The sequence below is a fragment of the Helicoverpa armigera genome, chromosome 15 (genome assembly GCF_030705265.1).
Source record: "Helicoverpa armigera isolate CAAS_96S chromosome 15, ASM3070526v1, whole genome shotgun sequence".
Lineage (NCBI taxonomy): Eukaryota > Metazoa > Arthropoda > Insecta > Lepidoptera > Noctuidae > Helicoverpa > Helicoverpa armigera.
The window spans coordinates 11,326,317-11,470,495 of record NC_087134.1 but is presented as its reverse complement, the minus strand read 5'-3'; the positions used below and the strand labels follow the sequence as shown (position 1 = coordinate 11,470,495).

Sequence of the window (144,179 nt, the reverse complement as noted above, 5' to 3'; positions counted from 1 at the left end):
ACTAGTAATAAATATAATGGACTGGATTAAAATAACTTATTTAGTAGAAAAATATCAGGTATGGGCTTTCTTTTTCATGGCTCCCAAAAGTCACTCCCTTCTTTCTTCTATTATTAAAAAATATATACAAAAATATTACAAAAATTACTCACCATTATCCGTATCGAAAGCATAGTGGTATCCCTTCTCGTTGACCTCAGATTCAGACCTCAGGATGTTAGCATTTCTGTCTAACACGGATCGCACTACGTAGGGAGGTGCGTAACCCGCTGCGCACACGCTGATCAGAGCGGTTAAGATGATCTGGGGGAGAAAATGGGGCTGGTTAAAATTGGGGAAGAATTTGGGGTTGGAGTTGATGAAGAAAATTCTGTATTTTTGTAGAATTAGGGGTGGATATTTTGGTTTATTTATTACTAAAAGCGAAACCCGTGTCCAAACACGGGTTTCGCTTTTCAGTCTGTTTTTCCCTTTTATTACTATTTTGAATATGTTTTCGTGAGGTTTTACTGAAACTTTTATGAGTTCAAATGTGAAATTGGCGAGAAAGGGCAACGCTTTTGTAAATTTTCCGTAGCACTTTTCTCGTAGGTATGTATTTAACAAGTTTTTAGTTTTCCGCGAGCTTTTATTCTCAGCTGTACTTTTTTCACAGCTTTTTGCAATAGCAAAGGTTTTATAATTATTATTATTTAATAAACCACGAGAAGTAAGTATCTCATAACAATTGTAACAACACTTCATAACTATTACGATAACAGTTATAATAATGTAATCTTTATTTAATAACAACAATACACAATAAAACGCCGTGACAAAAACCGTTACACAAATCACGAATTCCAGATTTGAATAACACAATAAAAAAAGTTTATCAACACCAAAAACGAGTTTTGTGACAAAGAGGTCTGATCGACACGGATTGTCGTGATTTTTTTTTTATTATTAAAGATTTACAGTCTACACCTACCAACTTCATGATGTTTTCTGGTCTGAGGTTGGCAGAAGAATGCTGGTTTTGGTCCTCGCTTCACTATATATAGGTGTCGACCTGATAATCTCCTGTGTCCCAAGGTCATGGTCAAGTGAAGTCGCCTTAGAAAATCTGATTCATAGACGCGGATGTTTTTTTTTTTAATTAGGACTCACTGGAATTTGAAAGGGGAATCCAAGTTCTCATTTTGAAAACGTGTGTGATAAACGTTAGTGATGCAATATAACTAATTGCAATTTAATTTATTGTACTCAAAAATCGATATTCAATTTATTTTTTATTAAATCGAACAGCTTTTTGATTGTTAACTGTCAAATATTTCATATAAATCAATTATTATTTAATTGTTAATTTCCGTTTCTTGTGTGGTGGTATTAAATTTTAATCAATTAACAATCAAAAAGTAATTTAAAGTGTGGAATACAAAAGCTCAAAAAACGTGTGATAACCGAGTTCTTTTAAAAAACTTGCTATGGTAGCTTCCTAATCATATCCTCGAACATTTTAAAGATATTTTAATTATCATTTGACCTAGAGACCCCATTTGGACCATTGACAGGATGATTTGGGGGGCTTAATCGTCAAATGAGAACTTCTGCTTTAGGTGAGATTAGATGTTAGAATTTACCCAATACAACACACCCATGTATTTCAGAAGAAGACGTCGCCGGAAGACGCTGAATGCAGGTCGCTTTCAACAGGTATCTGTGGAGATCAAAGGGGGAGGCCTATGTTCAGCAGTGGACGTCCTATGGCTGAGATGATGATGATGATGATGATGTATTTCAGGAGACATCTATGTTCTATACCTAGGATATCCCAACAATGCCCAACCAAGAACATTTCTAGTTATCTCTTGGTCTTATTATAGAAGCTTGATTCCAAAAATAACTATGCAAATTAAGCAGACAAGTCCTAATCTGAATAAATTAAAAAGTTCAGAGGTGCCAATTTAATTTTGCTATTGTATTCCTAGATAGCATGATGACTATCAGCTTTAATATAAAGTGAACCTCGTATGCTTAATGGTTACGTTTGTCAACCGGTAACTATGTATATGTAGTTTAGTTGAAAAACATCCTTGTACGTTATATTTATAGATCCAGTTGTCAAAATTATTCTTACTTTTTAGAGCACAACTCATTAATCCTACTAGTAAAACTGATACAAAAATATACTAAGTAAATGAAGTCATATTATTCCTGGGTTCTTATTTGAGGATTAAGAGGATCTCTAAAGTTAAAACTCACGTTCTCGGAGCTCCCGGTACGAGCTAATACACTGCATTAAAAAAAAAAACGAATCAGCCTGGAGCCATTTGCTTACAGTACAAAAATTGCTATGATAAGCAATGGTCCACAGCTTTCATCGACATGTAGGTAACTGGCACACACTTTACTACGATGGTAAATAAAACAAAAAGTTCAGAATACTGCAAAAAAGGAAGAACAGCCAAGACAGAACTTAAGTTAAAAGGCCTATGCAAAGATTTTTTCAAATATAAATATTTTGGTAGATACTAATCCTAAAGTCATAGGTGACTTAGCTAAGAATAGATCTATTACAGAGCAATGCAGTCCTATTTGACCCCTAACAGTCGTGCATTTAAAAAACCGCATCGAATTGAAAATATCTGAAATGCAGATGCAATTTATGCCACGAATTGCAATCATAGCTTGATCTTGCTCTAATTATTAAAGATAGAGTGAGACTTAAACAATTGAGATGCAGTTTTTGTAAGACTTAATCGTTTTTAAGATCAGTCTAGAATGATAAAATAGGAACAAATTATTATGTTCATAAGTAGATAACTGTATGCTCAGTATTTTTTAAATCAAAAGACTACGTAGTATGTCTGTTTTAAGTTAGGTGCATATGTCTTATCTGCATTCATTAAAAATACTTTGTAGATAGTTTGTACTTAAAGAAGTCGAATTTTACTTAAATTAAAATAGTATATTTCATGTATTTCGAAGAAACCTCAAAGTTAATTAACAATTAATCTACAGTTTTATCTCCACAAAGACCTATCATAAAAGGAAACATAATTGTTTGTAACTATAAAGGCTCCGAAAGAAGTAAACTGATTTGCAAAAAAAAAATCACTTTTGAGAGGCTACACAATCCTGCCTGAGCGACTAACTTTTATCTGGATTCGAAAAGAATTTTCTCCAAGACACGACGGACGCCGCGGTAAATTAGCTAGTATTAATTAAAAATGCATATAAGATTTGTCATTAAATCGAAGCTCAATCAAATAAAATGGAATGCCAGACATCCTGGTTCAAACCATTTTGATTGATTGCCATATTAACAGTTGAATATTATAATTTTAAACCTAAATTTAAAACTATATTATTTAGGTTTTACTATATCCTTGGAATTATCGATGTATTTTATATGTTAAGATAATGATATTTTAACTGTCTCTAATTAGTTTTATTGGCACAACTTTAAGCTCGTCTAATCTATCATTATTGGTATTTTATTGAAATACAAACTTGGTTGCATATTTTAAAGCAATCTGTTTAAACAAAAAGTGTCTATTTGTTTGTTTTCTTACTTATTATTTAAATAATTTGGTTCACTGTGTAAAGACAGACATTATGATGCTTAAGATTACTTTCCTAGTCTATCAGACTAAGATTAGGCATAAGGACTCTACGTACTTTAATACCAATACATTTTAAGGTTTTATAACAATAAAAATTTGCTACTGCTACCTATAGTAAAAGTTATAAGTAACTGAAAACAGTTCAATGAGTCGGAGCAGAGAAAATCGAGTTAAAAATAATATCACAGACTTCATGTAAAATATAACGGACTAAAGTTGATATTTTAATATAATTTATTTTTACTACGTAGGTGGCCTAAATGTTGACACTTGAATGTCACATTAAAATGTAAGTATAACTATCAAAATAACCTCAAAAAATATACATAAAACACGAAAATCGTATGCCTATTCCATTATAACAAAACAAATTATCATACAAATGTGCTCAAACGAATAAAAGAACTATTTCAACTTCGAGAATTACGTAATAATCGATAAAAAGTCTCGATATAAATCATCGATATATGTTTCGGATACTCCGAATATGTCAAATTAAAATCGATGGCTGTTATAAATGGGGCCAAGTTCTTTACTACGTTTTGCACAATGTATATAGATGAAATTTTAGTATTATAGAGCTTTATAGGCTTTATATTGCCTATTTTATGATATGGTTTTCGAAATCTGAGGCTATCAATCGATATTGAACTTGCCATGCTTTTTAGTTGCAACATTCTTTTTGTAAAACTTATTTTAAGGCTTTCAATATATTTTCTTATTTCTTATATTGAAAATTGAATGAAAAGGTAATCATTCAGGCCCTTTTACTGGAAAAGTTTCATCATTGTCATCTATTAGTAGAGATAGTCATACATTGTTATTATAAAACTTAAGTGGGACCACAGGTCTGATTAAAACCAAGGTTTCAGATATTAATTTGTTTCAAGATAGCCCATTAATCGAAGAGGTATTTCTCAACGGACGCAAGCAAAACCACTAGCAGAAACCAGCCGCTGATATAAATTGTCAGCACATAACTAATATCTATCTAATTAATAATGATATAATTAATTGTGACAATAATGATATCAATGGTATTTTATAACTGTAATTACTATCGACACATATGGCATTCTATGAATAGAGAACATATCTTTGATTTTACAGTAACAATGAGAAAATGCGTCATTATCTCTGCCTTGCACGAGACTACTGACTCTAGGACCTTTTGTAAGAATGAGTGCCTTTAAGAAGCCGACTCGCCCTTTGGCTGTACTTTAATTGCCTGCCATAACCATCAATTTTTTCTCTATAGAAATGTAATTATTTCAATCCACAGTATTAGCCAGCCCAGAGATCATCAGAAATAAAAAAATATCTACCTAGCATTTCCCTTTCAATCTAACTGGATGCAGCTGAAAACCATTGTTTTACTTGGTAAAATTTCAGAGCTCTAGAAGGCTTATCAATACTAATAAAACCAAGTTTTTTTTTATTACTTTGTACCCTGAAAGCTCCGAAACTACTAAACCGATTTAAAAAATTCTATCATTGTTTGGAAGCTATATTATCCCCGAGTAACATACGCTATATCTTATCGGAACGTTAGTGAAATTCGTCAATTAGCTAGTCTATAATCACATATAGACTCGCAAATTTTTATATGTTCAACAGTAGTTACGCTATTTTACCTAGTTATCTATGTAATCTTTGCCATCCAGCGTGGCAATGCAGCCAGCCTTTTGGGCACGATCCCAGCTGACAGCGATGCGGATGAATATTTGGTACTTAGTTTTAATATTTCCCTATCATAAGATCATTTGTAAAACTATTGATTAAAATACTCATGTAATCTTGTAGCTAAAACACATAAAAATATCTCGAGATTCTTTAATTAACCGTGGTAAATGATGCCTCACCTCGCTTCGGTATAGGAAACTTTTTAATTACATCATTAATCAGCCATCTATATGTAAGAATGGAGTAAATACTATTTTTTCAAACCGCAATGTACATTATATGCTACGTGAGCTTACTGGAAATTGCTAACTTTCGATCCATGATAGGCTTGCATTAAATTATAGGAAATTAATGCAAAAAGGTCTGACTGAATGGAACAGAATTACTGATATACACTACCATTAGAGGAAAATCCATTATTTTCAGTTACTTATTGCTAGAATTGGCAAAAAATATATATATTAAACAGTCTATTCTTAATAAATACGAAGCTAAAGAGTTCGTTTGTTTAAACGTGCTAATCACAGGATCTACTTGGGCCGATTTGAAAAAAGTATTTGAGTGTTAGATAGTGCGTTCATTAGGGAAGGCTATTTATCCGGGCGCGTGAAGTAATCCAACTGGACGCGGGTGAAACCGCTGGCTGAAGCTAGTTACAAAAAATATACAGCTACATACATTATCAAAGTTATTTCTACGCATTGATGCAGATGAAAATAAATCAGCAAATATGGTTAACAGCTATTTTGTAAACCTAGGGAAAGACTTAGCGACAAAAATACTACAGCATAATACAAATCTATCAACCTACTCTAGTCTGGAAACAACATGTAACTCCATATGCATTTTAGAAACCGACAACTCTGAAGTTGAGCGAATCATTGTCAATCTGAAATCAGGCTCTGCTGCAGGGATTGATGGTATTTCTGGAAATCTTCTAAAATTGACTCGCAAAATCCTAGTCCCGTATATCACCCACATCTGCAATCTCGCGATCTCCACCGGCGTTTTCCCTGATGCTTTCAAAACAGCGTTAGTTCACCCTATTCACAAGGGGGGGAGCAGGGACGGTGTCGGCAACTATAGGCCTATATCCATATTACCAAGTATTTCGAAAATTTTAGAAAAAATACTGAACAATCGTTTGCTTACTTACCTCCATGCAAATAACCTTCTATCTGATAACCAATATGGTTTCAGGACTGGCATTTCTACAGAAGATGCGGTAATTGCCTTCTCTGAAAGGGTAACTAAGCTAATGGACGATAAACAAAGGTGTCTTGGTATATTTCTGGATATATCGAAAGCTTTCGACTCTGTCCCTGCGCCCATACTCTTATCAAAATTGGAGCACATGGGGATACGTGGTGTTGCACTGGATATTTTTACTAGTTATCTTAAAAATCGATACCAGCTTGTTAAAATAGGTGAGGTTACGAGTGACAAAGCCAAAATTGAATACGGCGTTCCACAAGGAAGCATTTTAGGCCCAACTTTGTTCCTTATCTATATAAACGATCTGTGTTCGCTCCCTTTAACTAACTGTTCGGTGTTTACCTATGCTGATGATACAGCTTTACTTCTTCATGGCAAGACTTGGAGTGAAACAGAAAAATATGCTCAGACGGCATTAGATATGGTCATGAATTGGCTAAATAAGAACTTGCTAACCATGAATGCAGATAAGTCAAAGCTAGTTTATTTTTCTCTAAGCAATCGATCTCAGCCTAATACATCACTTGCCATTCAAGCCCATGTCTGTCCTATGCACCAAATACGTTATTCCTGTACGTGTCCTTTTCTGACACTCACACCTTGCATAAAATACCTGGGAGTGCTAATTGATAAACACCTCAATTGGTATAACCACATAGAGAACTTAGTGGCTCGAACACGAAAGCTCATATATATTTTCAAAAAGCTTCGCTGTTCGGCTGACACAGATACACTTATGTTGGTATATTTCTCACTTTGCCAATCTCTTCTCTTGTATTGTCTGCCAGTATGGGGTGGCGCTTGCAAGACATACTTTCTGAAATTAGAGAGAGTACAGAGGGCAGTTCTTAAAGTTATGTTTTGCAAGCCCTTCAGATATCCCACAGTGGAACTTTACAGGGAATGCAAGGTACTGTCAGTGAGAAGGTTATATGTGCTACAATGTATATTACGAAAGCATCGTTTGCCTGTCCAAATAAGTTTTAAACGTCGCGCAGATATTGTTTTTCCACCAGGAAGGCATAATAGCACTTTCGCAGAACATCAATTTACCTATCTCAGTTGTAAACTGTACAACAAAATAAATAGAGCTCTCCAGATCCACAAGCTAAACTATCATGTATGCAAAAATACTGTGAAAAAGTGGTTGATGGGACAAACTTATGACCAAACAGAAAAATTGCTTGTTACCCAAATTTAAAAAGACTACATACTCACACACGCATATAAACATTCTTAGACACATATTCTAACCTTCACACACAAACACGAACACACACACACACACATACACTTCACACCACACCACACACACAAACCCTTACACACTACATCACATACACATACTCCTTTTGTATGACTAGTGAGCATTTTTTACTATTTTTACTATTAAGAAAGCTAGTTTTAAATTGTCATCTTTTTCACCTTTAGCTTAACTTAAGAAGGAATCACTGACTCCCAAGTCACAGGTTATAAACCTAGTTTGGGAGCCAGGAGACCTACTATTCTTGTCACCAACTTTTTGGAAATAAATAAATTTTATTTATTTATTTATTTATTTTCCAACCACACTAGTTTTTCGGATTACATCGAGTGTGTCTCAAATAAAGCTACAACTTATTGACGCCTAAACTTGAAAATGAAAATCACATACCTCTGAAGACTTTAAAGTTATCAAAAGGACAAAATACCCGTTCCATGTATGTTTTTGTTCATCATTCGAAACAACGTGACTTTTAAATAAAACAACGTGACTGCTAAAAAAGTACTAATTACAAATTAGTAGTAGTGTTTTTATAACTTGAACGTCAATTGTTTTCTAATTATAGCTCAAAAGAGCGTGTACCTTTTGTGTGACTTGATTATGAGCATAAATATTGAGGAAGCAATAATCATAATGATACTTAAATACTGTATTTTTGATTTAGGTATGTTAAGGAAAATGAGACCCATCTTTAAATGTCATCATTTTTATCTAATTTTTTCGTCTTGTAAAATAGTTGAGTACCTACAATTTTCTTAACAAGACAGTCATAAAACTATTTCATATTTAAATACCTAATCATTTGATAAACTATATTTAAATATAATACTTAATCATTTAGTATTCAAATTACTGCTTTTAAATATTAATAATTATCTAAAAAATATTGATATTTTAACTTTAATACTTTTAGCTATCAAATTCAGGCTAATTTCAGAAAATTACTGTTCTAAGCTTTTAATTAATAATTACTATATTAATATAGTGACGTTAATTTCATAAAAAAAATCATATGTTCTAAAATTGTATTTATATTCAGTACTAGCTTTTGCCCGCGGCTTCGCTCCCGTCAACTCACTTCATAAGAACCTTCTCCTGACAATAACAAACACAACAAAAAAAGAATTAGCCAAATTGGTCCAGGCGTTGTTGAGTTATGCGCTTACCAACACATTTTGCGATTCATTTTTATATTATAGATAGCTAGATAAGACTTATAATATGTACGCCCAAGACGCCCATCCCATTTTTTAACAAAAGCCATCTCATTTGATTGACAGTTACAAAAGCTATATGACTGTATTATGTTACAAGTCGTCTTATTTGAATAGTGCATGAGACACAAAAAATATGTAAGGTCAAGTATACTTAGAATTAACTTACACCTATATTTTATCAAACAATTCAATTCACTCATCTTGATATCAAATTCAAGCATACAAAATAAGTGGATACTTAAATAAATTAAGAAATGAAAAACAAGCCTTTAACAAGATAAGAAAAAATCCGGCAAAGTGCAAGTCACGCACGACGATTTTCATAAAATACTAGAAAACGAAAACGCATACAGTCGAAAATAGTAATGGACTCTTTGGTCACCAACAGCGCCTACTAGGATAACTTACTTAGTGGTTTGAATCGAGAGTCATGAACGGTGAGGTGCTGGGTTCAAATCACACTTCTACAGACAACCAAAGGCAGCGTAAATATTCGCAATTATTAGTTTTTAAAGGACAGAATTGAAACTGTTACTAGGAGACTAAAATTACACTGGCACCCAATTCTTGGGATTAAGATTACCTACGCTAACGGATGTGAATGATGAATTTTTCATGGAAATTGCAAACTTATCTACAAAATGATATACGATTAAGAATTTTAAAATCTATTGTTTTATTTTATCCAAGAAATGTAGATAATAATCTCTAAAACCACTGTGCCGTGAGCTCGTGAGTTTTAACACGGATTTATTCTGTAGCTTTACTTTTTAAAATCTTTCTTACGAACGAATCGAAACGAAATAATCATACCTACATCACGTTAGGTACTCTAATATGATTTTAAGAGTTAAAAACCTTAGAAGGGAAAACAAAAATCAATCCCTTTCGGTTACTTTTTTGTCTTTTTTCAAAATCATATTGATGTTGAGATGCAAAGTTGAAAAAAAAAATAATTAAAAGTAAAGTTTGTTTTTCAGTACACTTAATTTTTTTTTTTAGATAAATTTTCTACCCATTGCTCAGAACCTTCGGTGTTCCAGCCCAAAATTCACTTGATAGGCTTATTTACAATATCGGTAAGTGCCAACTGCAAGAATTTTAAGAAAAAATCTATAAAACCCCTACAAAAATGCTTAGTAGCTACGCTCACTTTCCTACCATCCCACAGCTCAAAAATCCTTCACGGAGCTTACAGCGATGTATTCGCAAATCTATTGTAACACCCACCTGCGTGTCAAGGCGCAATGATTCATGGCAGACAATACAAGTGTACTTACTATGTAAATAGCTTTATTTAACTAATAGCTTTGTTGGTATTGTGTACTGCTGTTTTGGAGATCATCTAGGCCAGTGGTTCTTAACCGGTGGTCCGCGGACCACTGGTGGTCCCTGGAGGCATTCCAAGTGGTCCGCGAAGCTTAGCTTCGCGACGTTGCTATACGTTATCTAACTTAATTTTTAACGACTTATAATTTAAGTACGTTTGGGCTAAATTTTACGTAATAATTGGTTTAAGTCCTATAAAATTTCGCGCTCGCTTCGCTCGCGTATTCAGAAACTACATATATTATGGCCCTTATTTTTGCATTTGTCAACAAACAAAACGTTAAGTACGTTTGGGCAAAATTCTACGCAATTTTTGTTTTAAGTCCGATAAAAATTTCGCGCTCGCTTCGCTCGCGTATTCCAAATCTATATGCCCTTATTTTTGCATTTGTCAACAAACAAAAAGTTAAGTACGTTTGGGCTACATTTTACGTAATATTTGGTTTAAGTCCGATAAAAATGTCGCGCTCGCTTCGCTCGCGCATTTGGAAATTACATAGGCAAGTTTTTCTTTATTTGCATTTGCTTACCTACACAACTGCCGACATGCGTTTAGCTTTGAGTAGAACTGACCCAAAAGTTCAGTTTTTTTTTTGTTAAATAATAAAGAAATGAGTGCTAATTTAGGTAAACCGATGAGGTGGTCCCCGGCAAGACAAAATTTAGCTAAAGTGGTCCCTCATGTCAAAAAGGTTAAGAACCACTGATCTAGGCAAACATTATAACGTTTGTGAAAATTATGACTTGTTTTTTTTATGGGAAATCATGAAATGAACCCTTCCGCTGTGGGTTAGTAGCGTGAGTGTCTAGACTCTTACTGACGAAAACCCATCATTTTCCTTCTTAAGCCCTTTATGTAAAAGGGCCGGTAACTCGCGCGAACAATCCCGCTGCCCTAGCAGGATAATGAAACGTCTTGAAACATTTTTCTAGATTAAATAAGTAAACTTTCAATTAGCTCCTCCTAGGAGGTCAGGTAGGCAGTCGCCCCTTGTTTCACGCATAATAATTATTGTTCCAATCTTGATCATACCTAAGAATAGGCTACATTGAAAACATTAATTCTTATTATGAAAAATGATTAATGTAATTGTTGTTTATAGATAATTTATGAGTATATAATTTATATTTCAATTAAGTAGATACATAAAGATGCTTTACTAAGTCTAAGTAATGGTAACAATAACATTTTATGTTGTTTCTATGATAATTACGCGATATGGATAATACCGACCTATTAAGTACCAGGATATCTTTTAATGTCATGATATAAATAACTAAAAGCAGAACTTTACAATTTTAGTTTATTTGTAAAAACTACACAAGCATACAATTTGTCTTTCATGTTCTCTTTAAATGAAGAACCCAAGTCTTTAAGCATCTTGTTAAACTACAAAATACTTTTTTCAGTAATGGTTTTACACTGAATTTCATTAATTAAAGGAAAATTAAAAAGCTCACTTTTCTAAAGGTTACAGCTAATTTCTTAGTCCACCGTTACTATAGTAGGTAAAACTGGTGCTAATCCATATCTGTGCTATCTACACTAATATAATCACGAATTGCATGATTTTGTTTAACCCTAAAAGCTCTGAAACTACTGTACCGATTAGAAATATTCTTTCACTGTTGTAAAGCTACATTACCCTCGAATTCCCACGAGATCGTGAAATCGCGAAATTACAGCTAGTTTATACACAGTTCTATCAAACTCTTGCGCATCAATACAGAATACATTGCGATACTATGACGTCACACTTAGAACAAGCAACAGAAAATGCGTACAATATTGAATTAATTATCGTTTATATTGTGAGATAAGACAGTTTAATCACAGCATCAATCACTATGAGATACAGATGCGATTTGTCTGTCTGTCTGCTTTGTGTATTATGGGATTGTGACCATGGGTTACGGGATTTGGTCGATTGAGGTAAAGTTTAGGTTTCTATAGCAGATGCTCAAGTAGTTACTAATATAACTTTCGTTATTATTTTGGCTAGGATAGTATATTTAAGTAAAGTATGGATGTTCAAGATCTACAACTTCATATAGATACCTCCACATATTTTTAAAAATACCATTTTATTCCCTTGCGAAAATTAAATCAAAAACAAATCGACTGTTTTTCAGCTACAGCATCAAAAAAAGTTAGGCCGTATTTGTCACCCTTATCACTTATACATGACTAGCTGGTGCCCGCGACTTCGTCTGCGCAGGGATAGTATTTCGAACAATATGATTACAAATTGTAGCCTATGTGTTATTCTGATGTATAAGCTATATTATTGTAAAGTTTCATTAAAATCCATTCAGTAGTTTTTGCGTGAAAGAGTAACAAACATCCATACATACAAACTTTCGCGTTTATAATATTAGTAGGATTAGTGTCATACAATCCACGACATCAAGATTCTTACAATATTTACTAACATTGAAATCTAAAAATGTCCTTAAAAATCCTAGAACCCTGGTCACCACATCACTAAGACAGGAAGGTGTAGCTACACAATGTTCCGCCCACGCACCAAGTATTTACATTTACTTATATTAATTACAAACAGACAATTTTGAAAACGAAAGTGAGGATTTTGGAAAGTCAAAGTCACGGTGACTGCTTGTTAGTCAGTAATTGCCGGTAAATAGACGTAACTACATTATATTAGTTAAGAAGATAAAAATATCATCATCATCAGCCTTACGCAGTTCACTGCTGGACATAGGCCTCTTCAAGTCCACACCACTGAGATAAAATATATGGTCTGAGTATGTTGTCAATGGTATTTCATCTTTTTACTCAGCAATTAAGAAGAATTGTGGCGGATGTACCGTATTGGGTACTGTGGACATTGCCTACAACCCTGTTTTAATTGTGCCCTCACACTTCTTTCTTCTTTATAGTCACTCCCCTTATAATCAGTGTTACTCACTTATAAATCACTGTTACTCCCCTTATTTATGCTGTTTTATGTACGCCTCCTTATGTATCCTTTATGTACCTGAATGTATTTGAGATTGTGGGGCATTTTCAGCCATATAAGATGATTGTACCCCACAACATTTTTAAGGGCTGAATCCTGTGTGAATTAGCCAGAGTCATTTAAAAGACAGTCCGAAAACCTATACCTAGCCCCCGATATTTTTGGTCAAATTTTAAATGGCAACATCAAATCAGAACTAGCAGTGCTGAACTGGAAAGATTGCTCGGTGGCTCTATATAGTGCTTGAAGTCGATCGAGTTTATCGATGTGCGGCACTGTGACACAAAGAAATGTTTCTTCTGGTCTACTTGCTCTAGCATAGATCTCCGCGACCTTTGTACACAAACAACGCAGTTGAATTGCGTTGAATTGCGCCGATGAGTATTTAGATAATCTCACCATTTCAGTAACAAACACAAGTTTCCAATAATACTTAATTAGCATAATACTATTAATTTTATATACTAGTCATCCTGGTAAAATACTATTAGTGTAATGTCATTAATTTGGTTCAGCCCACATGTACAAGACTTTGTTTGTCTATTAATGAGTATTTGTATCGCCTACAATGTCATAGGGATCTTTATTAATGATGGGTGAATATACCATGACGCCTGTTTGAATAATATTGTAGTGTAGATGTTTTATCTCATGAAAGCTGATGATTCGTATCTACGTGTGTGTGTAAAAATACATGCCAATTATCATTAAATCCATGAGCTCCTTTGGACCCCCTCCTTTGGATAACATTTAATACATTATTTTCGAAACTAGATAAAACACATAAAAAAAACAAATAAATAGTCAAAGAGCCTAATTAACTATTTTCTGTTATTTTATTTCTTTCTTTTCTACACCTTATAGAAACGAGTATCTATACATATAATAAAACTAGCTGTTGCCCGCGACTTCGTCTGCGTGGACAATATAGAATTTCCAATTTTCCAATTTCGTTCATTGCGTAGGTGATAGCATGATAATATATAGCCTATGTGTTGAACCGGCCCCCAGGTAATAGTCATGCAAAATTTGATTTAAAGCCATGCAGTACTTTTTGGGTTTATTTTTGTAATTTTTAGACGTAATAGTTTACTTCAAAACCATATTTAAAAAAAATATAAAATGAGAAACTCCTCCATTTTTGTAGTCGGTTAAGAATCCATTTTTCCTTTCATTATCAACATAGAAGATATTCCAATATTCCCATAGCAACGACAACGGAAACGGAACCTTTTCCGTGCGCACACGCATCACGGTTATAATAGACAGATTTAATATAACATTTAACTGTTACACTGATGACGCAACCGTCACGCTAGGCCTAATTGAGGCTCAGTAGAAAGCAGCTTTGTTTAAAATAAAACTCACTATTAGCAATGTAAATTATGAAATAACTATTATTAGGATTCCGTACCTGAAAGAAAAAACTGTTTTCTTAATAAAGTGCTTCTTAAGCCTGTAGGTTTTTGTTTGATGTTGGTAGCCTTGACCGTGATCGTTGATGGTGAATTGATGAACGAAGAGCTTACTCTTTTTTAAAAGGTCTGAAATGTTCTCATATTATATCCTGGGGGTACATTTTTCTACGAGTAAAGATTATCGCTTGCCATCAAGAGAACTGTCTAATTGTTGCTTCAAAAAAATCAAGATGTAGAAAATATGAGTCTCGGTGTGATCGCACAATTCACACTTAGCCGATTTTCAAATTCGTATACGAAAAAAATAATGAAAGTAAAAAATGTTTAGACTGAATGTTTAAATGCTGTATTTGTATGAGCATCTAATGAAGACAAAATATCTAGCAATTACAATATACTGCCAACAAAATTAGTCACTACTAATTACATAAATCTAACCACGCATACTAAAAAAGCTACTTGATTCTATGGCAAAATCCTTGAAGTCCCAAAAGGAATAAAAGACAGTAGTTCTCAAAGTAATGGTTTAGTGAAATTATTGTTTTCTTAACAATGTTTCGGGTCGATCAATCAATTATATAGAAGAGTTAGTCATATATCACTACCAATGCGGTGGAGAGGTGACAAAATCGCCATAACGGTTATAGATTTTGTAAGTAGACCAAGAAATTTAACTTTGAGAACCGCTGTTTAAATCACTGCAACGAATGTTCAAGCAGCTAACGTATTTATTTTCAAGTGCATCTTCCTACGTTTTTTATTGTTTACAATTTTGTTGTGCATAAGATCTTTATCTTATCTGCAGATAGTTTGTATGTCTTTATTTATTAAATGAGTAATGAGTGTAAAATTAATAAAAAATAATTAATCTTCATTGTCCTCACCGCCCACTTGAAACTCATTATCCTTATTAAGGTAGTAGTTGTAATCAATAATGATTTTATCAAGGTAGTGTCATTGATGCTTGCATACGGTGTTAAGTATGATGTTCCTATAGTTATGAAGGTAAAAAGCGTCAACTCAATATTTCAGAAGCACTTTTATAAATAGGTAATTTTCTTGACACTGATACACACTGATACTGACAATTTTAACTTATATGTTGCCAATTATAAAACAATAGAAAATCCGCATATATCTGCGCTCTGACCTACAACGGGTTAATATAACATCATTTTGCTATGGCAATGCAAAAAAACTCCCAATCGATCTAAAGACTCCCAGACCTACAGAAATACGTAGATGACCTTTCTACCCATATTATTGCAGAATTCACACCTCTGATACAACAGTATAATCCAACCACAACATTCGAACTAATAATACAAACAGATAAAATCATAAATCAAGTTAGAAAATACCCCTTTTGATATCACTGTGACGCTTCATTCAGCTCTATACATATCCTTCACTTCTATAATCCAGGCACAAAGGCCAATGATGATTAATATCATCTTAAAGCTCCAACTTAATTTAATGCCACTTCATATAAACATTAATGAATAATTTACCATGAAATCAAGTCGCTTAGAATTCGCTCAAAAGGCTTGCCACTTAGCTAAGAGTTACCAAAGAGTTAATGGCTGTAATATATGGGATGGTAAAGGAAGATGGTTTTAATAATTTATGATATCTAATGGGAGATCAGGACTAACTTGTTTAGTTAGAAGTTTGTTGAGACTGAAAAGCAAAGGTTCGATGCTACATGCATTTAAATTTGCCGATAGTTGCTATGAGTATTACCGCTTCTAAGTATAGTTGTTATAAAGAAAACAAGATCAGCAGTGTGATTCTATAAGACTTCACTCTAAACCTCGCATCTGAATCCGCCGTGAGTTACTACACTAGCGCTACTCTTGCGAGCGTGTTTGCGAGTTGAACTAAATTAAACCCGAGGTTTTGACAGATAAAGCATGAGATGACTTTTAGAACGTTTTGAACCGAATGCGAAGTGAGAGTGAATAGCGAAGTGAAATGCGAGTTATTGTCTGAATTTTATAGAATCGACGTACAGTAGCTGTATTTACCTCAACATCATCATCATCTTGCCTTTATCTTAACTTTATTGGTTTGGCGTAATATGATTTCTTCTTCCGTACATTTCTACCTAAAATAACATTGTTAATTTTATAACTGAAACGCGATCTTAAAAAAAAAAATGTTATAGTCTATATATTTAGAATCGTTTTGCTGACACGTATTTAACCGGGAAATACTAAAGATACTGCACACTAGGACTTCTTAAATCATTCAAAACGAGTAGCCATTATGCTAATGCAGTCATCTTCCTTGCTTCAATACAAATAAATCGTTTACATAATAATATTGGACAAATGCATCAGTAGCTAGAATTCATAATTTAATGCCATCGTATAAATCTTTTCTTTACAAACCGTGACATCTAATAAATGACATTAATATGTGTGGCGCCAAAGGATATAAGCAAAGATCTCTTAACTTTCCTACATTGTTTATTGAATGTAAATTTGAAAAATGTATGTAAAACAAAGTAATTTCTGTAAATTTAGGAGGCAAAAGTCCGTCTTTCATAACAAACTATCCTCATTCATTTGATTGTACGTGGCTACCAAAAAACGGTTTCTTAAACGTCTTATTAAGAATACTTACGCATCAATTTCTTATAAGAGAGAAATATCAAATACTACTAAATGCCATCCACTTGAAAGAATCTACCGTCTCTACGTGGCTCCATAAAATTGACTGACAATCCATAATAAGCAAAAAACTTCAAAGAAAATTAGCAGCGCTATCCCATAAATAGGTTCAAAGCCTATCGCAAGAATATTACAACAGACTCTAATCTAATTTGTAAGTAAATCGAGCTGCTAATATCATCGGAGGTTTGTGGGTGACATCGCTTCAATATATCGTAGACAAATGTCAGGCTTTAGCATTAGGTTAAGCTTACACTGTGTTGATGTGATTGGAAGGCGTAAAGAGAAGGACTCATTAGCTAGTAACTGGACAGTGAAGAGCTTGTGACATCTACTCATCATCATCATCAGCCTTTTTATCGTCCCACTGCTAGGCACAGGCCTCCTCTCACACAGAGAAGAATTGAGCGGTAATCACCACGCTAGATGCAGGTTGGTGATTTTAGACTTTTTAGTCCAGGTTGCCTCGAGAAGTTTTCCTTCACCTTTGTAATCAGTCATTTATCTCTACATGGAGCGATGGATTTTCAACATCCTCAAGAGACCCCTTGGTAATACTGGTTGTCAGACTTTCTGGCTTCTAACTTTGTACTGGTATCGACTGCCAAAGCAGTTCAGATGACGGTCGGAACAACATTCTTATCATGTTACTCGGCTACTCGGAGAGCGGAAAGGTGGATCACTTCATAAAAAAAATTAGGTTCCATTTGGTTGGATTACAACGTATAGATTGATATACATAGCGATTGAGTATTGGCTTAAAATATACACTTAATACCTACAAGTCGAAAGGAATTCAGATCTTAGGCAATGCTTAGGTATAATGGATTCCTGTCACAATATAGTAAGGAAGATTATTATTTGGGATCGTCGAAAATGTGGTTCGAAGTTGCTATTTCATACTTTATCGCAATTATTCTTGATTAACCTCAGCCATTAGAAAGGTTGGGATAAACTACTGATGCACTAGATACATGAATTTTATGTTGACTAAATTGGGCCGGTGCTGCAGAATCGTTGGAAATAGTTACCTCGGCCCTGGTACATAAAGAGTTCCAGAAGGAACATGGTGGATTTTAGTCAGTTACCTACAGTCTGACACTCCCTCACGCATCCATAGCGGGAGGGGGGTCATTTGATGATTTCCTATCAAAAAAGGAAGTTGGTGCTGTCAATCAACGCAGAATAAAATAGAAACACAGCTGGTTGAGCACCAACTGTCAAAAAATATAACATCATATTCACATTGCCAAAAAAAAACAATAAAGATCATACTAATCATCCTATATGCCTCTGTTTCCTTGAACTTTAGGTATTGCTTAGCAATTTTCAACCTTAATTTCAAAGGGTTAAAGTTGCAATTCGATTGAAATAAGAAAAAACCAATAGCAATTTAGAAACAAAGCGTTTTGTTACTTATAAAATAAAATAATCCGTATTTGTTTGTGTTTCAATAGTATTATGGTAATAGTAATCTTTATTAAGACTACGTAAGCAAAGAGAAATATATTTATTAAAATTACAGCAGTAGCCAGATACATGTATTTTAAAATGTCAATTCTCATTAATTTTTAGGTGTCAAGTATGTAAAGTCAAATCAAAACGTCAAAATTATTTTTAATTACTCTACTCACTAAAATATGACTCTAGTTATATAGGACTATAGTACCTATAGTTTACTGATAAGGTAATATAAGCTACGCAGTGATCTATACGAAACAATGCAATGACTATAACAATCAAAATAGCAGAAATTAATAACTACATTAATCACCAGCTCACCATTATATACAATAGGTACATTTTTTCACAACTTACAAATACCACAACAATTATAAATACCCCATTAAAATTCCTCTGATATTAATTGATATAATATAAATTCTTCAGATAGGTACTTATTCATAGTTTTCATGTGATCAATGATTTATTACAATTTATGAGATTTATGACATTCTAGAAGTGACACGTGTGAGCGACATAAGGAATTGTCTGCAAGGCTGTGACATTTAGAAGATGGGCCCGATCTAGTTATTTGTGATGAAAAGGGGTGGGTGATACTGTGATGAGAGAAGCGAAAGTGTTTTTAACTTCTATCACAAGATTGAGCGAGCAGAAAATACTGAAGAATATTATCCAAAGGCTCGAAAAGTGCGTAGTCGATAAAAGGTTAGTTTGTTAACACAATGTTTACCTATCGCTGTTATTATTCATACCATCGAGTCTCTCCACGTTTGTTAATGCTCGTTGAATTTTGGCCAACATTTTTCAATTGTACATCTTTCCTGTTCAAAAGCCAGCATGCCTGACAACCAGTCTTGCCAGTGAGTCTCAGGTTTCACAGGTCACTGAGTTAAGTATGTCAGACACTTAAATTAAAGAAGTGGTATTCAGCTCCATCCAGTTAAACTGGAAGAAACAGGCAGATGATAACCATAGAAAAATACTTCAGTGCTCCAAAATCTTACATCTAAAAATCTACAGCTCGCTTCGCTTATCACTAACTACACCCACTTACGAAGCCCGAGGCACCAACAATTCCAATACATTAATTAAATTACATTCGCAATTATATCGTAATTATTATTCAGAAGTTATTACCTAAAGGTCGACAAGTTTCAATGCGTCTTCCATCCGGAACTAATAGATCTTCGATATTAACTGCTATTGCTAAAATTATATGGGGTTCTGTTTGTATGTCACCGCAAATAGAACTTTCATAGTAAAATTGCTGAGCCAATTTAATTGAAACGAGTAGCATCATCCATATACTGAAGTAACTTTAAAAGATAAACAAATACCTTCTTATGCGTCTAAAAATTTCCATCTACATTTATGATTATAGAAGAATTCATGAAACACAGTTCAGCCATAAATATTACTGTTTCAGCTTTGAACCCACAAATCTCACATTGGCATTTTATCACAACAACATGCTAAACTTAACAAACAATGCGACAATATTATTCACGAGCTAACACAATCAAGTTAAACAAAAATATGTACAGTAGATTTTGCATTGAGCCAATGAAAACAACCTTGTTGAATAGTTGCCTCGGGAAGCAAGCGAAACCACTAGAAACAACTAGTGAATCTCAAACAAGATCATATTGTAGCTACAAATTGAAGTTCACTAAGGTTGTTATTGAGATCTGCCTAGATCCTGATATTAATTAGCTTTTAATGGTGTTATGTTGTAAAACCTATTATCATTATAATGAAAACTCTATGGTGGCCGATGTTCTTTATAAGTAGCAGATTGCAAATTAATAACTTCAGTCCTTCAAATGCTTGTTTAACACGAATATAATCTGAATAACCTACATAAGAATAAAGGACACAAATCTCGTCTATTTCATATTTTTTTCATCACTTGCTACAAATAGAAGAATGAAAGTTTCACAACCAGTCTCATTAAGTTATCGTTTTTCCCAGAGAGTAACAAAAGCTCTGTTTTTTTTCCATTTTAACCTGAAGCCTATCCGAAGTCTGACATTTTTTTTAATATATAAAAGAAAGTCGTGTTAGTTACACTACTCATAACTGAAGAATAGCTGCACCTTTTAAACTGAAAATGAGAGAGGATGAGAGGTAGCTTAGACCCGGGAGAAGGACATAGAAGAACTACGGTAAACAGTTATCTAGGGACGTGGGTGACACCGCGGGCGGAAACTAATTTTAAATTAAATAACGATTTTGATAAGCCAATATAAAGTTTTCGAGCTTGACTTTTTAGGTCATAAAAGTGAGTAGGACTTTGGTTCATTATGTCATATGTTATATGTAACACCCAGCTATGTACATTTCAAGCCAATCTTCACATCGTCTCACAAACACAAGGCTATCACTGTCAACATCTATACACATAAATATCAGACAATGTCTTAACATCTCAATTGTTTTCTGATCATAACATTTCCCTGGTTACCAGATGGTATCGGCAGACTTGTTGCAGGTGACCTCACGGAATGAATGTGGCCTTCACCCTGGCAAAGAGTATGAGATTAAATGCAGATACGACATTTTTTTGATTGAAGATTTGTCGAAGACTTTGCCTATTTTTTTGCATTGTTTGACATTCAAATATATATTTAAAAAATAATTATGCCCATAAGGCATCGTATAATCCGAGTTTTATAAACCAATCAAGATTTTAAAACACGTTTCAGTAGAGGAAAAAAAATTACAAACATATTATAACCGTCTTCATGTCAAAACACTTAATAACCTACTTTCGGTGCATAAGTAGGTCTAGGAGTCGCTGACTAAAGGATGCAGCTATTTTTATTTTGGGAACCGACTTTTTTTTGGGAAATCGCCAAAAAATGCAAACTTGCAAAAATAAATCAAATTACATAGTCATAGTAGTACGTAGTCTTGATTCAGTTTAACACTATACCTCATGTGACATTTGCGAAAGCACAGTTCATTAAAGTTTCGTTCTTCTATAATGTACTCGATAATGATTGGACAGACTGACTGACATTATTTTGATTAGATTAGATTAATCAAGATCCACATTGATTGATTGAACGAAAGGTGAAGCGGTGACATTTTGTAGAACTTAGAATATTTCTTAACGAAATTGGTACAAAAAGCTTACTTTGGTGTAATTACTGAATAATTTATTTGATAGAAGTTCTCTCTTTTAAACAATTTAAAAAATTAGGACATTCTCAAGGTTATTATTTCTCTTTTTTTTTATTTAAAGTTATAGTTTCATTACAAAATGAAAATCTTAATTGTACCTATACCTAACAATCAAAGAAGCCTCAGAGAGTCAAACCTATCATAGGCACAAAATGTCAAACATGAAGACCTCTCTACCTTAAACTTAATCTTTGCCTTTCATAACCGAAACAGCAAGAATAATAGGCGGTCGGATACACATTACAACATGACACAACAATGCAGATTTTAGAGTACATTCGTGAGATCTGATGTTAGATGCATATTATGTGGGTATGTATGTGTGAATGTATCACGGAGAACGAAATGACTAGCGGAGATGTCATAACGCAATATGAAAGAAAATGCGGGTGTTTTGGGGATCGAGGAACGTTACTAGCTACTACGCTTTCTTTGGAACAAACCCATTTTTTAAACCAAATCACCAATCAATAATCTTTGACAGATTTTTCTTCATTTGACAAGGAACCCGACTGCCTCGTTAGTTCTAGGAACTGATCTCGACTACCGTACGGTTGCTTGGGGTAAAAAATGCTATTACGCATGCCCTTCCCGTCGAGGGACGGGAGAGGGGTATGTGGGGCTCCCCGGTACAGAGGTTCCCGGTATACCCACTAAAAAGGCCCAGCGGAACTCCGACCTCGCCTGTGTGGAGGGGGTCTGGGAATCTATGGCGTCTTATTGCATCTCTGCTCATCTTTCCTTCCTCCGTGGTATATATGTACATCCCACGCTAGTTTCGGATATAAACAGAGGTACATGTAGGTAATAATGAGTCATGATTGGTAAGGAAGTGAATGGGAGACTATGGATTAATTAAAGCCATTGTAGGTGCTGTGGATGTGTGGATGGCCTGTTTATGTAGTTGGGAGTTCGGTTTCCGACCAGTACAAAATACGAGTACATTCGTGGCACAGAATATAAAACTACAGGTTTGCGGCGTGATCTGTACTTTTTTGTTTGCTCCGAAACTACTGAACCGATTTAAAAACACGTTCACTGGTAAAAAGTTACACTCTTCCAGAGCAACATACTTAGGTATCCTAATACGGGCAGTGGTTTCTTTGGGAAGCAAATGAAACCGCGGCAAAAAGGCTAGTGCTATAAAGAAGTGATAATAATTATTTTAGTGTAGGTTATAAATAGTATTTTCAACACTCCTTCCAGGCAAATTAGAACATTCAAATAACTACTGATTGATTGCTTTTGATAATTTAATTAAAACCGAGTTTTTATAATTTACACCCATCATATTTTTAATCAATACGGCGTTAAATTCGATTGATCGATTTATTTATGGATGTTACATTTATTACTTTTTATAGGTTAATGTATAGCTGTTTTTCTTAACAATCCGCAGCCTAGGTTAATGGATAGGTACCCAGTATATCACAGGTAGAGCGAAATCTTAAAGTAGTATAATTATGATATATGAAATACCATACATATGTATATAGATGTTCTATTTTAAATTGGGGAGGCATAATTATATCTAAATAAGCGAATTATAATGCTGGATAAACAAACGTTCTATTGATAAATCCCTCCCCAACTGCGATTGTTCAACTTGTTTCTGTACTTTTAGTTTTAAATACAGTGATGATTTTGGGTACTTTTTTGTGTAATGGAGGAAAAATTAGTGCAAAAAATTGAAAACTAATTATGTATTCTATTTTCCAGAAATTAGGCTCTGAACATAATTTTTGTACCCATTGCAACCAGCGCCATCTAACAAAACAAAAGTGAATTAAGATCTACAGTCCTTCCTTTCTAATCGAACCTCTATGTATACTCACGCTTCAGACATAAAGCCTTCTAAAGGTTGCGCTTGATCATTGGTAAACTTTGAATAGTTTTGACTTACAGTTCATAGATGGCGCTGCTTCAAATTAAAGTTAAAGCTTTGATTAAGTAATCGATTTTATGTTTGAGCTTTGAAAAAGTGTTGTGTGTAGGTACGACTTATACCAACAAAAGTAAATGTGCTTTGTTGAATCCTGGATAGGTAGGTTTTGATTTTAGAAAGCTGGCTACAGTCATTGATTTTGAGTTAAAATCAAATATTTTTAAATACAAAACGGAAGTTTGTGTACAACCTAAAAAATCGGTTTTGTATTTGGTAATCAATCGTTTTAGGTACATAACAAGTCATTAAAAGATATTAAAAATTCTGTTGTATTTACCTACCTTTAACTTATATTGGAGGCGCTAAACTGATAAGCAGCTATGTTTGCTAACTGAACTGCTGAGTCTATTTAGTTAGCACACAAATGTTAACAGTGGCCAACTAAATTCCAAATTCCACATTGCAAATATTTCCAAAATCATTTTCCTTATATTGCAAAAATAAGTAAGTTCACCTTTCTATTTGTCTGCAAAGTTATACCTCTATACTTATGTAATAAGTGATAACAAGTTACGTTACTAAGTTGGGTCATTGTCATATATCATATGTTATAGCCATCAAAACTCCTATTGTAATCGGGCAGTCTATTGTTTGTTTAAATAAACAAATGACTACAAAGGTATTGTGTGATGTTTAATTACAAGCTTCATTAGCTTTCATTTAAGTAGGTAATTACTGTTATATTTGAGTAGCATATCGATGAATGTGTTTATTCATCGGCTCTCTCTGAAAATCTGGTATGCTGTCTTATAAATGAAGCATTATGAAAAGCGAGTATAATTAGGTAGATACGCGCGAATCATGAATTAATTATATTAATCTACACCTATCTATCCCTACTTAGGTATATTTTTGCTGAAGAGTTTGTTTGTTTTCTAGGATCCTGGTTACTTAGAATATTTAGGTAAATCTTTTATGGAGAAAGGTTAAAGCTTTGTATTCGAACGCATGGAGTAGCTCCCTCGGGACGCGGACGAAAGCTCACATACACTTGTTTCAAAAACTAGCAACCATTTTGACACAATCACACTAGTGGTCGTGAGACTTCAAAAACTGCTTACAGTCCCTAAAATGACTAAGCAACTGCATTCAATACCAATCACACTAATCAAAATTAAAATCCCTAACCGCAACACTATAAGTGTCTAATTAAAACAATTTCGCAAGCCCCTCAAATTCACTCACACTAAGTATTACTTAACCAAAGTGATGCTCGTTTAAATCAATGCGAAGATGAACAAACATGCTGTCTACTTGACCATGCAATATTTAAGCCTATTGAATTCAATCATTTTGAACATCACTTTAAAATCTGTAAGGACCGCACCTAGATTGTGAAAGTCAATATGAGTCAGTTCTTTAGGTAAATGATGAGTAAACGTTAGTTTTGATGTTTATGAAAAGCTAGATGTTTCGCCAGTGTCCCTGCGAAACTTCTTTCTTAAAGGGATAAAAAGTAGTCTCTAAGTTTAGGCTGTAATCATTTAAAATCGGATCAGTTGTTTGAGATTGAAAACTGGACAGAACAAGGGGCATTATTTCCTTTCGCACTAAAAATAATGAAGGGACTTTGAATACCTACTAACTAAAAAGGGAAATTTAGAAAAAATATCCCGTGGGACTTTTAGGATAAAATGTATCCTATGACACTCCCGTAATCAAGACAAATCTAACGATACCTCATACATCAAAATCCATCAAGCCGTTTAGGCTACAGGAGGTCACAAAGGAACAGACATACATACATACTTACATACACTCGAAAAACATTACCCTCCTTCTTTGGCAGTCGGGTAAAAATAAATAAACATTACATTACAATAAACAACATGAATATATAACATAACATTATCTACGTATAGAACTTCCTTGGCATTCGGAAGCAAGTCAGTCTGACACCAATCTAACCAAGGGGTATTGGGAAGCCCGAGTAACTGGGTTGAGTTGGTCAGATAGGTAGTCATTCTGTGTATAACACTGGTACTCAGCTGCATCCGGTGAGACTGGAAGCCGACCCCAACATAATTTGGAAAAGGTTCCGAAAATGATGATAGGCAAATAGGTCAGGGGATATCTGAAAATCAGGGCTCTGACCACACAGCCCGGCACAGCTTATACTGAGATATATCCCTTGCCACACTGGTCCTTTTTTTTTCTTGTATACTTTGTGTTATTTTTCAATGACTCTATGTGTGGCTAAATAAATGGTTTAGGTATAACATACTTTTTAAGAACACATAAAATCCAATAACCGAAATCTGAACCTGTTGCCCAATTTATTTAAATTTCAGCGCATGCGTTTAACGATTATGATAACATTCGACATTGATGATGAATCGGATCTAGATCGGCGCGTGATCCACCGTCGTGAGCAATACGCACGTTGTATGTGCGCGCATTCTTCACGTGGCGATGTAATACAAGGTGTTTTGGTAATGACATGTAAATTGCTGCAGGTGGGTACGGCGGCGATTTTTGATAGACAATGTAATGCACCTATCTCAAAAAACACCTATATATTATATGCTATGCATATTATCTATACTAATATTATAAAGAGGATAACTTTGTTTGTTTGGTTGTAATGGATAAACTCAAAAACTACTGGACCGATTTTAAATATTCTTTCACCATTAGAAAGCTATATTATCTGCGAGTAACATAGGCTATATTTTATCCCGGTGCGGGCAGTAGCTCCCACGGGACGCGGGTGAAACTGCGGGAAAACGGCTAGTAATAGATATAGAGGTTTTTTTCCAAGGCACATGAGTGACACCGCGGGAAAAGGGCTAGTAAATCATGCAAAGATATTAAAACAAAGTCATGTACAGCATTTGTTTGATGACTTACGTGAATACCTGATGCGATTTTTACATAAAATAGAATGATTCCCCTGCGCTTAGAAGAGGCGGATGGTCAGTAGGTAATAAGCTCACTTGCATCCATCAAACTTAAATCATCCTGTATAATACAAATTCACAAACAAAAGTAATTGATTCGATCTGCAAATAACACTTATACCACTTAACAACGACCTCATACTCCATAAACTATTTTACAATTTTAACCATACATTCTTACATTCAAGTACACATCATTTGACCGCTTCTTTAACCAGCAGTCAATTTGAACTACTGTTTGAGAATTATAGTTAATTTATTACATGAAAAAGTGAGCATGTTAAATTTTATTTGTACATAAACAATGATTACCTTACAGTTAAATAAATGTGTTGTTTGATTTTAAAGAATATTTTATGGTAAAAACGTGGAAATGAAAAAGGCCAGGGTGTCACAAACTTAGAACATACTTCAAAACTGTTTTTAAAAGAGGATACGGAAAATTAGGCTGAAATATTGCTACGATATACACCTAAAAAAGACGCCTTCAAATACATTATAGATAGTCATATTTGCAACATACTCTAAGCAAGTGAAGTTCTTTAATTATCTTAGAGACCATATATTTAAAAACCCACATTTGTTCTATGTTCAACATTACCATCTTCACACTTTCGCAAGTACAGTCGACTCAAAAAAACTGTTGCCACAACAAATGAGCATCAAGTGGCAACTCGTACAAATCAAAATAGGCTGTTACTTGACATTACGAGTGTTACGATATTATGATTACGCAGGCTCGCGTGAGGTGTGGGCTTGTTAAATTCGTGCCAATTAGATTTTTTATCAACCCTATATATTTCTTAATATCCTACTAATATCATAAACGCGAAAGTTTGTATGTATGGATGTATGGATTTTAATGAAACTTTACAATAATATAGCGTATATGTCGTAGCCATATCGTAGAATTGACCACTTCATGAAAAGCTTGAGCATTTCATGAAATGGTTGCGTTTCATGAAATGTTCATGTTAATTTGACCAGATCGTTAAATCGTCAACATTTCTCGATTTTGTCATCCACGTCTGGCCGCATGGTATAATAGGGTATCCATAAAATATTTAATATAAATCCACAATATTTTGGGTCGACCCATTGGAGTTTTTTCATAAAATCTGGTAGTTGTGAAATTTTTCACAGCTCAAAATTGTCAGGAGGCAAAAAAACTTAGGTTTTTTTCATAACTTCAATTGGAAATATTAAGAGTAAGAACTTGTTCATTGTCCTTTAAGTCCGACATACATAATAATTTAAATAAAACAGGAACTTTAGTAACATTTTAGGAATCTTAAAATAGAACACACTTAATCTAAAATGACGTAACCTGTAGGTTCGCTGCCTCGTTGGTCTAGCTGTCGCAAGCGCAGCTGTCGAGCACGAGGTCTCGGGTTTGATTCCCGGGTCGAGCCGAAATAGCTTTGTGAGTTTTAGAGACTTTCACGAAACAGACCGCAGCCTGGAAGTTGGTATTTGTGCATCGGAGAGCACGTAAATGTCGGTCCTGCGCCTGATCTCTCTCCGCTCGTGTTGGATTGCCGTCCCATCGGGCTATGGAAGTGAAGAAATAGTGAGTGCATCTGTGTCTGTGTGTCACCTCGCAAATTCTTGTGCACTATAATGTCCTGCGCAGTTGGCTAATCTCCTTACATAAGAACAGCCGCCGTAGCCGATAATTGGCTAAGAGGATATTATTGTTGCATACTATGTTGCAGACTATAGGGGTAGATGAGTTTACCCACCTTACCTAGGTCTGCGCTCAGCTGGCTCGTTTGGGATGCGTTCTGAGAGCGGTGGGTTCTTGTATCTGGTGGATGTTACACTCGCTACTACTCGCAAGAGGTTATAAGGGTTACATCGCTGGTAAATAATTCCATGGGGTTTGGAGTAAGCAAATTAAACAGCAAAGTTATTAATAACACAATAATAGTCAATAAATAGCTCAATGGGTTTCTTTGGGATATAAACCTATTTTTAATGTATTGAATCATTTTTAGTCGTCAACCTTGTCCATCAGTTTTATGAACTTCCTTTAATATTTCAAAATACTTCTCCATCGTAATTATACGGACAGTAGGATCGTTGACGCATTTTTTCTTAAATATAAGATATTCCTCATCTGCAGTTTCCATAACGTCATATTTTGACAGCCAGTAATAGTCCATGGACTTCTTTGGAGTGGTCACCCCACTGTTCTTGATTTGTTTTATAACCTTATAATTAAAAAACGTTGTTATAATTCACCAACGTAGAATTATTTTATATTATTATTATTTTCGACGTACACTCTTTTGTCACTTTCTTCCTCAAACGAATTATTCAATTTTTCGCTGCGAGAATTTTCAATGCAGTCAACGGCCGCCATCTTCAAACGTAAATAAAGCGCTGGCAGCGCCCCTAGGGGCAATTTACATAACTATTTTACGATGTGATCAATTAATTTTGATCATTTCATGAAGAAGCCGAGCTTTCAGTTGCACATATCGAGAAACGATTTCTCATCATTGATTTGCCCAAGTCACATCATGATCTGGCCAATAGACAGTGAAACATTTCATGAAACGGGACCATTTCATGAAATGGTCGAATCATTTCATGAAGTGGTCAAGTCTACGATAAGGCCACCACATATACATCAGAATAACACATAGGCTACAGTTTGTAAACATATTGTTCGAAATACTAAACCTGCGCAGACGAAGTCGCGGGCACCAGCTAGTACGTTATAAAATTACAGAGTTGGTTTCTTTATTTGCTTTGCCGTGCTAATTTTTTGAATAAATGCACCGATATGAAAAATTCTTTGAATGCTACCTAGACAGCCCATTTATCAATGACGGCTATAATAAGCTACCCTTTACGCAGTTTCAGGAAATGGTGCTCCCGGCACATGGGTGAAATAGAACACAACAGATATTTCTTCATAGAAGCCTATATTAGAGAATAGATTAATAAAGCACGTAACTAAGTGTTTCAACTATAAAATCACCCTGAAATCTTTAAGATCACCTAGTTTACCTGCTACACGCTCTATTGCAAAAACATTCCAAGTTCATTCATCTAAGTTTCTTAGGAATGCGCAAAAATATCAAACTACATCCGATTTACTCACCTTGACTTTAAATCCAAAACTATAGCTATTATCACCTTGAAGAACAATACCATAAGTATTGATTGACGGCTGATCGAAAACCCATCGCTTAGTGATCGATGTTTTAAACATATCGTTAATAGACATCACTATTTAAACTATCGATTAGTATTGCCTCATTATGCTGTGGTTTTACACGTGCCATAAAACAACTTCTTTCTATTCCTGGTTGGAAAGTAACCTGTATCATCTGACTATCTTTTTCCATCTTTTTCCTGACTATGTTGGGGTCGGCTTCTAGTCTATCCAGATGCAGCTGAGTACCAATGATTTACACGAAACGACTACCTATCTGACCTCCTCAACAAAGTTACCCGGATAACTCAATACCCCTTCGTAAGACTGGATGTCAGACTTTTTGGCTTCTGACTACCCGTAAAGACTGCCAACGTGACGTCCGAAACCCAGATGAAATTGTTACGGTAAATTGTACCTACATAGTAATAAACTGTATCAGTCATATCAGCATTCACCTCCTTACCAAATTTCATCTCCATCTCAAAGCTTTTAGTAATGCATAATCATTTTTGCATGAAGTTTATTAGGCCGACTATATACCGACTATACCCTAAGGCGTTGTTCAACTAGCCTTTTAATGAATTTCTGATCCGCCTAGTTAGGTCCATCAAGATTATTGATTGCGACTCAATATTTAGAAATATTTTTGTATGAAAATAATAGAATTATTATTACGTAGTTGATTTCAGCAGGTGCTTATAATTAGCGGTCATGTTAAATTATTTTATTCGGAAACGGTACAAGTTTGAAGATGAAGCGAGTTAAGTAGGTATATATATTTTCCCAACTCAGATGGGTTCAGCATCCAATCTGATGGGGTCCGGCTGAGAACCAGTATTTTCAAATTAAACACCTAACCTTGTCAGTACACATTTTCAATACCACCCAATTTTCTAAATTACTTATAACACTTTTTATTACATAATATATCTTGCATCTAATTGCCGCTTATAAAATACCTCGCTTCGCTTAACCCTTGGGCCAACCCAAAAGTTCAAAGTTGAACCTAATAAGATGAATACGTACAATTAACAGGCAGTTATAATCTCAGTCACATGTGGTAACTTTAACGATATCACTTGATATGTACCGAGTTAGTTTACTTTTACCGTGAGTGCAATAGGTTAAGCGGTCATAAAGGTGACGGCGGCCATTACCTATGGGTTTTTTGTAATATAATATTTTTGATGTGTTGTACTTATAAAAAAAATACCTATGGGTGTTTCTTGCAACTTATTTTTTTTTTATGAAGAGTGCTTCTATCAAAAAATTACTAACTTACATTTACTGAACCGCTTGAAATGGAATTCAGATTCTCAAGTCTAGGCCTGATCTAAAAGACATGGGCTACATTTTATCCATATTAGTATAAGAAGTTCCTTCAGGAAGTGGGTGGAACCGCAGACAGCAGCTAGTTTTATTAAGGCTTATGTTTAACTGATCACCAGATATAGTAACAAACAGCAGACAAAAATAGTAAATGATCACCAAAATGAAACTCGCATTTTAATGTAAAACTATCACCAAAGTTTTAACACTTTGCTATCCTATTTAAGTGAAATTACTCCAAAATAAATCATGCGTAAGCCAAAAATAGTAAATGATCACCAAAATTAAACCACCATTTTAAAGTAAGATTATAACCAAAGTTTTTAAATTCTGCTATCCTATTTAAGCAAAATGAGTCCAAAAAAATCATTGTTATCCCAAAAGTAGTTAATGATCACCAAAAGTAGTAAATGATCATCAAAAAAGTTTTTATATCTTGCCGGCCTGATAAAATAAATGTATTAACATTATGGGGACCCTTTTCCTGCACTAGCGTGGAAAATTGTCTATTGCATGCCTCTAAACAGTGCGATAAGAGTGTATTGAGAAACACATTCTTCTTCTTCTTTCTCCTGCCCTGTTCCCAATTTTACTTGGCGTCGGCGCAATATGTCATTTTCTTTCATTTTCCCCTGTCACTCGTCATACTGACACTCACGCATGCATTGCAAGCCGGACACATAACTTAATATGGCATCATAATACTTTATTTGGTAATAAGCCTACATTTTATGGCAATCACAGTGACTTATTTAGGCAAAAATAATACATTAATTTGGTCGTCAAGAGTTGGTGATCATTTACTAAATTTGGTGGTCGAATACAATTTAAAGTGAAGTCGTGACTAAAATAGCTGGTACTATTACATTTTTAGACTTTATTTTTCTGGTGTTCAGTAGATATTTCTGGTTGCAAAACTTAGGGTATCAAAGCATTTTATGGTGGTCATTATATTTGTTCCCTTTTATTAATAGTAGGTAATCAATTAATAATATCTTTCTCAGGTATATAATTATTTTAAGTGTTGTTGCTATAGTTTTATTTTGAATCGACTGTGCTATGATGTACAACATTCTTGCCCATCGAATTACATATTTACGTTCAAAGTAAATAATCCTTTTAGTACAACTACTAGTCTTTCTCAACAAGTCCTTTCAATCATTAAGCCAGATCATACAAATACCACAGTTTAACAAAATATCATTTAATTCCAAGGTTTAATAAAGTTTTTAACGTTTTCAATAGAACGTGTCGTTCCGGACCAACCTTATACTGGCATGTGCTCTATATCGTATCTAAAGTTCATCTTCACCTTATTCATTCTAAAATCAACCTTAACTTGTTACTAATACAGTCTATTTTCCCCTATAGAATCAAGGTATCATCACTCATTGAATATGAGAATGGTTGCACAAGGGATTTTAGACTTTTCCTGTTAGGTGTTAAGGTTGAGAATGCGATACTTAAAAGTCTAGTAAAAGGGTTTACTGCGTTTAGTAATTGTTTAACTGCAAAACGTGAGGTTTTTGCCACCGAAGTTGTATCATTGTGTGGTGACATTTTTGATCATAGGAAAGCATAGCAAGGCATTTGTGTTCTCAAACAATAGACAGTTTGTATTAAAACAGTAGAATAATGGTGATGATGATATCTTTCTAGCCGATTAGCTTAGGTATAGTAAGTATACTGGAAAATTACTGAAACGAAACATTGATTTTTTTCAGCTCCGGACTAAAAAAGTCAAAAATAACCAATCCGCCTTAAGCAAGTATGGAGATATAACGTTAATTCCTTTTCTGTACAAGATAAGTCCTGAGTCAATAAACTATAAAAAACCCTAATAATGATGATGAATAGAATATGGGTACCTAAGTAGAGCCTAAATGGTTGATATCAAAACATACCTCTAATAAAGGAATATTTATAACCCACCTAAACTCCTAAAAATCGTGAGGATTATATTGATACAGTAAATACCTGAAGCTGCCTAGTAAATGATAAAACCTATTTACTTAGCTTGTCACCTTTCGCATATCACGGCTTGAAGATTCGTCTCCACGAGCTGTCACAGCATTCATAAATTATTCACTGGAATCAATGATTTAGGGATACACAACATACACAATTTAATGTTACTGCATTCCTTTACTTAAATACTTTTGAGCCTACAGTGGTAGGTACTTACTGTTAAATTCTTCATCATCAAAATAAAAAGTTCAGGCTGAAAAACAACGGATGTCAAATATTACATGAGACAATATAATTCCAACTCGACCACCCTTTACCACTTATGTACTTATGTGTTTTGCTGAGTAAAAAAAGTGGCGCAACTTTCCCAGCAACAAATCATATTCAGCCATTGCTTCTTGTCCTACTACAAGGTTTCTTATTCAAAGCGCTTTCAGACTTTTAAGTGTAGGTTTCTTCAGCTTCCTTCATCTTCTGCAGTAGGAGATACAAATTATATAAATTAAATAACACCAAGGTCTTTTTCAGTCACAAAATCTAGAAATTGCACTCCAAATGTGAATTTAAAATTCAGTTCTAATTTGGCAACATAATAATAAATATTTGCAGTATGATTTATTAAATAATTGTAGTAATTAAAAACAAATGAAGACGATTACGATGCAGCTTAAAACTAATTTGGGATCTAGTGGTCTTCCCACACGCTAATTTGCAGGATGTGTTTATTACGAACTGTGATATTTATTTATTTTAGTCACTGTAATTATAACAAAATTAAGCCATCAAGGTTATTTTCTGAAATTACTTGCCTATTAAAATTATTATACTAAGATTAGTTATGCAGATCGATCTAGGGGTCGATGCACACAGGTCTCCAGCCGACAGGTAAGCTATTTACCACAAACGACAAACGTTGCTAGCACTGATGCCTTGGGATACCATTAGCTATATTCCTGAGAAGGTTTTACTATCAGTAGCCAAAAATAAGCGAATGTTAAAGGTCCTCCCGAAAGAATACTCAACATCATTAAGGTACCTATCTACCTTTTTCTCGCACCATAACAAAAACATTTCATACAACCAATTACACAACATACCTATCCTAACAAGTTACAAATGACCTCATCAAATTAGAAACTAAAACACATAAAAGCTTCATTATTTGCAAAGAAAACACATGCAACACAGTATCACGTACTTCTTACAAATTAAGATTGATGCTGTCTGCATCTGGACCAAGGCCAACAATTTATATATGACTCAGTGAATTTCAAAAATGATTATTATTGTTATGAGAACGAATTGGTTCAAAGATGAGCAGTTTGTTATAATAACTTATTGTAAGACGTGTGTGCTTTAGTGATGGTGTTTTGTTTTAAAGGCAGTAGGATAAACAATGTATTTTTTTCGCAATTTCATCAGAGTCCCGTAGAAACTATTTCTTATTCCCGGATATAAATATATCTCGTATTACTCGGGTATGTTGTAGCTTTTCAACAGTTAAAAAAATCGAATCTATTCAGTAGTATTGGAGCCTTCGAAGAGCAAAAAAATTAACAAGAAAGTTGCCCAAATGTTTTATGTAATTGAGTTGATCTTATATACCATGACCCTATGACACATTTGACCCATTTCCTTTTATTAATCTTCGAAAAGTAATTAATCATGTGTTTCGAAACGTTTTATAAGACAATGCTACATCAGCATCTAATTTGCTAGTTAGTACAGTCGGCGAAAGAAGTTTCAGCGGCAGTATAAAATGTGTGAATATGATTATTAGTTTCATGTTCTCCTTCAGCAGTTCTTCTTTTCGGATGCTTAGTTAAATATAACTTTTTTTAATGGTATCAAAATACATTATTTCAGAAAAAAAGTTATTGGGCAGTGCCGAGTATTAAAATGTACTTAAATACCTAAACTGGATTTATCTCAGGAAAAAAAAACAATCAATACTTTCATTTGTTTATATTTAGGTAGGTACTTATTTTTGGGAGTCACTTTGCAACTGACTTCCCAAAAAAAAAGAGTTCACAATTCTACTGCGTACATAAATTTTTCATTACTGCCTTTAAAAAATGTATATGTTATGGACCAAGTGATAAATTGGGCAGTATACATAATGCCCGGTCATTATGAATAATGCCCAATATGAGAGTGCAATTTGATAATAATTATTCAAACAATCAAATTGACCGGGCACTATACATATTGCCCGTGACCTTTTGGGCAAAGTAATACAAACATATTTAATTTCATTTTTTTTATTGTTATTGACATTTAACTTAAAGTAAACTAAATATAACACATCCCATATCAATTGACAGAGCATAGAAGTAAGCATGCAACATGCAGCAAGCATGGCTTCTGTCACGGCTCCGGCGCTGCGGGGCTCCGGCGGTCCCATGCGAGCTTATCGTCGCAGATGGTTTTCACGCTCACCACCGCAGCTTCGGCTTGCTGGCCGGCTCAGACGGCCAGCCTCAGCCGCGGCGGCGAGCGCTGAAACTACCTGCGCCTCAGCTCGCAGGCCGCCTCGCCCCTTCGTGCCTACGCGGTTTTGAATTGCACTCTAGGGGTAGGGCAAACAAAACTACGTGGAGTCGGTTTTGCAGCGATTCGTTTTCGTCACTAAGTTCAGTTTTTAATACAATGTTTTGAATCCAAATTAAATTCTACCATAAAAAAAAACGAGCCAAGAAAAATGAGATCAAGAAAAACGAGGCCGAGTTAGTAAATTAGATGACAACTGTCCAATTAATAATTTTGTGGCTAGACTTATAATTTCCCATTAAAATAGAACATATAATTTAAAACAATAATCATAAAATATGTAGCAAATAACAGGATTTATTTATTACAACAACTGCCACCCTCGCACCGCATAAAATATAGCTTTATTATCAAATTGCCCAACTATTATGTAGCAATATAATAATGCCCGTGCAATGTGATAAATAATGAAGTTAAGATAGTTATTAATCACTTGGCCCAATAAAGCTAGACATTATTCATAATGCTCGGGCATTATAAATAATGCCCGAATTAATCACATGGTCCATAACATATATATGTTTTGCACCTGACTGTACCTCACGATACATATGACTCATTACATCACAAATCAAACATTAAGCCTGCAATTGTGATGATGGATAGCTTCTGCGCTGTTAGCAAATGTGATCATCATCAGCTGTCTTGATCCATCATTACTGTTTGATGGAGCGTTTTTAATCGCACACATGGCTTCTGGAAGTGAACATGGGGATAGCATTGGTTTGTTAATCTGTTAAGTACAGTAAACTATACAGATAACTTAGGTTAACTAGCGTCCTTTAATCTTCATTTCGCTGTTGATTTTAGCTTTGCTTTGACTTTTCCCATCTATTTTGAGTTTGACTTCCCGTCTAACCAGACGCAGTTGAGTACCCACATTTTACATAGACGACCGACCTGTTTGACCTCCTCAACCCAGTAACCCGGGCTACATGTTACACAGTCTATATTTTCAATAATATTACAGCTACTCATAATCGATCAAAAATACCTATTAAATTATTCTATTTTAAAACACAATCCTACTTATATCCTACTTATATTAAAAATGTGAAAGTTTGTGAGAATGTATGGATGTATGTTTGTTATTCAATCACGCAAAAACGGCTGGACCGATTTGATTGAAATATGGTATGTAGATAGGTGATACCCTGGATTGACACATAGGCTACTTTTTATCAACACACCACGCGGGCGAAGCCGCTGGCGGAAGCTAGTATTACATATGACGTCATGCTATTAACATTTTTGCAAATATACTAACACGTATAGCTGACAAGTAATTTTTAACTTCTATATCAAAAACCAATTTAACACTGCGGTTGTTGGCCTTGCAATATATTACACTAATTAATTACTGATAAATATAGTTTTTTTTCCCCCTTTATTTAACGTTAAAACAAATGTGTACAATATTAAGTTAAGAAAGCATTGAAAAACCACTCGGGTTTTAAAATAATGCTTAAATACATACACACATCAATACCTAAGTTAAAGATAACAATACAATAGGTGTTCTAATGCTAACAGAACTGAAGTACGTAATTACTAACTTAAAAACTTATTAAGTACAATTATTAGGTAACTACAGAATTGGGTAAATCATTTTGTGAACATATTTTTGATAAAAAGTAGGACTTTAGTTTTATTTTAATGTTTTTAATGGTTAATTCTTCGCTATTGATGTCCCGGAAGACAAGCAAACGAACCTGATTTTTAATGAAATCCTTACTAGTAAATGCGCAAGAACCTTTCTGGATCTGTCTGTCGCACATTCGCGAAAAAACTACAGGACCTTTTGAAACTCAAACTCAAACTCAAAAATTGACTACTTTTTATCCGGGCGATTTGAAAAGTGATAAAGCATTTAGACTGTTCAGAGTGTACATACTATTTACTCTGGAGCAAAAGAACATAAAGTTGTTTTATTAAAGTAAGCAGACCCGAATGTCCATCTAGTCATTCCAAAACCACATTAAGATACAAATGCAATACCAATCATTTATACCATATCATCAATCGCTCCGATAATACAAATAAAATAAAATAAAAAAGTAAATATTGAATCTAACGGAAGCCTAGCAATAAATATAAATTGATGCATTATAAATATTTGTATCGAAATGTCAAGTTCGCAGTTTATATGTGTAATTGAAGATTTTATTGTAGAACGAATCTTTTTATAGATTTGGAACTAGTTTTTGACCGCGGCATTGCGCGTGCTTCGCAAAGGAAATGTGTATTTCGTACTGTAAGCTTTTGTAGCCTCCAGCTCATATTACTAATATCATAAAAAATAACAATAATGTTTTGTTTGTACCCTTTACTACAAATCCGATATGCAAATCCTTTCTCTGATAGACACTATCCCCGTGTATAACATAAGGTATATTTCATCCAGGTACGGGAAGAAGTTCCCCCGGGGTGCGGAACCGGTATCAAATTATATTGTGAACTCGTGTGGCCTCCGTCTTATTCATAGTTAGTAGTGTAGACATACAAAGTAAGTAGATGTAAGTTTTTTTAATGAAGATCTCAGATTTTTGTAAGTAACCATACCTATCAACAAGCTTTTTCAAGAAGTATCACTCATTTTCGGTCAAGGTTTTTACACCATAATTTTTCGTCTCAATCTAAACACATACATGCCCTTCCTTCACAAACTCTAATGCCCATTTTCACCAACAAATACCTAAATTAAGGGATCCCCTAAGAGCATTTACGGAACACTTAACAAGAATTTCGTTTTCACCAAAGTTTAGGTAACCCTTATCCATAGTTATTTATGTCAAAATTGGGAGAGCCCTTATTCTAAGTGGCACTTAGATTAAGAGATTGTTGGTGAAAATGGGCATAAACCTTTTAATGCTCTATTTTGTGATAGTGCTATATTTCACAACATTTAGTGCTATAAGTATTTTGCAATAGTTTGCGCATCGAATCCCTAAAACATTAAGCGTTAGCTGAACTTTACGTCATTGAGAGTTAATTAAGTCGTGATACTCGTAATAGCTACTGAACATACACTGTAATATAAATGCACCATTTCTGAACCTACCTATATAATTTGAATTGATTTATTATAGTTCACGATAAATATATTCTATTTAAGTTTTGAATGTTTGACAGCGCTTTCACACTGGCGGATCATCCGCACATGTTTTTGTAAGCGTGTGCCTGACTTATTCTGAGAGGCCAAAATCTACTGCGTTGGTTTTTACCATGAAGTGCCAACATTTTTTAACAATTTTAATATATTAATCAATGTCTCCCTTACGAGGGCAGCGTTGCCGCTCGCAAAACCCAAGCCGAAAAACTGCTTGTGTGAATAAACTGTATAAAAGTCAGACATCCAAATTAGGTATCCTAGGATGATATAACATTACAAAACATTACAAGCATTGACGACAATTAATCTTCCGACTCATCTGCAAGCAAATCGTGAGTATTCGTGAGAACAATCGGAAAGAATCGAATACTTTTGAAATGTTATCGATGCGCAAATATGCGAACTTCAATCGAATGATTTTGAAATCGTCACGAAGAAGAACAGTATCTTATGTCATCTTAATTGGAATCGTATTGTGTAATTTGTTTAACAGTTATCCTTAAATGGAAAATGGTTGAAGTAAGATTAGGATTCTGACAAGCACACTACTTTTATTGAATTTTTAATTGAGGAAAAAATTAAGCTGCCGCTAGCACCTTTTTGAGAGTACCAGGCCACGAGGAAGATCGCCTATGAGGTGGACTGACCAGATAAAAGCGGCAGTAAATGGCTCATCGTCACTCTACGAATGCACGAGGAAGGCGGCCATCAGAGAGGAGTGGCGGCGGGTTGTAAAGCTTGCCACCAACACCTGAAGTGATGACCACGACCACTCTGTCAAGAGTGATAACGACAAAGAAGAAGAAGAAGAAGCACCTTTTTCACCTGTTTCACCTGCGTCTTATGGGAATAACTACGCACACTCGGCTGTATTATACTGAAATAATAGTTCGTGTTGGACCAGTTCCTGAGATTGGTGCGTTGAAGCACACAAACAGCTCTTGAGCTTTGTAATGTGTATGAGTTATACTTACAAACAGCTGAGCTGAGCTATGTAATAGGTATGTGTACTTAGGTTTGTAAGAACTTATTAATTTTCATTCAAATAAGAAATGGATAGTAAGAACACTAAATAATTACTCCAGGCTAATGTAAAATATCTTTAGCTCGTAACCTTACGGCTATCGAGGTGACAAGGGCCATTACGGCCTTAAAATACCTTCCAAATCCGCATCGTAAACATAAAACCCTATTACCCAAATAGCTGAGAAGATACTCCAATACGTACCTAAGTAAGTACTGCAAGATAACCCGCAAACCGTACACTAAAAGTCGGCCGACATTTACCCGACGCGCGACGGTTTTCAAACAATATCTTGATTCCTATCAAAGTTGTCAGGTGGGTTGAGGAGGTCAGACAAGCAGTCGCTCCTTGTTAAACACTGGTATTCAGATGCATCCGGTTAGACTGGAAGCCGACCCCAACATAGTTGGGAAAAGACTCAGGAGATGATTTCAAAGTTTTCAGTCTTTCTCATACCAGCTAAATACCTGAAGTAATGCACGTAATACCATTCATCTTCATATTGATTTAAGAGCCCAAACAAACTATCGGCCGACTAAAAGTTTGCAGTGTGTATATAGTGTAAATGTTAGCAAACGCTATTTAGAGAACCCATTTATATTGGGTGACATTTGTGAGATACGATGCATAAACATTAGACTTCTAGACATGGGTTTTCGGTCTTTCGTATTTCGACTGACTCCTGAGAGTCTTAGACCTTATCCGAAACTAGCTCCTGTCTGTGGCTTTCACTATCTCTAGAGGGACTATCTTCTATCTCGCGGATAAAAAGTCGTCTATATCCGTATCTAGAGTACCACCTACATATTTTTGTGTCCTATTTCATGCATGCTGTTTAGTGTGAATAGCGTAACGTACAGATAGAGTAAGTCTCACATATTTAATGTTATCTAGGAGTGTACAGTTAGTATATGACTGAATCAAATCGAAGATTAATTTTCCCCATATTTTTATTTATATTTTTTCCATGTTTTCATAGTTTCCATGTGTTACCATGTTTTCTAATATATTTTCTTGTTCTGTTTTGTGTTTTTCTGCGTCACAAACGCGAATAAACGTTTGAATTTGACTATTAAAATTATTCAAAATTAAAATTGGTGTTGTGAATCTAAAAATGTTTCTTAAAAGCTTTACAATAATTTGACGCATCACTTCCCTGTAATTATGAACAATTTAACAACAATAAGCCTGCTTATTATAGTGTTTATTATATGCTGCCAATGAATTATCTAGTGTAACCTTTATGTTAAACTTTTCAAAAATTATGACAGCATGCTAAATAAATTGTTATCCATTATTTTTTTCAGGTAACTATTATTTATATTAAAATGTTTATGTGCAGGTAAATGTAACGTCTAGGTCTTAGAAAAACCTTAACCACGCCCAAAAAATTACTAAGTGATTATTTACTTTTATAGCAAACAGATAGGTTTCATCTTTCTTCTTCTGTCAACCGGGCATTAAATTATTCAAAATTCAAGAATTACTACACTGAAAAACGGTAGTTTTTAATGACAAACCCAAGACGTCTGTAATTCGCACCTTATCACCACTTGTTTAACAAAATCTTCAGCAACTCGTATTTTTGTTAGTTTGAAGAAGTTTCCTTCAATTTTATAATTAAACTACTAGGTAGATAGGTAGTCTTTTAGAACACAGGTAGAACCGCTTAAAACAACTAGTTTTATATAAACCTGAGTACCTTAGTCACTCATCACCACCCAAACTAACTCTGGCATTTTAAATATTAGTCACACAGTAGGATTAATTCTGGTTCTATTCAAAGCTTTTTTATGGAATGAATAGCTAAGTACCTACTTTTATAAGTTATACAAAAGTTACCTCTTTTACTAATTGGGCTCGGTCTTGACCCCAATTTCGTCTAGCTAAAAACCTATGGTCTGAGATAAGATCAGTCCAAATTATCTTTCATGTCTTCCTTTTTGCTATGGGGTATTTGGGTTACCCAAAATTGCTTTCTTTATGTTCGTTTTTGCATAATCTTTTTAGATACCTAGTGTTTTTTTATGGTTTTACTAGAATGGTTTTTTTTTGTGTTGTAGATATATATGTATATAACTATGTAAATAAATAAAATTCTACTAAAAAAAATCTTACAGCCTGAAAAATTGTTTTGAAGAATTCTCACTTATAATACCACAAGAGCTTCAAAATTATCGGGTATTTCCCGACAGGTTCGTTGCAAACAAATGAAGGAGTCAAGTTTTTCAGGTTAAAAAATCACGAGCGCGAAGCGCGAGTGATTTTTCCTGGAAAACTTGACGACTTTATTTGTTTGCAGGGAACCTTGAGGGAAATGCCAGAGAATTTTGAAGCTCGTGTGGTATTCGGGGGATTATTTTTCCGTCCCAAATGTCGGCCACAACCTGTCAGTTTGACATAGCAACGACCAGAGAAAATATTCAAAAAATTATCAGTATAATACCATGTAGGTTGTACCACGTGACGTCGAATGGTGCAATTCTATTGGTCGATATTTGGGTCGGAAAAATAATCGTCACAATTTATCTGAAACAGGGATGCTTTTGCGAAAAAAATAATTTGTTCCATTATGGTATACACATTTTGTAACCATGCCTTGAATGCATTTCTAGATGATGAACTCTTCAAAACAAATAAACAAACGCCGACAGTTCAGACATAAAAAATAACTGAAACATAACATACATTAACAAAACATATTGATAAATCTTTTGAACTGCAATTAAAATACACAGACTGAAACAAGACAGTCTAACCAATTAAAGAGACTAGATTACATTTAGAAATTACATCTTCATTTGTCAAAAACTGAACTCAAAAATAACGACCTTCAAGGTCATTCATAAACACGTACAAACCGAAACTTTGTTAATCAATAAAATAATTTGCTAGTCCTTGTAGATGATACGAAAACTGAACAATGAAAATTGAACTTTAAGTTGAGGGTAATAAGGTTGTGTTTTGTGTGGTGAAATCAATTGAAGAGTAGATCTACGAATGTAATGTTAAATGTATATCAGTAGAAATATTGTGCAGTGTAAGCTCAAGTATAAAATGCGGTAGATTCACTTAGCCGTCACATTTTACTATCATCCTCCAAAGAAGCAACTATGAAATTCGTTAGTATATTTGTTTGTTTAAGTTTAGTTTAAGTAATAAGTGAAGGCTCTAAGTGTTAAGTGTTTGTGTGGTTATCAGTGATTTTGAAAGTTTTTTAGTGTACTAAGTTTTTTTTTTACACTCTTCAGAAACAGAAAAATGATAAAGGACTTGTTATCCTTTTTCATATTTTTTTCTGGATCGTTAACTATTTTTCAGTGTTATAATCTACAAAAATAACGTATCAGTAACTGATCTGAGTCACCAGAAAATTATCAACTTGACAGTTTTCCTAATTTCTTATCAGCTCAGAAAACCAAAAAAATATTTCACATTACATTTTCAGTTTTAAGTCAACATTTTAAGTGACTTTTAAAAAAATGATAAAAAATACTAATTACCATTATTATTTTTTCAAGTTTTCATCGTCGTAATTATATGTCAACTAATATTTAACAATTCATTCATGCTATTATTAATATTAACAGTAATATTTTGTCTACAACAGTGCAACGGTATGCAATGCGTAGGCGCGTTTAATTTACGTCAAAGCATCAATACGCAATATCTGAAAATTTATTCGATTCGATATTATAATAATTAAATGACTACGCTTAATTAAATTGTAATAGAACCTGCATATACGGCAACTAAATAATAAAGATTTACTTGACGAATATGGGGCATTCAGACGGGAACTGAAGTTCTAACGACTACTGAAATAATAATCGTCATTTGCCTAGCCTTTTCCCAACTATGTTGTGGTCGGCTTCCAGTTTAACCAGATGCAGCTGAGTACCACTGTTTTACAAGGAGCGACTGTCTATCTAACCCAATATCCCTGGGTAAGACTATTTGCCAGCCTTACTGGCTTCTGACTACCCGTAACTACTGCCAAAGATGTTCAAATAACAACCTGGACCCACAGTTTATCGTGCCCTGCGAAACCCGGAATTATATAATGAACACGGGCCATTAAAACATCAAAAGACGCTCTTACAACTACTGAAATATCAAATCACGAAAAATTATAAAATTCCTGATAACTTGTTTCATAATTATTGCAGCCGTTACACATAATACAAATATTATGTTAACTTTTGCACAATGCATATTGCAGTGTCCAAAAGTCACGATCAAATTGAGTGCAAAATCTTCAATTTCATGTCATTGTGTAGTTTTTTCATGTCTCTTGAAAGTTACACTGAAAACGTGCTGAAGTGTCTTATTTTATTTTTTACACGAGCGAGTGAATGACAATGTTATTATTACACCTAACCGCTCTATTTGGCATCTATTGCAAAAGGTTTTATTTATATAAACATACTATAACTTAATTGATTGATTTTTTTGGTGTTATTGGATGTATTTGTCTTAAATTAAAAGAGCAAAAAAAACTGAAAAATAAAACCATATTATAGCTATGTATTCTATATTTTACATGCACATAAATAGCTGTTCCCCGCCGTTTCACCCACGCCCCGAGAGAACCACTTCCCGCAGCTGGTTAAAAGTTGCCTGTGTCTTTTTTGAGGCTCTAAACTCTGAGAAAGTTTTGGACCAAACATAATTGACATGCCAAACTTAACAAGTCTATATTATTACCCTAAGAAATGTACTTTAGTGGACTGATTTCATAGCTAAAGTAAAGCAGTGATCGTTAGTAGATAGTTCAATAACCAGATATGGACTGATTTCATAGCTATTGATTAACGTAATTCAAATGACTACTTTATTAGCATATTAATACCAATTTCATGATTCTGAGAGCACGTAAAGCTACTGAACTCGGGTCATGTCGAGTTTCTGTCGACTACTCAAAATGTCTATGTCGTGTCTTGTTTTTTGTGTCACAGTCCAAATGATTCTCGTGATTTTCTGAAATTCTTCTTACTTCATAACCGAAAGGTCTTCAGCGACCGTTACAGCTATTTTTAGTGGGTTTTTAGTTTAAAAAGACTTTACTTTCGAATAAGTAGCTCATTATACTACGTTAAGGGCCTTTTAATTAGTTCTTACTTTCTTTGCGCAAACTTTTACATTTAAGTATTTGTCAATTCGACAATTTGAACGATTTTAAATTATGAAACCCATCCCTAATACTGTTACAGCCTTTTTAGTGTCCCACTGCTGGGCACAGGCCTCCTCTCACACGGAGAAGGATTGAGCATTAATCACCACGCTTGCTCAATGCGAACCCACCCCTAATATCACCTACAATTTCACCCAAAAAATGTCACAACAATAAAAACTTCCTTACCGAACCAATCTGTTAATCTACAACCGCCTGCCACCACAATATTGCAGGTGTGACAACCAAGCTGTATTATGTACTATGAAATAACCACAGCCGGAGCCGCGAGGCGGAAGACTAGTGCCAACTGAAAATTAAGCAATAGCTATTAGCTATATTAAGTTACATTCTTAGATCATCACGGTTTTATTGCGGGTGTTAATGAAATGCTTATTTATATGACAAAGTGCGAAAATTTTAACGACTCGAAAGGATGTTGGTTACCGAAAGAGATTGTCAAGTGTGTTTCTCAATGGTATTGAAGGTAAACCTTTCTACGAGATAGGATATCTACATTTCTTTTATTCGTACACAGGGCTCTTATATTGTTTAGTGAAATCTATTCCTAACAGTCATGTTCGAAAATCATTTCGAAAACTAAAATTTCAAGTTCAATTTCGGATAGCGATGCTGAATTTCTTGTTGTAAATCACAGTTTCTTTCTGATTTTATAGCGAGTTGATGTTTATGTCTTCCGAAATACTAGGTATTATAAGTTGAACAATTTAAAATATTTTGATAACATTACGTACATACGGGATCACCACTAGGTATAACTTTTTATTTGACTCTGCATTGTTAGTTTATTTTGACTGAACTGGGTCAAAGATCTAAACCGTTTTATGTCTAGTTTATATACTGGATGTAAAAATTCCTTTCCCTGCGACAATCTACTAACAATTACACAATTTTCTTGGTTTCAATACAAATGTTTGTTTTTACGATCCGACCCTGGTAACATTTTTTTACTTTCTCATTCTAAATGCTAGGGAGAGGCCAGAGATGCCTTATAATTATAATAGGGCTATATTTACAATAAATAATTTAAAGTTTTCCGTTTCTACAATTTTTGTTAAGTAGCTGATGTCATCATTAACATAATACCTACAGTAAACATTACTTTACAAAGCGAGTTTCTTTAAGTATAGGTAATATTCCTACTAAGATACAGTAACTAAAAGTATCAAAAGTTATTGCTCGTTCAGATAATTTTGAAACTTTTCTTCACCTCACAATCAACGATACTTTCCCTCAATCCATGTTTTCACTATACCGCTAGATCTTTTTCAAAACCTACCATATTCCTCATCCTTACCTCCTTTAAACGCTCCTAAAGACCCTAAAGATTCCTATACAGTATTGATCGTGACCGAAGTTCCATGGGGTCACATTCAGAACCTTAGCCTTTCCCATCGCCGCGTTACCTTAACCTCAATCGTTAACTTAACCAAACTTTACGTTTACTTAACTTAATCGTAAATCGCGTATTGGTTTAGGCTTTTAGGTTAATAGTGCTAGAATTGGATGAATAATTCTAGAGCCTACAAACTTGATAAACAAATCGAATTAAAAATTATTTGAAAAGTCTAGCATTACTGATACCGATACCAAAAAGAATTTATTATATTTATGAAGAATGTACCTATTTTACAAAATCAAAATGATCCAATTTTTACCTGCACGTTTTTTTTTTCAAAAGCATAATTCACTTTCATCGCAAAGACTTGGAAAAAAATTAACTTTTATCAATATTAGAATATATACAGCACACTTAACCACCAACTTAAAACCAAAATTCTAAAGTCCTTACTTCTCAATTCCAGTTCATCGTCTTAGCCCTGGTGTCAGCAGCATCAGCTGCCCGCCTAGACAACTCCATCTACCTACCTCCCAACGCCAGATCCTCAAGTGGAGCCAGCGCTGGTCTTCAAGTCCCATTCGGAGGACCTGACCATGCAGCCATTGGTCAAGGAAGACAGAACCCTGGAAGTCAGGCTGAGATCTTGAGCTATGAGAATGAGATCAATGAGGAAGGGTATAGGTATGCTTATGAAACCAGTGATGGAACTAAGGCTGAGCAGCAAGGTGAGTTGGAGATGGTTTTATTTGGAGTTAAAGGTAGAAATGGATATACATAGAAGAATTGGTTTAAATTTTCATTTGGATAATACCTTAGTCATAAGGATTTGAAATTGTCTTCAACCCTCTTGTAGTAAACTGATGGTTTTCAAAGTTTCACGATAAAAACGTCGCCAGTGCTCTTCTATAAAAAAAAAAAACTGTTGTATTGTTTTCAAGTTTTGCATGTAAGATAAGTTATCTGAAGAAAATAATTACCTTACCTGCTGCGCTATGTAGTAGCTGTATTGATATATGACTTTTGTGTAATATTTAATAATGCTTTAGTACCTTTTTAGCTTATACAATAGGTCATTCCTTTTCTCTCTCATCTTATAACCTAGGTTTCATAAAATATTAGTCAGAATATTTTGTGTCTTTTTAATAACCTAACTACATATAAACAGATTTTTCCAAATCAAGGTATTCCCCTTCAAGACATTTCATTAAAATTAGACGCACCTAATAAAAAGTTATAACTATTTTCATGTTCTAAACATAGAAAATAATGAACTTTAAGTAACATAAAACAATTACTTAAGCGGTAACATATAAGGTGTCTTACCCAACTTACGAGTAGTAAAGAATGAATGTCATTTGTTATATCATAATGCACATTCTAAAGGTTAATGACCGTTGCTAATTAACTGTGATGTACATAATGTATGTATTGTTTTTACTTTTGTTTGAATCGCAACACGTGTCATTATGTTATTTGTTTTATATTTGTTTTTGGTATGGATCTTTCTCCATATTGATTTATTTGGGTCTTTATCTCCCTAGAAATTTGACAAGAAATGACTTTAAAAGTACCTGCGTGTGCACGATATAGCATGCAAAACTTATTCTTCTTATTTCTAGTAAGAAGAAAAACACTTGTTTAAAAAATTACTAAAGTGATGAAGGATACAGAAGAATGCCATGCCTTTCAATTTACTTTTTGAAAAGTTATAGTTAAGTTCGAAAGTCTTATATTTATGGCAAACTTTTACAAACTTAACTTCAAATCAAACAAAAAATCAGGCAATACATTTCTAAAGTTCAAGATTCGAAATGTGTTTTATCTTTTTCCTTTTTCCTAAAACGTAAATTCTATCTTCCAGGCCGCGTAATCCCAGGTGCCCAGCCCGAGGAAGGTTCACTAGCCGTCTCAGGATCCTACTCCTACATCGGGGATGATGGACAGACTTACACCGTGACGTACACAGCTGATGAGAATGGTTTCCATGCTGAGGGAGCCCATCTGCCCACACCGCCACCCGTGCCTGAGGAGATCTTGAAGAGTTTGCAGCTTACGGATAGGTCTCAAGGTGGGTTTGAGAAGGCATTTGAGAGTTTTGTTCTAGCTTTACGGATTATTATTAGGAAAAACAGCATCTAGCATAAAAATAGGAGATAATGTAATTATATAGGAACATATTGGGCTAGGTCGTTGTTATTTATTAACTTCACACGACTGAATGATATTTTAACAATTGGAAAGAGATCGTACCTACATAATTATAATACTAGCTCCAATCAACAGAGTCCTGAGGGCAATATTTCAGAGTAGCCTACATACTTCGATACATATATTTTTCCTCATTAGTAATATTTCAGTTGCATTTTATCGATCAAAAATATGTTCTGGTCATAATGTAATCACTCTAAAATCTATATTTTATTTTCCAGGTCAATACGACAGCAATAAAAGCAGCTACGACGCCGACGCGGGATACTAAAACTAAAACCTAAAAACTAACTAACTAACTAAAATTTATAGTTACTACGACTTAGTCGTTGACTGTACATGCAGTACAGTCGAGCACAAAATTCTATGAAATAAGTGTAACTTAGTCTGAGTGATCAATTGGACGAAGTGGCCAGTACCTGTTCTGTAGTCGTTAAAGTTATTATTTTATAATTAAAACTCTTTTGTAAATAATATTGTTGTCTTTTTTACTCTTTTTTTCGCAATAAAACCTAGGTCTAGGTACCAGCCTACTTTAGGTAATTCAAATTATGTTGTCTTTGCCAAATCTCCTTACCGAATTTTAAAAAAGGTTGACGAAATGCCACAGTTTGCAATATGTAAATGTGCAGGCGTTTCAGACGCATACATATGAAGCAGCAATGTAGGTTAAAATAATATAAAAAAATATTTGTAGTTACAAACTGTTTATTTTTAATGTAATATTTTATATCTCATATTTTATCTAAATAGCTCGAGTTGGTACTTTTTGGTACTTAGCGGTAGATGGCGTTAGTTACTATATAGAAATACTAATACTATATTTTAATACAAAAGTTTTTATTACTAGATGCAAAAGTTCATTTTACGTTCTCTTAATACAATCTCATTACAAAGCACATCTTTGACGAATCCAAATTGATAAATTAATTCATCATAGACATTCATCATAGAGCTGATAATTTCCAAGTTCAGAAGATTTTCCGATTAGCTTCGTGACTCCAAAAGGAACACAAACTATTGTACCCCTATTTTCCGTCGGGGGTTACAAAGGATGCCTTCACAATTTTACGAACTGTAATATACTTTACTACTACTTGGTCCCATTTAAAATTTTATATCAGTACTAGCTTCCGCTCGCGGCTTCTGCTCGCGTGATATGTTGATAATCAGTAGCCTATGTATTAATCCAGGGTATTGCCTATCTACATACCAAATCTCAACCAAATAGGTCCAACCGTTTTAACGTGAAAGAATAACAAACATACATCCAAACATTCTCACAAACTTTCACATTTATAATTAGGATAATTAGGACTAGTAGGATAATGACCTAGTGTGTAATTTTATTAAGAAGAGCTAGTGACAACCTGCAAACTAACTACAAAGTAAAATAGGTAATTCAACAAATTTATAACATAGTAAAATTACTATAACTATCTTAAACCATTCTCAAAGTGAACCGTTAACCTGTAACCTAGATTACGTTAACTACGTAGCTATGATTCATGAGATCACCCAAAGGTATAACCTTGCGAATAGCAGTTATTTAAATATCAGTTAAGAATTCGTCATGAATAATCTTGTCGAGTGCTTAGAGGCAAAAGTTCTGTGGCCTTATGGTGTAACTTGCGATTGCTATTACTGAACAACCATTGAACTATCATAGTAAGTTACCATGTAGAAGTCTTATGAGCTAGTCTTTGGGTGTTATTTTACCCAACAGCAACTTTAAGGAAGCACTGATATTTTTACTACGGAACTCACACTTGTTATTTTATTTTTATTTACGTTACTTATATTTGTGTATTTTAAATACAGCTCAAATGAGTTATTTTTTCAGATCAGCCAGATATAAACTTTTTAAAAAGAAACTATAATAATAAAAATTAACGTCGGTTTTCGTTGTAATTACGTAACACAAGAACGGTCTCACCTATCCAAACTAAAGGTTTAGGCTTTATTCGGACTATTTATTATATGGTTTATAGGAAGTTTTTGCATAATATAATTTGACCAGTTCTTCATTTATTTACGTAGCGAAGCACCTACCGAGACGCTAGTTATCATATACAAGCAAATCGCTAAGTCGAGGCACAATTCATTCGTCTATTAAGGTTTTCAAAGATGTCTTTTTCATCTTCAATATATCACATTATCTGCATTTTTTTCTCACAAAAGTAACATAAGAAAGACATAAACCAAACACCTTAAGAAACTCAACAACCGTCATACAACCGGTCGCTCGAATCAGTTGTACGCTATAGCCACTACGTGTAATTTCACATTAGCACGGTTCACTAACATAGCCAATCATACGAGTGATGGACAAACATCCATGTCATTTATGCATTATTAAGTGTGACTAATATTTTGTGGTGATTCCTCACTTATGTGCAAACTAATATTGATAGCGTAGGATAGTACATGTAGAAAAAAGCTTTTTTTTGGGGACTCGTTAATTGGACTAGGTGTAATTTTAGGACTTAGAAGAATAATAAAATTATATTATATTTTACTTTAATGGTTTACACTTGCTTTTAAAACCTTTTTATAGCCTTAAATCAACAATGTTATGGTCGGCTTCCAGTCTCAAAGGATCTGTCTGATCTCCTCCGGGGAACCCGACCCCTAGGTAAGACTGGTTGTAAGACTTTCTGGCGCCTTACTACCCGCTACGATTTGCGCAGACACAGTGGTGCACTCTATATTCCATCACTCTCTGCGCCCAATGGGACGGCAATCCGACACGATCGGAGAGAGATCAGTCGCAGGATCGATACATGCTCTCTGATGCACGGGTGAATCAATTACCAACTAGAACAACAAAGCAGTATATCAGAATTCTAATTTCCATAAAATTAAGCTAAATGACAGGTTCATAACAGCCTTTACAATACATCAACGTTTATAATTATTTTCGTATTATGAAAATTCCTAGTAGGTGCCCATTATTCTAGTAAAATTATGTCATAGCAACAAATGACTGTGCTACTAACATTAAATGGCTTTTAATATTAATATAATTATTCATTCATCGGTTTACCTGTTAACTATTTATAGTTTTTAATGTGACTATAAATTATATTTTGAATGACTTCTGACGTAATGCATATTTACACTTCGCGCACCCGGGTAACAGTAGCCTTCCTGATAAACGGACTATCAAACACAAAGACTCTATCATTTGGGAACGTCCTTAAATTAGTTTTTTTCCCCATTATAGTCATTCACGGTTTTAAATCCTAAATAATAATTATTAGTATCTCACTTTGGCCTAGGCCCAAATACCAGGTCTCAATAAACCTGAGAAAAATAAATTTTAAAACCAAAATAACAATTAATTTGTTGTCGATAGGTAGGAAAAATATTCTAATATTTTTTTGGAATAGGTATCATGACCCAATTTTAATTTACAGAATTATCAAAAACATAAATAAGTAGATACAGGAAAATATTATGTCAATAGAAAATAGAACTGGTCATTAATAGCAGGCTATTGTTTTCAGTCATTATGTTAACTATTGTTAGTATGAAGGTATTTCCCAGAAATAGACATAGGTATAATTAGTGTCGGGAGTTGGGAATTTTATGAAAACGCGTCATTTTTCAAGCAAGTTTACATAATAATATGCTATAAATAAATAATAATATAATTTTCGTGTAGGTATATAGGGATGATCATCGGTTTTATACCACAATTTCATTAAAGTTGTCTCAAAAGGGCTTCAGGGCTTTGGTCCCACGTTCGGCTTCCAAAATCCGGAACTCCCGTGGTCTGGTGGAGACAAATAATAAATATATAATTTTATATCAAGCCGTATAAAGTAAAAATTTCTTCAGTTGGATGCATATTCATGCCATCAAAATTTGTCAAGTTCTCCAAAGCTCCCTAAACTATTTAATTGATGAAACCCCCTAAACATTTTAAAATACACAAACCAGTCCAAGTAAAGCTTTAATCGTTTACCATTAATTAATTAATACTCAAAAACAAGTTGACAATCCCTAATTAGGTCTTATTGTGTCAAAATAATTACAGGAATAAACCACAGATATAGCTAATTCCAGGAAATAATTTGTTATTTTGCTATTAATATAGGTGTCATAAGTTCTAATTAGTGCTCAAAAATATTTACATACAGTATTTATCCTAATATAATCATTACATCACCCTCTTCAAGTACAGGTTCGAGGAATAAACTACTAAAATACCTGTGTATTGTATATACCTACGTAGTATAAACAAATAAGATTTCTAATTGGTTTTTGCATCCACCATCATCCTCCTACGCATATCCCAAGTTTTATTCGGAGTCGGTGCAACATGTCATCTTCTTCCATATACGACTCTACCTGACTTCGTCCCATTAGCTAGTGACATTCTTTTCAGCCATATCGCCTTACACACAGACACAATTCTTCCACCAGTTTTTTCCTCGTTTCCTTGCTCTATATCCATCCACATTTATGTTCCGTACCTTTCTCAAAACATCAAATGCAAGTTTTTTTTTTTTCAAATAGACCTATAAAAGCTCTTTCGAAACGATAAACTATTTGCACGGTTCCAAAGAGTTGGTCTCATGGAGAAGAACCGACAAGAAACCCCATGGACACTCTTAAAATAACAATTATTTACAGTAGGTTTCAAGTTTACATGATTACCTTCGCCCGCAGTAACTCTTGACCTCTCTGTTTGGCTTTCACACCAACTCGAATGAACCCAAATAATCTAGAACTGGGTAAAGATTCAGGCTACTTTTTAACGGGCTACGGGCGCACCCAGCAGCACATATAAAGTTACTCTGATTAATTAAAATATGTTAATATCCACATCCACGACTATGCAAAGTATACACTCAGATTTTCAAAGAATATCTTTAGTCACCAATTCTTGGATACTCAATAACGTAATAGAAAGATATCAATCAAATTCGTTGTACAAGACTGAACTATGATGTCAGAAATTGTCTTTTCTAACCTATTAACCATTTATCAGATTTAATGATCACGTTTATGGCAATAAAGTGATGTCAGGTAGCCAGACTCAATAGAATGTTATAAATTCTAAAAACTATTATATGATTCAGTCTGGATTCCAGGTTATTTGGCTCTGATCTTTCTGATGCTGTAAAAATATTATAGGTACTTGAATTTTGTTCTAGACGTTATAAAACCATTTCTTATGTGTTGTGAGACAAGTAATCCTCTTATATTTTTGGCGAAATTATTCAATATGCCAACACTAACGTTCAGTAGACAGTTAAGCTTTTTAAGTTTCAGGTACCTATATTCCAAAACCCGTCCAAGTGTAGGTGAGCTCAGATACTGAAAGTTAATTCATTCACTAGGTTACGGTATATTTTATGACATACCCAATGACCTCTAATTTTGACGTCACTAAAATATCAACTTTAAATCGTCAGTCCACATAATCGCTTCATCCGTGAAGTGACGATAAACAAAATAGTAAGATTAATTGTTAGTTTCATGCGCCCGATAATTTACTTAGTAATAACACATACTACTGTTATATGGCCGACATACATAGTACACTAGGTAAGGAAACACAGAAGTACCAATTGATAAAGCTAAAAACATTTTTGGAATCCAAAAAACGAATGTAACATTTGAAATGAAAAATATTTTCTGCACAATCGACCGATTGGTCTATGCACCTATATACCAGTGATTTACATAAGAATAATCTCCTTAGCTATATTACGAAGTGAAATAAGCAAGATATAAGTATACCAGCAAACTGTACCACATGTACCAGTGGCACTTTTCAACTTTTGTAAGTTTTTTGTTTGTATATCTTGGAAAACAATGGCGGATCAATGATATAGGAAAAAAATACGAGGAAACCTGGACTATATAGTCAATCCACATTGAGCAAGCGTGGTTATTAACGCTCAATCCTTCTCGTGTGAGAAGAGACCTGTGCCCAACAGTGTGTATTTTTCCTGTCTGCACAGAGTGGATCTTCTGTTAATCTTGTGTTGTAGGTTAATATGGCCGCATAGGACTTTGCGTAAAGCTTAGTTCAGCTTAGACATTCTGGAGTTGCGGTCGAATATATTCACAATGAGGTGTTCTGTGATTTTTATAGTGATCGCCTTCTTGGACGGGAGTGTTTGTAAATATGTGAGTAATTACTAATTATGTCTTCTTGTTATTTAAATAACACCCTTTTTTGCGGAAGTTAAATAAGTTTTAGAAGTAGTAGATATAATTGATTCATAAAGCTCTACACCCAGCATCATCATCAAAATTTGTACTGTCAACTGCAGGTGCTCAACATAGATTGTGGGTCTCAAAATTTTGGAATCCAGGATTCATAACGTTGTTTTCCTTCACCATTATTCAGTGATTGATATCCAGTACACATTCACTCGTACATATATCTGAAAAGTTACATTGAAACTTTCTTTAATCGGACGCGAACTTGCAACAATTTTAGGTCTTCGAGATTCAGGTGCTCTAACCACAAATCCACTACTGCATTAACCACAAGTTGTAATTGTGGGCATTTCTATACATTAGCTACCATTTATTTTCCTTACACCTGACAACTTTCAATGAAAATGTTCTAAACCATACATACCTACATCCTTTTTTCATTCGTCAGTAAACTAACCTCAGAATTAATTACCAATCACGTTTTCAGTAGCACTTATTCGACCTTACTTATTATTAACGGATACCTGTTTCCCCTATATTATTTAGATCATCCTAAATATAGACGGACAATTAGGCACTACCTATAATTGGAACCTAAACCGCAGACTTGTTTTGGTCAACAACTTAGGGAAAACTTGAATACCTAATTAGCTAATTGTCATCATCCAAGTTTAAACCTATTAAGGAACTATGTACTAAAATGCTAGAGAACAATCACCCAGCTGTATTGTAAGAATTACCGCGACACTGGAAACTGAAGGACTCCAGAAGGAACATGGTGGGTTTAAATCAGTAAGTCTGACATTCCCTGCTAATGACCTCTTTGGGGGGGACTTGCTTTCTTTACTTAGGCAAAAATATAATTCTACAAACGTGAAAATAGCTCCGTCCCTTTGTGTTTGGAAAATCTTATATTTAAACTGATCAGATATTAAATGGAACCTGACCAACTGATATAAAAATAAAAAAAAAACATTTTTTTTATAAAGTATTTACATAAACAAACAAACACCAACCATCTCCAAATGTGCAAATGAACGCAAACAAACTGAACCGATTGCGTAAGAGTGTCCATTCTGAAAGGTCCCGAGTTCAATGCTTGGCTCGTTAACAGTAATACACATTTGTATTGCAAGCCACCTACACGTTCCTGAAAAAGCGTGTCATTTGCAAATCAGTGGTTCTCAGAAATGTTTTATGTGTGTGTTTACATGTTTCACGCTTCGTTTTGAAGTAATCTTTATGGAGTTCTAGTTTAATTGTTTTAGCCCTTTCAAGTTTTATTGTTTTAGCATCATATTCCCATTTTTTTTCTATGGTCATCGCAGCATGATTTCTTCATCCATACTCGTCTATCTGCCGGCAGCGATGACGTGATGACTTGTGAGAACAAGTAACATTCTTTCTAACCGTATCGACATTCACACAATCCATCCATTGTTTCTTTGGTCGTCCACTTCCACTGTATCCATCCACGTTCATGCCTGTGACCTTCCTCACAACATGAGTATCATTCCTCAGCATCACTTGTCAATTTCTCATTCATTTCTTTTCCTTTACATCACCTATATTTCATAATTGCTTTGAAGGCCTTGTTCAGACGGGAACAATTTAATTCCCATTTTTAAAGAGTGCAAATTGGCTTCGCAGACATATAAAAAAAGTGTGCAATGCCATCTGTCTAATGTCTGTCTAGACTTGTTGGCTTTCATTAGCACCACAAGGCTAATTAGAGTTGCAGTATTCCCAATTCTGAGAACATCTTAACGAGTGTTAAAAAAATACTTACCTCCCCACTCAGAGACATTTAATGGTTACTTAAGCCATTCCTTAGTGAAGGATTTGTATGACATTCCGTCACTAAGGAGTGACTTAAGTAATCATTAAATGTCTCTGAGTGGGGAGGTAAGTGTATTTAAGTGATCTAACGAAAAATATTACTTGCATTCGTACAATCATTTTCATATTTGTAGCATAAACGAATTTTAAAATATAGAAAACAGATGGAATGCTCATAAAGAATCGAAAGAGTATCGTCATCTTAGCCTTAGCCAGTCTCCAGCATAATTCAAGTAATGAAATTTATTTTAGAAGTTAAAAGCCTAGTATTAATGGCAAATATAATTACAATGAAATCATTAACAAACCACTCCTTGAGAACATAATGCATTAAATTAATAACTACTAATAAATCTTTGATGTCGTTCCGCTCACTATTCAACTTTAGCCGTGGGCAGATCATAACTAGGCAATAATCCTGTTCCTTTCATTTAATTAAACTATTATGTAATAGCTCCTTTATTAATCTGAGCAAATTACGTTGTGATTAGACGCCTTTCCGATCCATGAGTCATAAATGGTTCAAGATTAGGGAATTTATTAAAATTATTCTGACTCATATGGGATCCATATTTGTCAAATATGCCGTTCAATGCGTTATACTTGTCGTACTATGTTCAATCCTTTTCTATGTGGGAAGAGACCTGTGCCTAGCAGTAAGACGATAAATCTAAATCTTTATAATCATAATCTAAATATTTGGTTTAAGTATACATATACTTACTCAACAAATGTAGGTATCTATCTATCTTTGTATTTTTCCTGAGATAGTGATAAAGACATAGGTTATCCAAATCTTAAAAACCACAATAACGACTAACACATTTCTTCAAAATTCCAGAACAAGCACACAAACCCAAACAAGGAAACCTCAATAAAGTACTACACGAAACAATCAGACATCACAATCCCAGTTATGATGCACTTAGATAAGGCATTAACAAATATCCTTTCAAAAGAATCCAAGCACAAAATACGAGAGAAATTCAAACTCTTAGCCAAAGATATATTGAAGGACGTAGAAGAGTTATTCATGCACCCAAACTTACAGCAGAAAGTGAAATTGGAACTGCTAGATGTGAAAATAATAAGAAACTCGACGAAAAAGGTGGTTATGAGTGAGAATGTTTCGAAATACTTGAAGAGTTACTGCAATTGGCAAGGCGAGAAGAAGATTGCTAAGAAGAGGTGGTTCTACTCGGTACTGTTTACTGGATTGGACCTGTTTTATCTGGATCGAGCTGGTGCTGAAGTTAGGAGCAGTACAGGTATTTTTTTAAGTTTTTATTTACAGCGTATTTTTCTTAAATGTGATTTTGGTGTCGTTATTTTTCTTATTAGTCAATTTTATTTTGTTGAAATTTAGAAACAAAATCGTCTATTTCAAGCTTTGTATAAATAATAAATTCAAGATATGTGAAAAGGGATCTAAACTTATTTTTACAATCCTGGTTAAATGATATTGGAACATGATATTACAGTGGAAATGATATTCACTTCCGCTTAAACAATCCTAATTGGTCCCATTTCACCATCATTACTGGATGACACATTACTAACTCATAAACTTAAACCACTCTTATCTGGAATCTAAAACAACCGTTTACCAGCCAACCCGTTTCCATATCCTTCTCACGCTTAAAGTCAAAACCAATTATGGAAATAAGCCTGCAAACTATATGACAGGTCAGGAAACGAAATCTAGCACAAACTATCAGATAATCTTGAAAGTATTTACTTTATCCATACTAATCTATACTTAATATAATAAATAGGAATAAATTTTTTGTATGTCTGTTTTGTACCCTAAAGGCTCCGAAACTTCTGAACCGATTTGAAAAAATCCTTCACTATTGGAAAGCTACACTCTTCTAAGTAATATAGGCTATATTTTATCCCGGTACGGGCAGTATATCCCACGGAACGCGGGTGAAACTACGGGAAAATGGCTAGTGAGTAATATTATAGTGAAGGATAATTTGTTCTTGAAGCTATCTGAAGAAATGTGGATGATGAATCAGAGGGCAATGCTCTAACATGTGTGGTTTGCTTGTTTATGAAGCAAGTAAAGGATTCATTAATATAAGTACTTAACTGGGATTATATCTAAATGTGAAAGGGTAACTGCGTAGTGTAACATTGATTTAAGAAGATAGCAAATTAGGCTAACTATATAAACCAAATAAAACATAGTAGATTGTACTAATTTTTTACAAAATAATTCTCGGAACGGAAAGTAGCCTCTTTAGTTTTCCTAGTGTTCTTTTGTTTATAAATTCGTGATACCAACTGTAACTCATTAGTACCCAACGGTTTTTGCAAATTAGTGTCAATAAATCTCGCACTCAATATCAATTTCTGCGGGCAATCGACCTCTTAAGGCGCTGACGGCCCAAATTGGCTTGTCTCAAAATGTTTTTTTTTGCCATTTTGTAATTGAACTAAAATCATAATATAAATGATTCCAGGTCGAGGATACATGAAAGGCATCTGCAGTAATAAGAACAGCTGTACTCTTCTGGAGTGGCATCCTGAAAACATCGCCTACATACTGACTCACGAAATAGCTCACAGGTAAACCTTAATGTATTTGTTAGGCTAAACATAGATGGATGGATTGTGTAAATAACGATAAGGCTGAAGCTTGAAAATATCTATGACGATGACTAGGTTAGACTATAATTTACCTACAGACCTACATATAACTTTAATGCTTCAACCGCTCTACGCCCGAGATGGTTTAAACCGCCAAAAGAAGCCAACAAAATAAACATATAAGTCAGGAAGATAAATTATCCCTCAAAGTGTGCAAGTAAGATCACTTGATTTTCTCAGTATGGTAATACACAATTTTATAGCGTATCTCCGCCATTGCTAATTTCCGTTCCCGAACAGATCATCTCTCTTCGATGCAAATGTTTTTGGAAAAGCTTTTACTGGCTTTAAACCTTTCCGTTTTCTATGAACTATTCTAGAAACATCTATATCATAATAATAGCTTAAGAGTTATCGTTAAATTAAGTAATGAAGATTTCAATTAATTTCATACATTTTATTATTGTTGGACACATTGTTATATGAGTTAGGTGCAGTAGGTATGTCTCCTTGATCCATACTTCTCGGTCTGATGTCATCTTACACAACATTGTATTTTGTTTTCTAATAATGACATTTACCTCTTACCACAGATTACTATAGTAGCAACTAGCTATTACTTATTAGACACCTAGAGGTTTCTGCAGCCAATAATTGTTGTTTTGTCAATTTTCATAAATAAGTAAAGTTCAGATTTCTAAAATGAGAGAACTAGAGAGCATCTCATGAGTCATTTTCATAGAGTTACCATGAATATAAACCAACACTAAGATTAACTTATCCTATTCTACTCAATGCCAATACTTGCTAAATTACCTCAATACAGTAATAAATAAATGAAAGTAAACCCTTGCCATTTACTTAGAAACTATTGAAACATTGAGTTTATTGCCTATTCGTTCGTTTGAATAAAACCCTTTTGCTACAGCTCACAATCAACTGTGGCTTTTATTGCTGTCTAAGAGCTTTTATCTATGGTACTAATTAAGTCTTTTAAATTGGTGCTAATTGTTCAATTACTGTCAGCCGGAATACTTTGAGTAAGTTGCAATAACGGTAGAACGGGGTAACCGAGTGCAAATATAAAGCCGTCGGTCACAGATCTTCCACACTGGTTACTAGGTACCAGTTGTTTGTGTGGTTAGCGCATTCAAAGGCGGTTTCAGTGACAGTCAGCTATATCATCATTTAGAGTAGGTAGGTATCACCAATCTGTCCAAACCAAATTGCTATATAGGACACAAGCCGTCTCCAGTCAATCAAACCGATAGCCATTTATTTAGGCTATTTATAGACCTGATGTGTGACTGGATCTAGCTGCTAATTATTCTGAGAACACTAGTCGATATGTGCGAAATACTTAGACGGCTTAGGTAAGTGCCAAAATAGAGTTTGTTTAGTCCACTTGACTTCCGTGCTAAAATAGATACTAGAATTTTTGATGTCAATTATCTTTGCACTGCAAACAAGTATACATATACCTAGGTTGCTCACACGTAGGGCTGCTATCTCGAATTTCGCCAAACCCGGACAAACATTAAAAAAACCCGGACATTTAGCGTAAATCGCGTTTTTTCCCCGAACGAGTACGTTTTTTTTTAAACAAAATAATACCTAATTTGTAATTCATTTACTATGAACATATACTTAAATTCAATGAGGTGCTTCCTTACATGAAGTGTCCGGCTTTTCCCAGGACACTTCACCGCCCGGACGGCCCCCGGACGGCCTCCAAACGAGGACAAATCCGGGGAAACCCAGACGGATGGCAGCCCTACTCACACATGGAAAGCAATTGCCATGTTTGGATGAACTAAAATATTTTCCTAAATAAGAGTACAATTTATTCTCACACAATTTCATCACGCTCGCATCTTCATCCCATGCCGATTTTTGTGCTTCTCTATCTGAAGTCATCTCACAAGCGGCATTATTGGATTCTTCCCTGTCATTATATCTATGTTCATCCATCGTTTCTTTCGACGTTGAAACTGGTTTTGCCATTTGCCGTTAAAGGAAACCGAAAGACAGACTAACTTAACCATCTCACGCATACAAAGAAAAGTCTTCAAGAAGATGCCAACATTTCAGTACAAAATTCAGAAATATTATTTTACTATTTTTCAGTATCGGCATGTCACACGACGGACCGCCAAACAATGAGTGTCGAGGACAAAGATACATCATGCATGCCAAGTACAACCCCAGAAACCCTGCCAAGACCTGGTCATCATGCAACAGGCGGGAGCTTAACCATTTCTTGAAGTAAGGATACCTCAACCATGCTACTATTTTATGTTAGCTGTTTGATTGCAGTTTTACTCGTTTTCTGAGGCAACTGTACCTCCGAAACCCGAAATAATATATAAACCTTCGAAAATAGTTTACTTCCATCTACTTTTGTTATTCTGATGTGTAAACTATATGTAGTTACAAAGTTTCATCAAAATCATTTAAGTAGTTTTTGCGTGAAAGAGAGACATACCAACGTCCAAACATGCTAAATGCTTAAAGTTTTTACCTACTCACAAAAGCTCACGAATTTATCTCTCTTGAAAACTCATTTTCAAGAACATAATTTTTGAGGAAGCACTTTTATAAAAAGTTTATTTTTTCCACATTACAGGAGCAAGAAGGCGTGGTGCTTAAGGCGGGATCCAAGCACAATATAATAATTATTAATCCACAGTATTTATATATTAATAGTCATTTTATACAAAGTTTTTAAGTTGTGATTAAGATTTAGATGCATTTAAGCAATAAACTTGTTGACTGAAATATCTAGCCTTAATAAATCTATAAGTACTTGTAAGATGAATGAAGTTTGATTTGACTTTCATTTAAAATAACACCTGAGAAAATAATTACAGCAACATTGCAGCCTCGTGTGTCCTAATAAGGATATCTTCAAAAAGTGGGAGCCACTGTGTGAGAATGTATTTCTCGTTATTTTATAATCACTCAGGTTTCGAAAAAAAAATGTCAGAAGACATGTAGGAATTTGAATAAGGGTAATTTTTAGCAGACTTAAAGAACTTATACTATAAATTGATGTACTAAATTGAGCTTTAATTGTTTATTTACCTTCTACTTTATTTTACATAAGTTTAGTTATGTTTTAAGTGAGCACTTAACCCTATATCTCAGCCGGAAATTCTAAGTACATACAATCAATTATTGGGTAGGGCAACTAAATTAATATTAGGTTCCTACTAGCAAGTCTAACACGTTATTTCCTCTCATATCTGTTCATAGTCAGCTAGCAAAAAGTTGATATACTTGTAACAAAAACCAACTAACTAGGTGAATGTGTAAGGGTGGTATTACACCTACCAAATACTTAGTGCCTTTTGCCCGCGGTTTTCACTCACGTCCCTAGGCAATTACTTCGATAAAATGTAGCCTATTATGTTATTTTCATTAGTTTTATTAAAGCCAAGCTTCATCAAAATCCTTTCAGTAGTTTTAGTGTGAAAGAGTAACATAGTAGTTTAGTAGGATGTTGGTAAAATTTTCTATTATATACTAGTATAGGTTCTTCATAATCAAATTGTCAAAGGTCTGTCTGTCGAACGATTGACCAAAATATTTGGAAGGTGTAATGACACCCTAGGGCACAAGTAATAAATAAATCTTATGGCCAAGTTTCAAACTGACTATTTTATAATACGTTATCACGTATTTATGCATTGAATTCCTACGGTTAAATAACCCAATAACCTTGATTACTATGAGTATGCAGAATTTCCCATAAACTGTGCTGATAACTTTCTGTGTACATTTTCACCATAAGTGGGCATTTCACCATTAATTGTGATGAGATCACAGAATCTATGTAAAGATAACATTGGCGTTGAATAACACTTTCTCTTAGATTTACTTATTCGTTTTAAATAGTGCTGGTATGACGGTGTGTGTGGATGTCATTATTAATGACTCCATCAAGCGTTTAATGATGAGAATACTGTTTCTGGCGTTTAAGTTACTAAGTTTTATCATGAAAAATAATTTTATGAGTAATAAAAATTTGAACTGTAAATCACTTCGATGAAGGGCTATATTTCTGTTCATGTAATACTATGACTTTTGCCTCTTTACACAGACGCAACAGTTTAGTTTCGAGAATTCCCATAGGTAAAACAGTTAAACAGATAATCTATGTGCTCCTTTCATTATTTGCATGATCCATTATACGTAGCTCTAAACTTTTAAAACAGATACAAAATCATTATCCAGTATGATTCACTGTCATTTGTTAGTTCCTAGAAATGTCCCATAATCTGATATAGTTTTCTTTTGTCTAGAATTTAAAATGTTTAAGGAAAATGGAAAGATATTTTTTGACTGAGCTGTTTTTATAGATAACTCAAGACAAATGAGTGCATAACTCAGTCTATTCGACTACACAGAAAAACATCTTTTGTGTGTATTAACTATTAAAGTAATTTGTGATATTTATTAGCTATTCCCCGTGGTTTCACGTCTACCACGGTATCAAGGGATCTAATAATAATTACGGAATTATTTGAAGAAAATATTTTTTAATCCTATAAAAACCTCAATTTTCTCAGCATACAACAAGTTCCGTGACCAAAAATAAATTAAATTTTGGTGCAGTAATTGACAACAACAGTATCCACCCGATATCCGGTAAGTTACATAAAATTAAAGCAACGACTAAACTTAGGCCAACAGAACTTATTTTTTATCTAAATCGATGCAATGTTGCCATTGCGCAGCGCTGCAGTTCTCACGCACGCCCCGAAAACTAGAACGGGGTAGGGTTGCCAACATTGTATTAAGAGCTGAGATATATTTCTTAAAATGAGTAAGTGCAGCAGGTACGGTAGACCGCACATCAGTGGTAACTGTCATGCACCTTAACTCAATAGTAATAAGTACGATTTTCCTATAAAACTGTTACCACTGACTTGAAGTTGACTGTACCTACTCCATAAAAAACTTGCGATTGTTATCTAGACACACGGCAGTGTGTCCGCCAAGTTCGAGCAAAAAAAAGCGACACACCGGCCGTGGGTTATATTACACGAACCATTTCGGGCCAAATTCGACCCCCCTATAACTCAAAATCTATTTTATTTACGCATATCAAATTTCCAGTATCTGTTGAGACCCCCTCACTTATCTAAAATACAAAATTTCATTAATATACCTATTGTAGGTCTTGAGATATTGACGTCAGAAAATCGCTATTTTTACTATACACTCACTGACTGACTGACTGACTCACTCATCAAAAACCTAGACCACTTCCAATGGTCGTATTACCTTGAAATTTGGCATGCAGGTAGGTCTTTATGTCAAGGTAAAGGGAAAAATCTGAAAATGGCCAAGTGTGAGTCAGTTTCAAAATTATGAAGGTGTAAATTTATGCTAAGGAACTAAAACGAACTAAAATCTATATTTATATAATATATCTTCGAATGGTCGTACCGATCTGAAATTCGTTACAAAGGTTTGTATTTCGCCAAAGTAAAGTAAAAATCTGAAAACGGCCAAGTGTGAGTCACTTTCGAAAATAACGAATGTGTAACTTTGATCCACGAACATAATATATGATAACATGTCATGTCAGACAGTTGGTAAATCTAGTCTTCTTTGTAAGAAGCATAGTGCATATTCAAAAATCTGAAAGATAGTATAAGTGAGACATTTCCTTAACTAACTTAATCACTACAAAATGTAATTATGTAAGTGCTATAACATGTTCTTTTCTGGTGTATGCTTTGTTGGTTGTCCTTAAATAAATAAATAAATAAGAAAAAATAAAATAAACGACCTTACAAAAATAAATGAAATCCCACCCAAAACATAAATGTGAAAGGCTGCCAAGTTCGATAATATGGGAATGCTTCGCCTATAAAAGAAGTGAGATCTGAATAAGTACCAAGTTCCATACACATACCTCAGTTAAAAATAGTTACTTTTTAATGATGTTACTTGGCAAGTTTTAATAGAAAATTATATACTTGATTCATTGCGTTTAGTAGGTTTATAACAAGGTGTGTGAAAACTTGCCATGTAACGTCATTAAAAAGTAACTATTTTTAACTGAGGTATGTGTATGGAACTTGGTACTTATTCAGATCTCACTTCTTTTATAGGCGAAGCATTCCCATATTATCGAACTTGGCAGCCTTTCACATTTATGTTTTGGGTGGGATTATTCATTTTCGTGGCACAGATATCAAAACTGCAAGTCTGCCAAAACTAGATCTGGCAATGTAATCGCCAATAAACGCCATTCCATCTAGCTAATAGTTATTTATTTTAATTGCACAGAGGTGGTCATAGGGCTTGTTGAATTTTATTAACTCAAATTATAATCTTATCAATTCGCCGACAAAAGCCAACTTTCGCAGTCTAACCATGAAAGCGTAACAGACAAACAAAACATATTTGCTTTAATATTATTCATTGAAAACAATGGAGACACTTGACCTCAATGCAGGCAGACTCTTCTTTATATTCCTCGTCAATAAAATTATTTTATTACGAGAGTAATTTGCAAGAATATGCACTTTCTCCTACATACGGATGTGAGATGCGCTGTTTTTGATCGACACTAATTTTATGCTGCGGGTTTGTCTGCTTAGATGTTAATTATATTTTATCTTGTCCTTAATAAATCAGATAAGTAACTAGGCAATCTCATACTTTTTATAACATTAAATAACAGCAACGACAATCATCATCATCATCATCATCTAAGCAATAGGACGTAAACTGCTGAACATATGCCTCCCCCTTAGATCTCCACAGATACCTGTTGGAGGCGACCTGCATACAGCAACGACAATACCATTTTAAAATTCTAAAGCGTTATTTGAAAATCATTAAAATTATACCTACTTGTAATATTAATATACCTACCTAAGTATAAAAAGGATTACTCTGAATCGTAATTTTAAGCACAAAAGGACAGACTGAACTACACCAAAAAATCAAACATAAGTGAGTTTACAAATAATCGTTTCCAATTCGATTACATTCGTCAATCGACACAAATTCAGGCCACGTCCTGTACAACGATATCTCGAAAACACTATATTAGTATTCCGAGTATACACGAAACTGAAAGTTACAATTTTAAGCGAAAGTAAGGCTAAGTGAAACTTTACTTGGACGTTAAGTTACATTTGTTTATCGATAAAACGTGTTGATTCGATTACTGCGGTGATACGGTATCGATTAATTAAGTTAGTGATTTTGAAGCTTCAATTAAAAGGGATAAAACATTACTTTTTAAATGTTACAAGATTTTTGCGAACAAATATTGAAGTTATAATTTTTATAAGGAAGTTAAGCTGTACCTGAATTCTCATGATACATGTAAACAGGAATATGGACATCAAATCTGAAAGAAGAAGTCTCTATGAAAAGACACTTATGGCCATGAATGGGCCAATGATACAGATGAACTAAAATCTAAATTCAACACAAAAACATATATTCAAATTAGGCTGATAAATCGGCACTTTTCGAACGTCTTAAATAAAAGACAGCTCCCAAAACGCCCACCCTTTACCACTTACACCTGTCCCCTCCCAACAAAAACAGGAAAGAGCTAAAGTTGTTAGACCACTAGTTATCGCACATAATACAACTATTACATCTATCTGCGTGACATACTAATGACCGTCATTATAAATCTAGGTATATGTTAGACTACGCGGTTTCACGCGGTTTCACCCGTGCCCCTTTTTAACTACTGCCCGTACCGGGATAAAATATAGCTTAAAAATATACCCTATGTTAATCGGGAAGAGAGTAGCTTTCTAGCTGTGAATTTTGTTTGGAAATCGGTTCAGTAGTTTCGGAGCCTTTATAGTACAAACAAATAAAAGTTTCCTCTTTATCATGTTAGTTAGTATAGATAGATGAGTCATAATGTTACGTGTACCTATCTATGCAAAACATGTTCGGAACTTTATGCTAACAACATAGTGTAATGGCCTTTCTTGTTACTAAAACTATTAGTAACATAATGACCAACTACATAACACTGACTTTAGCGTAGATCCTCACTGTTATATTTTAACTAATTGGGCCAGAGATGGGCTATGTTTTTTGAATGTATGGTATATGTTAATTTGGAACGCTCAAGAAGTTAAGCATATGAGGGTAAGTACACCATTGAAAACTTAAGAAAATGGATGATTTTTTAACCAAACGCGTATGAAACCACAGTTAACAGCTATTGTTTTATAAGAAAGCTTTAAACGGTCTTTCTGCTTTATTACCCGCAACAATTAGCTAATTTATCAACCTCCTAATTCGTTCCAAAAAACGAAACCCCATAAATATTATACAACAGCCTTTTGTCCGAGTGTCCTACTGACACACAGTCTGACTGAACAGTTATGTTATATTCATTAATTCATTAGCATGATGCCTTCGCTTTCAGACAAAGGACCAACGGTAGGTGGGTGGTCGGTTCGTGGGACTTTCGACAGGACTCGGAGGGGTTTAAGACATATTTTGAGAACATTTTTCCTTGTTCGAATCAATTTCGTTTTATTCAAAATAGACTGAAAATCGGCACTTTTTGAAGGTCAAGTTTACAAAAGTCAGTCCCCTAAAACCTTATGCCAACCATGTCGGGGTCAGCTTCCAATCCAAGCGGATGCACCTGAGTACCAGCCTAGTGTTTTACATGAAACAATTGCCTATCTGACCACCTCAACCCAGTTACCCGTACAACCCAATACTCCTTTGCTTAGACTGGTTGTCAGACTTTTTGGCTTCCCGTAACGACTACCAAAAATGTTCATGACAGCTGGGACCCAGTTTATCTTGCTTTCTAAAATAGTCACATTCTTCTGCGAGCCTCCAATTAGGTTTTACCATGGAGCCTAAAATAACCTTTCCTTACTCCATGGGTTTTACCAACTTCAGCATCATGTACTCAATATATTCCCATCTAAGCCTGTCAGAGCAATAAACTAACCCTTTCTCTTTTACACAGTTTCCGTGGCACAATGGTACCGCAGAAGTGCGCGGAGAAAGCACGCAACAATAGCATGCGAGGTGACATATCGAAACCAATCTGTAACGTGGACTATAAGTTGAATGGAGTCGTGCAAACCACTTTTATGTGTAAAAATATTTAATTTAATTTTCACTTATAATACCACAAGAGCTTCAAAATTATCGGGTATTTTCCGATAGGTTCGTTGCAAACAAATGAAGGAGTCAAGTTTTTCAGGTTAAAAAATAACGAGCGCGAAGCGCGAGTGATTTTTCCTGAAAACTTGACGACTGTTTGCAGGAACCTTGAGGGAAATGCCAGATTAATGAAGCTCGTGGTGTCGGGAGATTATTTTTCCGTCCCAAATGTCGGCCACAACCTGTCAGTTTGACGTAGCAACGACCAGAGAAAATATTCAAAAAATTATCAGTATAATACCATGTAGGTTGTACCACGTGACGTCGAATGGTGCAATTCTATTGGTCGATATTTGGGTCGGAAAAATAATCATTGTAATTTTTTTACTAGTAAATTGTAAATGGACACAGGGTGGAATGAGCATGGAGTAGGAAAACACGGTTGCAGTACAATATTGTTTTAGAAATATTTTAAAGTTGGGACCGCTAATGGATAAATTAAGAGTCATATCAACGTAACTCAGGCTTGAGAGATTAAGTATTATTTAAATACTTTACTTCAGAACCGACAGTGATAGAATTAGGTAATGAGAAAATAGTAACCAGTCAATATAAGAGCTATTTTGTCACCCCGGTAATTGCGTTATGGAGGTCAGATATACATATTATGTTCATTCCATAAAAAATATGAGTACACAGGACGTCCCGGCTAGTCAGAAGATTGACCCCAACATATTAGGGGATAATGACAACAAAATATTGGAATTGATACTAGTACCTAGGTACTCAACAAACAAAAAAGCCCAGAATTTTCGCCATATTAACTAATAAAAAAAATATAGCAAAAATAACGAATGCATGGTATTCTCTGTTGATCTGTTCCGATCTACGGAGCGGCGACCGAAGCGGAACTGTTGCCTCATAGCGAACACATTTTCACTATTCCGCTCAATTCTATCGCTATTATTTGTTGTAAGTAACATAGTAAATCAGTAAAAGGATTTTTTTGGGGTTTTCTATGCGTTTTAGCACCTTAATGAAAGTAGGTATCGAAAAAAAATATTATGTGGGTAACCAGGCTATTAAAATCTTATGATTAAAAAAATCCTTCTACCCTTTGAAGTTTATGACCTTAGCTATCAGTGATGGCCATTAAATAAATGCCGCATATTATTTTTCTGCTCTTGATTATGTACTCTGCTAATGAGCCAAAATACCACATCTAAGTAAAATAAGTAGGTATACTAGCCTACTAAAAATTATACATGACCATAAGAACCTAAAATTAAAATGCAACATAGCAACAACGCCTGACATCATAATTTTAAACACGTTCGCTACGCTCCGTTCTACGCTGCACGTTTCGAGCCAACTGCGGCACAAAACATTATTATCGACTGCGGTGAGACGCCACGCGGCACGCCGGGAGGCGCGGTGAGGCCTGAGGAGCGAGGGACGAAGCCGCGTCGCCCCGCGCATGCTCGCTCCACCGCATACCGTTGCGACGCCGTCACCGTCGAACGTCGCGTAGCTCACGCTATACATTATTCATGATGAACAAACAATTCGAAGACGCCTTGATAGAACAAGTAAAGAAATATCCCATCCTGTATCGCAGTAAAGTCAACAATGGCAAATACATGTTCAAAAAGTACGACTGTTGGATCAAAATTGGCGCGGAACTCAACAGGCCACGTAAGTACCTACCTACTGGTGTTACTTATTCATTTTAAACTCTGTTTCTATAACAATTAGATATCCTTAAGTTTCTCAATTTAATTAGTTACTACTTTTGTGAATATTTTGTAATGTTATTTACCGTCAAAGCGCTTACGTTCGTAGCTGCGCTGTCAACAAGTTATCATGACGCTTGACTCCCGGCAGCCAATCAGAGCCGAGTATTTGTAATGCAGCTTGGAACGGGGAACCACGTGACGCACGGTTCAGGTAGCAATTGGATTGCAGCTGTCAAACTATTATCGACACTATGTATATAGAAATAGAATCTAAAATTCTCTGCCACAACTTGCATGCGATCATTGCTCTTCGTGTGACGGTTGCGTTAGTTGATTTGAGATTCTATTGCAATAAAGACAATGTTGATAATAGTTTGGAGGCGGAAAAACGCTGTCCGTTGCGAGTTACAATCCGTCATATCTGTGACGATTTTTGACGAGGTTTTTTTATTGCATAATGAAAACCAAATGGATGATTGTTTTGATGAATAACAGGGATTTTATCAGGATACCTACTTACCTTATATTTAGCCTTATTTAAGTATATAAATATAAATTGCAATAAATAAATAAATAAATAAATATATCCATTGTACCTATAACTTTTTTATCTTAGGTTTAGCTGCACGATAAGAGTAGGTAGAGTAGACACAAGCATTTATTGCTACTGTTCACTAAATCCATACCTGCCTATAGGTCCTGCACCCATTACCTACCTAATTAAATTAAGTTCTTGTTTTAACTACCTAAGTATGTAATATTTTAATGCATACCTAGGTATTTTGTAATACCTACTCACAGAAGTACTTAGATACTTACATAGATGTAAGTTCATCATTTACTTACTTTAATTGATTCATTGAATTGCATTAGGTAAGTAGGGTGCATAGGTACCTCCTTGGTATTGTGTTATGTATGTCATTTTTTATTGTTGATCATATTGCAAACAGTACCTATCGGTGGGGAGTCCTACATTGTTTTTGCGTGATAAGAAATGGTTTAGAAATATTTCCAATATCAAGTGATCAGTATGATTCAAATGAATTTTATTTATACCGCGATTTTACCCGCCTCCCGTTGGAACTATTGCCCGAAATGGTTTAAAATATAGGCTATGCCACCCGAGGATAGTGCAGCTTCCAAACAATGAAATAATTTTTCAAATTGGTTCAGTAGTTTCAGAGCGTGTAGGGTAGAAATAAACAAACAAACTATTCCAGAAATAAAATCATCTAAAAAGAAACATGCTTCTACAATTTGTATTTTTTTCCAATCAACATTAAACCTTATGCTATAAAGATAAACTAAAAATTGCAGTAATGAAAGTTGACAGATTGTAGATGATAGCTTGATGCGAGGGCGGCTGTACTTATCTATTTACTGTTTTTGTTTCAGCTGAAGAATGCAAATCAAAATTCCGTAACATACGAGACAACTACATAAAAAATAGAAAGAAAAAGATAAATGGCGGACAACAGTCAGTTTCCAAATACGACGACGAAAGACTAAACTTCTTATCAGAAACTTACGAGGAAGAAAGAAACGCTGATGACACGCCAAAAGATAACTTTATTGTTTACGAAGTAACTAATAATAATATTAAAGAAGAATATGATTCTTCTGAAGAAGTACCTTTAGCAGAATCTCCTTTTATACTTGGCACTGCAAATGACGAAGTTAGTATAGAACCGCCTGATCCTATTAATTATGATCCAAGTCATTTAGTTCAACAGAGTGTGACGGTGCAAGACCAGACTTTGACAGTACCGGAGATTGAGGTAGCCCCAAGAAGAGTTATGAAGAGAAAGAGAGATTCTATAATAGATGAGTTGAGAAGAGATAGAGAAGAAAGGAACTGTATATTGCAACAGTTAGTGAATAAAGCTACAGGGGTTGGACAGACACCGACTCATGCGTTCTTTGCGTGCATGGCAGACATTGTTTGTCAGTTCCCTCCGGATAAAATAGCAGAATTACGGAATAAGGTCTGTATGATGGTTAGTAATGCTGAGGTATCTCTTTTGAAGGATAAAAGTAAGCCTGGTTCATAGAGTTGAACATTTTCGAAGTTAAGAAATGCTGCAAAATATGAGTATGTATGGAAAGGTGGCCTTTTGAAATTAATGAAGATTCTAAAAAAAATTGTTTAACTAAGTATAAAAGTAGATGTCTACTCGAGAAAACGTGTTTATAAAGACAATTAAGCTTTTAATCTAAGATTGTATAAAAAATAAAGTGAACTAAATTTTATCATCTGTTTTTTATTTGTTTTCTCTTATTTGCCACGTGTGAATATTTCTTTTGTGTCTTCTTATTTTCACATGTTTACATTGCATAGAGGTGACCTTAATAGGATATGGTGAACTTGTTTTATTTATTTGTTGACATTTTAAAACGGAGAAAAAAATACATAGCTTTCTTTGCAGTGAACTGCCCCGTGTGCATCAGCACGATTACTTTAGCCATATTGGCTATAAAAATTGTATTCCTATATGAATGAACAAGCCGATTTCCCGGGATTTCATCCGCGTCTCGTGGAAACTATTTGGTGCCCGTACCGGGATAACATATAGCCTTAGTTACTCGGGAAGAGTGTAGCTTTCCATCTGTGAAAGAATTTTTCAAATCGATTCAGAAATCAGAGCCTGAAGGTCCAAGCCAACAAACAAAAAAAATATTCCTCTTTATTATATTAGCAGATGAGGAAAAAATTTAAGTTAACTAATCAAACCAACCTCTAACCAATGAAATGAAACACCATCTTTGCATAGCAACCAACACTAGAAAAACTTACTCTAAAAGCCCCATTACAGGATACTATGTGCCCAATCCCACGATAACACAGAAATGTAGGTATGTAATAGACCACGTTTTTAATGCCTAACATTATTATCATTTTAATTGAAATGAAAGTAAAATCCGTAGCTAAAACAAACACCTGACACAGTTTGGGAAAATAGTTTTTACTATTCTGAATTGCAATAGCGTAGTGATGTTGTGGTGTCGATAGAACTTTTTGTCGATAGTTGCTTTGTTACTTGTTAACTTGCGTTGAGAATAGGAAGTTTATTTTTTTTACTACAGTCTGTCTATTAATTTCCATTTTATTTTAGGGTTGCAATTGTTTTTTCTATAGATTCTTATCTGATTATATTACAAGCTTGTTTACTAAATTACCACTAGAGTTTGAGTTGCGTTAATTGATTAAAAAAAAAAACTATTTCAATGAACTGTAACTTTACTTCACTCTCATACATTTTTTACCAAAAAAATTAATATCATCATCATCATCTCAGCCATAGGACGTCCACTGCTGAACATAGGCCTTCCCCTTTGATCTCCACAGATACCTGTTGGAAGCGACCTGCATCCAATTTAATATATAGATAGGTTTTTCATTGCTCTAAAAACATCATCAAATAAATCTAAGCCAATATCAATTTGAATTCCAGACACAATTAGATAAACAAAAACAAATAACTAACATAAAAAAATACGCAACGAAATTATATCGATAGAATACCAACACTTCTAACACTTTGTTCTGTATCTGTTGCACTAATCCGCGCAGTCGCATGCCGCGAAACCACGCGAACTGCCGCTCACTGCCACGCGGTAAACACCGCTAAACACGACGCTACTTTATAAATAAAAAAACTCAAATAAAAACTCCACAACAAATAGGCTGTAAGCATGAAACTTCCTTTGCCCTAAATCACAACTGTCATTCACGCGCGGGAAAATAAAAAACATGGCGGACTTTTTTATAAATAATTTAAAGTTTATTTTTTGAATAAAATGTGAATTTTTAAAATATTTATTTAGTGTATTTATGTAAATATGGTGATTTATTGGAGGAAAGTGATTTTGGCTGCAGCCTTGTCATCTATTTTGGATGTCAGCAGCGAACAATTTGGAAATGATGTAAGTGAACTTTTTTTTTTTTTTCATTGCAGAAGAAAGCATTAGATAGTGCCCCTTAAATAATTATTTTAGATAGATGTTGCCTGTTTAAAATAACAAATAAAACCTAGTTAAGTATATTTTTGTACTTTTTTTTCTTATTTGGTATTTTGGTTCCTATTCGATTTATTATTTATATGTGAAAATAAACAACAAAAACAAATAATTAGAACTAACCTAAACAATGTTAAATACCGGTTTACAATTATAAACAACTGTAGACTTTTCTTTTTTACTAGCATTTGTTTACTATTTGCAACAACCTGTTTGAATGCGTGGCTTCACAACTATGATCGGAGATAAGACTATAAAATGCTCTGATAAATATTCTAAATAGAGCATAGAAAACTGTTGGAAATACGCAAATCAATTGCATACGAATATAATTTTAATTATAAGTATAAATACTTATAAGTAGTTTAAGTTTGTAGGTACATATAGTGTGTACCTACATACATATTTAATTTTGAATAAATTACCGGCTAATATGAGAAAAAAAAACAAATATTGAGGAAGAATCTGAAATTATATTTTAATTTCGGTTCATAATGTTTATAATATTGCATCTATCTTATATAAGTTATCGTTATTTCTATATGTATGTTCTAAATTGTAGGTTAATTTAATTCATACCTCCTATAGCATTTTTTCCTTGTTTGTATAAATTCGCTAATCTCAAGACCTACTAATCCAATTAGCAAAAATTTACGTTAAATTATCGAGGAAAGCTTCAAGATAGCTGCTTTTTATCCGGGTGTGCGAAGTAAATTAGTCGGGAGCACCCAAAATCCCTTGTTTTTCGTGTAAAGGAAGATTTTTTTTCAACTTTTTTTATACCAAATTATAAGTGACAAAGACAAATACAGTTTTTGTTGAATCACTATTACGTTCGATGAGACAACTCTGTTTATTTACATAAAACTTTCGTAAAAAAACTTTGCGGTAAATTAAAGACGTAACTGTGGTGAAAATTACGCCTTTAGATACTATTTTGTACCGGAATGGGCTATAAACTTGTGTAATTATATTTTGTGGTTCTTTTTTATGTAACGTGGGTTTTTTTTCTGATTAGCAAGTCTACTGCCCTTAGAGAATTTTTATGTAATTTGAGGAAATATTTCTTCAAAAACATCCTCATCATTCAATGGAAAAGACTCAGTCAATATACGTTCACAGGTTATCTTATGTTTTGAAAGGAATTCAAGATAATTTTGTCTATAAAATTTACCTATGTGGTAACCTAAAACTCTATAAGTAGGAAAACTGCGGAATAATTAGGAAAGGAGAGACAACGGGCTGGTTTAGCCGGTAAGAATCCGGAATGCATAAGGAAGGATATCCCTCCTTTAAAAGAAGCTATACTCCACACAAGGTATATTGTGCAATTTCAATTTCTATTCTCGAAAAATACTTGAAACGATATCAGTACCAACTTTCGTAATACAAGCTTTTGTACGTATTCAGCCATATAAAATAACAAAAGAAATCGCATGATCTTCAAGTCTCAACTTAGATTCAAAAATTAGTATTCTATTAGCACCTTCACCTTACAAATACAATTGTAAAGTGTATCAGATAAAGTTCATTTGTATTCAGTAATTGTAAAAACTATTGCGAATTTCGAGAGCAATTTGAAAACCAAATGTTTTTACGTGTATAGTTTGATAAAATAAGAATGATATCGAAGTAAGGATCCTTCACAGGATATTTTAAACTAGCTTCCGCCCGCGGCTTCGCCCGCGTAGAGTTCAGTTATATCGCGTTTCCAAGAGAATTCTTCAAAAGTCCGGGATAAAAACTATCCTATATTCTTCTCAAGGTCAACTATCTCTGTAACAAATTTTATTAAAATCCGTTCAGTGGTTTAGACTTGAAAGCGTAACAGACACATACAGGCAGACAGACAGAGTTACTTTCGCATTTATAATATTAGTAGGGAATAGTAGGGATTAAAAAGTCGTGGTGGCCTAGTGGGCAAAGAACCAACCTCTCGAGTATGAGGGCGCGGGTTCGATTCCAGGTCAGGCAAGTACCAATGCAACTTTTCCAAGTTTGTATGTACTTTCTAAGTATATCTTAGACACCAATGACTGTGTTTCGGATGGCACGTTAAACTGTAGGTCCCGGCTGTCGTTGAACATCATTGGCAGTCGTCACGGGTAGTCAGAAGCCAGTAAGTCTGACACCAGTCTAACCAAAGGGTATCGGGTTGCCCGGGTAACTGGGTTGAGGAGGTCAGATAGGCAGTCGCTTCTTGTAAAGCACTGGTACTCAGCTGAATCCGGTTAGACTGGAAGCCGACCCCAACATAGTTTGGGAAAAGGCTCGGAGGATGATGAGTAGGGATTATAAAGCCCAAAGTTCGTAAGTATGTTTTTTACTTCTTCACGCTCTAATTACCGGAATTGGTATGCAACAATATCAATAAGGAAGATCCCTAGATTAACAATAGGAAGGCTTGACCCGGGTGCGGAAAGTTGTTTCCTGGGACGCAGAAATAATAATTACACAAGTCCTATACACAAAAACAATGTTACAAAACCTCTAACTTTAGTCTAAGAATTACATGAAACATTCATTGTTCTAACAAAATCCTAAGCACATTCTAAGTTTATTCGTGGAGGCATTCACAGTATATTATACCTACTAACAGTAATATTCCCTTGTACCAGCGTTCGGGACTTTCTCGTGATCATGTAGACTTTTAAGCCAAGTCACGTATTGTATTTCGTAATACTGTCGTTTATTATCGTCTTTATCTCCGTTTAATGCAATTATTTGTGTAAGGAATGTGATTATTTTATAGATGAAAAGGATATGTTAGTTTAAGATAATAAAGAGATCGTTTCAAAATAGCCTTTGTTGGTACTCTATATGAACCCTAAGTCACAGTTTCCACAATTCTGACTGACAGCCTATGATGTGGAATTTTAACAACGACTGCTACTGAGTAGCAACCGGGAACGACGGGATTTCAGTCAGGGTCAGACTCACACAAAGAGTCAGGTCAGAGGTCCTCTGTGAAAGTTTTTACATAACAACAAAGATATTTCGGGCTGACCGAAGCATCAAACCTGAGCACAGCAGTCACGTCACTGTAATGAGATACACAAACATTGAGTGTCCCTAAAAGTTGGCACGAAGCAATGGTTTCTCCTCCATCTACAAATCTAGGCAATTTATTAATCTTGTCCTGTCAAAAACCTCACGTAGGCGCTTAGAAACTCCCAACTCTTCAATCATACTTATGTAACGTGGTTACTATGTGAACAAAAGTTAAATTATCCTTAATCGTATGTAGGCAGATATTAATACTGAAATCAGGACCGGTAACTGTGAATCAGCCTAAAGTATCACAATTTGGGGTCATGGTCTGGTCATAGATAAAAGTTCGCACCGCTTCGTTTGCGTACCAGGAGAAATACGGTTTCTGGGAAATCGTCATCTTCTCGCCGTGGATGAAGCGCGAGGGAGTGTCAGACTCTTACTATCTATAACCCATCCTTGGCCGAGGTAACTCTTTCAAACAATCCCGCAGCCCTGGTAGGCACCAAGAGAAATATAGCGTACCCGGATGAAAAGTTCCCATAGCGTTCCATCATTATGTAAATGATATGGATTTTTTGAATTGCATCCAGTAATTTGGGACTTTGGGACAAAAAACCATACTCCTTTCAACCGACTCTTATTTATTTATTTATTGAAAAACACCTTAAAACTATCATCATAGGACTTATCCTAATACGATAGCTAAGAACTTGCTTTGCTTTGTGGTAAATTATTATTAATTAAATTCTTCCTCATCCTCATCAAGTGGAAAAAATCTGATAACCTACTTCTTGAGATTATTGCAAATAGATTAATAGACAAACAGACCGAGGCAATGAAGGACTTGATTGAATGATAAAATTTAAGTATAAGAGAGGAATTTCAACAGAATTTGCTAGGCAACCTTGTTACGACTTTAGTACGCTGGTAGGTACGTGGTCTAAATAGCTGATGGGTACGAGAATACGAGGTTTCTATACTTGGTCAGTGATGAGCTTGTTTTACATATTGGGTATTTTTTACTCTGTAGATTTTTAATTTACTCTTACTACAGAATACCTAAATTAGGTATATAGGGGTCGAAATGGACAGTTGACGGTTTTTTTTCCGTAAGAGTCTGAGAACTTCCGATCCTCAAAACAAGATAACTTTGATACCCTTCTTCTTAAAGGAAATCCTCAGAGGCACTTACACACTATTTGGAGGCACTGCCAAGGAAGACATCTTCGCTCTTTTAATTAATGGCGGAGATGTCTTTCTAGACTTGGCTTACATTTGAAAATAAACGGTCAACCAACTAAATGCTCTAATTATTTCCATTTACCTACCAGTTGATAACTTATTACCAAACGGTATTCAGACAGTAAAAAGTCTATCTCGGACCGCACTTTTTACATCACTGATTGAATCAATTAGTTCCATTCAGCTTTCTTTACCTTGGGAAGCCTTCCGTATAGAAATGTCACAGCATTACAAATTTTTGTAAGCTTAATTAACAATTCTATTGTTTGGCGACAACTTCACACTTCTTATGAAAATCTTATCTTGAGAAGTCTCACGTTCAATTTGTAATTTACAAAACATCGTAATTGAAAGGTCATTTCTATTATGTTCTTTTTCTTTATGACCATATAAAAAATCATCACCATACTCCCCATCATTTCTTGTTTTCTATACTTCCCTGTCGGAGGTTATCTCACAAGGGATATTCTTTCCAGCTAAACCTTCTTTAACACAAACTATCATCGTTTGTTCTTTGGTTTTCCTAGTTGTAGTGTAGTTCACCTCTATGGTCGTGTCAGCCGAAAGACGTAAACTGCTGAACAAAGGCTTCCCCAAGGCTTGCCGCTTGGCTCAATCTTCAGTAACCCGCATCTATTTATTGCCTTTGTGTATTGGTTAAATTAAACCAAAAGCTTTTTTGTACAAATTTTCAAACATACAAACTAAATCAGATTTCACAGATACTGTTTATATTACCTATGTGAATTTGGTACATTACTGTTTTTATGGCTCAGTAATAATATAATTTTCACAGGCGATTGCAATAGTTAGGTACCTATGTGAAGCCATTCATACATTATGTTCGGCGTTTTCTAGGTTACAGAATAATCTCTGTTCGTATCTGTTTTCGTTTGTTTCGTGATTCTGTGAATTCCAAATTATACTTTAGTGCTAGTAGTTTTTTCTTAATATTGTGTTTCAAATTTTTTATCATACACTTGAAAGCGTTTTTTTTTCGAGTCTGACAGCCAGTCTTACCTAAGGGTAATAGGTTGCCCGTGTAATTGGGATGGTCCGACAGGCAGGGGCTCCTTTTAAAATACAGGTACGTTATCACAGGATTAGACTAGACGCCGACCCCAACATTTAAGTACCTATGACATTTTCAAAATTATACAAAATGTTTACCAAAAACTAAAGGATGCATTAAGATTATATATTCTTTATGTACCTACTAAGTAATATTATACTACTTTAACCAAGCAATTCGTAATAGATATAAACTCTAATACGATGCTAAACGGTAATTGAAGGCTATCTTGCAAATCTGCATGAAAAGTTATGTCATTCTAATATCCCATGGCCAATCCATGATAGCACGTTTGAGAGGTATTTCTTATTAGGTAACTGTTTAACTAAAAGATATCTAACCTACTGGTATATTGAATGGAAAAATAAATATTTCAGGTACCTATTGTATTTTAAGTTACGACATTATATTTTTCGTTAATTTACTTACGTGAATAAACATATCCCTCAATTTAACGGTCGAGTACAAACAGTTATTACTTCACTTCAGTTTTTGAGGATTTTGCCTCCTTTTTATATTCTAAAATATTGCAGTTGTTCAGTAGAAAAAGTAACAAGATATGTCAATTTCAGACACTTCCGAATGTTAAAAATTTTTGTATCAGTAAACAAACATTTTATACAATAAACTTGTCCGTTATGCTTTATTGAACACAGACAAGGTGATTACTAAGTTTACTATTTTTAAAACATAAACTAACAACAATATAGACAAAAATTGATAAGGTTGTTAACAGAAGACAAAGGTACATCTACATTTTTCAATGTTCTGAAAAAAACAAAAATAATAAATATCTAATACAAAAATTGGTGTGACCTGACATCGACCTACTGATGTTTAGGGCCCTAGAGAAAAACCACATACCATATTTCAAATTCTAAAATTAAAAATATTCCCTTTCAAAACATTATAAGGTCTGCCATCAACCCGCATATTTGGATAGTACATACAGTTATATAATTATAACTGAGCCTACAATGTTAACTCCTTAGTGTCGAAGCAAAGTTGAAGGTCCCAGGCCGCTTACATTTACAAATTACTATGCACGCTGGTCATTTCTAGGATCCATATCTATCTATCTATAAATGGCAATAGGAATGACGGTATGTGGGTCCGATTTAAGGAATATATGACCAACGTAAAGCCTCTTACAAATTCTTCTAAAATAAAATTAGCAAACAAAACAAAACAGCTCGGTTTTCAAAAAGTATCTTAGGTTCTAAAGTAGAACTTGTTCGTGTAAAGCGTCCAAAAATCCAAATTATTCATATAGCATGTTGTAGAGAGAATCTCATTTCCAACGTCCATGTGTGTCCATATGTGTTTTGCCATAAGCCTCGCCTAAGATTATGGAAAAATGCATAAATACTAACTTACTAACTTCAGAAGATTCCCACACATACCTAAATAAAAATAAAAGTAGCCTCTAACATTGACAGATTTTTTCAAGGACCAGTAATTTCTGAGAATAACGCTTTCAACCACATTTTTGAAGATTACACTTAAAATATGGATGAAGTATCTATGACATACATACCTACCTGGACAAACCATTTGGCAATTGCTAAACTTAAAACCAGTTTGACTTACCCGATTCGGTTTATGGTAGGACATTCGCCAGAATATCAAAGATAAACTTAGCATTCCCGACCACACCGTTTCCGATGCCTTATCAGCTTAAGTTGTAACTTAGTAGTCAGATTTAAGATTATGCTGCACTTGCTACCAGAAATGCAAATAATAATATACCTACTATTTAGGCGGTCCTATTTGATGTGGATTTAAATGGCCTAGTTTAAGGAAAATCCGCCGAGAAATCTAGGAACCAAAACATGTTAGGTAGTCCTAAAGCTGTGCTCAAATCAAGAGTCATCATATGAAGTCACTCAGTCAATATAAGCAGGAAAGATATCAAATTAATTGCGATTGACAATGTCATTAAAAATAAATATAGGGTGCTCTCATCAATTTCTTTTAATTAGCTTAAGCTAAAGGACGGGAAATCTGCAATGCCGAAGCCATGTGAGTACATAATATGCAAAGTTGGAGTCCCTTCTCAAACCTCAAGGCGGAGAAAATTCATGAGGATTAAAGGATCCAGTTCTCACACCTATTCATCTGATCTGTTGGCACTCAGAAGTAAATCGCGAGACGAAAGGAACATTTAATAGAAATCCACAATCATAAAACACACCTAATACATACGCAAAATAGTTTTCTCCATACATTTATGCATACGGTAAACGCAAGCGATGTCACGGCAAAGATTTAGTATCAAGTGCAAACATCTCGGTTGCGAACGTTCGAAGCGTTCACGGTCTTGCCCGCGGCTTCGCTCCCGTCAACTGACTTCTCTACTTTACCCTATTTTTTTTTCATAAGAACCTTCTCCTGACAATAACAAACACAACAAAAAAGAAATAGCCAAATTGGTCCAGGCGTTGTTGAGTTATGCGCTTACCAACACATTTTGCGATTCATTTTTAGGGTTCCGTAGCCAAAATGGCAAAAACGGTTAGGGTTCCGTAGCCAAAATGGCAAAAACGGAACCCTTATAGTTTCGTCATGTCCGTCTGTCCGTCTGTCCGTCTGTCCGTCTGTCACAGCCGATTTACTCGGAAACTATAAAAGGAAAGAAAGGAAGGAAAGTACTACAGTGATGAAATTTGATGGGAATATGTGTTGTATGAACCGCTACAAAAATATGACACTAAATAGTAAAAAAAAGAATTGGGGGTGGGGCCCCCCATACATGTAACTGAGGGATGAAATTTTTTTTTTCGATGTACATACCCGTGTGGGGTATCAATGGAAAGGTCTTTTAAAATGATATAAAGTTTTCTAAAAAACATTTTTCTTAAAGTGAACGGTTTTTGAGATATCAGCTCTCAAAGTCGTAAAAAGTATGTCCCCCCCCCTCTATTTTTATAACTACGGGGTATAAAATTCTAAAAAAAATAGAGGTGATGCATGCTAATTAACTCTTTCAACGATTTTTGGTTTGATCAAAGTATCTCTTATAGTTTTTGAGATAGGTTGATTTAACTGTAATTTACGGAACCCTTCGTGCACGAGTCCGACTCGCACTTGGCCGGTTTTATATTATAGAAGATTAATGTCTCTATTTTCATCGTCTTGTCAGAATGGGTTTAAACCGCAAGTAAATGTTCACTCTATTCTAAATATTTTAGTGAGAACATCAAAAGAAAGCTCTGTGCCTGTTAACTTGAGTAGAAAATGAAGCTCGTGCTCTAGCTATTTTGATCAATACCCATGCTCCTTCTGAAGCCTTTTATTTACCTGGGCTACGGTAACTACCGCATCCCTGGCAGGATCTAAACACACCCTTGGAGAATTGGTTCTAAAGGATCTAGTTTTAGCTAATTATATTTTAGAATCTTTGTAATGTACTACTTGTACTACTGCTAGTAATCTGATGTAGGTAATCTGATGATGATAGCTACGGCAGGAATGAATCCATGCCTGAATATTTCGGTAAGTAACTATGTAAACAAGCCTTAACTTGATACACGTTCACTACGAAACTTAGGATTTGGAAAAAGCGATTAAGGCAATGACAGCTAAATATATGTAGCGTCAAATTCTCTAAATACGTGTTGAGGCTAATCTACTTTAGTATTGCGTAGTTTGCACCAATTTGGCCATTAGCAAAGTTTTAGCGTTATTTTGGTAATTAAAAAAGTGCTATAAGTCAGTCACGCTTTGAACCCTTAGGAAAGTAAGTAACTGTTCCTAAATTCGAACTGTATTTTTTTCGTATGTTGGTTATTCTAAACTTGTAAAAAAATAACTTTAATATACTAAAGTAAATGAGAATAAATAAATAGGACAAAGCTTTGCTCTACTTTTGCAAATAATGCTATCTTCATGCTTCAAAATACATATATAGAAAAACAAATGGCATTTGATCCTGTTGTTCCAATTATGCCAAACAACAAACCATTTCTTTGAAATAAAATCATGTGAACATCATTAAAAACAAAGAAAATTGACCAATTTCTTTCTTTTACATTCAAATCTGCCTTTTAATTCCCACACTAACTATAACGGTGCCCAAACATTTTGTCACAAACAACAAAATTACCCAATCTTCTACATAAGGAAAAACATCTCAAAATTATTCAAAATTCGTGTCGTTGCACTCAAAAATTGTTGGGGTTCAAATTAATTATGATAGTCACGAGCATGTCAACGAAATGGCTTGAAATTGCGAAGTCAACACGACATGCCCTGAAGAATCACGTTGTTTGACAAATTGAGGATAAGTGGTGAGGTAGACGGTTCGCTTCGGAAGCAGAGCGGTCAACAGTCTAATTGTAATGTCACTTTATGGTGCACATAAATTAAAGTTACATCAAGTGATTTTGTACATCTACTTTAGGTTCATTTACGCCAAATAAGAAGTATGGACTGGTAAGATAATATTATCATTATTTATGTACAAATTAATACATAAACATATAAAATTAACCAAAGTCTGTATTTAATTTATGAACAACCGCTGCATCGCTCAATTAATTCCAAGGTAGCGGATTAAAGTTGTTTTACTACCGCATTAGCTTAAAAACTACAACAATATGAGTCTGTTCTTACGTACGTAGCATATCAAATTAATTAACCATACGTAATCAGTTAGATAATCTGAGAAAAAAATATGAATACGCTACTTATCGTCACGCGAAGCTTCAAGGATCATCCGAGGAAGCTGACAATTTAAAAAGTTAGCATTGAATTGTTTTAAAGTAATTGCATCTAAATTCATAGCGAAAAAAAAACACTTATACTCATCTATATTTTTTTAGGAGGTCAATTTTTTTTGACACCTCTTGCTAACATGCTTCGGTGTCATCGAAGCGAACCGTGGACCCCAACTCTTATTTCTCACACTTGAAGCTACAGAAACCCACATGACAACCGGAGCATTGAGCCAGTCAAATGAACACGCGAACAATGGCAGGTGACTGATATTAGACGACAGGGCGTTAAACGGGTCTTGTGGCAATGTGGAGCGTTTCGACACGGATCGGTACCTAGTAGGTTAAATTTTGACCTATTTAAAAGTATTTACCATCTGCTAATATAACATCAACCGGTGTAGAAAATATTGTCCAAGGTAAGTACTGGGTATGTAGTTTATGAGCCTTAGAGATAGTGGGTGATATTGTAGAGAGAAAGTTGATCTTGTGAAGGGATCCTAGTTACCATAATTCACTGTATTTTGAATTGCAAAATGTATTAAATCCGATGAAATTTGAACTTCAGCAGTTTATTTAAGTTTTCTTGAATCTTCAATCTTGGAGGCTTTTATTATGGTCAAAAAATAACTGGTATTATTTTTGCAGGCAAGATTTGAGTTTTGAGTTTTATGACATGCGATTAATTATTGGACCTTTTCAAACTTCTATGCATATCCTCGACCATCGTCCTTATATTGTTACTTATTCAAAGTTAGCGCATGAATATTTCTCCAGCACTACCTCTATTTCTCAATTCATCACTATTGTCTCTTTTACCAAGGCTGAATAAACGCTGAAAGTGTGAAATTTGTACACTAACAACAAAAGCACCTGATTGATTGCCAACAACATTGAGTAAGGCCTGATCAGTAATTATGTCATAGAATCTAAATTAAATTGGTCTGAAGTCTGGTCTGTTTTGTTATATAAAATAGGTGTTACGTCTGTCAGTCACGCGTATTTAGCACGAATTTTTGAGCTAGTTTCGGCCGGTATACTGTTTAGTTTTTTTTTCAGGTCTCAGACCCCGACAGTGTTGGCAGTCGTTACGGGTAGTCTGACAGCCAGTCTAACTAAGGGGTATTGGGTTGCCCCTTAGTCCCCTTAGCCCCTTACTCAGCTGCACCCGGTTAGACGAGAAGCCGACCCCAACGTAGTTAGGAAAAGGCTAGGCAGAAAAGGTTTTTTAATTTGCAAGTTTATGCACACCTTTTTGTGTAATTATAATAAAAGATATTGTGTATTTGACCCATCTGACCATCATGAGGTTATGTTTACTATAAAATTAATGTCAAGGTTATTTTTATTATCTTTTTACATATTTTACATTTACGATTTGTTTTGAAATGTAGTTTTCTTTTATTTGAACTTAAATTATTTTATGAACTTATAGAGGATGAAGTTCAAATCCGAATGCAGTGACCTTGTTTACATCATATAAGTTAAAGGGTACCTAATTCTTTGATAAATATTTTTTAAGACTTTTTGTATTACAAAGTCACGGACATTTTAATCACGACCACGATGTGGTATCAAAAGAAACCACATTTTTCTTTTACTACAATATTAGGCAGGTGTTAATGATGATTTATATGATAATCCACAGATTAATACCTATAATAGTTACTACGTAAGTTTATCTTCAAGACTATACAATTATTTGTTACCTAAAAGAAATATCTGGCTTCGTGGGTCGTCTCCCGACTGTTTCCGTGACAGCAGGCTACCAATGTGAATCTAAAGCGGTTTCAAGTGAGACTACAAAGTAAAAGATTAATAAAGGCAAAGATTAATAAAAGCATTAAAATTATTTCGAAAAGTCTCAGACCAGGGTAAACTAAGGTAAAATCGCAAAATTATATCTTTGATCCCGGTTTACTGCCCTCCAATATCAGCTATTTCGCCATCAAAGCGCAAGAAACAAACAATTTTGACTCACTTTCGTTATAACTTGGTATCTACAATTTATAAATACCGAAGTAGGTAGGGACCCAGTTTTTGCCACAACGTGAAGGAAACAGCAAACAAGGAAATCCATACACCATTCTAACCAGTTCAATATAAATTGTGACTGACAGGTTTCTGAGTGGAAATATAAAACATTTGACAGCTGTTCCAACTTGCCTGGTGGTCCAATGTTGCACGACTTTTAAATGTTGAGTCGTGTAGATGCACGCACGTGATATTGGGCTTTTTTATTGTGAAAATATTATTAAGTGCTGTTTGTAGTCTAGGTTTGTGTCTAGATCAAAGCACGTGACTTAGAAGGAATTTGCTTAATACGAGACAGTTATAAAGAAATGGTGGATACATGGTGTGCAAGACGATATAGATGGAAACAATGTTACTTGTGAAATGATTGCAGATAGAGAAAATTGGAAGAAGAAAACATCACGTCCCCGTCCCCCTCCACTAAATAACTAAATAGACAATATAGTTATACAGAGTTAAGGTAGTTAACGACAGAAGGATGATGATGACGATGATAATTATTCAGTGTTTTCAATCGTTTTTTGCATGTGTGGATTTTTTCGCAGTCCGTTGTTGTAACGGTCACACAGGCAATTATAAGGCCCTACATCTAAAACAAACACGCATCGCTCCAGATGGCTAATCGCTGACTTGCGCACGCGCCGCTCAGTGTCAACGCTCGCCTGCAAGCTGTGACTAATTGACAAAACGGTAGGGGCCACTGTCGATGTTGGTAAACTGTGATAGCGAGCAGATTTAGGTGAATATGGCAAACTCGTTGATCATTTTTGGTATGTTACGAGTTACTTAAATAAGACATACTGTTTCCTTTTTGGTTGTATCCTAATTAACAGTCAGCAGGATTTTTTAAGGGATTTAAGGGATTATACAAGTTTAAACACCCGCACCCCGAAGGGACATTTAAAAGGAACCGAGTTAAAAAGTAGCCTATCACTGACTCCAAAGACCCACCTTTTTCCTTACGAAATCATATCTCCATTGGTGAAGCTATTTTATCGTGAATGTATACCTATAACACAGAAAAACCACCTAACTTTCGCATGTTTGAAATTAATTTATAAGCAAGTAAGATCATGTTAAGACAACAATTGCAAATATCCAACTAAAAGCGAAGAATTTGAACCAGCCATGATGCCACTAAGATAAGAATCCACATTCTTACTCTATCGATAAACATGATACGCACTGAACCTTGAAGGGAAAGTAATTATATGCTTACTAATGCAAAACTTTCTTACAAGAACACAGAAATAGCGAGATGAGAAAATGCACTTAGGTCGCGTTCCCACAACGGACTGCATCTTTTGACGTCATTGATTTTCAAGTGATAGCCTGGACCTATCTCAGTGGCGTGCACTTGGAGAGGCCTATGTCCAGCAGTGGACTGCGATAGGCTGATGATGATGATGATGATGATGATGAGCCTGGACCTACTTTAATGTTCATTGTGGCATACCTTAATAGATATTCGGGCTCCACAGATCGACCACGCCAATCATGTTTCATGCGCCCAAGTTAGATGAAAATTTTATATACCTATCTTATAATGTTTTTCTTCATATCAAACAAAAAAGCTCCTACAATATAAACAAAATCAGCACACACAAACACACACACACACACAACAACACAGAAGAATATTCTGACGAACCAACTCTTTGCAATTCTCACGCATGCATATACCACCTTACATGACTTTCGTCGATACGCAACGGTGGCTGCCGATGAGATGCGCCGATAATGCACTCACTTCCCACTGCATGATACGCGTCATGGAGAACAAAATGACTAGTGGAGGTGCCATAACGGAAAATCTCCTAAGAACACACCAAAAGCACGCCAAAATGCGGGTGTGCGGGGGACGAGGAACGTTACTGTCGTCGCCCTTAAACGCCGATAATAATTTTGGACACGACCATTTTTTGTTATAACAAAAATCCTTGATAGATGTTTCAAAGAACCCAAACGCCTCGTTAGTTCACTCGTAACTGATCTTTTTGGTCATGAACATGCTACCTATTTGACCTAGAAGAAGGCGCCTGGTCTACCTGCATTATGGCATCTCCGTTCATCTTTCCTTACTCCGTGATACGCGTGCATTGTAGAAAGTCGACATGCAGAGATATGTGATGATATCACATCATATGTCTTGATGCTATCATAGTTTGTGTGCTAATTTGTATGGAAATCAGGTATTGTTATGTTTAAAGTGACGTTTATTAGGTGTAAGATATAGACTTGATAGATGTATCTTCCTTTTCGTTTTTTGAAAAGCTTTTTTACACTTTCAAACCGAAGATTTGTTAAGATGTATGTGTTTGAAATTAACTATTTACCACATCATATAACCGGTTTAATAAAACATGAAAAGCTAGAAAACTTAATGTTAGGTAAGTTAGCGTTATGATGTCATCTTGGAAATGTGGTGTGACTGGCTCTTTCTTTTCTTTAGAGATTTCTTTAGCTTGATGAAACGAAAACGTAATCTTCGTAGTACCAAATTATTTTTTTTGAAGAATAGGTACTTTATTTCTACAGACTATTATTTGACCTACATAATACATTTTAATATTTGAAGTTTCATGAAAAATATTGTGACTCCACTTCAATGTAGGATATGACCTTGAAAAGAAAACAACCTGAACATGTATTCTATCTATAGTCCAAATTAGTAGATACAACCATCAGTTCATTGACCTCTGATGTAATTTTAGATCCAAGTACATACATATATGTAATATGGTTCTAAATGGGCAAAATCATGAGCAATTATCTGCCCACACAAAATCATTACAATCCATATTTTGAATAGATTCAACCGGAACGCATAGCTTTTGGAACCAAATTGTATGAATTCAGAGCTATGACCATTTATGAATGACATGAGTGGGAAGTCCATATAAATAGTAATAGGACATGTATAAAGAGCTAATAGCGATAACATTATTCTAAGAAATTAATTAAAGTTAAGCTGTTAATAAAGGATGATAATCAAAAATGAGTTACCATATATCTACTGTTGACGAGTACCATCGAGGCCAATCGGCTCCATCATCAGATCAGCTTCTCATCTGCATTATTTGATATTTAGTCAAAAAACACAGTTACGTACCTGTGTCATTTTTGTTTTAAATTGTATGCCTAAAATTGAGTGTTGTCCATCATATCTCCAGGTTTCCATTATCAGATCCTGACTTGGTGGCAATAAGACTATTTCACAAGGATTCCCTTTTCCTCTTTCTTTCCTTTTTCTCCATAAGTAAACACATCGAATGCAGAACCTCCTTTTATGGAAGTCGGTTAATAACCTACACGACTTCCCATACAAAACTGGACAAAAAGCCGTGAAGTAAGCACGACCATTACATAACTGCACGTGGTAGCAATACAGAGATCTATTAAGAGAAATTACTCTTTTTGCAACCAGCCTGACCGACTCGGAAGTAAGTTATAGAATACCCACAGACTGCCGACTAAACCATCGGCCGACATTTGCCCGATGGTTAAAAAAATACTTCTTTAAGTTACTGCGTTTTTATCGTCCCACTGCTGGGCTGCGGCCTCCTCTCACACGGAGAAAGATTGAGTGTTAATCACCACGCTTGCTCAATGCGGATTGGTGATGTCAGACTTTATAGGCCAGGTTTTCTCGAGATGTTTCCTTCTCCCTTTCATCAGTCATTGTTGTCGAAGATATACTTCTTGAAGTAAATAGTAAATTCAATCATAGTTTTTAGTTAGTCTGATAATGGTCAAATACCTGATCGTTGTTATGTGCGTACCTCCATTCATCTTCATACTGACTTATGAACCCAAACAAACTGTCGGCCGACTAAAAGTTTGCAGTTTGCAAGTAAGTACTCATAGTAATACAGTTTTTGTGATAAATTCATTGAACCAGCACGTTGCTTGCACACTGTCTGTTTGTTTCTTAATACTATTTCTTATTATTTTTATTTTGAGTAACTGTTTCAATTTGTTTAGTGGGTCTAGTAATAGGTAGCGGGAAATTAGGTCATGAATTACTTTTGTTTGTGTCGAATTGCCTTTGTAAGTTCTCTGTCAGGATTTGATATAGACCTAACCTATTTAAGTTGAAGCCGGATTTTAATCTTCAGAAAGGTCAAATCATTAGGTCTGGGAAAAAAACTAATAAATATTTAGACCTTGCAGGATTCATAACAACATCCTTCACATTGTACATGGTTGCTACTACGGCTGTACCTACTGATGAATCTATTGTCAACTCATTTATCAGAATTATCTAAATAATTGATGTGTTTTAATTAAAACGAACACAATTCCTTGTGCCTTTGCTACGGTTTGATAACGATTTACTAGAGTGTTCTTCAATCTAAAGTTAGCTACTGGTCTACCCATCCCTTTCTTGATTGATACACACGAGATATGATTTCCATAACCACTTATATAAAGGCTGATCAGGTTCTTCATTTATCTCGATGGCTAAGTTGAAAGTCCTGATGCATAACACCCACTGTATGCTATCCACTTTTTAATTATGTCTTCGTATTCCATCTTTGAAACATGCAGCTGAAGCTTATAAGGGGTCTTGGGTGTGGGTGAGAAAGAAAGTTTTTGTTATAGGAGTATTTAGGAACTAAGTAAAAGTAAAGTCGTAGACTTCAATAAAAAATGCATATGGTTAAGCGAGTTATTCCCAATTTGTCATTAGTACCGATTGGTCACCAACTATTTTTTCCATACACCAAATCCCAATTGGTCATTCGAGCAAAATAAGTAATTTAATATTTAAATTTTGGGTTCCGATTCGTCACCCGCATAAAATTTCACGTATCAGAGTACCGACGGAAATAAAAGTGTTAGAAGAAATTTTAAATGAAAAACTTCGATGTAGGTAAACGTATAGCTCTCATATAAATATAATAAAATTTACATTAAAACACAGGTGAAGATAACATGGGCATTTTATAAACCCGAAAATGTGACACAACAAAAGTACCAGGGGCCCATAACTAGCAAAGAGATTGTATACATAAAAATGATGAATGATGGTGTAAATTGGTATGTTTATCTACAATTAGGAAAAAAACGTAAAATCCTGACACTCTTGACTGCTATACTCCTGTAAGTTATGCGGTCCTAGTACACGGTGGGCAGTTCCATGGACACTCGTTGATTGGCATATTACTCATCTGATTTATGCGATCCTGGTATTTTGGTTTTGGCCGTGCGGTGTGTGACGCCGTTGAAATCGCGATTTTATTAATAGCGTCTTGCTATATTCGGAAAAAACATAACCAAAATAAATAAAAAAAAACATATTACAATATTGTAAAGCTTATCTTGTTGACAGTACTTTTTACAAAATAAAGTACGGATGACCAATTGGGACTAAGCAAAATAATATATTTTATTGAATGACCAACTGGGACACGTTTTTTATGGATGCCAAATCACTAAAATGACGAATCGGGCATAACTCGGTTAAGCTGCACCGCAATAATTTTATGGATGATGTTATTATATAATTATTTACGTTATTTATGGAAACTGTGATTAATCTTTGTCACATCTGGCGCCGCACATTATTTTTCTTTGAAGTCGCTTACTAAAGAAAAACATCTGCAGCTTACTTCCATTGGCTCTACAACCCTTTGTAGGTTTTGGCCTCCTCGACAATCATTCTTCAGTTGTTACGAAGCTTGGACGAAAAAACCTGTGTTAGTGTTAATTAGTACTTATCTCTTGCAAGATAAGTTCATAACTAATATTGAACAAAATTCTCCCAAACTCAAAAATAACGAGCTCCATAATGCACTTAATAAGTCATTCAAAGCTCAGATAAGCAAATACAATGGCTACTCAAAACTAGATCAAGTAGAGGTCAAGTTTAAACATAAGTTGTCAAGCTATTGTCTTACGACAAGTTGCACAATACTGCTTGGAGGCAGGTCAATGGATTCGCAGTACAAATAGTGTGGCAACACCATGTTCTATGTCTTAAGGGCAGAAGTTTACAAATGTTTGTAGGTGTACTTATTTCGAAAATAATATAAATCTTTATTGGTGAAGGATGTTGGACTTAACTAATGACTAGAAAAGTTGAAAAAATATTTTCTGGGTAGACTTTGTGGTACCAAAACGCTTTTTGAAAAGCTTCTGATCTATCAACAAAACTTTATTTTAACTAAACATTCCGTAAGAAGAATGGGTTTTTTATTTCCTAATCTAAAAGAAAAACAAAATACATAAGTGGTACCTATATGTAGGACATTTGATTGAAGGTGTCCTTATAATATTCCTGCTTAAACAATAAAAAAACAAAAAGTAAGCACAAATACTACCTTCTTTCTAAACAGATAGTAGTAGTACTGCCTGCTTCCTAAAAAGATGAACACGTTCCAAGTGCAACGCCTGCATTATCCCTTACATCTAAAAGTGCAGTGTCCGATGCACCAGCGGCCGGAATGCCAAGAGTGGAGGTTTCTTGCTCATGAGATTACCGACACGCGCTGTAGAACAACGGAATACTTGTAGATGTGTACACGCAATGGTGCCATCATGCAGGTGAGGGGCAGAAGGTGAAATTAGGAGTTATATGTATAGATTTAATAAGTTATCAGGTACCTATATTCTGTGGTTACTGAACAGACAGTTTGAAAATGAAAGTTTCTTTACGTAGAAATAAAGTATTTTTGTTTGTTAACTATATTCATATTATACATAGTACACCAAAAACTACCTGCAATACAGTTATTTCTTTTTTATTCTCAATCCATCCAAAGGTTGTCTGTAAGAGATCGCTTTTAGCGATAAGACCGCCCATTGTGTCACCGACTTTTAAATCTGTAGATCAGTGTTTTGTTGTTGTTTTTGTTTTTTTTTTTAAATTGGTGTACATAATAAAGAGTATATCTATCTATCTATCTATCTATCTATTTTTGAAAAGAATTATGTGCATTACAAAATCATTAAAAGAACCAGCTTTTAAAAACTTTTAGAAAAAAAACAATTGAAAGTAATGACGACCTATGTTCATTATTGGACGTCTTACCTACGAAAAAGAAGTATTAAAAGGTGAAATAAATATTGCCAAAAATCGACCCAAATACTGACAAACAGATAGGCTTTTTCATTGTAATTATTCTCTTATGAATATGTCTAACTGCGTCTCTTTGGCATAACTCAAGAACTGTCCAAAGTAGCACTTCTTTCACCTAACTTCATATCGCGTTTTAAATTTTATCGGGGAAATGGATTTTTAGCCGTTAATTATGGTGAGTAGTGACGACATTTTTTCCGGTAAACAAGAAAGTGGGAAAGTCTTTATGATTCAGTGGAGATTTATTTTATCTACGTGCAATGATTATGTACGAGGAATTAGCTGCCTTTTCTCACTAGTTTTAGGTATGTTGCATACATTCAACTTTGTTATATGAAAGTAACCTTTCAAGACCTAGGCTAGGGAGGTCGTTAGTTCATGACCAATGTTGGAAGGTAGTGGTAGTATGTACTACATAAACAATTCATAAAATTATAGATGTTTTCTAAAGAATTTGTAATTCTACTGAGTCTAATTTTACTGAACTATTTAAAGCTATTTGTTGCCCTAAAGAAATTACCAAAATCGGGTCAAGTGTATGGCGAAACCAAAAGTCAAAGCATGTTATATCGATAACATTAAAATCAATTATCTATCTAAATCGATTCCTATCACCAATCACAATAGCCCACCACACAATCAAAATTCAAATTAGACTTTCTGTTACCAATAGCTTGAACTTTAAAAACAAAAACAATATGGCCGCGACCCACAGACACATAGACATACAGACACGCCTATTATATGACAATGAAAATAAGTAATAGTTCAACTGTGATACAAAAATATTGGTGTCGTAATAGATCTGTGTCGTGACTTGTAAGTGAGATATGCTGTTTGGTATTTGGTCTGTAGATCAAGGTGGTTATAATGCAGTGTCGTCTTCAGGATTTGTGGAAGAAAAATATGGACTGATCAGAAATTACTGGACGAGATTTAAGGTGAAGCTTTGCGGAAAATGTCGCAGTTGAACAAAGACAAAGTCGAATGTTTTTATTTCAAATATACCTTTGCAGACTCCTATGAAACGTCACACTAATTGCACTGTTCCAAAAAGTTGGTCTCATGGAGAAGACCCGGCAAGAAACTCCATAGACACTCTTTTAAAAACGTCAGATGGCACTAGGTTTCCTCAGCGGTTACATCTGGGCCCCGTAAAGTCTATTCTGGCACCAGATAAATAGCCTATCTATAACCTTTCTGGATAAATTGGTTACCTTATATTGTTTTTCTTTTTCCAACTAAATCTTTGCCAAAAGCTCCTCCGCTCTTGTTTATCAACACGCGGAATAAAGTTTATTCAAGTTAAAATGTATACCTATTATTCCTTTCTTATTCTTAGGTGTAATTTTAATCCATTTTTATCAATAAGATGGTGTAACTATAGACTCAGTTCTTCTGGTCAAAAACTTGCTACATATATTTTACTATGTTTCAAAGAGGAAGGAAACGTAATAAGTTTATAATTTATCTTTCGTCGTAAACGCCTATTTAACTATTACAGTCAAAATTGCTTTCATTTAGCAATCGTGCTCGAAATAATTATATGAATATGCAATTTTATTTGCAAGTTCATATAAGTTTCTAAGTTTCTAAGTTTATCGACTATAAACTGTATGTTATCTACATCTAAGCTATATATCATTAGGAAAATAAATATTGTTTGTTTGTTACCTAAAGGCTCCGAAACTACTAAACTGGTGTGTTTTTTTTCTGAACTTTACCTTGACCTGGTTATAAAATATTTACTTAAAAAACGGCAAAAGAAAAACAGGAAAATGATTAACTAAAGGTTTTTTTTAATGAAGTTAATTAATTTACCCTTATGTTTAATAGAGCTTGTCTGTGATAAGTTACCGTTTATTTCGTGGTCTTAATTTCACACTCAATTAACGTTTATTCAAGCAGTAATAGAGGCATTCAAACAGGGTTGACTCATTTGAAAAATCTGAAGCTTAGATCCTATTTTTCCGTTCTTAACATGTTATGTACCTAATCTCTTCATAACCTTATACGGAACATAGAACAACAGCGATTCACACCAATGGATTAAACTGTAAAAATGATACGTCAATTTGAAAGAAATAAAATTAAAATTAGTAAGTACTTCTTAAATAACTATTAACTGCTCTATTAATTCAATCCCGTTAACACTTAATAAACTTGTGAAAGCTATTAACCACTAAACCAAATCATAAACAGAAGAACACATCAATGAAATCAAAGCTGAGCAATATAAAATTATTTCAATAGCAACAGTACCATCATGACCATCAGCAATTAAAGACGAAATGGAAATCATGTCTGTACCATGTGTTGTAAGTTAAGGTTTCTACATACGGCGAGGTGAGACTGTAAGGCAAGATAAGCATAGCTTCGCTTAGCTTAGCTTAGCTCTCAATACTACTCGACAAAATACAAGCAAATACTTTTAATTAATTGAGATTTGCAGTTGATTAGGAAAGGAAATCGGAAAGTCAATTAAAGTAAAATTGATAATTTTGAATTACTTTTGAATTAGGAACCTCCTCCTGCTTTTTAGAAGAAGTCAAAAAGATTTAATACTGATGGTAACATCGGTGATCATAATGTGATTAAATGCTTGTTATGTTTTGGCTGTACCTAAAGTGCTGGTTAAAATAGCCGTTCGATTAATCCCCTATATCTAAAACATTGTCATGTGTATTTAGACATACAAAGGCAGAAGCACTTTCCTCTTTTTTGCAGTAAACGCATAAGTTACTCCAAAATGACATTAGTATCTTCAGCCAAAGTCTTTGCAACCTCAAAATCAGCTACATTTACGTAACGTAAAGCATCGTTAGCACAAACAATGCCTTGGAAAACGCCACAAAACAGATTATTCGATTATTTAACAAAGAAAGGCTTCTTGCCAATGTATTGTGTCTCGTTTGGTAATTTTCTTCATCTCTTGCTTAACTTCTTGAGATTAATGATTGTTTGTAGGGCTTTGCAATACTTTACCAGTATGTGTTATAAAATCTGTCATGGTTTCCTTCCAGTATATCAGCATTTTGATAGCTCTCTATTTTTGTCAAATGTTTTTGTAGTCTTTTTCCCCTTATAATCTTATCATCTAATATATCATCTACGTATTTCCTGTGATTTCGATCGCGCCCCGTAGGAACCATTTTATGCACTCAGGTAAAAATAAGCCTATCCAGGGTATCACCTCTCAAAATTCGTATAAAAGTAGCAAACATACTCACTCATACTACTGCATTATCAAGGTATTAACTGACAGTTATTTCAGACTTTGATCTGAAGTCATTTAATATTATAATAATGACCGTTTATTAGGCTCTTTCTTCTATCAGTATCGCCTAACCCTAGCTCCGTATCACGTTTTTAATTATCATGTAGGTAATTACAATAGATATGTTCAAAATGCGGCTAATAAGGCCTCGAGCTGAGGTCAAACTTACTAAGAATATGCTTATTATGTTACACTTTATTGTTATGATGGGATGTTGAGGTTTTCAATGATATTCTAGCGTGAACTGTGGAAGGTAAGACCTTGTCTTTGTTAGATTAATGTGAGATATTTTTTCCATGCGTAAGGTATGATAAAAATGAAATACCTATTGATCCCAATGCCACGGTCTTCCATCGCAGAACTTTTCACTAGAGTTATGGTCACGTTAGTCAGAAGCCAGAAGTTTTTAAATGCCGTTAGGTACATCAAATAATCTCGTTACCATATTGCTGAGTTATAGATGTCAGATCATTAACCCCGGGAAGGTAGGTACTATTCGGCTCCAGGAAGATCGAAACAAGTAAAGAAAAGCCTCCCTCCCTCTAAAATGAGCCAAACTCTTCTATAAAATCTCAATCATTAGCTGTATTAGCATTACCTTGACACTACACCTAGACCATTTAAAAGGTAACACACATTACAGTGACAGTAGCATTTACTACATATAAATACATAACATCAATCATTATAACTATTAGCGACCTTCAACCGCTCACGGTTAATTTTAGCCCGACAGCTAAATTGTGGTATGTTGGGTTTCCGTCATCCGTGTCTATGTTTCTATGGTTAGGGATGGCACAGTAAAAAAGTTATATTCCAGTGCCTTTCTAGGTTGAAGTAGTCCACTTGGAACCCTTACCAAGGCTGATGGATTATTATATTGTGAAACACGCCCGCTTTAGACTCTAAACTGTTGAGATCAGGTCCGGCCCAGTCAGCTCGGTTATACAAGAAACTAATGTAAAGTTTCTGGCACATGGATAAGTAACGGTTGCGGGATTCGAAAAACTTATGGCCCTAGGTACATAAAGTGCTCCAGATACTGCCTGCTGCTGTATCTGCAGCAAGAGGTATCATTTTTGATTTCCCACTTCAGAGAATGACAAAGTGATATGTCGTGGTTGCTAATGTTTAGATCAATGAAAGATAAGATGATAAACGCATCATAACAAGATCTTAAATAAAACAACTAGTTAAAGAAGTTAAGAAAAAACGAGAGGGCGGCTCGCTGCGAGACGGCGCGATGACAACTCAAAACAGAAACAAAAGACGAACTAAAAAGTAAACAGCTAGTTGCAGCCAGTACTGCAAGGAGTTCGGAATGCGTACGAGCCTCGCCCTCGTTGGTCAATTTATTAGTTAAATGAAATTAAAAATATTACAACAAAAATCAAAGGGTAAAAAATACAAAGATAAAATAACAAAAACTAATTCCATCGTTAACATCCCCCACCCCAGTGCGTCAGCACTCATTCCCGATAGCTATATACACAACTCGTGCTACCGGTCGTCGCAATATGCAGGACTTTGTTTGCACCTCGGCGACTCTGATGCGGCCGTCTTGGCCTGGCATCACCCTTCGAATTATGCCGCGTGGCCAAACGTTTCGTGGGGATGCGGGATCGACAATTAAAACGAGGTCACCCACTTATAAGGGCCTCTGCTCCTGCTGCCACTTCTTTCGCGGACGCATGTCCGGCAGCACCTCCTTCACCCACCGTCGCCAGAATGAGTCAGCCAGCTGCTGAGCAATCCTCCACTGTTTGCGCAAGTACGTATCTGACTCATCAAAGGTGCCCATAGTCGGTAGGTTTGAGGATGAGCCAAGGAGGAAATGGTTGGGTGTTAATGTCTCGTCAGTGTTCGGCTCAACGCTCACATGGGTGAGGGGCCGACTATTTATCATCACTTCAACCTCTGTCATGAGAGTTTGTAGAACAGCATCTCGGGGTGCTTGCTCTTTCAGCACGACCTTCAGTGCGTTTTTCACGCAGCGGATGAGTCGCTCCCATGCCCCACCCCAATGTGGGCTGGCAGGGGGGGAAAACGTCCATGTAGTGGTCATGCTGTAACTCTGTACTCCGTCAGCTAAGAGTTTCTCATCCAATTCGGAGACACACTTCTTCATCTCCTTGTCGGCGCCTCTCAGATTAGTACCATTATCCGAGTAAAGGTGTCGCGGCCACCCGCGTCTGGCTACCATTCGTCGGAGAGCCATTATGACGTCATCGGTAGTAAGGCTTCCTACGAGCTCAACATGTATAGCTCTCACGGTGAGACAGGTAAACAACACGCCGTACCTTTTTTCTCGGCGGCGTCCTATGGTCACTTCCATAGGTCCGAACAGGTCCACTCCAGTGTGGCTAAAGGGACGCTGATGATGCGCCAATCGTCCCTCAGGTAAGTCTCCCATTCGAGGAGGTCGAGGCTGTGCACGCCTGATTCTGCACAGCATGCATTTTGAAATAACATGTTTAACAGTAGGTCTAATACGTATAATCCAGTACTTCTGTTTCAGCTCATTTACCACCATCTCCTGGTGGCCGTGGAACGCTCTTTGGTGATAATGCTTCACAATCAGCTGAGTAATGTGACTGCGACCATCTAGTATAACAGGTTGCTTAACATCTGGAGTTATTTCAGGAGCAGCGTTGATGCGGCCTCCGCATCGCAGGACTCCGTGCTCATCTAGGTACGGAGATAAGGTAAGTCGCTTACTCGAAGTAGGTAGTGCCGTAGACGCTTGAAGTAGCTTAATCTCTTTTCCAAATGATAAAGCTTGTGAGTGTTTTATTAGTAAGCGTTCAGCCCTGTCCATCACGTCATCATTCAGATTACAGGTGGAAGCTATCTGTTTTCTCTTATTGATGGCCTTGATAATGTTATCAACGAAGGTAAGTACTCGACTTGTTGTTCGTAGCAAGCGTAGCCATGAAGAGAAGCGTGAAGGTTCAGGTACAGGTAACGTACAGGTTTCTATGGTGTTATCAATTACTGTTACACATTCTAACAACTCTTTGTTCGCAGGTTTAACAACATCTAGCGGCCAATATTCCGGATGCTTATACAAGAAGGTAGGTCCTTGTAGCCACTCATCTTGTAATACCGAGCAATCGTAGTTTTCTCGTGTGGCTATATCTGCTGTATTTAGCTTAGTCGGCTTCATAATAGTTTGCTTGAGCGACGTCGTCGACAGCGGCGTAGCACTGGTGTTGTCCGCTACGGTCGTAGCGCTGCTCGTAGCGCTCGTAGGGTCGACGAGGTCATTAGCCGACAGCTGATGCTTTGCTGGTGAGGCATCCATTGGCTCCAGCGTGAAGGAACGTCGCACGTCGTCGTGCAGCTCGGCGGTCGCGGAGACATAAGCAGTAGCGACGACCGACACACACAGCGTGGCGTGCTGAGCTTGTGTACTCGGTACCCTGCAGGCACCAACCCAATGGTGTGCGGGTGGCGCACGGCTCGCCTGGCTTGCCTACTACTGTCTCTAAAGGAAATAATAAATGGTAATTATCTTGCCCTATCAGTAAGTCGGGTTTTAACGACGCAAAACACAGATCGTCTTTGATAACACGTAAGTGGTCATAAGTCTCGCACTGAAAGTTCACTGACCTTTGTTCTGGCAAGCTCAGTTCGTTGACACTACGCGCACTTATATTAAACTTTTCACCGAGTTTGTTAGACACGATTAAGTCCACTAGTTCTGCCGCACACACTAACTCGTTCTTGTTCCATGCGCCACGAACTCGCATGGTCTGTGTACGCCAGCGCAGACCGGCGCGAGCAGCCAACGACGCGGTGATCATTGAGACGTTGGAGCCGTCGTCAAGTGCACTTGCACGGAATGCACCATTAGGTCCGTGAATCATTACTGGACCCACCTTCAAATGCACTGACCATTCATTATGGTTGGTGTTAACGTGAGTTACCACTTCAGTTGGTACACTGCTAGATTGAGTCGCCGTGCTTGGGGCGGCGACGACTTCGGCGGCAGCGGTCGGCACGTAGTGCGGCAAGCGATGATGCGGTTGTCCGCACGCAGTGACGTCACATAAGTTTTCTCGGTCGCTAAACTTGCAGACTTGAGAAGACTCTTCATATGCTTGCTTAAACTGTAGCCAATCAAGCGGGTCACCGTCAAACTTCGGTAAGTCTTTTGGCATAGACAGTCGGTTAAGCAGCTTAGTTTCTGCCTGGTTGGCGTTGGTGGTTGCGGTGGCGGCGGCTAGGTCCTTAAGCACACATGCCGATTGCATGTGCATAGTGCCGTCGTCAGTACCGCTCTGGTTTGGTTGCACGTTCCCGAGCTGGGATGGGCCGGCGTTCTCCAATTGCTGCAAGACAGCGTCTTGCCGTTGTGCCGGGCGCAGCGCATCGTCGTGACAGCTAGTGACGCGCTGTGTCTTCACCCACTCCTCGATCCGAGACGCATTTTCCTCTTCACCAGGTTCACCATCAGCTAGCGACTGCGAGCCGCAGCTGTCCAGCTTCGCCAGGTCGGCAGCCAGCTTCTTTTCAATGAGTTCCATTTTCAGAAGCGCCATTTGTTCCGCCGCCTCGAGTATCAATCGTGCCCTCCTCGCCTTCACTGAAGACCTCGCAGAAGGAGATTTTACCAATGGTCTTCTGCTAGCCTCGGACTTCTTTACATTAGTAGGCGTAGGTTTTTCAATCTCTTGTTCCCGGTGCGCCGCGCTTCGCGTGTTCACCATTTTGTTTTCTCAGTTCGCGGTGTACGAAGCATCCAAGTTGCTGGAACGATCCGGCTCGAAGGACCAACGGATGTGCTCGGTGGGAGGTGGACTGTATCAATAGTTTGCGGTAATCACCGGGAAAGAGGGAAAACCCGGCCTTAAATAAAACAACTAGTTAAAGAAGTTAAGAAAAAACGAGAGGGCGGCTCGCTGCGAGACGGCGCGATGACAACTCAAAACAGAAACAAAAGACGAACTAAAAAGTAAACAGCTAGTTGCAGCCAGTACTGCAAGGAGTTCGGAATGCGTACGAGCCTCGCCCTCGTTGGTCAATTTATTAGTTAAATGAAATTAAAAATATTACAACAAAAATCAAAGGGTAAAAAATACAAAGATAAAATAACAAAAACTAATTCCATCGTTAACAACGTCATAATATTAAGGTATCATTAAAATCATATAAAAATTACAAGCTTGACAGCCCTAAATGATAATAGTGCGCTCTCCATACGAAAAAGTTGTATTATTATAACTCTCCTAAACAATTTCCCAAACCTACGTTTTGTTCATAACAAAACACTGTCATGTTTCGATTGTTATCTGTATATGTTTTGAAAGTTTCATCAAGATATTTTAATGAAGAATGCTTGTCTATTTGTCTGTTTTATTGTTATAATTTCTCGCTTCTGTATTACTTTACTTAAACATAATATTTATTGAAATGCTTTTATTAAGTTGACTTACTAGATTTGATTACAATACAATAATATGGTGCTGTCAAACTGATCTGAAAATGTAGCAGCAAGATATGAACTGAAACTACATTTTGAAACATTTTTACATAGCTTTCTTAACATGTGCCTTTACAAAACCGTGTTTTTCTCGTTTATTTTAACTATTTACTTATCTATGATAAGGTATAAAAAATTTGGAGTGACTTCGAAATTATTCTGAGACGAAATTCGGGGACACCGAGTAAAAGCTTTTGGCAACTTTTTCATCCAAGTCAGCGAAATAGTTTCCTCGGGACGCGTGGCCTACTATATTCTACCTACCACACTATTTTAGAAGAACACCATACAAATAGTATAGCACAATTAATTTCACTACACAATGAGAGGTGGAAAGTGTGGCAACACTGCGGAACGTGTTAATATTCATGATGTTGTTGCGAATGTAAGCCCAGTGTTGCCAGTTACGTTTTGTGGGTAAACGTTAGATGGAGAGATTAGGTGTTACATGGCGTTGTCTAGACATGGGATAGACTATAAACCTAGTTATTTTTGTTAATGACGTTATTATTAATTGAGCGACTTTTGTTATTATTGTTGGTTTTGAAATGTCTCTAACTCGCTAACTAGCTCGCTAACTCGCTACGTTTTTGAAAATCCCTGTATGGCTCTGTTTTCTATTCGATTAAAAGATTTTAAGGACTCAAAGATCTTTAAGATGTTTTTGCCTTTATAAAATGACTTCAAATAAAGTTGTTCAAGACTGGATTTATCAATGGGATCCAATATATTCCAGGCGCAATATCACGTCATTGTGCACTCAAAATCAATTTCTACATCACAACAATATCCCCGACATGAATGAATATGAATTATGTGCTCAGGTACGATTCATCAATAAATCATTTGTCAAATCAAAACGCATTGACATCAAACACTTGAAACCAGTTTAATTTGTAAATCCATTAACACACTACGCAAGTTTGACCGAGTTTATTAATTGTCTTGGCAATGCAAGTTAGAGTATCCGCACACTGCAAACTTTTAGTCGGACGATAGTTTGTTTGGGCTCGATAATCGGTATGAAGATGAACAGTTAGTATGCACATTATAAAGATCAGCTATTTAAAAGGTCCTGCCGGGTTCGGGATCGTTCGAAAGAGTTACCGCGGCGGCCCTGGTACATAAAACGCCTACGAAGGAACACGATGGATTTTTTGTCAGTAAAAGTCTGACACTCCCCCAACGCTGCTAACCCACAGCGAAGGGGGTCATTTGATGAAAGGTATGTAGCCGGTATCAGACCAACTGATATGTTGATTAAAATCATTGTTAAAACCTGGTCAACTGTCGGCCGACTGTTTAGTCTACAGTTTGCTTGTACTCCAATTGTCTTGGCAATGCAGCCAGGCTAATTGAAGAAAGTATTGCATAGTACGCACACTGGGCAATTACATGTGGTTATCAAACCATGGCGATGTGCAATTGTTTATGGTTATCGCAACCACCAAGGTTAATGGTTGAATAATGGAGGGAAAGGGTTAATTTGGGTTGTTGAAGGAAAAATATGTAATCTATGTACAGCAAGTTTACTTATCATATGTTCAAGTAAGGTAACAAAGCGCAAAGATTAATATTGAAAATTAACAATAATGTTTGCTCATTACATTGTTTATGGATGGATCTTAGCTACAATAGCTATCAATAAGTCGGGACGTCGCCGCGTCGAAGTAATGATAAGAAAAAATAAGAGAGGTTGATGGCAATATAAAATAGTCTTAGCATTCAACGAAATTTAAATTTTGGTCAAAAGTCCTAATTTAAGTAAACAGATTTTATTCTGCTCTTTTCTTTTTCTACAGTTTTTCCTTTTATTTATTTTCTCTGGATTATTAACTGGCATCCGAGAATAACTTATTAAGTTAATAATGCGTTTTTGACAACATAGAACCCTTTATTTCATGAGCAACATTTTATTACCCAGCTTCTCCTGCATACAATATAATAAATCCAAGCTAGGCTGCAGCTCAACATGGAAGCAACGCCCTTTGAGTATAATTTATAGCTTTCTGACGCTAGGTGTGGTCCTTCGGCAACAGTTTATTAAGGCGGCTTTAGATTGATCGTGCCAATGTTACTGGTGGTTGGTTAAAGTAACAAGAGAATAACAGCTTTTAAAGATTGGCGATTTTGAAGGCAGTTTTGTTAAGGCAGTGGAAATTGGGTGAATGATTAACGGAAAAATACTTTCGCTGTCGAATTGAGAATCTCCTTATTTTTGGGAATACGTTTGAATACATTTATCTTTTTATGACCTCAATAAAGATGCTTCAGAAAACAATACTTTATTGTTTTTATCAAAGGTTCACAATAAAACTAATTTCGACAAAACTGACAATAAACTGAAGCTATGCTTTTCTTCTTTCCGTACCGTGGTTATAAAGTCCTATTTTTCACATTTTCTTCAAACCTGTTAAACAATTTGGATCGAGACTCAAGACATTTATAATGATTACCTACTTATTATTGAGAAATTGAATGATACAAGCATTTATTAAAAACCTCTCCAAGTTTCCAACTTGCGTCTTAATAAATATCCTCAATGTATAATTATTTTGTGGCATTGATGTAGGTACTTGTAATATACAAGCTTTTACCTCAGACAGGTTTGTTCTCTCCAGAGAAGTGAGTGTTAACGATATTTTCTAATATTTCTCGTCAATTTTATCAAATTAATAGAAACTATGTATTTGCATACTTTAAGTCTTAACTGTCAGTTGGTCCAAAGGTCAAATAGGCATACTTAGAACGTGATAAATTCCAATAAGTAGTATATATAATAAACTGAACTACATCGTAAAAACCTGTTTGTTGTTCCTAAGAAAATAAATAAATAAATAAATAAATAAATAAATAGAGGTAATCCATGTCATCTGTACTCACTAATATAATAAAGAGGAAACATTTTTTGTTTGCTTGTATCTTAAAAGCTCCGAAACTAAAAAACTGAGTTGAAAAATCTTTCACTGTTGGAAAGCTACACTATTTTCGGGTATCATAGGCTATATTGTAATGGGTACAGACAGAAGGTCCTCGAGACGCGAGTGAAACTGCGGGAAAACAGCTAGTAAGTTCTACAATTACAAAAGCATGTCTTTACTTACCTAATTATATAATTAAATATTAAGTGATATAATGGCGTTGCTTGTCCTAAATGTTAAATTGACCCGCACAACCCCTTATTAAGATGGTCAACGACGATGGTATCTTTTTCAGCCGAATGAAATGTAAGAAATAATTGCATTGTTACATGGTTGCAATTTTAGATGTGTGTAGAAATAGTACCTTATTTTTTATATAAAATGTAGTTGTAAAGGTATACATATTTAAAAATACCTATTACTTATTTCTTATACTATGTATATTGTATATTATATCTACCTTTAATAAATAGGTATGAACAACGTTATAACAATTAAATTATCAAAAATAGCAGCAAATCAAAAAATCCTTTAGGTAAAGATACAAATCAATGGATCTCAAGTAGTTATTATTTTTTAATGATCCATCTTACACAAAAATATAAAAGAAGAAAGAAGAAATTACTTTATAAAATTATATCTAAAATCATAATCTAGATTTACTTTTGAAAGCCAGCAGTTACGGAAGCAACGCTTTTGTTAATTAGTTGAGAAAATTGTTCAAACTGATTTAGTTTTAAGATATTAAGATGAATTATGACAAGACAATAAGTTGTAAGAAATCTAGGTAAGATTTTGTAGCAATTATCTAGAAAAATATATAGTCCAATTTGTCTAATTTAACGCTATCATAAATCAAGACTAAACTAAGAATAATATTTTGCATAATGTCTTTAAAACATTATGATGTAAGGCTATATTGTCGTGCTAAAAATTAACTGTCGTGCTAATACAAACTTAAAGTAGATTATATGATTGTCGTTCCTGAATATCCGAAAAAAACAGTTTTGGAACAAAAATATAGTACACAGGACCTACTTATTTATAGCTTGTAATTTCTAGAAATAGGTACTCATATTTACTTCGAATATGTTGAGATACCAATCGTTAGTTACACAACCAATTATATGAATTTATTTGTCAGGTTACTGTTCAATATTAAACATACACACATAATATTAGTCTAGGTACACAAGTAAACTGAAATAAAGATTCTGTATATGGAGCTAAGAACTTTTTGTTAGTAGGTAAGTTTGAATTCACACTAATTTAAGCTTGTAAGTTTTGAAACTTATAGGTAGATAAACCTTAATTTGATCTGATTGCTTCGGGGTGCCTATCTCCAAAACGTCTATATCGACTTACGACCGTTCCCAATATTCTACCTATCTGTTATTTTGAGTACTAGAGATAAGAGTTTGACATAACTTCTATGGGGCTTATGTCAAAAGTCTATCGCTAATAAGTAAATCACAAACTTACCTACACTTATAACTTTTGGTACATTTACTAGATAAAATATTATTTGACATGTTGTATTTCAGGAAACAAATACACTTAATAATAAAGCTTTTCGCAAAGAAATTAAAACCCTTGCAGTTTCACAACGCGGACGCAGTCAGGCCTACAGTTAGTGTATACCTCAATCTAGGTTAAACTCAGTTCACTTGTAAAATCCAAGTCAAGTACTAACTGCGTATCCAGTTTCTTATAATGTGTAATAAGTGGTTTGGGAGAGGTGGAGCGAATTTAGAGCTTTGAGTCGCAATGCAAAATGGTGTAGTAGGGCCAAAATTCACCTAGAGTTGCTTTTGTAAAATTGAATTCAAATATACTGCAGCGATTGTTTCAAAAAGTTATACCATGTAAAAATTTTCTTTAGCTTTTAAATTGTATTTTTTTAATATAATTTCACGAAAAGATCATAGCACTAGACTGGATTACAAAAACGCATAAGGCAGAGTGAACATTTCAGTTTGGAGCATTTCTGTTTCAAAACTAAATTTTTTAATTTTTAACCAGGATACAAATAATTTAAGGCTTCCTTTACCAACACACATTACAATTTTAAAGAATTTTTCAGAACATGAATTGTGCTAACTGAACCTACTGCAAAAATGACTACAAACTATCCCATTTAGCTTTACACAAGCAAAAGTTACGCAAGCCGAATTCTTGAAGTGATCTAGTCTCACTAGTTAGGTACCTGCGTTTATTGTCAAAACCTAGCCTAGATTCTAGGAATAATTATGTCGTTACTACGAATTATTGTTACGAGTTACAGTAAGCGAAATATGTTGTTTTAGGATCTACATATTTTGGGGACAATTTTGACTTGTAAATTTAGGATTTGTGAGACTATGTATTTGAAGTGCTTAGACAATCGCAAAATACTTAAAGCATATTGATTGATGGCAAATAGAAACTAATACATATGTAAAGTGTTATGGACAGCTTGGTTATCTGGTACTTTATTATTACTTATACACTGAGAAATTTAACAAGATTTTCTGCAGGCCAAGAACTTAAGAATTCTTCAAAACCCTGCAATCAACAGTCACAGTCTAGTTCCTGGATAGCTACTAATATCCTGATATTCCCCACGACAACTCTGCCTACTACTGGAGATATCATTTTCCTGAAAGTCTACCATTAAAAACCTCGTAAGAAATACTTAAAAACAATTAACATATAATCATATCTACGACTAACCACAGGTTTATTAATTATCCTTTATCTCTCTCATCAGAATAAAAGTTGATGTCCCTCACACAAATACCCTTATCACATAACATTTGTCATAAAACTGCATTTTTAACTACAAATCTTATAAAAACATAAGGTTTCGTGCAATTCAACAAATGTGGTGTCATTACAACACTCATATAATCATTATAATCCAAGTAATCGCGTGTCGTGTCATGAAAACCGTTCGTTTGACGTCGTACGCGCTTAACACGTAGAAAAATGACAGTTTAATTTCAACAGTTATGCCTGTATTATGATTATGTTTATGTTTATACTTTGACAAGAATTTTTCGCGGTGTTGTTTGGTTATTTCAAGCTGTGGAATTATAAAAAGAGCCTTAACTTGATAACGTATAAGTCGCAAGCCTCCATGTCAAATCAAAATAGGTGTAACAATATAAAGTTCCTTAGGAAGGTGCCCAAATGTGTGGTTACACCTGTACATGTACTTATCACAGAAAAGAACCTCTGAAAAACTGAAAGGCTGGAAAACTTATTAGTAGCAACCCCATTAAGTACACAAACCTTATCTGCATTACCAAACAAAATCTAGTCATATTCTACATCAAAATTATATCCAGACAACATACATTATATTATATATGCAAATAGCATAACAGCTAATTCTAAGCCAAAACGCAGCAATTAAGATTAGGAAGCATAAAACCGCCTTGATGATGAACTTCCTACAAATTACTCCGAAACAATCAGCGCTCAACCTTTGCAGCCTTATGCAGAGGTCATCAACATAAACAATGATCATTTTTATGTGTTTAGGACTAGCTATGATTCGCTGTTTGACTTGCATCCTTAGATAAATAATACTTACCCCGATAGAAACGGTAAAGTTAATATACCTATCTACCCTTTAGTATTGCGTACCTACTGCCCTCCGACCCACCGGTCGGTCGTTCAATTTTTAATCGACTTCTAAAACAGGAAGAGGTTTTCAGTTAGACTTGTTTTTGTATCCTTTCTGTAATTATGTTTAGCTATAGATACCCATCCTCTCAATTCAGGCATGAATTTGATTAGGAAAACTGAGGCCTAAACCCTGTCTGTAATTTAGTTATGCTGTAACCATCCTCGCAATATTTAGGCTACTACCTACCTACCTACTTATTTTACTCTATTGTAGATATAAAGAAACAGACGAACATTTTGAGCAATATGTATGTTCAGTATTTATGTGCAGCCGTGCATTCAAATTTTAGCAATAAGTAGTTATGAACAATTGTTTGGCTTGATTTATATCGCGGTAGTTATTTTTTGATTAGTATTTAACTTATTTCTTGTTTGTGACCAAAAATAGCAACTATATTAGGTTAACTTTTAAATAGCATAAAACTACTTGGCACACTTTTCCGAGAGTACCAAGATATCGGAAAAATCGATACCTAAGTAAAAGTCATATTTTTTTAATATTTCTTTCTACGGATTAGTCATTTACCTAATACCTATACACAAATGGCATCACTTAAATGATAAAATATGATACCTATGTCAAACAATTAACAATACATTTAGACAGACTGAAAAAACATCTTTGACGAATCCCATTCACAGTGCGATTTCCCATGAAAATATGAAAAACATGCCTATGGTCGTTTATCTCACTTTATTTATTTAAACGTACATAACATTAATATTACTTTACATGCAAGGCGATATAATTATGATTGCTTATAATATATTCAACCTTGCAAATGTATTACTTCCCCTAATTTTACAAAGATTTTCCTACTAAGATTAGGACGGTCAACTGATTTCAAACATTTAATGAAATATGTATTTATTCATCATTTCAATTAATTCATATTTTAACCAAATCAGAAATCATAAAATTATTCACAACTAGACGTTTCCCACGTCCTTGGCACTCCTGAAACCATCTACCATCCACTTAAATCCAAAAATATTTTTACCAAACAGATTTAACACCCTACCAAGGAAAAAATCCCTTTACTAACATAGGTAAAGTACAATCGTAGTAAATGTAAAATTCTCAAAGAATCGCAAGGCTGCTAAAGATATTATCCGCCTAATATAACCGACAAATTGCTACACTCGCCGTCAAAAGTGCAATTACGTAAACAGCACTGCCGTCTAGTTTTGTGGAGTGAAGTAGGCCAGGTATCCTAGAATATGTAGGTACTTACATTTTGAACAAAATCTCAGGCCAGTCACACATACCTTTTCATAAATGATGAGACACCAATTATTGTCTTCGACTTTCTATTTATCTAAAAGTGTCTCAGAAAATACTATCTGAATCAAGTGATCCAACGGTCAATCCTTTAATTTGGAAATTACTTGAAACGCTTTGAAATAACGGTCCTCTTTTCACACAAAATAAAACACATTTTTAATTCTTAAACTTCTTATTTTTGCAAGTAAACTGCAAACTTAAGCCGCCTTGTCCTATCTTTATCATCATCACCACAGCTAAAACAATGATATATTTATCCTCAACGGCCAAAATTATCATAAAAACCCGGAACTCGAAGATAAGCAGTTGTCTGTCCATCTGTACAGTCAACTTCGGGTCAGTGGTAATAGTTTTATAGGAAACTCGTACTTATTACTATTGAGTTAAGGTGCATGACAGTTACCACTGATGTGCAGTTTCCTGTACCTCTTTGTTCCAAACAATATCGTGTGGGGAACGAAACGTCTTGGATTTTTCGTTTCGCATCGCCTGCCGGCGTTTTAATTGCACCTTTTGGCTTAACAAAGGTGAGGTTTGCGAAGTTACTGGATTTCCGATGATGAGGAGTTGAATTGTCAGGGCGTTTATATTACAGGTGGTTGTTATGTTTATTAACTTGCATGGCGCGTGCTGGGGGAGGTCTACTTACAGAAGTGGACGGCAATTGGCTGAAATCATGATGAAGATCTGCGAAGAAACATGGTACCTACAGAAGTGAAAAACTGATGAATTAGTCGCGTTAACGATTATTAAATAACTTCAGGAGAACCTTTTTGATCTTACTTTCTATAAGGTCCAACTTCAGTCTAGGAGTATTCATCAGCATTATCACCACGCATTGCAGTCTTCCTCCCTTTCGCAATCATCAACTTGAGCCTCCAATACTTGCTGCTCGGCTTACGGATTTAACTGCCTTATATGCACGGTGGTTATGCACAAACAAAAAATCCAAAAACACAGGCCACGACAGAATCGTGCTACAAATCGCAACGACCTGAAATTAGACCTTGCATCTCATTCCTGTTAACAAAAGTCGTCGACTATCACGTTAAGGCGTGACGGATCGTGAATGGGCGTCATGATTGTATCCTTGGTATATTGTCAAGGCAGTTCTACTAGGATAGAGCCAGTACCTAAGCTTTCACTTGCATTTTTGACCGATTAAAAAAAAGAGGTTCTGGGTGCATCAAATTCTGTGACGCATTTTCTTTATTTCCCATAAAAATATGTAAATGAAGTTTGGAAGTATTTAGAACCCAGACAAACTCATACATGAAATTGAAATATAAAGAAGTCTAACTATAATAAGTTGTTGACTAGATAACGGAAAACTAGTCATTAAGCAAAAAGTTCAAGAACAAAATGCTGAATAATGCCCGTCTGTTGTTTAACAAAAACATGATAATAGAATGCAACGGGAATGAGCTAACATAAAAATCTAACATTTACTGAAAGGTCAATAAATATATCGGGTGTGTCGTTCATAATCACATTAAATTAAATGCGTTAATATACTGGTTAATATATGTCCATTAACACAAAGATAAAAGAAAAATACGTAAAAATAAAAAAAATGATTTTTTCAAACAGAGTAAATGGAATAAAAATGTACAAAAATTAGAACACCATATAAAAGTCAGTCATTACAAACAACTGAATTTCTCCCTTGAAAACTGACTGTCTACAGATCAAAACATACGATACTCCTAACTTTATCTCTGCTTTACACATGATGTTGTAAATTATAAAAACGAAAAATGACTCCTGTGGCTAAACCACTGAATGGATTAGGTTATTTTTTTTACAATTCATAAAGATATCTCATAAAGTATATGCGATATGAATTAATGTGATTGTGAACGACACACCCGATATAGAAAAAGGTCATAGCTAAAGGCACTATAGAATAAAGCTGAAGACTCAATTGTTTGCCAAATATTTGACGAAACACCGCACCCTTTACACAGCACTTTGCCAAAGAGACGCTAGGACAATGGCTCAAAAGTCTACAGCCTTACAAACACCCAAACAACTACCAAGACAAACCATCAATTATAATTACGTAAAAAGAAGAAGAAACGCCATAATCAGACCAAGACGCCATGTCCAATGCTTTCATTGTAATGCCAAAACAGACGCGTCAGAACTAATTATACACTTTCGCGATCAAAATCAACGACACGGAAATAAGATGAAAATTTTGATGATCATAATTGCTGAGGAAAGTGGATTAAAATTGTTATAAGATTGGTCTTGTAAAATATTATAACACAGGAGTTGTAAACTTGTTAAAGTATTTAATTACCGGTATAATTTTGTTTTGTCAACTTGGACAGCCTAAAATTCGGCTGGATTATGTTTGGTCATAGAAGTGTTTATCCCATGTCTAAATAAATAAACCAATCTCTTTAGTCACAGAAATGTTTATCTCATGTCTAAAGTTTTATGCATTTGTAGAGAGAAAGAAGCTTTACAGAAAGGAACTATGAATAAAGATTATGACTATGTTTGCCACAATAATATACAGCTAATTATATGAACAGTTAGTAATGTCAAACAGGGATCAATTAAACTCTTATTTATGAAAATAGATTTTTTCATTTCTGAAACATTCAATATCATAAACAGTAATAAAGAACAGAAAGCTCTTCCTGATACAAAAGCCGAGGACACTTTGTCCTATAAAAGTCAAGATCATCATAACAATGAATTTAAACATTTTAAAATTGCATTGCAACAACATAATGATGCAAATAAAGTTGTAAAAAGACATCGAGCGTCTAACCCATCGAAAGAAACAGTATCTAATCGCATAATAAACAATACTATTCATAGCTTGGTTCAGAACATAAGCGAATGCGATTTAATGTCGATTATCAAGTATTTGAACTGATTGAGTGAAGACTTTTTGTTATTATTTTCAGTTGCAAAAGATAAATACGATATACAACCATTGAAATAATAGGCTTTAGGCAAATAAAATAATTAGACAAATGTGTGTTATCAATAATTTCGCAGTTAGAACTTTTACTTAAGTAGGTCCACAATAAGTACTTAAGTTTTTACTTAAGTAGGAATTCAATAAGTCCTTTTACTGTACTTTTAGTGGAGTAACATTTTGTAAACTGCTAGTGGGCAGCATCCGATAAAAAGTAGTCTCAATAGTCGCAAAAGTTGAAGAATGTTACCAAGTTTTATTGGCAACTGCACAAAATTGTAGCTCCACCAAAAGAAACCATTAAGATGCATCTTTGCACCTAAGATACAGAGTATCATAAAATATCCAACAATAATTATCCTTTATCTCCTTTACAAAACTAACTCTTCAAATTCCCACATTAGCTCCTCATTCATTCATCACTCGCTAATACGATTTTAATGTCGCCACAGCCTTTCACTTAAACAGTAATTAAGTTCCGTTTAATCACAGAACTGCGTGCGAAACCCATCTATTGTCAAAAATAAGGTGTCGAGGCTGCGCTTACAGACAATGGCTTTTAGCTAATATTATTTATAATGCAAGGTTGGTTGGAAGTCGCGTGGTGAATTTGCACTTCCTTACACTTATTTGTTACTTACGATTGATACTGTCATTAGGTCAAGTTTCTTTGGGTTATGTAAACAGTGGAACTGCTAATTTTGACGGTCGAATTCTGTCAAGTTGTTATATTCGCAACGGGGATTTTTAACATCTCATGAACGTACTTTTTTGTTAATTTTATCGCTCTGTAGGTCTCTGCTAGGTAGGCTCTAGAAATCTAATAAGTAATTCAATTAGTTTTGGGTCGAAGTCCTCATTCACATAAATATGAAAAAGCAATGTATTCTAATTGTCAATTTTCTTTTGTTACAGGATCACTCAAAACAACTACTAGAACACTTAACAGAGTCTGAAAAAATATTCCTATTCGGTGCCAACCCTCACGGTAAGTACCTCAAAAGCTTTAAAACAAATCTCACACAGTTACAACTAATTAATTTTAATGAAAAGAAACAGACTATTATAGATAATATCTAGTCAATATTGTTATCTATTTAGTTCTTGTTGCAACACCGTTTTCAAGATCATGTGTTTGAACTTGAGGTGGGAGTGTGAGAAAAATTGCTCGAATTGACACGAATAAATGGTGAATGAAGTAAGAAATGTGGAACTTATGTAGAGTATCTTTGAATGAACGATATAAATGCCATATTTACCCATTCATGGTAACGTCGATATGTAACGTGTTTAAGTCTTAATTTAAATTATGATTCTCAATTAAACTATGTAAAATGGAGATTGCTTCTCCTGAAAATGTTAGATAATAGTTTACTCATTATAAACTCTAATATTATGATGATGACAAGAGATACAACTATATAGAAACACTCATCATCCTCCGAGCCTTTTTCCCAACTACGTTGGGGTCGGCTTTCAGTCTAACCGGATGTAGCTGAGTACCAGTGCTTTACAAGGAGCGACTGCCCTATCTGACCCCTTCAACCCATTTACCCGGGCAACCCAATACCGCTAACTAAATAGAAACACTCCTAGTCACGAAAAAACATAGTTTGGTCAATTACCAAGAATAATGCAGGGCCTACATTTCAACCAGCTTCACTTACATATTAAATATGCATTTTCTAACCAAACACTAATTACTAAAGAAAGTAATGATGTACGCGTTACAGCTAATGATAAAATAAAAACCACAAGCATGCTGATCATTATACCGCGAAAGTTGTGCAGTATAAATAAGGTAAATTAAAGGTGTCAAGCGACAGGCCATGGGAGAAACAACTTTTTGATGAACTAGCTGTAGTTGATACCTTGATTTACGGCATTCTTTCCTTAACGTATAATAGCTAAGATACCAGTCATTTTTGCTCTAGCCGTGGCTAGAATACCGATGGGTGACCATTCCCTTAGGGAGCGAAATGTTCTGTGTTTGAAAGAGCTCTTTTAGAAGTTTTATTACGCCGGGTTTCTATCTCCTTTCTATATCCTACTTTATTTCTGTAATATTAACAAATCCATTATATGATCTATAAAATGTATACCTCTATATATACTAAAGCCGTATTTAATTTCTAAAGAATTCCATGCCCCTCTTCTCCATTCACATTTTACTGTTAAGAAGATAACAAGCTCTGTCTCTGATATTAAAAATCCAGCTACCACTAACATTTTCTCCTTTTCGTCAATTTCAGAAGCACAATTCGAAGTAGCACATCTCAAGCAGCCAAAACGTCGTAAGCGCTCACTCCTATACGACGACCAAGACCTAGTCGGACTCAAGAAGCACCTAGACATAAGGCTCACTCCTAGGAACAGCTTCCTAGACCCTCAGTTCCTGCTGATGAGAAGGTGGTCCAATAGTATTGAGGCAGTACTAGATCAACATAATGATGAGGAAGTGGATGGCTGTTATTATAGAAGTGATAATGCTGCTCTTTATGTTTGTGATGATGTGGTAAGTAAAAGCAATTTTAACATTTATCTTCTTACTATGGACGATAGGTATGTAATGATGGGATAGAACTGTATCGGGGTTTGAGAAAATAAGAATAATGAACAAACTTGAATAAAATATAATGATATACTTACTCAGCGTAAATATGATGAGTTGATACCGGAATAGATAAATATGAATGATGATTTAATTTCTCTTAAAATTACCTACATGGTATTATTTTTAAGCAAAATACTGGCCCACTAAATCTCTATCAGCTAGAAAAGAATACAGATAACAATTTAAATATGCAAGAATAGTGAAATCGAAGTCAAACTTTTATGCCTTGTCAAAATGCAATAAAGCATGCAGAGGCTTTTAAGAATTCTAATAATAAATAAGAAAACGTTGTAAACTATGTGAACAATAAGCTGTAAAAGGTATTATTATATACATCCGTCGTTAAGTATGAATCTCCATTAGTGTCCGAGATATGTAGGCCGAAGAAATTTTAATACCCAACAATTAATTCTAGACACAATCATGAGAGATTTTAATTGCACTTTCCTTTCATTATGATGTCTTTTTCAGAGAGGTTTAGTCAAGTCTAATGACACCTACTACTTTATACACCCACTGCCAGACCGGTTTCATGATGACCATGCAAAAGCACATGTGATTGTGAAAAAACAAATAGACAACAACATCGATAGTGAAGACGAAACATGTCTAGAAAGAGAAAACTTAATACCTAATGAACCAGAACCTGTTAAAACATGGAAAAAACACAGAAGAAAACGAGAAATACCTTCAAGCCATGTACATAATAATTTAGAAGGATTCAAAGTTAATTTAGCGCATAGGAATAAAACTATTACAGACTTTATTCAGAAACTATCAGTAGGATCGAATAGGCAACGAAGAGCGATTTTACCAGCTGTTTTTGTAGAAACTGCAGTATTTGTAGATAGAGATTTATACAAGCATATGACTATAAATTTTCCAAAAGATACAGAAAGAGAATTGGTAAGATTTGTACTAGCTATGATCAATGCAGTACAATTGATTTACCATGATCCTTCTCTGGGAAGACCAGTGAATTTTATACTAAAGAGACTGGAGATATTACACGAAGACCCAGCGAATTTGAAGAGACCTCACGATATTGATAGGTTTCTGAGTAATTTCTGTACGTGGCAAAGACTGGAAAATCCTCCGGGAGACAATGATCCTTTGCACTGGGATCATGCATTAATATTGACTGGATTGGACCTGTATGTCGTCAACAAGAACGGGAAAGTTAGCAGTCAAGTTGTGGGTAAGTTAAATTGTATTTTGTATCTTTTGCTTCCAAGCCAATGTCATGTCAACCCTAAATTTTAGAACGACAATGAAGTTGAATCTTAAAACTCATTCAATTGATCTATGTAATGACTTTGAAAGAACGCACGGAATGTGTGAAAATCGTAATAAGTCAACGTTTTGGGAACTCGAGCCAATTAACCAATTATAAATTCATGTTAGTGCAAGATTTTCTATCAATTCCATTTGTAACACACTTAAAACGATCAAGTCGAAACTAAAATGTGAAAACGAACGTGTAAAGAAACTTTCTTTTATACCGATTACATACACGTAAAAACTTAAAATTTCTCAATATAATAAAAGCCTTTTACGTAAAAGAAGTGAGACAAAAGATAAGTATTGTTAAGTAGTTTATAACGACACTATTAGGTACATACGGTTATAAGTTTCGTTGTTACAATTTGAAACGCTTTCATCAGACTGTAATGCTCTATATCCAATTGATGTGTCAATGTGTTACAATGATGTATTATAGGCATTAAATAAAATTGTCATGTTTACTTTGATCACGCATAGCAAATTAATCATCTAGCAGCTAGCTTGAGACGTTTTATAATTACCTAGTCGTAACTGCTCTACATGATATACAATCATTATTCCGAATCGAGCAACACGTACCTAGAGGAAAACAGGATACAACTTCAGATTTTCAACATCTGTGCAGTTAGAATGTATTTAATAATTGACTATTTCCAAACTTTGAAAGAAGACTCCTACTTCTGCAAAACCGGGGAAGGCAATTAGAAGCCGTAAACCTTTTCTCTTCGACATCTACAAATGACTGTATGTTCACAGGATTGGCACCAGTAGCAGGAATGTGCACGGTCACCAGTAGCTGTACAGTGAATGAAGGAAGACACTTCGAGAGCGTCTACGTAGTTGCACATGAGATCGGACACAAGTTAGTATTCTTTAATATTAGCTTTAATTAAGCTCAGACCCAGTCCAGACACCATTAATGAAGAGGGGAGCGGAGAAGTTTTTAAACATCCAATATGAGAAATTCTATTGATCAGCTTAGGGTTTTGAAAAGGTGGTAGGTATAGTTGGTTCTAGTTTTTGGGTTCCAGAAACAGACAAAGTAATTTGAGAAAAGAGATATAAAAATCATTTTGAAATATATAGAAGACATTTTCACATTACTTAGCTGTATCGAACCTGGCGTATGTACCATGCATCATCTGCCTAGCCTTTTCCCAACTATGTTGGGGTCGGCTTCCAGTCTAACCGGATGCAGCTGAGTATCAGGGTTTTACAAGGAGCGACTGCCTATCTGACCTCCTCAACCCAGTTACCTGGGCAACCCGATACCCCTTGGTAAGACTGGTTGTCAGACTTTCTGGCTTCTGACTACCCGTAACGACTACCAAAGATGTTTTAATGGCAGCCGGGACCTACAGTTTATCGTGCCATCCGAAACACGGAAGAACTCATTATGACAAGATGGTCACCCATCCACGGACCGACCGCGCCAAGCGTTGCTTAACCTTATGATCGATCGATCCGCGCGGCTTTGATTTAGCCACGAGCTCTTCCATTATTCGCGTATGTACCATGCATGACTCACAAAAGTGCATTCGCAGATGTTCAGAAAATTGATTTACCAGAACTTTATTACGGACCAAACAGACGAGGCTGCTAAAATCATAACCTTAATCATATTTAGCTGCGTTTCTAAATTCAATCAGATTTCAGCAATCATTGCGGTTTCCATTCGATTTGATAGCAATTACTGTGGTATTTTTAGGACATTTCGACATAATACAACTAGTCTTAATTTTTTCCGATGCTTTAATTACTGAGGTTAGATTATATAAAGCTAAAAGAAAAAGATAATTGACAAATTAAGTGGTAAAACCACAAAGTAATTTTGAAGGTAGATTTTATAAGATGTCTGATCTTCAACCTGCAATTATAAACAAAATAGCTTGAAGTTTAGATAACCTTATTAACAAAGCTACCATGAAACTAGAAAAAAATATTACGTTGAGCATTATATCATTTAAACCAAGGCGTGAAATGGAGATGTTATCAAATGATCTGCAACTGATGATAGCGAATGATTGATTAATAATTTGGAATTCTTTCGTTTTAGATCTTAGATTAACTTTCTAAATTACGTAATTTTTAGGGTTCCGTACCTCAAAAGGAAAAAACGGAACCCTTATAGGATCACTTTGTTGTCCGTCTGTCTGTCTGTCTGTCTGTCTGTCTGTCTGTCTGTCTGTCTGTCAAGACCCTTTATCTCAAGAACGCGTGGACGTATCAAGCTGAAATTCACATGAAATACTCAGGTCTATTGCCTCTTTAAGCTGTGAAAATATCAAACTTCTAAACCAAGCCAATCAAAACATACAGCCGATTATGTCGATATTTTCAACAAATTTTCGACACTCGCAAAGGAATCAAAACCTACAGGATACTTCCCGTAAACTCAGAGTCTTGAAATTTGGCATGAAGCATTGTCATATAATGCAAATATAGGAAAAATTACGAAAATCTCATTTTTTAGTTACATAATGTAAAAAAAAATATTTTAATAAAATGAAACTTACTACCTTATTTCTCACGAACGAATAAAGGTATCAAATTGAAATTTATACCAAATACCTAGGTCTATTGTCCCTTTAGGCAGTGAAAATCAAACTTCTAAGTTAACGCGATCAAAAGATACAGCAGTTATACCGACACCTTAGACGAATTTCCGTCACACGCTAGGGAATCAAAACCTACAAGGTACTTCCCGTGAACTCAGAATCTTGAAATTCGGCAAGAAGCACCGTTATATAGTACAGATAAAGGAAAAATTGCGAAAATGATAAATTTGAAGTTACATGAAATATTAAAATATTATCAAATCAAATCAAATATTTTCCTCATTTCAATGGGGAATTTAAACGACCAAGTTTGACGGATTTGAGAAAACATTTCTTTGTAGTAAAAGAGTATACTCGCCGTTTATTTCCATTGTCATCAGGTCAGGATCTGATGATGGAAATCCTGAGAAATCGAGGGCAACTATCAGAAATTGTAGGCATGCATAGGATTAAAACTTGATTCTATCTGAGAATGTATGGTGATACTATCAAACAGTGAAGGTTTAGAGCTTACCTGATGATGGAGACGTGAGAAAGTCGAGAGAACTCCTCAACAGTATGTTTTAGTAACGTCGTGTTTGGGCCTATATTATTCGTATTGACGAGAACTTTTCACAAAAGTTAAAAATAAAAACTTTTTACAAAAAACAACAACTTCTAAAAACAACAAGAAAACTGTTTATATGCATCGGTCTAGATCTCGGTGGTTAAATAAATATAGATGCATTCTCTAGACACCGACTTCTAGACCGATGCACCTATCATCTTTTTAATTTCTTTCTTGCTTTTGTTTTCTTGTTGCTTTTTTATATGTTTGAAGTTGGATTTGTTTGTAAAATGCTACAAAATAAAATAAAGCCGACTTTATAAAACAAAGAAAAGGACAGAATTACACTTTTGTCAAGGCTCTAGAAACGCAAAGCCAGCAGCCCCGAATCCTACACTCTGGCAGTCGTTGTTACAATTCGACAGTTACTAGTCGTCAGGCAGTTTCGAAAAAAACCTGAAACTGGGGCTCGTTAGGTGATTAATCCCTCAAAAATAAATGATCCCATTAGTACTGAATTCTCATCACCTAAAATAAAATAAGCTCCAACACAAGGTTACGTTATAAATTGTAAAGGAGTTACCATAACTATATCTGATCTTTGCTATCGATCCCACAATGGCAGTCAAACTTATCTATGTGAAAAGTCTTCGCCAATACGAATAAAATAAGCCCAAACACGTGGTAGTTGCAACATACCGTTCAGGAGTTCCCTCGACTCTCTGTAGAAATCCATTATCAAATCAGCTAAAAACCTTCACTGTTTACCAGTACCCTCAAAAATACACTCACATGTCTGGTATTGACTCGATGCGTGCCTACAATATTCAAGAGTTGCCCTCGATTTCTCAGGGTTTCCAGATCCTCATCAGATCCTGGTCATCCGAATTGACATCCTCCTTCTTTTTAGCTATTTTCAATCAGATTTCTGAATGATGACTACAAAATGTTGTATATAAATAACTTTAATAAAAAACTTTTACAAGGTACTGGCCTACTATTTTAGTTATATTATAAAATAAAAAATATTAACTATTTTGGTCTCACAAAATAATCATAACTATGATTGTTCTAAACTGAACGGTTGGCGCGAGACTCACTTTTTATCTATACAGGATTTGTACGGAACCCTCGGTGCGCGAGTCCGACTCGCACTTGGCCGGTTTATTTAAAGATGGGTAATTATTACCTTATCATAGGAACGGATCTATTGAAATCTTAGTGTAAATAAAGGAATGTGGAAGTAGACGATGATGATGACAGGCAAAAACTAAATCACTTTCGAACCACGTATCTTGGTCCCTAAGATGACTCACTGACCTTCCTTACACCACATCTAATGAATTGAATACGTCATCTCCCTATTCTGTCACTAGGTCCTAATGAAAAGCCTTATAGCATCTACCTACGTTAATACCTTGTTGAAAATTCAATAACTCTTAAATATCCGAGCATTAATGTCTTTTTCACACTTTCAGCTTGGGTATGCGTCACGATGGCCCCTTAGCAGACAACGGCTGTGATCCAAGTGCTTATATCATGAGCCCTACTCTCGGCAGCGGGAAGATCACCTGGTCACAATGCAGCAAGAATTATCTGCAGAAGTTTTTGGAGTAAGTCCTTTAAAAATATTTAAAAAGTCAAAAAACTTAAAACATTCTTGAATGGAGATACATCGAAACCTACTGAAAGGAAGTTTCTTTACAAAATCGATTACTGCTTTTATACGATTTATAAAAAATGAAGCTACTATTTAGTAGGAGCTCTGTACAGCATCAGGTTGAAACAAAGCCAAATACACTCAGCGGCACGGAATTTGGCCCAAACAAATACAAGTAGATATCAGGCCAGATAGCTGTTGTAAATTCTAATTTCATATGACATATTGTCAGTCCTTTCATAATTGTTAATTAAAATACAGAAAAATGTGTGTCTGTTTAATTTTTGTAACACTAGAAACAGATTCCGTTGTTGGAACACAAATCAGGAAGTTAAGTTTAAATTCGGATAGAAATTGCCGAAGTACTAAGCACGTTACAAAAAAAAATTATGATTATGGTCGTTTTTTGTTTCTCTTTTTATCACAATTTGATCTGAAAATTACCCTTACTGCAGCTTAAGTTGCTCAAGTAGTGTTGCTAAGACGTCAAGGGTAGAAGCAGCGGAAGATGGTTGAAACTTTAAGTGCACCGCGTACAAGTTAAAGATATGCATAGAAAATGTATGACCAGACTGGCCTTTACACAAGAAGACCAGAAAGTGGGGGTATAAGGTGTTCGTCGGCGCACGACGACCGATTTATCGTACGTGAAATAATGAAAATCGGTTTCTCACTGCGTTAGAGATACGCTAGCCTTTGCAAACAGCAAGAGAAGTCGATGTCAGTAAGCGCACATTAAGAAGAAGGATGGAGGAACGGGATCTGCGTGCTCGAAGACCAACTCGAGGCCCGGAACTTCTCCCGCACTATCGCATAGCCAGACTTAGGTTTGCAAGAGAACATGCAAATTAGACGCATGACCAATGGAGTAAAATTTTATGGACCGATGAATGCAAAGTCGTCTTAAGAGCTCCAGACGGCCGTGAATGTGAATGGAGAAAGCGCGGAGAATGGTTTCTTCCCACCACTACCAAGCAAACAGTCGGTTTTCATGGTGGGTCCATCTTGGTTTGGCGAGGCATAAGTTCAGAAGCCCGTACTGAATTATTGGTTGTCGAAAATCGTCTGACAATAGTGCGGTATATTGAAGAGAACCTTCAAAATCATGTTTTACCCTGTCAGGGATTCATAGGAAGTGAAGAATTTCGTATAATGCAGGACAATGCTTGACCTCACGCAGCTCTTTGAGTAACCGATTACTTGTTTGAGGTCGGTATTCAAAAATTGGACTGGCCTGCAAGAAACCCAGCCATGAATCCTGTAGAACATGTCTGGAACATGCTTAAAAGACAAGCAAGTCGTAACCCACCACGGACTCTTAGTGAACTGAAAACCGCGCTGGTAGCTGCCTGAAAGGAGATCTCTCAGGTGGAGATAAAAAACATCCTCCAGAGCATGCCAGATCGTATGCAGGCAGTCATCAGATCAAGAGGAAGAAACACCCATTATTAAAATTCGATAACTTTCTGTTTTGTTAAAAATGTTGAATTGAAAAAGTTTATGGTGATTATTGCGGTAAGGACTCTGTTTTCTAACTCAATGAAACTTAATGAAAATCCTCACAATTCTGTTGTTTCATTTTCATTTTGAGTAAATTAAACAATTTTAAAATAAAACTTCAGATTTTTCATTTAAATAATGGTTATAAGGCTCAAATGTGTTTGGGCCAGATTCCGTGCCGCTGAGTGTATCTCAAGAACATTTTTATCCAACCTATCTGATCCAAGATTTACTAAGTTTTACCTATTTACAGCACAGTTCAATCTCGATGTCTACTGGACCATGGCAACTCTGCAGGACAACTAGACCACAGCGCTGAAGGAATCCTACCAGGAGAGAGATTTGATGCTGATCAGCAATGTAAGTATAGGTACCAATATAATATAGAAGGAAGAATTGATAGCACAATCTTAGTTATTCTTTAGTTACTTACCCAAGCGAATGTCTTAAATCCGACGAGAAAGCAATTTTAAGATTGCCCAAAATTATTATGTCCAGCGTTAGTAATGAGGACCCGCTTTAATATTCTAGGTATGTTAAAATATGGACGAGGAAGTCGACATTCAGGAGCCCAAAGTTTGGAAGACATCTGTCGAGATCTACATTGTCAACGCGAAAGATATACTTGGACATCACATCCTGCTTTAGAAGGAACGAGATGTGGCGAGGATATGGTAAATTCACATCAACTAGAAAACTAAAAAATAACATTATGTTACATATGTAAATTGAATCTAGTTAATTGAAATAGGTAATTTTTAGGAACACAACATGACATACGCGAATATATTACAAGCATTTTTTTTTAACGACGCCAAAAATCATCAAATGAATCCCGCTGTCCCGCATCAAAAAACCGTCGTGTTTCGTGTAAGCCTTTTATGTACCAGACTCTTTCAAACAATCCCGCAGCCGGCTTGAGCGATGTCCACGCCTAGATTAAAGTATCAGTGTAGAAATGTAGAAGACCTATGTCCAAAATTAGACTAATATTGAATTCTATGATATTGCTGATACTTCTAAAATCTTAAACACATTGAAGGCCAAGTATCCCACAAACAACAGTTTTTTGTGACCTAAGCCTTACTTCTTCCTCAAAGTCCATCTTAATTCCAGTACTGTCGTGGCGGTGAATGCGTGGAACGTGAAGGGTCTACAATCATCCGCGGTTCCTGGGGTCGCTGGTCGGGCTGGTCAGAGTGTGCGTCAGCGTGTCTGGTGGATGACACGCATGCACCTGCAGCGGCCGGCGTGGCAGTTGCTACTAGGCGATGTAATAGACCACGGTATGTGATGAGTTAATTTTTGACAGAAGAGGATAGAAACCGTACCTATTTATCATGTTTGCTACTGAGATATTCTTGCCAATAAATGGAACGAGATATTCTTTCCATTAAGCTACAGGTGTCGCGAATTCTTGAAACTGCAGATATTCAACGACGCGACGTGTGTAGTAGGAAACAGTTTAAAAAAATCTGCAAATGTAATAGCGTTGAGACAGATGCTTCTTATGAACAGCTTTTGTCTGGGGTGATGAATTACATTTCTTCAAAATATAGCCATATACATACACATATACCAACTACTGTAATTTTCTACCAAAATGTGTTTTAATCAATTATGTTTCATTCCAGACATGACAACGGCAAAAATTACTGCGTAGGACATGACAAGAAGTTCCAATCGTGTCATGCTCAACAGGTAAACAAATATCACCTTTATATAGTACGCAATAAAGTCCAGTTTAAAACAGACAGTATTTTCTCAATTGCAGTGCAGCAACGTTCCAAGGATGACAGTCAGGGAATTCGCTGACCAAATCTGTTTAAGAGCTCGAGATGTTGATCCCGATCTTATTGGAACTGGCTTGCAGAGGATCGATTCTGATGGTAAGCACTTCAAACTAAAAAAAACTGCCATCAAACTAAAAATATACCATCAAATAGTTTGAGAAATTAATACCTAAGCAATAGTTTGTGAATTTTTGCAGAGGCGAACAGATTATCATCAGCAACGCTTTAATGTGCAGCTATTGGAAAATTTTAAGACTCTTCGTTTGCCAGTTTGTCGTCATGTGGTTTGTTCATATAATTATCAGCTTCTTTTCCATTCCTGCGGTGTTCAGACGTAAGCAGCGCGTGTGCGGTGTGGTGCGACACGCGCGGCGGCGGCTACAAGTCGCGCGGCTGGAGCCTGCCCGACGGCACCGCCTGCTCCACTGTCTCGCCCATGTTCTGCATCAGTGGCGTCTGTCAGGTAACAATGAAAATCTAGATGTGGTGTATCTAGATCAAATGACTCCTGACTGGCTGAAACCAACAAATTCAAACTGGGCTGCAAAACAGCACTTTTTGAGCGTCAAAAGATAGCCCCAAAACTACCTCACTTTACCAACTCCTATACATTTTTGCGTAACAAACTCCCCAGCAAAATATTCCTTCTTAAGCCGTTTATGTACCAGGGCTGCGGTAACTCTTCCGAACAATCCCGCAGCCTCATCAAGGGGACCTGGTATACTTTCTGTTAAAAATATCTCTTGAAATAAAAGCATTTGTTTGAATTCAAGATCCTTTAAAACCGTTTTGTTTTTTTTTTTCTAGAAATTCACCTGTTCAACCAACCCTGACACGGAGTTCTCATTGAAGCCAAGCGAGTGTGAATGGGAAGCACTGAGGACTGCAACGCCGCATACACCTCCGTAAGTGTACCTAGAAACTGATTCATATTTATTTTAAAACTTTTAGCAAAAATCTTTATCAACTGATATAGGCATCCAAAAATACGTCCTGTCAAAAGTTTAATTTGTGCTTTCGAATAGAATTCCCAGCACCGGTTACAACATGGCAGTCACCGATTACTTTTTTTCTTAGGAATGTCACCACGGCCATCAAGACAAAATCCCACCACGCATTAATACTAGCGTTACTACCAACGTATGGTGCTTCTTTGAGGACTTCCTCTCTTCTAAGTACTAGCTTGCTGTGCCCATAATTATTTAACAACAACGACAACTATTTTATTTTTCCACCTTATGTACCTTCATTAACGATATGAACATAAAACAATCTTGGAGAATCTATTGTTAAATATCCTTCCAGAACAAAACAATCAGGCACGTGGCGCCGAGCAGTAGGCTCACAATGGACGGCAGCGAGCGGCTGTCACTACCACTGCGTGTCGGGCGGCGCGGGGCTGCGCCTCGTGAGAGCTAGGAGAGCTACTACTATACAGCTGTGTGAACCGCTCGCTAGTGATACTGTGAGTATGAAGCAATTATAGTAATTTGAACCATAGGGCGTTTATTGAACAAAAGCATCTCCAGTTGATTTCTAAAAGGACCGTCCGACCACTTTGTTGCAATCCAAACATCAAAAAGAAGACTAACGTCCCCACTCAGAGACATTTAATGGCTACTTCAGCCATTCCTTAGTGAAGGATTTGTATGACATTCCGTCACTAAGGAGTGACTTAAGTAATCATTAAATGTCTCTGAGTGGGGAGGTAAGAACCTCAAAAACTGGATACGACTTCAGCCGAAGTTAAATGAAGAGTCAGTTGTTTTCAAAATCTTTAAAAGGCAAATGCGACGGTATTAAGGTGTTAGGTTATACCTATGTCAAGTCACACAAACCCCTAAATTCTTCTTAACTTCAAAAATTCATATCATAACAGAAATCACGATTATTTCCAGGGTTGCACTCAGAAGAAATCACCATATCAATACGCGACCATGGTCTGCACCAAGTACAAAGACAGAGTGAGGAGGCTATCTGGACTGGGCATGCAGATTTCACCAGCTTTAGGTAAGAAATAAGACCAGAAATCTTCTGGCAACAGGGCTCATCTGGTTAAATTAATTGTGATCACAAAGGATCAGAATCATCAGGAAGATCAGATCTCTAAAGTCCAACTTCAAGTACCTACCCAACCGAATTATCCAAGATGTTGGATCATCTGTTTCCAACTTTATCGAAAATAGATAATTTATGTTGGATCCATAAGTAATATTCAACCGTATCAAGTGTAAATATCATCGAACAATTCCATAATTAACGTTTGTTCCTTTTATATGGGTTATATTTTGCAGAGGACCCTGACCGACCATGCCGCATCGCCTGCCAAGATGAACGAGTGTCTCATCGCTTCTACCTAGTCAACGGACAAGAGGGATGGTTCCCCCTTGGAACTTCTTGCGGGAAGAGAAACTCTTCGTATTGTGTTAGCGGGAAATGCTTGGTAAGAACTTGGTACCTATGATATAGAGAGACAGCAGTTTTAATCTAGAACATTATCAGGATTTCCTCCCACCTCAGACCTTATTCAGAATCCTAAAAAAGCCGAGAAGTCGGCCACATGATATCCTGAAAACCCACATTCTGAGAGATAACTATAGCAAAAATTTAATTTCCTACTTCCTTGATTTCAATAACCTATGTATCTGTAGATTTCCTTAGGTACGAGTTCGACAATACCGGTATAGGGCTCTTGTCAGAATCCTATCCTTAGTAAACGATTCTACAGGTGTAGAATCCTTCAAAACCCCTTTTTTAACGTCTCCCAAAACATTTTGTTCTAGGAATTCGGTCCAGACCACACACCACTTTCTGAGATGGTGTTCACGCTCCCGCTGCTGAGCCGCGCCAGCAACAGCACGCGCGTCACGTGGCACACGCGCTCCTCCAGACATAAGCGCAGTTTACGAACTGACAGGATCACGGTCAAGGCAACGCTGGATCAGGCACATCTGGATGATATTATTGCGAGGTTGAATTTAACACGTAAGTAGATATTTGTTACGTGAAAATTGAGTACTTGCATCCTTAGAATGTTGCGGTTTGGATCCAAATGGACACAAGACTAGATTAAAAGCACTGGGAAAAAAGTAGAAGCAGATTGATAATCATCCTTTTATCACTTTCTTCCTACAACAGAACAAAAAACTATAAACGTTCAACCAAAGGCATTCTTTCATTTTTCTTTGCCACTATAAGATAACCCGAAAGTGCAAGCAATCACGGCAATATAATTTTCTTTCAAAATGTTTGTATCCTTTCTATGTATGTATGTATATCCTTACTAATGTATTTCTATATTACAGATAATTTAAACGACCACATAACATACTTCGACTCGATCCCGGAGCACATAGAGGTGGACTTCAACAACCCCATACACATCGCGCCAGAAGACACGCTGCTCAGGAAACCACCACGACCAACCTGGGACTGATCCTATTTACTACTGAACTGTAGGAGATTAGATGAGACATCTGCTGTAAGTGAGGGGAGAAAACTTGGCAAAACGATCTGTTGTAGACAAACGACTAAGTCACAAAAAATTATGTCAAATTATAGTAGGTGTTAATGATATGGTAAGTCGAGTAAAGTTATCGAATACAACTCCATATGAGCGAGGCGTCTGAAAAGTCGCCAAAGTGTGATTGGTTTGACAGGGCGCCAGGTTAGAAGTTCGACAGGCACTTTAAAGCAGAGTTGTTAATCGTTTCTCCAATAATGGAAAGAATGTTTGAAGTCCAGGAACTAATTTTACCTAAAGTACACTGCCTGAAAACACTTGTAAGACTTATAAAAGTACACGTAAAGTAGATTTTTTTCTCAGATTTTTAAGACTATTAGTTAAAAATCTATATTTATTTTGGTAGATTCCAAGATCCAAAAACCATTTAGTTATGTGACTGAAATGGCTTTTTGTATGTCCAAAGTCCAAGGCATTATTTTTTCTATTCATATTGCACCAAACATAACATGTTTTGAACTTTTTCTTACCAAAATATGTTTTCTATGGTGCTATTACGAATTTTGGTGGACGAATGAGTTGTTGAGAACAAATATTACAATTATTTATAAGTCATGTACATATTTCTCTAGAATTGTGATCAATTTAGTAATTTATTTATAGAGACTTTTATACCTTTGTTAATAAGTAGGATTAAGTAATAAAAAGTTATTTTATACAAGAGTACATGTTTTATTTGAAGGCACTTTCATTTGTAACTGGGTTATACAAATTATTGCAATGTAGACATGCATATACATACATACATGTAAAAACATTTAAAATATGTATAAAATTAATCTAGATACAAAAAACTAGTTATGTACTTATTCTTGTATCAAGAATATTTTTCAAAGTAAAAATATTTTTAAATCTAACAGAAACTTTTTCTGTTATTGTATAGTACAGGAGAAATAAGGGTGGCAGTTATATTTTCATAAATAGAACAATAATATTAGGTGCCACTGTTGCCAGTATCAAACTGTGCCCTATTATAATTTTTAGACGTGTATATTGTGTACATGAGAGGTTACATAATTTAAACATTTTATATAACACTGAGTATATAAACCGACAATATATAAGTTTCCTTAAAAAAACTATTTATTTTGAAAATTAAATATTAAAATTCATAGTTAACAATTGTTTTAAGAAAATTGATGGTTAAGTTGTGAACTTCTAAATAGGTCTTGCATTACACATATTGAGTATGTATATTATACTTTAAACAGGAGTAATAATCATTATATATGGTGATTAGTTACAATTCACATAATATTCGTTGAATATAGACCACAATAATTAGGAACTGCATCCTAAAACACAACCTTAGCATTGCTTACACGTCATACATAAAAAGACTTCATGTTAATGGTTTTCACATCAATCTTAAAGCTTGAAATAAATGTTAGTGTCATTTCCAACCATATATGAATCAAAAAAGTTGGTAAGTTTATAACATAAGTATACCTAATACTTGATTAAAGACAGGACGCCAGGATCAACCATGTGGGCGCCAAAATGAACCCAAAGAATCTTAATCAAGTGTCTAGCGATCATATTTTACATCCTTATTGTATTTGAATACTAGAATGACAAGATGTGATGCCAACCTTTTGTGGGATTGCATTGCACAAAATCTCCGCTCCTCAATCCTATTGGTTAATATTTCTCATTTTCTCCACTCCGAAGCCTAGCTCCGCTCCGGTGGACAGGCAGCCTTAATGGGCGCCAATTTCACACGTCATACCTCCTAAACCCGTGGTTAAGACACTTCCTTTGATAAGGTGTTTCTATGAATTAAATATTGCAGTTGGCATTCTTCAATGCATGTAGAAGTCGAGCTGGATCAGTTAAGAACCACTGCCACAGTTTTCTGAGATTGTGCTTATCACCGTTCTGTAAACAATAATAGATAGTAAATGAACATTTGAATTTATTAAATTGTGTAAGTTAAACAATTTGGAAGCTTTTGAGTTGTACTATTATTTATTTCTAGCTGTTCCCCGCAGTTTCGTACGCAGCCCGGGACAAACTCTTCTCGTATTCGGACAATTAACTTATAGCTATATACAGTCATAGCTTATATCACCAGAGATTGTGTAACTTCTTAACATGAAAAGACATTTTCAATCAGGTCCGTAGTTTCGGAGCCATTCAACTTTCTGAACAAGAGCAAGTTTCCTCTTGATAATATTTATTTAAAGTAGTTTAGAAGACACATATATTTAAGTTTAATCGAAATTAATTAAATTTATTTATTCCACATACCTTAACACTAGCAAACAAATTGCTAGCATCCAGCACTCTGTTGTCGAATATCTGCATGTGCTGCTTGAGTGTATGCGTCAGCGCCGACACCGCGCGGTCGCTGCGCCGCGGCTGACGCGTGCAGCCGTCATACAGGTAAGTACGGAGCTGTGATGACTCTTTGCTGAAAGTATAATAATATTTGTGAATAGGCATAAAAATAGGCTTAAATGTCAAATAATATCAAATAAACTGTACTACCTAGCGTAGACTACGTAGCTAGCTAGGTGTTACAGTAGAGGTTTTATATCAATCCACCGCGTAGCCTTTTCTGAAGTATGTTGAGGTCGTTTTCCAGGTAAATGTAACTGAGTAGTAGTGTAACATAGGACCGACTATCTATCTGACCTCCTCAATCTAGTTTCCTCGACAAACCGATACTACCTCGTAAGACTGCTTGTCAGACTTTATATCTTCTGACTACCCATAACGACTGCTAAAGATGCTGCATTGACAGCCGGACCCGAACTTGTCATGACAAGATCACCCATCCACGGACCGACCGTGCTAAGAGTTGTTTAACCCTAAAATCCATAAAATGGAAAATTACTTACTATTTTTCTGTAAAATTCTCTCGTCTCCTACATTCATCGTCCACATTATGCTGTAACTCCTTCACTTGATCTCGTGTCTCATTGTACAACTTTACTATTAAACTTGGGTCTCCTGACTGAGCACCTAATATGTGCAGTAATGCTTGGACTAGAATGTCTGATGATTGGAGTTTCTCTTCGCAGGTAGATTGTTCGGCGCATATCGCTTTCATTGAGTCCTGAAAAAAAATTTCCAATTTAATATTGTATTTAAAGTTTTTAATTGTGTAAATTAAGGTATACATAGTTCACGTTATTTTCGCCCCTGTCAATTCGAACAAAATGAACAAGAAGCTCATTCGGAAATTAGCAATTGAAGTAAATAAATTCTTCAAAATCATAATGGCATAACACTAATGACTGAATTTCCTTTAGGATTATACAGTAGAATAACATTGTAGGCTACTTTTAATTCAGCAGAAGTGATTACTTCTGCAGAAACAGCTAGTTACACTAAATAATGAATTTATAAAGAGGAAAGATTCGATTGTTTGTTTGAATCTAGAAGCTCCAGAAGTACGTAACCTTTTGACAAATTGTTTCACTGTTGGAAAGCGTCATTATCCACAAAGCTGTTTACCCGGGAAGGAGTTCACTCGGGTCACGACTGAAACCGCGTGACTAGCTAGTAATAGGTACTCACAATCCTACTGAGCACAGCTCTGCCATCAGCCACAGCGTACTGCTTGATCTGGTCTGCGAGCTGCAGGAACTCCTCAACAGCCTTCAGCTCGTGACGTAACGCTGTGTACAGCACTCGGTCCAGGGAGAGAGCTCGCTGACATGTGTCCAGTAAGTGAGATAGGTCTATGTGTACTTGTCTGTGAAGATAATATGATGTTAGTTAAGTAGCTATTATGTAACAATCATCAGCCTAGCCTTTTGCAAACTTTGTTGGGGTTGGTTCACAATTAAAGTAGCAGCAGTACCATTTTTCCATGGAGAGACAGACAAAGCCCCTTTTTCGTGAGAAATCATCACATCATCCCACTGTGGGTGCAGTGTGGGACAATGTCAGCCTCTTATTGACTAAAACCCACTACGTTCCTTTAACACGTTCCCGGGCAGTCAATCACCCTACTTAGGCAGTAGTTTTTTGTATGGGATTTTTGCGATTGCTCTAGCATTTCCGTCACGATGCGTACCAACCAATACCATCAAGTGCGACGCGAATGCTATAGCAGAGCTACACTGAACGGTTCTCAATAGATTTGGCGCATGCTATAGCATCCGCTACCACGCGGGGTACGCCGGGCGAGGTGTATTTTGGAGGGGTAAACAGTGTTTTATCTTTGTGTGCATAAAAGGTCTCATGTGGCAGTAAGCGATCTGTGGTTGTGTCAGCAGTGACAGTAAGAAATAGACTACATATATTTTATAGGGAAAAAGAAACTGCTCAAGCATAACTGACAAAAATAGTCAAAAAACTTGGAATGCATAGCATCTACTACTACTACTACTAGCATCCGCGACATAATTATGCTATCCAATACGAATGCTTAAGCATGCTCGTCCGGGAACGTGTTAAGAGCCCTTTATGTACCAATATGGAGATGAATAGCTATCATCAGTCCAACTGAAAATGTTGACTGGTGAATCCAGTCTGACATTCCTCAAAAATATATTTTTTTACAGACCATTGGATAAACTCTAGGCCGACTCTTGGTCTGCAGTGCGCGAATACTCTGATATCCCCGTGCAACTGATATTCTTCCAATAGCTCCCTCTATATAACCATCAAAACCTAAATTTTTGAGAATGTTAAGAAACAAAGTAACTCACTGTCTAACAGCTAAAGCACAGTTAGCGACAGTCTCCACAGCAAGGTTGGTGCGAGTATCCACCAGTTGTCTGGCCGCGTTGTGCACTTGTTGATACAAAATGGTTTCTTCTTGTCTCATAGATTACTACTAATACCTGTATTATTCTTAACATTCATAAACAAAATAACTTACTGTCTAACAGCTAAAGCACAGTTAGCAACAGTCTCCACAGCAAGGTTGGTGCGAGCATCAACCAGTTGTCTGACTGCGTTGTGCACTTGTTGATACAAAATAGTTTCTTCTTGGTCCAGTATTTCCAGTTCACTTTGAGCTTCTAGTAGGCACGATCTGGAAGCGGATAAAAAAAATCTTAATAATGAACGAACTTACGTATTTAATATTTTTATATATTCCTACAAAAATATTTTAAACTATAAAAATATCTATTTCAAATCTTTTTGCACAAACACATGCTAGCAGTAGATTCCCGTCAATCTAGTTTTTGTTCGCGAGCAATGTGCACGAAATTCTTAAACTATGAAAAACAGTGATATATTTATATCATATAAAGTAGGTACCTAAGGAAGGGTGCCTTTTTAATGGGGGAAAAAAAAACAGAAAGGGAACATGGTGGTGGGTTTTGCCACAACCGTGTTCCTTTTTAAACCCTTTCAGTAGGCGGGCCGCGGTAACTCTTTCGGACAGTCCCGCAGCCCCAGCAGTACTTGGCCTTGGTAAGCCCGACTAGGGTCTACAGATAAGGTACCTGACCTTTATATGAGTTTAAATTACAAGTAAATAGTATTTTTACATACGTAATTTGACTGGGATGTACATCTTTGTAGTTTGATAATAAAGCCAACTTCGCTTGTTCTCCTGCGAGATCCACTTTCGATTCTATGTAAGCCTCTATTGCATCAGACAATCTGAAAAAATAAAAACACTTATGAAGATAAAGTAAATAGTAGATTGAATATTCACACATGTGTACTGTTTCACATGTATCAGTATCGGCACATGGATTAAAAGCCTCTATATAGTATAGTTTATTTATCACAGTATATGTTACTGTACAAAATCCATTAAATAGTTTTAGCATGAAAGCATAACAAACATACATTCATACAACCTTACAACGCAAAACATTTTATATTATAAATGTTGCAAAGATGAATAGTAATAGAATCCTGGCTGTTATAGACAGTCAGTGTTATTCCTTTAATTAATTTCCTCAAAAAACCTGTGAAACTGACATCCCATCAGAAATAAGAAAAACAAATATAATAAATAAACCATGGACCTACTTTTCCTCCAAGCTTGTGGCTTCCACCAGCACAGCCTTCAACTCCTCATCAGAAGAACTATCATTAATTCTTCTAGAAAACCTCTTGGATGTAAATAGCTCAAAGTGAGACCTGAATAGTGTCTGCGATTGTCTGTATGTGTCAAACGGTCCAAATGTGAAGAACTTCTTTGCAATCTCCTGAAAAACACAGATTTTGTAAATTTTTAATGATACTGAAAACAGAGTATTAAGCGAAAATACTCATACCATAATTAAAAAATCAATAAAAACGATTTAAACATTAGATGATAAATAAGCAAAAAAAAATTAACGACACAGCTTATTTAAAGTTTTTTTTTTATTTATTTTCAATAAAACATGTTTTGTTTAACCCTTTATAAGATTTTCCACAAAGATGATTAAATTCTTAATTAAATGTAAAAATAAGTACAAAAATATTTACCTTATCACAATGACAGTTGCTGTACATATCTAGAGTATCAGCGATCACTTCTAGCAGTCCATCAGTGATGGTTTCCACCTCCTGCGCGAGGGTCAAGCACTCTTGACCCGCTGCACTCTCATCATCCTTCCATTGAAGGTAAGATGAGTTTAGCTTGGATATCTCTAGGGATAATTCCTCTTTTGTCAGTCTGGAAATTCAGAATAAGAAACATTAAGAAACATTTTAGTGTTTTTATTTAATTTGAAAGTCTGTGTTTTTAAATAGAATTACGGTGAATCTGGCCTGAACCCAGTTATAAGAGCAACCTGATAACCCCTGGTAAGACTGGTTGTCAGAAACAATAACATGCCTTTAAAATAGATTGCAACCCTTATGGAATACAAATATTTATTAATGAACCAACTGTAGAGTGGTTCTCCAATTATCGAATTTTGGACTGGTAAACAAAATAGCAGATTTTATACATAGCACCGATACCTGCAAGCCACTTATTATCACAGCTAAATTATCAGGCAAGTATCACAATTTTTTGTGTATGTATCTAGTATCTGAAATCAAATAAACAACAAATCATACTTATTCCGTCTCTTCAAGTCTGCCAGCACTGTTTCCTGCTTCTCCAACATAACCAACCTCTCTTTTAACATCTTAATGTCCAGTTGTATGTCCTCTTTAGCTTCCTTATCTCCTGGTAAACAAATACCTTCATGCTGCTCCTGTAGGTGCCTGGTGGAAGCTTCCAGATCTTCTGTGGAAAGGAGCTGGCCTTTCTTTTCTAAATCTATGTAACTGGAAAAAAATTAAGGGAAATGTTATTCATACTGCTTTCGTAAATATGTATGTTCTTTCTACCTTTTATTACTAGCAAACTGTGGCTTTGTGTGAATTCTTTTTGGAAATATAAATGATACATGGTTGTGTTTACATATACCTGTTATGTATACAACATTATCTACAACTGGAATGGTAAGATACAGCAATTTTCTCAACAATTTCAACGAGAATGCGATCGTCGCAGTTCAAAAATGGAACATAGAAAAATCTGGTGTCGTGTTTCAATAATCAATATTACAATACGAGTTTGAAACTTATTCTGGGTAAGTATATAACTGGTATTTTACTAACCGGCATTCCTCACGGGCAGTCAAAGCATTGTTGTGATCTAAATTGCTATGAAGCCATCGTAAAACACCCGCAAAGTCGCGATCGTTCAACATCCATTCAAACGATTTTTTGTAAGTGTCCGCACCCAAACTATGCAAAAATGGCACAAATTCTTCATCATTCATGTCGCTTAGAGCGTTCATTTTTGATAATATGTTTTGATTACAATGTTAAATGGATAAAACATAAACAAACCGTTAATGATTTCGAAAAATTAAAACATTTATGTTTGACAATTCAAAGATAGGGTTGTCAGCTCTTTTCAAAAATTATTACTACATTTGATTTTACTTTATTGATAACCCAATACTACCAGACAAAAATATTAATGGGAAACATTGTTGTATCTATCTATTGGTTAACAAAAAATACTTATATTTACAAATTGACTAGATGACACCTAAGACATCGCTCGCATCCCGAGATAACTTAGTCAACACCCGGATAATAAGCAGTTTTAACATGAAACGAACAAACTTACTTCCACAACTATTGTTGTAGTAACAGCAGGTAACTGTTATTACTGTAAACAATTCTTTTAAGTTTTGATAAAAAAATACTGTAAATAATTTTGTTATGTGATATTTTATTTTACAAAAAACTACCATGCGACACTAGAAAATTAATTTGCAACCCCAAACTTTGCATTTACGAAGATAGTTTTATAGAGCCGAAGTAACATAAAGTATAGATTTTTCTCTCAATTATTTTTACTACTTTTACAGCACTGAGCACAGACATATATTTTTTTTTATACCTAAAAGCCTAATAAATAAATGACTTGAATTATTTTCCAAATATGCAGTAAACCTTTTTTGGAAGAGAGCTTTTTGACCAACCCAAAAAAAAAGGAGGAACTTCTATGTTCGACTGTTGATTTTATCTTATTTTACCAATTTCTCCGTTATTATAGCACCGATGTTTCGACTTGTTATATGCTATAAATACTTACTCAGGAAGCTATTAAATGATTAGATGCTTACTAAATTTACTAATACCTATTCTTCGTTTAGAGTGAGCTACAAACATAAACACCTTAAACAAGCCCTAGTATCTCAGTTTCCTCAATTCTGCCTTTCGTCGAATTATACCTACGACTGCTACTGAGTACCGAACAATCCGGGGTTTTACATGTCCTACCAGGCTGTAGGTATCACCACTAACTACCAGCCGAGCTGATTTGTGAAAGTTTTTAAAACCTCAAAGCTTATTTTGACCCGACCCGGGAAACGAACCCTCGTGCACGGCAGTCACGCTACTAAACCAATGAGGCAGTTGACTTTTTATAATGTTGAACCGAGTACCTAACACTAGATAGGTAGGTAATAAGAAGGTAGGTACTATATAACACTTGTAACTAGACTCACGTTACAGAGAGGTGCATATACCTACGCTGCGTTAACGCAGTACTTAGGACATAATATCCAAACAACTTCCTTCACCAACCATCAATTTACACATCATTATCTAAATACACGTGCTACCCAAACCCAGACACCCAGACACCCACATATAACCCCTCGATCCAGAACATACCACTCCTGCGTCCTTTCCACGGAGTAAGGAAAGATAAGCGGAGATGCCATAATGCAGGTAGGTCAGGCGCCTTCTTCTAGGTCAAATTCGGTGGAATTGGCCAAAACGATCAGATACGAGTGAACTAACGAGGCATTCGGTTTCTTAGAGACATCTGTTAACAGTCATCATCCTCCGAGCCTTTTTCCCAAACTATGTTGGGGTCAGCTTCCAGTCTAACCGGAGGTAGCTGAGTACCAGTGCTTTACAAGGAGCGACTGCCTATCTGACCCCCTCAACCCAGTTACCCAGGCAACCCAATACCCCTTGGTTAGACTGGTGTCAGACTGTTATCATTTGTTAACAGTATTTGGTATTATAAAAAATGGTCGGGTGCAAAGAAGGCGTAAAAGGGCGATAATAGTAACGTTCCTCGTCCCCCGCCCACCCACGTTTTAACCTGCTACTTTCTCAGGGAATTTTGCCGTTATGGCACATCCGCTAGTGATTTTCTTCTCCATGTTCATTTTGCTCTTGACCGTGAACTTGGCTGGCGTTCAAGAGCGAGGATATGCCGAAACACGAGGGTCCTGGCTCCTGATTGGGTAACTGCGCGCCAAATTGTCACATCCTACGTTCTTTGTGTCACCATGATGAAATGATATATCGAATGACGCAGGGAACCTGTGTTTTCTTTGTTTGTTGATTGCAAAATTTGTTTATGTTGACTTCGTTGAAAAATATGTTTGTCTTCAGAGATTTTTTTTATTATCTGATTGCTAAATTGGTTTGGGTCGTTTGGGAAGACACTCAATAATTTGATTTGCTGAGTAGGTAGCATTGGCTGTGATTATCGTATTAACGTAGGAGAAGGTACCTACAGGAACACAAAAAAAAATCCGGTCAGAAGCGTCTTAGAATAATTTCAGAGCAAGAATTATTTTGACTGCAATTTCAAAGATACATAATTGCATTCTGTAATTTCGCAACAGTGAGTAAATTACTTCTTTATCAATGTATTATTCATCTATCTATTCTGCAGTCCATCACACCCAGTTGCCATTATCCACATAATGAGCAGTCCTGCTATTGTATAACTACGCGAGTGCTGGTCGCTGCTCGTGCACTGGAGACCACTCGAGCAGACTCCTCGATGTGGCTCGCTTCCGTGTCACTACACGTTCCTATGGCTTTCTAGCACGTTTCCATTGAGGTACGAGAACAGCTGTCGGAAACTAAAGACAATGACAGTCTTGACCACCATATTGATGAAAATCTTCATCATTACTGTACATTGCACCTATATAGTAAAAATTATTAGGGTTAGGGATGACAGCTCTGACCACCGTTTTAATGATAGGCCTATATGAAGTCTTGCTGACAATAGGGGGATTCACCAGCTCCCGCTGGTCTTAAGAAGGTACATAGCACCAGGTGTAGGTAGGTAGATGTCTAATCACAAATATTGGTCTGAGCGAGGTGCATCACTTGACTACGTTTAGGTGACATTTCAGAAAGAGGATCGCTTTCTTCATGGTTTTGGGGCATTTCATTTGTAAGTTAATATTTTTTTAAGAGCTATGTGTGATGTAATAAAACCCTGTAACATTGGAAACAGACATTTATTGCCTACATAGGAAATAGGCGACATGAAGCACTCTCAACATCTCAGCGTTGTCCTCACAAAGAAAAACAATGCAGTCAGCTTGTTCAGGCACCCAGCCGATACTTTCCAACATCCTCATCAATTTCCACCTTACCACCTCCTAATAAGGTTTAAAATCCTTTCTCTATGGATGTAGGAGTTGTATTGAATGGATGTCAAAAGTCCTTATCGGAGTAAAGAGCCACTAGAGTTGTTCGTGCGTTATGAATGCCTAGTACCTACCTATTCTCTGTTTGACTTGGTTTTCGCTGCGCTTGCTGAATGCAACTACCATGTCGGTGAGCTTACTAGCCGTTCTGCGGTTTTACTTGATGGAAAACCCAATGCAAGGATATTGCAAAGTGTTAGGTATATTTTATTCTTTAGAATTGAAAGTTTTGAAGGGCAAACTTCATATTTAAATCAGTTGTAGGGTAAGTAAAGTAACATAAAGTTGAAAACTCTGTTACGGTCCTAAATCTATAGAAATATAATAAAGAGAAGTTTACTGTTGGAAAGCTATAGCAACCTTCTTTCCCACGTAACATAGGTTACCTATAGGTAATCCTTCCGGATACGGTCAGTAGTTCCCAAGGGACGGGGTGAAAACGGGGAAAAATGGCTAGTGGATAATATACCTGTGTGTATAACTAACGTAGGTATAAATCTTGGGCATCCTAATCAAATGCAAAACTTTCTTTTATCTCCAAACTTTCTCTCACTATTGTTTCCATTGCCGACAATCAGCTGCTTTAAGCCCACTCATTATAATTAACACGTAGGATGCATGGAAAGTTTTTACAACTCATCTTGAACCTTAGAAGTACTTAGTTAAGTAGGTACCTACTTAGAATCTACTTAAGTAGCTAATACTTAGACAAAGTTTATAAATTCAATAGAACTAATAAGTTATCTTGAATTAATGTTTCGCAAATAACGCTTACTTATTAAGTGATGTTTAAGTGCAGGCTGCCCTTAACATTTTGATAGGCGCTTTGCACACAACTACTTAGGTACATATTTTAGGCAATTATTATCAACGAGTTGTTAATTGCACAGGTATTTCTATAACCTTACGTTTTTTTTTTGTAATATTAACTATCAAATTTATATCGAACGTATAGACTTAGGTGCTATTCGGAAAACGGCTACCTAGCTAAACATTAGTTTACCCGGGTGAAGAAGCGAGAGAAGCGACAGGAAAAACCAGTACCCAACTTCTTACCTGGCATCAATCTAATACATAACTACTGATTTTTTAAAAACCACTCAAGAAAATAACGATGTCCAACTTGCACTTCTGAGCAGCAATAAACCCCCTCTTTTGCACCTCTTAAAGGGGTTCTTTACAAAAGAGCTCCCTATACATGTTGTTATAGCAAGGGTTGTATACAGGGCGTGTCTAATTAAGGCGGCTATAAAAAGAATCTATTTGTGTAAGTTGTCTGTGTATGTCAGTTTGTTTGTTTGTCTAGGACGCGAGCGGTCTGTTCTAATGTACCTACAGTATGTGGAATGCAGAATGTTATGGAGTAGAGTTTAGTTATATAAATACAATCATGTAATAAAAATACTTAGGTAAGTACCTACCTATCTACTTGCTTTTTAGGTACTTTGTAATTAGTTTTGATACTTGGTATCAGAATTCAGAAGTCAATTAACTAGCTTTTCCTGTGGCTTTATTGAAAAGATGTATCAAATTTTCACTGCACCCTAAAGCCTAGTTTTTAGAGCGACTCAGGGAAACACCGCAAGCGGATCAAAAATAAGGTTCCGTTGTTTTTGCATGATAGGGCTACGGACAATCAGAGATATTTTCGCACTAAAACATTACCTACATACAAACAATCAGATCAAAGACTACTCCATTACCGTACCCAGACAATACAAACAAAATCGAGATCATTTCACAAAAGGACCAGCGTAGACGAATAGAGAAACGTAAATAAAATGTAAATAAATAGCACGAGCGCCACTCATGCCCGCCCCCTAGCGGCCTAGCGTAATAATAGCATTACGAAATAATTATCTGTTAGTATTGTAATTTTCTTAGTTAGTTCTGTTTTAACTGTGACATTACATAAAGCTTAGGTACTTAGATTCGTATAATATTAGTACGTAATCTACATTTGAAACACTTTTGATCCCTATCTGAAGTTTAAAATCACCACACAACATATAAGTTATTTGTTAATTCCCATAGCTGGGCATAGATATCTTCACTCTATCTTAAGCTTTTTTTGTGGCATACCTAGTTATTTTATTGTTTTTAGAACTCTTACTTTTCGTAAGTCCCAGCCCTTCCAAATATAAGCCACTACGTCCAAGTTAATTATTTAAGTATTTTTACATAACTGTAAGAATAAATCGTCCAAAGTGACGGTGAGGTGAACAGGGACGATACGCATCGGATCAATACTGGATGGATGAAGTGGCGACAGGTAACTAGCGCTATTTGTGACCCGCGGATGCCCCTCAAACTGAAGGGCAAAATTTACAAATCCGTCATTAGACCTGTCGTCCTGTATGGATCGGAGTGTTGGGCATTGAAAAAGAGGGACGAGAAGAGAGTGCATGTAACAGAAATGAGAATGCTGAGATGGATGTGTGGTGTTACAAGAATGGATAAAGTGAGGAATGATTACATTAGAGGAAGTCTGAAAGTAGCGCCAGTTACAGAAAAGATGAGAAGTAGAAGATTGTCGTGGTATGGACATGTAATGAGGAGGGATGATACGCATGCAACAAAGTGTGTGCTAAGTATGAATGTAGATGGATGGAGAGGAAGAGGAAGAACTAAGAAAAGATGGATGGATTGCCTGAAAGATGATATGAATAGGAAGGGAGTGAGTGTCAGTATGACGAGTAACAGGGGAAAATGGAAGAAAATGACATATTGCGCCGACCCCAAGTAATATTTGGGAACAGGGCAGGAGAAAGAAGAAGACATAACTGTAAGAATAATCCTTGTCAGATTACAGCATCTTCTTTACTTTGTTTAGTTACAAACATAGCCATCACTTGTGACCAAGTGTAATCTATGTTTAACGCCATCTATCCGTCGACACTTGAACTAATTAAGTGTTTACAACCTGTCAGCGGTGAACACGGTTGATTTGACAGGTGGAAGCTATTTTAGGATCTAAGGAGCACTTTTTGAAAGTGTGAAAAAGTGGTAATAGGTACTTCAGTAGATTTTTTGCATTTTTTTTAAATCAGTTTCTTCTGAGAACAATTTTTGCAGCAGTTTTGAGTGTTTATGCCATAGATATCCACTAAGAAATATAAAGTACCTTTAAGTTATCAACAAGATAAAAACATTCTAAGTATACCTACCTACACAAAAATCTGAAAACCATTTTTTGAAGTCAGTTAAAAACGCAATCACAAAGCAAGCAAGACTGCTATAAATACAAACATTTACTTGTATTTCTGCTATATTTAGCTCAGCAGACCAGTGCATCGAATTACAGTTAATGCATATCTGACGTGGGATTACCTTTAATTACTCATCTAATAAAACATGGCCGTCGTCTGGATATTTGATCGGTCTTTGAGACCGACTGTTGCGTGACAGAGGTTAGTATTTTACGTAGTTGTAAAGATGTCTAAGTTTGTACCTAGTAATACAGTATTACATATAAGAAATATATTCGATATTTGTGTAAGTAAATAGGTTCTACTTATAGGTACCTAACTCGTGTAGGTACCTTATAGGAAAAGTCTGTTCTTGAAAGGAATCCTGTCCCTCATCGGCTTCCAATTTTCAGTTAGACTACCTATGTATATGGAGCAGCATAACTCCAAGGAGTTGGCTAGGCCATTCACTATAGCTGTAGTAAAAAAAATAGCATATTGAAAAGTGACCGTAGCAACTTTTTGCATTTCGAGTACCTACTTACCTAATGTATCCGTTGGCCGGTACCTACTCTTTCACCTGGTGCATTTCTTCAAAAATCATTCTCAACTCAAAGCTATCTTATGAGCTTTCAAAACCACTATCTTTTGTCTACTTACATATCAGTCGCTAATCAATCCGACAAATGCTAATTAATTTCCTCTCATAATCAAGCTTATGCTGTTAGATATCTTTGTATTGGGAGGCGTATTGTAAGATCTATCTATCTATAGGGTCTGATAACAATGTGGACGGACATCCTCATTATCACTTACGACAGACAGAGATTTGAATGACTTGACATCTGTTAAGGTATTTGTGATAGTGAACAAAAAGTTATTTTCTTCGAATTAAAAAACATTCAATCGACCTTTAAACATATCGTTTTCCTATAAAAAGTGTAGGTAGGTATGTCTCAAAATGGGCGACTTATTACTTACATACTAAGCTCTTAATTCTTCATGTCAGTCTAGTCACTTGGTGATAATAGATAATATATGGTGATTGGAGATATCTGAAAAAAATATCTCCTTATCCTTAAAACTAGTCTTCAATGTCTTAGCTAATCAAAACCTCATTGTGTCATCTAGACGACAACAAACACTACAATTGGACAATGGACATTATAATTTTAGAAATGATCTAAAACCGTCGAGGAATTCACTAGTAAAATGATAACGTATATTCGCGAGAAATGGCGTATAAAACAGATGTTTAGCCCAGTTCGTTGGCCCTATTATGTCGAACGAAATCCTGTTAAAATAATCAACTGTACGCTAATTATTGCAGTAATTGAGTTCGTCAGTCGTCACACTGAAATGGAAATATTAATGTGCTATGCTCATTATGTAGAAAGTTTATTGAAAGAGTTTCTGAATAAAAAACTGATAAAGTAGTCTCCAGCACTAGTGTGGTTCTTAGATTTTATAATTTCACGCAATGACCAGCTATGTAATTTATAACAAACTGCAAAAGTGTAATTTTACTGTAAAGAAAAAAAACGTGAAAGTAACCGGATCCACGAAAAAGATAACATAAGCTTTTTACTAGACGTATAAAAACAACGAAAAACATGTAAAAAAC

General features: G+C 35.5%; 6 protein-coding genes across 7 annotated transcripts in view; 4 read left to right on the top strand and 2 right to left on the bottom strand.

Annotated features, from left to right (window-relative positions):
• LOC135117902 (cuticle protein 3-like) overlaps window positions 1-1,043 on the bottom strand; it is a 4,920-nt gene extending 3,877 nt beyond the window's left edge. The window contains exons 1-2 of the mRNA XM_064038336.1: window positions 971-1,043; window positions 153-303 (exon numbers count right to left, since the gene is read on the bottom strand). Of these exons, the coding sequence (XP_063894406.1) occupies window positions 153-303; window positions 971-979 (160 nt within the window). The 5' untranslated portion in view covers window positions 980-1,043. The remainder of the gene's footprint in view (window positions 1-152; window positions 304-970) is intronic.
• A 42,062-nt stretch (window positions 1,044-43,105) lies between these two features.
• Window positions 43,106-49,243, top strand: LOC110376220 (endocuticle structural glycoprotein SgAbd-3). Its single transcript, XM_064038364.1, has 4 exons — window positions 43,106-43,159; window positions 47,037-47,298; window positions 48,435-48,641; window positions 49,003-49,243. Exons 1-4 carry the CDS (start codon window positions 43,151-43,153, stop codon window positions 49,050-49,052), a joined length of 528 nt encoding a protein of 175 aa, XP_063894434.1. The 5' UTR covers window positions 43,106-43,150; the 3' UTR covers window positions 49,053-49,243.
• A 5,504-nt stretch (window positions 49,244-54,747) lies between these two features.
• Window positions 54,748-62,164, top strand: LOC110376236 (A disintegrin and metalloproteinase with thrombospondin motifs 17). Its single transcript, XM_064038173.1, has 5 exons — window positions 54,748-54,928; window positions 57,645-58,071; window positions 59,272-59,377; window positions 61,526-61,663; window positions 62,025-62,164. Exons 1-5 carry the CDS (start codon window positions 54,869-54,871, stop codon window positions 62,068-62,070), a joined length of 777 nt encoding a protein of 258 aa, XP_063894243.1. The 5' UTR covers window positions 54,748-54,868; the 3' UTR covers window positions 62,071-62,164.
• A 7,728-nt stretch (window positions 62,165-69,892) lies between these two features.
• LOC135117838 (uncharacterized) lies at window positions 69,893-72,475 on the top strand. The gene is made up of 2 exons (XM_064038155.1): window positions 69,893-70,222; window positions 71,659-72,475. Exons 1-2 carry the CDS (start codon window positions 70,078-70,080, stop codon window positions 72,312-72,314), a joined length of 801 nt encoding a protein of 266 aa, XP_063894225.1. The 5' UTR covers window positions 69,893-70,077; the 3' UTR covers window positions 72,315-72,475.
• Window positions 72,476-73,891: 1,416 nt separating this feature from the next.
• On the top strand, window positions 73,892-128,544 carry LOC135117909 (A disintegrin and metalloproteinase with thrombospondin motifs 16-like). The gene is made up of 18 exons (XM_064038348.1): window positions 73,892-74,187; window positions 113,915-113,987; window positions 115,252-115,514; window positions 116,085-116,811; window positions 117,654-117,759; window positions 121,481-121,615; window positions 123,416-123,522; window positions 123,694-123,836; window positions 124,279-124,448; window positions 124,797-124,863; window positions 124,937-125,051; window positions 125,288-125,418; window positions 125,763-125,860; window positions 126,261-126,420; window positions 126,854-126,965; window positions 127,250-127,398; window positions 127,739-127,940; window positions 128,261-128,544. Exons 1-18 carry the CDS (start codon window positions 74,104-74,106, stop codon window positions 128,389-128,391), a joined length of 2,973 nt encoding a protein of 990 aa, XP_063894418.1. The 5' UTR covers window positions 73,892-74,103; the 3' UTR covers window positions 128,392-128,544.
• A 1,565-nt stretch (window positions 128,545-130,109) lies between these two features.
• Window positions 130,110-136,287, bottom strand: LOC110376213 (augmin complex subunit dgt3). 2 transcript variants are annotated; one of them, XM_064038146.1, is made up of 11 exons: window positions 136,000-136,287; window positions 135,451-135,663; window positions 134,872-135,061; window positions 134,428-134,606; window positions 133,939-134,049; window positions 133,429-133,471; window positions 133,143-133,255; window positions 132,004-132,181; window positions 131,322-131,539; window positions 130,729-130,891; window positions 130,110-130,356 (listed from the first exon to the last, which is right to left on the bottom strand). In XM_064038146.1, the coding sequence occupies exons 1-11, from the start codon at window positions 136,179-136,181 to the stop codon at window positions 130,258-130,260; spliced, it is 1,689 nt and encodes a 562-aa protein (XP_063894216.1). In that variant the 5' UTR covers window positions 136,182-136,287; the 3' UTR covers window positions 130,110-130,257. The 2 variants fall into 2 exon arrangements, with proteins under 2 accessions (XP_063894216.1, XP_063894215.1); XM_064038145.1 differs by lacking the exon at window positions 133,143-133,255 and having other exon boundaries at window positions 130,111-130,356; window positions 133,316-133,471.
• Window positions 136,288-144,179: the final 7,892 nt, after the last annotated feature.

Bases quoted from the DNA above. Each gene is read 5' to 3' on its own strand.
- LOC135117838 (XM_064038155.1), top strand. From the start codon at position 70,078: ATGATGAACAAACAATTCGAAGACGCCTTGATAGAACAAGTAAAGAAA. The intron at 70,223-71,658 runs GTAAGTACCTAC...TTTTTGTTTCAG, and splicing joins CGCGGAACTCAACAGGCCAC to CTGAAGAATGCAAATCAAAA.
- LOC135117909 (XM_064038348.1), top strand. From the start codon at position 74,104: ATGGTGATTTATTGGAGGAAAGTGATTTTGGCTGCAGCCTTGTCATCT. The intron at 125,052-125,287 runs GTAAGCACTTCA...TGCGGTGTTCAG, and splicing joins GCAGAGGATCGATTCTGATG to ACGTAAGCAGCGCGTGTGCG. The intron at 127,399-127,738 runs GTAAGAACTTGG...ATTTTGTTCTAG, and splicing joins GTGTTAGCGGGAAATGCTTG to GAATTCGGTCCAGACCACAC.
- LOC110376213 (XM_064038146.1), bottom strand. From the start codon at position 136,181: ATGAACGCTCTAAGCGACATGAATGATGAAGAATTTGTGCCATTTTTG. The intron at 134,607-134,871 runs GTAAATATTTTT...TGTGTTTTTCAG, and splicing joins GCAACTGTCATTGTGATAAG to GAGATTGCAAAGAAGTTCTT. The intron at 134,050-134,427 runs GTAGGTCCATGG...TTATTTTTTCAG, and splicing joins GCCACAAGCTTGGAGGAAAA to ATTGTCTGATGCAATAGAGG.
- LOC110376236 (XM_064038173.1), top strand. From the start codon at position 54,869: ATGAGGTGTTCTGTGATTTTTATAGTGATCGCCTTCTTGGACGGGAGT. The intron at 54,929-57,644 runs GTGAGTAATTAC...TCAAAATTCCAG, and splicing joins ACGGGAGTGTTTGTAAATAT to AACAAGCACACAAACCCAAA. The intron at 61,664-62,024 runs GTAAGGATACCT...TCCACATTACAG, and splicing joins GAGCTTAACCATTTCTTGAA to GAGCAAGAAGGCGTGGTGCT.
- LOC110376220 (XM_064038364.1), top strand. The intron at 47,299-48,434 runs GTGAGTTGGAGA...TCTATCTTCCAG, and splicing joins AACTAAGGCTGAGCAGCAAG to GCCGCGTAATCCCAGGTGCC. The intron at 48,642-49,002 runs GTGGGTTTGAGA...TTTATTTTCCAG, and splicing joins GCTTACGGATAGGTCTCAAG to GTCAATACGACAGCAATAAA.